We start from the raw sequence: 144,179 nt of genomic DNA, 5'->3' as shown, positions 1-144,179 counted from the left end.
TTTACTTGTTGACTTGCAAAGTATGAATTTGCGGTCTCCCTCCCTCCACATGGACTGCTTAGTACCCAATTGTTTTCTGGAAATCTCTATCTGTGATGAATTGCATGAGGAAGATGAGGTAATGTGAGGAACCAAATTCTAGCTGTCTGGAAACAAGAAAAAATCAAGGTAGAAGGACAGCTGCTCACACTTTAAGTCTCTGAGAATGAACAATGACTGAAAGGTGTATATCTTTTCCCAAAGTTTCCCAGGCATCTTATATTGCATGAAGCAAAGCTCTAGTAAGATTTTTTCAATCCAACTCTAACTGTATAGGTGTTTGTGTAGGAGGCTCAACAATGCACGCTCTGGAAATGTCATTAACTATTGTTGTTTGGTGATAATGGAATATCTGTTTCATGCAGTTTGGATTCTTCATAAGTATTTCAGTGAGAGTTTAAAAGAACCATCATTGGGGTTACTCATCACACACCATTTTAAATCAGAATTTCCTTAAGCTATTTCTTCTCAGTCTTAAAATTCAAATGTACTTTTTCTTTTCTTTTTTCTTTGTATATTTTTATTTAAATGTATTAACATTTTTATATTTATTTTTATCTTATATTTATCTCACATTTCTTAATTCTTTCAGTTTGAATCCCATATCTAGTTTTCACACTTTATTTAGACAATTTTTATTTTAATTTTATCAAACTCTCATTTTTTGGATTCTACTTCTAGCTTAGAATAATTCTTTCTCTTTTATCTACAATTAAATATCACTTTTCAAGCAAAATATTACTCTTCATTTTTGAAGGTCACTACAAGTTCTAATTTCAACTTTTTTCAATGTAAATGGAATCTGTATTTTCTTTACTCATTTTTTTCTCTTTTGTAGATGAGAGAAGCATCTGGAAACAAAACTAAAATGTGTTCAACATTATCCAAATAATTTATGTAGATAGTTCAAAGATATCTAGCTTTGTTCCCCACATCTTCTTAAGTCACTAGGGTGCATATGGTGACTTCCTTCCAAAGAGTATAGTATGAATAGGGGAAAATAATCATTTTAAAGTAAAGAAATTTGACAAAATACCTTGGCCAGGTGACCAAGGTTAATCTCAACAGTGATAACTCATGTTGCTTTGCACACTTGATATATGATGGAAATAGCACTTTACTTCTTCCTCCCAATTTTCCATACTCCCAGTCTTATCGTGGAAAAACATCAGACAAATTCCATTAGAAAGACATTCTACAAAATATGTAACCAGTACTTCTCGAAATTGTCAGTATCATCAAAGACAGAAACTGTGAAACTGTCACAGACAAGAGGAGTCTAAAGGGACATGATACTAAATGTAATGTCTCCTGGATGGGATCCTGGAACAGAAAAAGAAAATTAAGTGAAACTAGGGAAATCTGAATTTTAGTTAATAATAACATGTTGATTTTGGTTCATCAATTACAACAAATGAACTACACTAATATTAATAATAGAAGAAACTGGATGTGGAGTATATGAGAACTCATGTTTGCAACTTTTCTGTAAATCTAAAACAGTGCAAAGTAAAAAACATTTAAATAAAAGCGTATAATATCTATTAAGTGAATAGGTAGGAGTCTCATGATATCAAAAATATATCTGTACACAAAGTAGTCTCCAAAAAAGTAACTGTCAGTTGTTTCAATTCAATGAAACAAATATTTAGACTGTGAAATGAAAATATCTCCTGCCATAAAATATCTCCTGCCATAAACAAGAAATCACAGCCATCAGCGATTTCTGGCCTCCAAATGTAAATGAGGGCTCCCAAAACTGTGATCCAACAGATGCTGCCCATTCCCCCAAGGTGATTGCTGAGGAGTTGGGGGAAATTAAGAAGCAGACATCTGCCACTCCTTATGGTGAACTAAGAGACAAGATTTGACCCCAGAGATGCATATGAAAGGAATGAATTCAGTGAACCCAGAGGCTTGCATCTTTCCCTACATAGAATGCTAAATTCCTTAAATTGATACTTGATCTTTCTTAGAACTAACTGAGGTGTTGTCTCCTGAGGTGTTGTCCTCATTTTGCCCCCAATAAAACTTAACTCCCAACCCTCAAATTGTGCATATGTTTTAGTTGACAACCGGCGCATCAAAGAACCTGTCTGAGAGTACATGACACATACAGAACTCTGCTGTCTATGGGGGTGACATAACTAATGATAAACTGTAGGCTAGTTCTCTAGGCATTCTAAAGTCCACCAGACAATCTGATTATATTTACACTTGTTACAGGCACATTACTAAACCTTTCTTGGTCACAGACGTTTCCAGAAACAAACAGAAAACTAAACAAAAAATTGTAAAATATTTATCATATATCAAGCAGGTGATAGAGCTAATGCTATCTACCCAGTCCCAGTTAGCACCCTCATTAAAACTGTGAAGTCTGATTCCTAGTCAGGGTTACTTTTTCCTGACCTATTCAAGTGTTAGTCACCCAGTTATGTCTGATTCTTTGCGACACCATGGACTCTAGCCTGCCAAACTCCTCTATCTATAGATTTCTTTAGGCAAGAAAACTGAAGTAGGTAGCCATTCCCTTCTCCAGCGGATCTTCCCAATCCAGGGATTGAACCTGGGTCTCCTGCATTGCAGGCAGATTCTTTACCATCTGAGCCACCAGGAAAGATATGACTAATGACAATTATTCTATAAGGTTGCATACAGCATTATTCATGATTTCTGTAATCTACTTCTCTCATCCCTTTGCTTATATTAACCTCTCTCTATGTTTATATGTTTGCTTATATTTAACTTTATAATAAATGCTAGACATTATTTTTTAAGACATTTAAAAAGTTGCAAAAGTTTTATGAATATTGTCCTTTCTTTTCTGCCTGAATGTTTACGACAATTACATTTTATAATTTTCAGTTTGACCATTTTCCCTAAGCATTTACTGATGGTGGTTAATGGTTGCCCAAGTTAGAGGCAAAAAGTTTAATCTGCTCTCTGTAGATAAAAAATTAAATAAAATTGAAATACATATAATATCATATATGGAGTGAGTCGCCAGTCCAGGTTTGATGCACGATACTGGATGCTTGGGGCTGGTGCACTGGGATGACCCAGAGGGATGGTATGGGGAGGGAGGAGGAAGGAGGGTTCAGGATGGGGAACACATGTATACCTGTGGAGGATTCATTTCGATATTTGGCAAAACCAATACAATATTGTAAAGTTTAAAAATAAAATAAAAAAAAAGAAATTGATTTTGTGACAATTTTTTAAGGTAGCATTTAATATTTGACTAATATTTAATATATTGATATTAAATTAATCCATTCAATAATTTGATATTAAATTAACACATAAAACTGGGAACCATTCTCTTAATAAATAGCTTTTTTTCTATTGTTTTTATAACCCTACATTTATTGCCAAAATTAATTTAGTTTATTGGACTTTAACTTAGAATGAAACATAATGCATGTTTAACACTTTTGCATAGTCTATATAACTTATGATCCTTTCAGTTCAGTTCAGTTCAGTTCAGTCACTCAGTCGTGTCCGACTCTTTGCAGTCCCATGAATTGCAGCACACCAAGCCTCCCTGTCCATCACCAACTTCTGGAGTTCACTGAGACTCACGTCCATCAAGTCAGTGATGCCATCCAGATCTCATCCTCTGTCGTCCCCTTCTCCTCCTGCCCCCAATCCCTCCCAGCATCAGAGTCTTTTCCAATGAGTCAACTCTTTGCATGAGGTGGCCAAAGTACTGGAGCTTCAGCTTTAGCATCATTCCCTCCAAAGAAATCCCAGGGCTGATCTCCTTCAGAATGGACTGGTTGGATCTCCTTGCAGTCCAAGGAGCTTTGGAACACCTTAAAAATAGTAGGTGCAGAAACTCAGCCTGGAGGAGAAATACTAATTAGCAAAGAGCTGTAGAAAAGTTCATGATATATCAATAAAATATTTTGAATTCCAATGCAGATGGTTACACTTACATAAAAAATATTTTTTCTAGCAAAGGACTGGTTTTGTATATGCCCAATTTTATTAATATGTGCTTATGTTAATTCTTATATGTAAAACCAGTCCATTGCTAGAAAAAATATTTTTTATTTAAGTGTAACCATAAAAATTGGAAATTGGGATTTCCAAAGAGTGGAAATCAAAGTATTTTCTTGATTTATCATAAACTTTTCTCACAGTTGTTTGCAAACTAGTTTTTCTCCTCCAGGATGACACGAAAAGTACACTTTCTGGCAATGGACTGGTTTTGCATATAAGAATTAACATAAGCACGTGAAAGTGTTAGTCACTCAGTCGTGTCCAACTCTTAGCGACACCATGGACTGCAGCCTACTTGGCCCCTCTGTTCATGGAATTCTTCAGGCAAGAATACTGGAGTGAGTAGCCATTCCCTTCTCCGGGGAGTCTTCCTGACCCAGGAATCGAACCAAGGTCTCCTCCATTGAAGACAGATTTTTCACTATTGTAGCCACACATTCCGGGAAAGAAACTCACTCAGAAGGACAATACAGATAGTGGAGTGCAGTTTATAACATCGACAGGGCCCAAGGCAGAGTTTCCTTTTAGCCAAGGACCCCAACCAGTTTTTGTGAAAACCGTATATACCCTAAGTGTACATGTCCAAACCCACTTCCCCAAATTCCCTGAAATTAGTGTGAACAAAGGAAAAGAAAGATACAGTGACAGTTAACCTGTGATTCATATCCCTTAAGCCTAGGTAGTTAACAGTGGACAATTATGAATAGGCCTGTGGTCATACCACAATGAACATAATAGAATTTATGATTCTATTCGATTACACAAATAATTAGGGTGTTCTTTTAGGTGATGGAGAGTCTAGGTGTGAGCCCTGGGGCTCTTCCATCCGGGGGTTCTGGTTTTCCCATTGGTATGTCGTTTCCATAGATATTGGGTATATAGCTCAAAGTCCACAGTCCAGCCCAAGATGGAGTCCTGCTTTCAAGATGGAGCCTGTTCTGTCTGTTTCCTCCTTCACTATCTGAGCCACCAGGGAAGCATATATTAATAAAAATGGGCACCGCATATGATACTGAGTAAGTCTAAATTATCTATGAGACCAGTTTAACAGAAACAGGAGTTGTCATTCCTTGTTTTCCTAGTGGGAGTTGGACCTCACGACTATCAGCAGGGTACAATTAACATCAGGATTCTAGCTACTTGGGAACATAAGAAACACTTAAATCTGAAACATTTTCTGGTGCTGAGTTCCTTCAGTTGTAAACTTCATAGGTAGCTGACTCTATAGGATGAACTGAGATGCCTTAATGATGACCATCCAAGGTCACTGAAGAAGCTTAAGTTAAGACTGACATCAAGAAACAAAGGGAGAAAAATCAAATCAACAAAATTAGAAACAAAAATGGAGAGATCACAACAGACAACACAGAAATACAAAGGATCATAAGAGACTACTATCAACAATTATATGCCAATAAAATGGACAACGTGGAAGAAATGGACAAATTCTTAGAAAAGTACAACTTTCCAAAACTGGACCAGGAGAAATAGAAAATCTTAACAGACCCATCACAAGCATGGAAATTGAAACTGTAATAAAAAATCTTCCAGCAAACAAAAGCCCCGGTCCAGACGGCTTCACAGCTGAATTCTACCAAAAATTTAGAGAAGAGCTAACACCTATCCTGCTCAAACTCTTCCAGAAAATTGCAGAGGAAGGTCAACTTCCAAACTCATTCTATGAGGCCACCATCACCCTAATACCAAAACCTGACAAAGATCCCACAAAAAAAGAAAACTACAGGCCAATATCACTGATGAACATAGATGCAAAAATCCTTAACAAAATTCTAGCAATCAGAATCCAACAACACATTAAAAAGATCATACACCATGATCAAGTGGGCTTTATCCCAGGGATGCAAGGATTCTTCAATATCTGCAAATCAATCAATGTAATACACCACATTAACAAATTAAAAAATAAAAACCATATGATTATCTCAATAGATGCAGAGAAAGCCTTTGACAAAATTCAACATCCATTTATGATAAAAACTCTCCAGAAAGCAGGAATAGAAGGACCATACCTCAACATAATAAAAGCTATATATGACAAACCCACAGCAAACATTATCCTCAATGGTGAAAAATTGAAAGCATTGCCTCTAAAGTCAGGAACAAGACAAGGGTGCCCACTTTCACCATTACTATTCAACATAGTTTTGGAAGTTTTGGCCACAGCAATCAGAGCAGAAAAAGAAATAAAAGGAATCCAAATTGGAAAAGAAGAAGTAAAACTCTCACTATTTGCAGATGACATGATCCTCTACATAGAAAACCCTAAAGAGTCCACCAGAAAATTACTAGAAATAATCAATGACTATAGTAAAGTTGCAGGATATAAAATCAACACACAGAAATCCCTTGCATTCCTATACACTAATAATGAGAAAACAGAAAGAGAAATTAAGGAAACAATTCCATTCACCATTGCAACGGGAAGAATAAAATACTTAGGAATATATCTACCTAAAGAAACTAAAGATCTATATATAGAAAACTATAAAACACTGGTGAAAGAAATCAAAGAGGACACTAATAGATGGAGAAATATACCATGTTCATGGATTGGAAGAATCAATATAGTGAAAATGAGTATACTACCCAAAGCAATTTATAGATTCAACGCAATCCCTATCAAGCTACCAACAGTATTCTTCACAGAGCTAGAACAAATAATTTCACAATTTGTATGGAAATACAAAAAACCTCGAATAGCCAAAGCGATCTTGAGAAAGAAGAATGGAACTGGAGGAATCAACCTACCTGACTTCAGGCTCTACTACAAAGCCACAGTTATCAAGACAGTATGGTACTGGCACAAAGACAGAAATATTGATCAATGGAATAAAATAGAAAGCCCAGAGATAAATCCACGCACATATGGACACCTTATCTTTGACAAAGGAGGCAAGAATATACCATGGATTAAAGACAATCTCTTTAACAAGTGGTGCTGGGAAATCTGGTCAACCACTTGTAAAAGAATGAAACTGGACCACTTTCTAACAACATACACAAAAATAAACTCAAAATGGATTAAAGATCTAAACGTAAGACCAGAAACTATAAAACTCCTAGAGGAGAACATAGGCAAAACACTCTCCGACATACATCACAGCAGGATCCTCTATGACCCACCTCCCAGAATATTGGAAATAAAAGCAAAAATAAACAAATGGGACCTAATTAACCTTAAAAGCTTCTGCACATCAAAGGAAACTATTAGCAAGGTGAAAAGACAGCCTTCAGAATGGGAGAAAATAATAGCAAATGAAGCAACCAACAAACAACTAATCTCAAAAATATACAAGCAACTCCTACAGCTCAACTCCAGAAAAATAAACAACCCAATCAAAAAATGGGCCAAAGAACTAAATAGACATTTCTCCAAAGAAGACATACAGATGGCTAACAAACACATGAAAAGATGCTCAACATCACTCATTATCAGAGAAATGCAAATCAAAACCACTATGAGGTACCATTTCACACCAGTCAGAATGGCTGTGATACAAAAGTCTACAAATAATAAATGCTGGAGAGGGTGTGGAGAAAAGGGAACCCTCTTACACTGTTGGTGGGAATGCAAACTAGTACAGCCACTATGGAGAACAGTGTGATTCCTTAAAAAACTGGAAATAGAACTGCCTTATGATCCAGCAACCCCACTGCTGGGCATACACACTGAGGAAACCAGAAGGGAAAGAGACACGTGTACCCCAATGTTCATTGCAGCACTGTTTATAATAGCCAAGACATGGAAGCAACCTAGATGTCCATCAGCAGATGAATGGATAAGAAAGCAGTGGTACATATACACAATGGAGTATTACTCAGCCATTAAAAAGAATACATTTGAATCAGTTCTAATGAGGTGGATGAAACTGGAGCCTATTATACAGAGTGAAGTAAGCCAGAAGGAAAAACATAAATACAGTATACTAACGCATATATATGGAATTTAGAAAGATGGTAACAATAACCCGGTGTACGAGACAGCAAAAGAGACACTGATGTATAGAACAGTCTTATGGACTCTGTGGGAGAGGGAGAGGGTGGGAAGATTTGGGAGAATGGCAATGAAACATGTAAAATATCGTGTGGGAAACAAGTTGCCAGTCCAGGTTCGATGCACGATGCTGGATGCTTGGGGCTGGTGCACTGGGATGGCCCAGGGGGATGGTATGGGGAGGGAGGAGGGAGGAGGGTTCGGGATGGGGAACACATGTATACCTGTGGCGGATTCATTTTGATATTTGGCAAAACTAATACAATTATGTAAAGTTTAAAAATAAAATAAAATTAGGAAAAAAAAAAAGACTGACAAAGTGACTACAGGTAAAACTGGAACTCAGCTTCTTTAGAAGTTCACAAACCTACATGTGTATTGAGATTTATGCAACATCTTTCAAATATTTAATTAAGTAAAGAAATATTACATTAAAACTGGGAAAACAGGCCAATAGGCCCATTTTTTTCCCACCCTAATCAGGTGCAGATGTTGATACTGTTATGGATACAAGTTCCTCTTGGAGATAACAGGAAGAAGTACAGTTGTCCCATGATATCCACAAGCATTGGTTTTAGGACACGTGCTGATGCCAAAATCCTTGGATGCACAAGTCCCTTATTTAAAAAGGTGTAGGATAGTGACCCTCCATAGTGGAAGGTTCTGCATCCCTGGACTGGTTGAATTCGCCAGCCCCTGGAGGCTAACCATCTTTATGCTTCTAAGCCACATTCTTTTTACTTATTTGCATTGATTTTTGTTTTCTTCTTTTGGAAAGACACTGTACAAAAGCTGGACTTTCTTGTATCTCAGATGGTAAAGAATCTGCCTGCAATGTGGGAGACCCAGTTTAAATCCCTGGGTCAGGAAGATCTCCTCAAGAAGGGATGGCTACCCTCTCCAGTATTCTTGCCTGGAGAATTCCATGGACAGAGGAGCCTGGTGGGCTACAGTTCACTGGGTCATGAAGAGTCAGACAGGACTGAAGAACTAACACTTTCACTTTCACACAAAAGCAGGTCTTCCCAGGTGGCACTAGTGGTAAATAACCCACCTGCCAATGCAGGGGACATAAGAGACACAGGTTGGATCCCTGGGCCAAGAGGATCCCCTGGAGGGCATGGCAACCTACTCCAGTATTCTTGCCTAGAGAATCCCATGGACAGAGAAGCCTGTCAGGCTACAGTCAATAGGCTCACAAACAGTCAGACAGGACTGAAGTGACTTAGCACACACACACACAGAAGCATTTTCCAAGAGGTCTTTAACCCTTTATATGATTCCAGAATGCTCTTGTCATACACTTGTATTTAAATGTTACAGTTTTCTATTTTACTAGCAAGAAAGCTGATATATATTCAATTCTTGTTCTTCTGCAAGTCATCTGCTCTTTCCCTCAAGAAGCTTTTAGGCATTTTTTTTTCTTTGTCTTCATTGTGCTTGAATCTCAAGATGTGTTTGTTTCTCTTACCTAACTTAATTGGTGTGAAATATTTTCAGTAAACATAACCTCAATAAGTTATCCCTCCAGGTTTGCTACTTTGCAGTGTGATTTTAATGCTCCTCCTTTCCAGAGGAAGAGCTTATTTTTCCATCCTTAAATCTAGGCTTGACCTTATGATTTATTTCATTAATATAATATTAGCAGACTTGACTCAAGCTAAGCCTAGAGCAGCACATGAGCATTTGGTCTTGCCCTGTTCAGGCTGCTTTGGGAATCCAGAGACTGGAGTTCAGGATGTGAAGGAAGCTGAGATAGCCCACTGGGAAGACCATGTGAAAGGCAACCCAGGGGTCTTGGTTTACTGCCTGACATCTGCCAAAAATGTCAGTGAGGGCTTCCTGGGCTGAGTCTCAGCCAATCTGATGGCCAAGTGTAGGTCCACCAGGGAGCCCAGGAGAGTTCTGCAGTAAATGTTTTGAGGGTCTTGACTATTTCTTGCAACCATCATTCAAGTCCTACAGGAAATGACACATTTTTTACTTTTCCAGAAATTCCCATTAGACTCGTATATGCATATCTCTATGTGAACTAGTTCTTTGTAACATTTATCACCATCTATATCTTTAAAATATTTTCCTTTATTTTACTGTTAGATGCTCCTGTAGAATATAAAGTCCATTTTTCTTGCTAATGGCTACCTACATCCTCTGAGCCAAAACAAGTCTCTGATAGAATAGATTCTCAACAACTGTGTTGAATTAATATTAAATTTCAATAAATATAATAAGTAAATGAGATACATCTGCATCTGGACTCTTTATTATTACTTTGAGTTGATTTTTTTATGTCTTTTTTTAAAAACAAGTTCCAGGTCAGCACTGAGTATACATTGGCATTTACAATTGTTCAGTTGTTGTTTTTTTAATTTCTATTGCCATTATGTGAGATAAATATTATTTTCTCCTTTTGTAGATGAGGAAAATGCAGCTCATAGTTTTAGGCATGCCCTAATGTCGCACAATTAAAAATTCATGCACTATTTTGATAGGAGATCTGTCTGACTCCAGAGCTTTCTCTTAACAGATCATTTTACTTTTATGAAAGCTTGAATTTAGTGTATGACTAAAAACCACTGTTTTATATCTCAATTTCCCTCTATTTCCTGGCATAGGAAAAATCAGGAAAAAGTTTTAGGACAGTACCAATTGTAAAAATAGTGAAATAAGTCAGATGGAGAAAGAACAAATACTGTATGATATCACTTATATGTGGAATCTAAAAACTGGTAAACTGCTTAATATGACAAAAAGGGAGCAGAATCACAAGCATAGAGAAGAAAATATTGGTTACCAATGGGGAGAGGGGAGGAGAAGGGGCAATATAGGAGTGAGGGAGCAAGAGTACGAACAACTACATGTAAGACAGGCTATAAGGATATATTGTGCAGTATGGGGAATATAGTTTTTGGTAATAACTGTAAATGGAAAGTAACTTTTAAAATTGCATACATTTTTAAATGGCATTGTGAGACAAAGAAAAATTACAGAAATATTTGCTGTCATAAGATTCAAGAAATCAAGATAACATTTATTCAATGTACTTAATTATTTGCTGCTTGTTTATGTAAAATATCTATGTTTTTTATAAATGTGCATAGAATAAAACAGTGCTTTCACCACGGAATAAAATAGACTGTGGTGTCTTTGGCAGTTAATAAGGGTAGCACAATATTGAGAATTGTATTCTGTTACTGTGTTCAATATTCACACATACACAAAAAAGCTAAAAATAAAATAGCATTTAACTAAACTTATACTAATTCTTGATGCTTTTTAGCACATAAGATTCTGACATCTTATCTTTTACTTTTTCTCTTTGAAGCCCAGATAGTCATTTACTCTCCTCACCCAGTCAACCCCATTTAATGAAAGTTATAAACACTGAAACCATGACAAAAAAGTGTCCCTCATTTTATTAGTGTACTGTGATGTGGATTTCTGCTTTATAAATTTTCCCCCAACTTTTTTCCTTCATGATGAAATAATATTGTAATTCCAATAAAAATATATGTGTCATTATTATCACAACTCTTAGGGCTTTGCCAATGTAGAGGTAAACAGGTTTCTCCTGAACATTTTCTAAATGTGTCCAGCTGTGTTTCTCAGAATAAGACCAGACAATGGCTAGACAGATGGACACATCAAAGTAGCGTCTTATACACAAAGAAGACTCCCTCCCTCAGCAGCCCCTAACAGAGAGCCTGTGAGAATGAGATCATACAGGCAAATTCTGTTTGTCTTGCTTTTTTCTTTGTTTTCTTAACCGGGAAAGTGTTTGTCCATGAAATGGTTTGGCAAGGTCTACTATTCCAGACGCTTTCTTAAACTAATAGTCCCAGTTTCAAGCCTCAGAAGAAAAGCAATTTTATTTGAATGTACAGTATTCTCTATTGTGAATGATCAAATTACTTTTTTCAAGATTTCTAATGTTTTCTTTTAATCCATATTGCTGTTAAGGCCCAAGTATGATACTCTCGGGCTTCTCTGGTAGCTCAAAGGGTGAAGAATCTGTCTGTAATGCGGGAGACCCCAATTTGATTCCTGGGTTGGGAAGATCCCCTGGAAAAGGGATAGGCTACCCACTCCAGTGTTCTTGGGCTTCCCTGGTGGCTCAGATGGTAAAAAATTCACCTGCAATGCAGGAAACCTGGGTTTGATCCCTGGGATGGGAAGATTCCCTGGAGGAGGGCATGGCAACCCACTCCAGTATTCTTGCCTGGAGAATCCCATGGACAGAAGAGTCTGGCAGGCTACAACCCATGGCTTTGCAAAGAGTTGGACATGACTGAGCAAATAAGCACAGCACAGCACATGATACTATCAAGGAAAAGGGAATGGCAATCCACTCCAGTATTCTTGCCTGGAGAATTCCATGACCTGAGGAGGATCACAAAGAGTCGGACACAACTGAGAGACTAACACAGCACACATACACACACACACGATACTATCAGTGAAGAACCTATGGAGTTGGTTATTTATGGTCAAAAATAAATGATTATTTGGGATATAATGGATCCCTCAGTTCTCTGAAAGGCTCTTACACAGCCTGATTTCATTAGGGAACACCCTGGAAAGGAGACTCAAGAGTGGATTTGTTTTCCTAAGCACATTACCTGTTAGGATCTGTCAAACATGCTTGTTCTCCATACAAGCCCATTTGGAATGTTCACTTCCAAAATAACTAGACTGAAATTAGGAAAAAATGTTCCCATCCCATTTCATCCTTTTTTCCTGATCCGACTCTCCCCGCAAAGTGACTAGGCGCTATGCCTAAGAAAATAGTTACACACTCACAAGCTGTGAAGGGTAAAGAAAATTACCACTCAAAATGTAACTCACTTGCCAACCACAATTCACTACTTGAACAACCAGCTACTGATTCATCTAATTTTATTCTCACATTCAGGAGAACATTTTTCAAAAGTCTGAAGTTTCTTGAGCAGATCCTTCTTAAACTTGTACTTGCCATTGGCAGATGAACCACAGCTGTTAGCCTACAGGGCTTTGTACATACTGGTCTTTTTTTCTGAAATATTCCCTTTAATTCACATGGCTGATTTCTATTGGGCCTTAAACTTTCATCTTAGGTGCCTCTTCCTCAGACAACTTTCTCACTAACTCTTGACTCTAGTCATTCCTGGCAGATGCCACCTAGTTGTTCTCAGGTGGTTGTTACACTAATATTTAATGCTATACTTGCATTTTAGTCGTTAATTCATCAGTCTCCCATTGTGAGCTCCTTGAGGATAAATGCTAGGTTTTGCCCATGAGATCAACCCTTAATACAGTGTTAACCCTTAGCACATTTTAAGGTCAATACATTTTTGCTGCATGAGTAACTTAACACAAGAATTATTAACACACTAGTCAATTAAGGCAGAAATTATTTATTCCAGATGACATATTCATTTTTGGCAGACTTTCCAATGTTCATTCTCTACCATCTACCTGCCAGCAATTTTCCATGTGGTAACAGAGAATTAAACTTGCCTACATTTTCAGTCATCATAACCTCTTCAAGGAAAGGCTTAAAACAATGTGGGGTCTACCCAGAGCCAAAGAAATTGCTTCAGGGAAGAGCATGTGACCTAATCCGATCTACAGAGAGTTTGCAGCATTTTAAGAGAAGGGAAGATCCCCCCCTTTTTTTAAACAGAACTTATTGAAAGAGATCATTATTGTTCTGATGCATATGATCAAAGAAAGTAAATGCAATCTCAGGAGTTACTGATGACCATTGTGTGATAAAAACAGGGTAACATACCCAAATGGAATGCAAAAGGAGGAAGCAGTCAGAGAATGGCAAGATAAACAAGGTCCTGCTCACCTTAATTGAGCCTTGGAGAAAGATGTCCCTTGTTAGATTCCCCTGGGTGATTCCTTCAGGAAAGTTGAAACTACTTTTTAATTGTTTGAATCATTTTCTGTTCTTGCAACTTAAATAGCTCTTTTTACTTAAGTAGCTTGATTTTTTTCCATCCAAGTCTTACTTTAACTCAATCTCTCATTTGAAAAAACATCTCATCACCTGTTACGGTTCTCCCATAATAGTTTAATAGTAGCAGAGTAGAACCAATATGGGTTTTTAATTCAGATAAACAGACATTTTGTTTAAGCTTCACCTTTTATTATCTGTGGACACTGGACAAGTCATTTTACCATTCTGGGACCCCTTTTCCTCAACTGTACCTATCTTAGAATTTGATGGAGAATTTAATCAGATAAACATTTAGCATTTCTAACTTCATGACTGATTTTAAAGGTCATAAAATAATCTAAATCTTTTGTTTTTTTCCCTTGTTAGTCATCCTCCCTAACTTGAATGGCTTCATGTGAATTCTGACATCTTGTTCTGCCATCTCAAACTTATCAAGCATCAGCACCTTCCTCATTCTACATCTACTGGTTACCATATTGGAAAACCCTGAACTCATCACTCTTCAGAACAGCCCATCCTTTTCTGTCTTCCTTGCTCTTATGCCAGCATCTTTGCCTCTCCTGCCACTCATGTCTTCATGCCACAATTTTGCCTTCTTTATAAATGCCAATTCATCAACTTTCCCGAGTCTGCATCCACATTTATTGTTCTTGATCACATGTCTTTGTTTAGTTCCACTTACACTTTTTGAATACCTACTATATGCCAACTTTAGAGAGACATATAGCTGAGTAAGACTTGAGTTCCTGCTCTCAGGATCCTTACCATTTAGAAATACAGATAGGTTCTAAATTAGTTACATTTAATGGACAGTCAAAAATGGAAGAGAGAGATGGGAGGATATAGGTGCACCCTGAAAAAGAAAGTAGTATGGAAGCAGACAATCAAAATAGGAGGTGATTGTAATGAAGGCTTCCCAGGTGGCACAGAGGTAAAGAAGCCACCTGTCAATGCAGGAGACTTGGAGACTCAAGTTTGATCCCTGGGTAGGGAAGATCCTCTGGAGAAGGAAACGGACAGAGGATTGGAAATGGACAGACAAAACTCCAGTATTCTTGCTTGGAGAATTCCATGGACAGAGGATCCTGGTGGGCTACAATCCATGGAGTGATAAACAGTCATACACGACTGAGTGACTAAACACACACACACACACACACACACACACACAGGTGAGAGGTGACAGTGTTTGATTCCAGGTGTTGCCAGTGGAGGAAGTGAGAAACTGACAGAATTAATAATCTACTTCGCATGCCCTATTGGAAATTCTGCCTCATTTTGTTTCTTATAGCTCTGCTGCCCCTCATGACCAGGTAGTAGGATGTACCACCAGGTGCTTTATTCCCAAAATAAAACAAGTAGTCAGACTATGTTATCATTTTCTTTATTCCAACAGACTATTCGCCTGAAATACCTCTCTATTTTGACCAAATAATGTTTGTGCAATTTTCCTTAAATTGCAAGGCTGATTTATAAGGATAAAGATCAGAAAGCTCAAAGTCATAGGTATATGTGCACAGGTAGTGTTTGAATTGTCCGTTTATTTGTAATAACTGCTAAAGGTTGGTACAACAGTTCTTTCAAACTGCTTTTATCAAACATTATTACTCACAGTAAAAATGCTTTATGAACAGATTTAGCTTAAAAGCATGAAAAATATGCTTTTATATAAAACCAAAATTTGATTGCTATCATATTTAAAAAACATCCTGGAAGTTATTTAGTTTTCCAAGTGGCAGAGCTATGTTTTATCCTATACACAATGAAACAACATATAGAGATCACTTATATTAAATTTAAACAGCATGTATTTTACCAATTACATTTTGAAATACATGTTCTCCTAAAACATAGACAAATATTATTAGGTGATGGCCTTCTTAATTAGATACTGTGCTTTACCAAATTATTAACTTTACTCAGATCCCACTATGTATCAGGCAAGGCAGGTAGAGTTAAAATAATAGGGCCCTTCTTGAGTAATGCTTACAGATTAAAACATAAAATATATTCTGAATTCAATTAATTACATAGAATCCAATGTTTTATAGAGCTGATAAATGGGAAACAATTTGCTTGGTTTTTATGACTTCCTAACTCACACACTGAGTTAAAAATTGAGCAACTTATCTTTCCATTTGAATTTCTTAAGTCGTGATATTTCTGATAGGAACAAAAAAGTACTGGGTGGTGAATGAGGGCAGAACAATAGATTAGCTCTATTATGCCCTTCCACTTCTGCAAGGTTTTACGTGCTTAATGAATCATAAATTATCTGAGAAAGATGGACTTTGCAAACTCTGTCTCTTAAAATGTAACTTATAAAATTTAAGATGTAACTTAGCAAAGTCAATATCATTCATTCATTCATTCATTCATTAAAAAGAATTGAACTGAAAAAGGAATTCTTAAAGGAAGTGAGAGTGTAAGCCTCCTTGAAGGAGATGGTTCCAAGCAGACAAAATAACTAAAGCAAAGCAGTGGGGCTGAAGTTTGCCTGGAGTGTTTGGAGAGTCTAAGGAGAGTAGTATGGCTTACAGAAGAGTCAACAATGGAGGACTAGAAAATGGTAGAGCAGAGATGTACCTGGAGAGAGGCTTTTTTTTTGGCCATGGGGAAATACTAGGTTTATTTTGGGTAAATTAGAGAAACACAAAAGAGTTTTGAGCAGAATTACATGATTTGACCCATGTTTTAAATGTTTAAAGGATCTCTCTAATTGTTGTGTTGAGACGTGACTGAGGGAAAACGATACTGAAATCCAGTGAAAACATCACTGCCATTATCCACAGGGAAATGATGGCAGCCATGGATGGTGTGAGAGCAGTCATTTTCTCAATACATTTGGAATATATTTGAAGCGCATTTGCTGATACATGGATGTAGGGACTAAAAATAAACTGAAAGAAAGAAATCGTTTCTGTTATTTTTACACCAGCATCTCCCCAGTTCTCAAGCTTTCAGCCATGGACTAGGAGTTACACCATCAGCTCCTCTGGTTCTCCAGGTCTTTGGACTTAAATTGAATTATACTACAGGCTTTTCTGGCTTTCCAGATTACAGACAGCAGGTTATCGAACTGCTTGGCCTCTGTAATTGGATGAGCCAGTTCCTTTAACCATGAAAGAGAGAGACAGCTAGAGATACAGAGATAGAAAGAGAGACAGAGAGAGATTCTGTTTCTCTAGAGGACATTGGCAAATATAGTACCGAAAACCATGAGTTCATCCTGACTTCATGAGAGAAGAGAGTGCAGGTGAAGAAGGTGATCTCTCAAGAGCAATAATGTCAAGAGGTCAGTCTGATTAGGTATCATCCAAAGGAACTGCAAAACGATCAGGGAAATGGGTGGGAAACCAGGAGAGTATGATGTCATCATCATTACCATCTCTTTCAACATCATTGTCATCATATTCAATATTAATTGTGTGTCTTGGTTATTTATGAATTAAATCAACTAAATATATTATAAGGGAGGTATTATTGTAGTCTATCTAGCTGTTAAATGACTTCTCCAAGGTCAACACAGAAAAAGACTAGAAATGTCAAAATCTGAACACAGATCATTTGACTCTGGAGTGCTTCACTGCTATAAGTGGCAATCAAACCAAGAGAAAAAGTTTACAGGACAATGAGAGCAATAGCAGAAGCATGTCTATCAATACAGTTTCACTAATATTTATAATATTACATACTTAATCAATCACTAAAAGAACTTACAAGTCATGTTAATCAATGGATGCTCTTTTCCAGTGGTATTTCATGTTCATGCACACACTCTGAGCTGAGAAGAGAAAATGCTCATGTTCTTATTCCAACAAGTCTGAGTGCCGTAAAGAGGTGATGTATGTGGCCTTGTTCAAAACATGCTGAGGTTTGAATACAGAAACCCAGATCAGACTATTGCCCCAACTCCAAGACAATCACCAATGAGAGCTTTAGCAAGTCACCTGATCTCTTGGAATCTACCTTGCTGAATCTGTAGAAGTTTTATACCAGAAGTTTAGTTCTAAAATTCTGTCTATAATTTTTATCTTCTCTTAAAAAATGACTATGCATTTTAAGCACTGAAAACTTTTATGCTATGGATTAAAATATTTTTGTTGGGTCCCATAATGAAACATTTACTATATTATAGTTTCTTCATGGTTCCATATAAGATCAGATTGCATATAAGAAAACCCATATACAAAATGATATATAATTTTTAAACAAACATAGAAAGGGTATAATAGGTGTTTGCACTGTTCTGCGTGCTTAGTCTCTTAGTCATGTCCGACCCTCATGGACTATAGCCCACCACACTTCTCTGTCCGTGGGGATTCTCTAGGCAGGAATACTAGAGCGGGCTGCCATGCCCTTCTCCAGGGGATCTTCCCAACCAAGGGATCAAACCCTTGGGAAGCCACAAGGGAAGCCCAATAGGCGTTTGCAATACTTTATCAAAAAATACATTTTTTTCTAAAATAGGGAAAACATCAGTGAAGTTTTTTAGACTTCACAATCTCCTCAAAGCATCAAATATTTTAATATTATGATAGCAATAAATGAACGTTACCATCTCCCTATCATTAATACTTCTGGAACAGAATAAGAAACTCATATTTGGGGTTAAAAAACTAATAGGCTATGGTCCCACTTTTTAATAATATCTAATTAGATTGCTTTTGTATCTAATTATGTTTGTGAAAACTTACCAAATACAATTTAAAGAATGTCAGCTCTGTGCAAAACATCCTGGACTTATCCACTTATTCATTTCATTATTATCAAGCCACATGTTTAAGTGCAGTTTATTAAAAACAGATCTTCACTTGCCATGGATAATATGAACCTTTGAAATTTAACCCAGAAATAAAATTATAGAGGCAAACTTCCCAGTTTCTGTAATTGTTCTGGGGGTCTCTAAGGATTTATTCAGTAGCTGCAAGTCAGACATTTTTTATTAACTTCATACTGTTAAAAGAATTATTTAATTTATCTAAAACTAACAATCATTCACAAAAGAATTTAAAAATTCATACAGTAGGCAAATCCCTTCTCTCAAATAATAAGCAATATTCAAGGCTATAAGCTAGAATGATCCCAGACCTTCTGGGTTATCCCAGGGCCAGTTCATAAAAGTTCATTCTCAGTGAACTTTTTCTTTCATGGGGTCACCCAGTCCAGTTTTGAATAGCTAGCATTCTATTCTGCTCACAATTCCCTTTCCCTGAAAAATGTGAAAAAAGTTTTCTGAAGTTTAATCCATTTGCTTGCCAATCCATTGTTCTATCTTAAAAGTCTCTAAGATTTATAGCACTGTCTCATAATAGCATCTTATTTGAGTAAATGATTCATGTGCTCCACAGAAATCTTGTGGCAGGCTTGAACTGAGATGGAACACAAGGAGGCGGGTGTAGGCAAGCGGCATTAAGATTGGCAAACCCAACCAGGAGCTTTGTCAGGGTGTTTGCTCGAACATGGGTCCCCAGCTTCCAGGCCACAGACCCCTCCTGTTCTGTGGCCTGTTAGAAATCAGGCCACACAGCAGAAGGGGAGTGGCAGGCTAGTGATCGAATTTGTATTTGTATTTGAATTAATTTGTATATACCACAGTTCCCCATCGCTCACATTACTGCCTGAGCTCAGGAAAATAAACTCAGGGCTCCCCCTGATTCTGTATTATGGTGAAGCTGTATAATTATTTCATTATATATGACAACATAATAATAATAGAAATAAAGTGCACTGTGAATGTAATATATTTTAATCATCCAAAAACCATCCCCAACCCCGATTCATGGAAAAAATTGTCTTCCATGAAACTGGTCCCTGATGCCAAAACGGTTCAGGGCTGAAGTGCTAGAATTAATACACTAGTACACTTCATGTGTATATATAGGAATTGACTAGAATTCAAGGACACACATTAAGAAATGGTAGCCTAGAGGGGATAGGGAAAATGCCTGGAATCAAGAATCAGATTTATATCACCTAGGAATAGAAAGGGCTTCCCTGGTGGCTCAGACGGTAAAGCATCTGCCTGCAGTGCGGGAGACCCGGGTTTGATTCCTGGGTTGGGAAGATCCCTGGAGAAGGAAATGGCAATCCACTTCAGTATTCTTGCCTGGAAAATCCCATGGATTGAGTTATACAATGAACTGATTATTATCTATTTTATTGAAAGGTGAGTGCTAAGACTAAGATGATGCTCCAGAATCTCATAAAAACTCTTTCCAGCTTCAACTTTCTTCATTTTTATTAATTTAGCGTACAGGTTACAAAACGGAAAATTTTTCTGCTGTCCTTCCACCCAAGAGAAATATTGAGAAATAGTGAAATTTCAGAAGAATATAACATACGAGGAAAGGAAGAAATAGTAGTACCACCTGAAATACTTAATAAATGTTTGAAATAAGTCATCAAAGATAGTGAACATTCAAAAAGAGAAATGCCAAAAGCATGATCTACAAAAGAGAAAAATAAGTTGAACTTCATTAAGTTTAAACCCTTCTGCTCTGCAAAAAACTGTTAAAAGAATGAAAAGTTCAGCCACAAACAGGGAGAAAATCTTTCCAAAAGATATCTAATAATAAAAAAAAACCTTAGATGCAAAATAAACAAAGAACTCTTAAAACTCAACAATAAAAAACAATCAATTAAACATGGATTTTTTTTAAAAAAGTTGAACCAGCAGCTCAACAAAGAAAGTATACAGAAAGCAAACTAGCATGTGAAAAGACATTCATCATCATATGTCGTTGGGGAATGCAAATTAAAACAATGTGATAACACTTGTTAGAATGCCTAAAATTCAAACAGTGACAGCACTAAATACTGATGAGAATGTGGAGGGATAAGAATTCTTGCCATTGGCTTGTGGGAATACAAATGGCACAGCCATCTTTGAAGCCACTTTGGCAGTTTTATGATCTATCCTTTGTGCTCCCTGGTATTCATCTGAAGGCGTTGAAAACTCCTGCACAAAAGTCTGTATATAAATTTTTACAACAGCTTTATTCATTGTCATTGTTTAGTTGCTAAGTGGTGTCTGACTCTTTTGCCTCCCCATGGACTGGAGCCCACCTGACTCTGTTCATGGGATTTTTGAGGCAAAAATACTGGAATGGGTTGCCATTTTCTTCTCCAGAGTATCTTCCCAACCTAGGAATTGTCAGGTGAGTTCTGAGCCACCAGGGAATCCCAGCTTTATTCATAGTTTCCACAATTTGGAAGGAACCAACAAGCCCTTGAATAGGTGAATGAATAAACAAACTGCTGTATTCCCAAATAATTGAATATTATTCAGTATTAAAAAATGAGCTATCAAGCCATGAAAAGATATGGGCAAAACTTAACTGTATATTGCTAAGTGAAAAAAAAGCAATCTGGAGTCTTTTGCCTTCAGTCTTTCCCAGCATCTGGGTCTTTTCCAATGAGTCAGCTCTTCGCATCAGGTGGCCAAAGTATTGGAGCTTCAGCATCAGTCCTTCCAACGAATATTCAGGATTGATTTCCTTTAGGATTGACTGGTTTTAACTGCTTTCTGTCCATGGACTCTCAAGAGTCTTCTCCAGCACCATAGTTAGAAAACATTCGTTATTGGCACTCAGCCTTCTTTATGGACCAATTTACACATCCATACATGACTAATGGAAAAACTGTAGCCTTAATTATACAGACTTTTGTTTTTAAAGTGAAGAAATGACTCAGTGCTGTTATAAGTATTCATGAGGACAAATGAACCCAGACTAATAGCATTTGTATTGTTGTTTGGCTTTGTTTTAGTGCTTGCTTAGAATACGTGTGCTAGTAAGGGACAGATTTTAAAAAAGAAAAATAAACAAAAGTGATAAATAATGAGTTTAATCTGTAATTCATAAAGATACAAAGATGAAAGTATTTTACTCATATTTAGCCATGTGCTTTCTGTGGCTAAATATATTTTTGCCAATAAATGCACATTGCATTAATTGTCCAAGAATTCTTAAAAAAAAGGGAATAAATTAACAGAAGTGAATAATATTGCTTATAAATAAAGATGCTAGAAATAGCATGTATTTGTTGATCTAAAACCAGTTTAGATAGTTATAATCTTCATTCACAATATGAAAATTGTGTTTCTGAAGTTTACCCACATAGAAAAAATTAAAAAATCTACAAACTCATTCATAGTGTATTATTGATCTCATTCCAGATTTAACACTTAAGTTTAGGCCAAACGTAATTTTAATGATGAAGACAGTTCATTGGTTAATGATTAAACAACACCTTGAACATCTTTTCATCATCATTGGGATTCAGCAAAGTAAATAAATATAATATAGTCTTGATAATTATACCCAGGATTTGATGGAATTGAGGAAGCAGATCATAAAAAAGAAATCCACGAAGAAGAGAAAGAAGACAGAAAGAAAACAAGGTTAAAAGAGAAGGAAGGAAGGAAAGAAGGAAAGAAAAGAAAACTCTGAGACCTCTGGGGAAGTTTGTCAAGATAGAGAACCCCTGAAATTTTACATTGTAATGAACAAAAGTTTCTAAGTATAATATATGTTTGCCAGTACTTAAAACAGCTATAAATCAATGATAGTCAGAATTTAACCTAAAATTATGGAGAATATATTCTATTGGTAGAATTTTCTTATTAATTTGCATAATTAATAGACTACAAACCAGTTTCCATTATAGAGTTCAAGTTTTCTTTATATCATGTTATCACTAAAGTGTTAATAGAAGAAAAAAGGAGGAGAAAGAGGCAATAAGGACTAGAGAGAAATACACTTGACAAATTACATTGTACTATATTTTTACATTCACTAGGCAGAAACTCAGCAGATCTTGTTTAAATGGTTTTAGTAACTGTTGGTGCAACTAGTCTTGCAATATTGTCTTCCTGAAACAAATTTTTCCCTGGTGGTAAAGAATTCGCCTGCAATGCCGAAGACCCAGTTTCAATATCTGGGTTAAGAAGATCCCCAGCAGAAAGAAATAGCTACCTACTCCAGTATTCTTGCCTGAAGAATCCCATAGTCAAAGGAGCCTGGTGGGCTATAGTCCATGAGGTCACAAAGAGTTGGACATGACTGAGTGGCAAACACACATACACACATACACAAAACAAGTTGTGTGTGTGTGTGTGTGTGTGTGTGTGTGTTCTTAGTCACTCAGTCATGTCCGACTCTGCAAACCCATGGACTGTAGCCCGTCAGGCTCCTCTGTCCAAGGGACTTTCCAGGCAATAATACTGGAGTGGGTTGCCATTTCCTCCTCCAGATCTTTCCACCCAGGAATCAAACCTGAGGCTCCTGCATTGCAAGTGGATTCCTTACCACTGAGCCACTGGGGGGGCCCCAAAACAAGCCCTAGATTCAATTTATTCACTCTAATCTACCTACTGAAGGCTTCCCTGGTGACTCAACTGGTAAAGAATCTGCCTGCAATGCACGAGACCTGGGTTAAATCCCTGAGTTGGGAAGACCCCCTGGAGAATGGAATAGCTACTCACTGAAGTATTCTGGCCTGGAGAATTCCATGGACAGTATAGTTGCAGAGTCGGACACAGCTGAGTGACTTTCACTTTCAATCTACCTACTGAAAATATTTGGAAAAACTAAATTAAAAACTAAATCTTACATCGTCCCATCTCATGGCTTAACACATGCACACACATTCAGATTTTTATAAAGGAAGGAGAATAGCCAATTGTTTCATATTTAAAGGAAGAAATCTTAAAATCCTAGGCCTCAAGGTCAAGGCAGGTGAAATCAAAATATGAAATTACAAATGTAGGAGCAGATATATACTTGGTATGAACACTGGGGACTCTAGCAGCTGGAGTACCCATACGTACTGAAACAGTGCAATCACTGCTCATTTCAGCCCACTCAGAATGTGGGGCCAGTGCTGCCAGCCACTTATTGTTTAGGTTTGTTTTACTTTACTTTTCCTTAAGAAGCAAGACATTTGACTTTCTAAGGGAAGTGTCTCATTTTTGAATATTGGAGCAATTTTATTAAAAATACTATAAGAGCCAAACAAAATACTCTATAGGCCAAGTTCAACCCAAATGCTGATAATGTGTGACTTCTACTCTAAATAATAGAATCGAGGTATTTTATGTTTGTGTGTAGATATAAATAGTTGAAATCATGAAAAAGTGATTTTTGGTATAAAATCTGGAGAAAAATGTCAAAATTAGATCCATATTACCAGCCTAATGTTTCTACTACAAAGCAGTAGAAATGATGGTTAGAATTTTAAAAATGCTTTCCTTCACTGTATACATCTTAGCCAAGTTTTTAATTCTTTATCTAAAGGACCCTGTTTAATCCATTACATTTTTAAAGTATTTTTATTTAGCATAATCTGTCTTTTAAGACACTAGTCTGTGTGTACCCACCACCTAGATTCATAGAACCGTAGCCTTTGCCACATTCTCCTCACTTTTTTAAAGGAAACAAAACATTATAGATACAATATGTATCCTTTGAATAATCCCCCAACAACTATTCTTCTTTACTTCCCAGAACTACAAGTATTCTGAAGTTGGTATTTGTCAGTTTCTTTTTATTGCATAGGTCTAAGCAGAGTACATCATGAGAAACGCTGGACTGGAAGAAACACAAGCTGAAATCAAGATTGCCGGGAGAAATATCAGTAACCTCAGATATGCAGATGACACCACCCTTATGGCAGAAAGTGAAGAGGAACTCAAAAGCCTCTTGATGAAAGTGAAAGTGAAGAGTGAAAAAGTTGGCTTATAGCTCAACATTCAGAAAATGAAGATCATGGCATCCGGTCCCATCACTTCATGGGAAATAGATGGGGAAACAGTGGAAACAGTGTCAGACTTTATTTTTCTGGGCTCCAAAATCACTGCATGGTGACTGCAGCCATGAAATTAAAAGACGCTTACTCCTTGGAAGAAAAATTATGACCAACCTAGATAACATATTCAAAAGCAGAGACATTACTTTGCCAACAAAGGTTCGTCTAGTCAAGGCTACGGTTTTTCCTGTGGTCATGCATAGATGTGAGAGTTGGACTGTGCAGAAGGCTGAGCGCCGAAGAATTGATGCTTTTGAACTGTGGTGTTGGAGAAGACTCTTGAGAGTCCCTTGGACTGCAAGGAGATCCAACCAGTCCATTCTGAAGGAGATCAGCCCTGGGATTTCTTTGGAAGGAATGATGAAGGTGAAACTCCAGTACTTTGGCCACCTCATGTGAAGAGTTGACTCATTGGAAAAGACTGATGCTGGGAGGGATTGGGGGCAGGAGGAGAAGGGGACGACAGAGGCTGAGATGGCTGGATGGCATCACTGACTCGATGGAGGTGAGTCTGAGTGAACTCTGGGAGTTGGTGATGGACAGGGAGGCCTGGCGTGCTGCGATTCATGGGGTCGTGAAGAGTCGCACACGACTGAGCGACTGAACTGAACTGACATCCATAGACAATACATAGTACTGTCTGTATTGATTTAAACTTTACTATATTCATCTTGAGAACTTCTGTGTTCAGTCAATAGTTTATTTTGAGTTATGCCTATATTATACATGTAATTTTAATTTTTTCTAGTTCTAGCCTTTATAACTGATACTTTAACCATTTATTTTTGAGATAATTTGGACCTACAGAAGAGTGAAAAATAGTAGAGAAATTTCATATACACATTTTTTAGTTTTTTTTCTAATGTTACCATACCACAATTACCAAATCAAGATGTCAAATGTTGGTAAAATATTATTGACTATAGACTTTATTTGAATTTCATCTATTTTTCCCTTAATGTCATTTTCTGTTTCTGGATTCAATCCAGGATCTCATAATGCATTTAATTACTTTGTCTCCTAGTCTCCTCCAATCTGTGACAATTTCTCATTTGTTCTTTTTTTTTTATTTCATGACCTTCACAATTGTAACTTCTGATCAATTATTTTGGAGAATGGGTTCCCCTTTGGGTTCATCCAATGTTTTCTGAGATTGAGATTCTGTGTTTTCAGTGAGAAAGTTGCAGAAACATTGTTCTTTTCAGTGTAATATACTTATTACTGAAGAGGCTGACCTTGGTCACTTGATTAAGGGAGTACTTCTCTGTAAAGTTAACTTTGTAAATGATACATACCTGGGAGGAGATAATTTGAGATAATATTATTATTCTGTTTTTTTTCAAAATTTTGTCCACTGATTTCTAAGCCCAATCAGATCATGCCTATAACATTATTGTAGTGTTTGCCAATGGTAATTTCATATATCTCTCATTACTTCTATATTCATTAATTTAGATTCTTGCATGAGGAATAATCTCTTTAGTCCAATTTATCTTCTTATTCACCTATTTATTCACATCAATATAAATTCATGGATATTTATTTTATTCCATGGATTATGAGTTATAACACAACACTCTTACTTTTCATCTTCTTGCTCAAATTTCCATCTGTGGCAATTTGGAGCCCTTTTCCAGTTGGTTTCTATATCCTTTTAACATCCTCCTATCCTTTTACAAGGATTACTTGTCATCAGAATTATTTCAGACCCATCTTATATTTTCCTTGGAATCGACCACTTCTCCACGGAACCCTTGAAGCTTGTGTTTCTTTAATCAGTACGTATATATGTATTAAATGTGGTCCAGATTTCTCATGGTCAGATAAAGCAATTTCAACAAAGATGGAAGACTAGGATAAAACTTGTGTTCAACTGGAATCAGAATTAGTATGATGTATTCATATACGTATGGGCTTCCCCTCTGGTTCAGTGGTAAAGAATCCATTTGCAATGCGGAAGACACAGGAGATGTGGGTTCAATCCCTGGGTCAGGAAGATCCTCTGGAGAAGGAAATGGCAACCTGCTCCAGCATTCTTGCCTAGGAAATCCAATGGACAGTACAGCCTGGTGGGTTACAGTCCACTGGGTCTCAAAGAGTCAGACACGACTGAGTGACTAAGCACATGCATTAAATATGTATGTATTTATTTCTATTTATCATTATTATTCATTTTAGTAGGTAATCTCTTTTCATAATCCAATTTTATTAATTAAGAAAACAAGGCTTAGAGAAAAAGATTAGGTTCCCAAACACACAGAAATAAGTAAAGAACTATAATTGAAATCCAAGTCTGCATAATCCAAATCTGGAATGTTCTGCTCCAAGGCTCATACAGGAGACAAAACAACAAAATATATATCTATATTGATTCATGAAAATACACACCTATCATTATTTCTATGTGTATGTATATTTACATATATATACATACATGTATATACATATATATATACAATAATGCTTGCGTGTGTGCACAGTTGCTTCAGTCATGTCTGATTCTTTGTGACCCTATGAGCTGTAGTGCACCAGGATCCTCTGTCCATGGGATTCTGTAGGCAAGAATAGTGGGGTGGGTGATCACGCCCTCCTCCAGGAAAACTTCCTGACCCAGGGATTGGACCTGTTTCTCCTGTGTCTTCCGCATTGCAAGTGCATTCTTTACCACAGAGCCACAGGGAAAGTTTATTATAAACAAGTTTTATCCTAGTCTTACATCTTTACTGAAGTTGCTTTACCTGACCATGAGAAATCTGGATCACCTCATGTAAAATATATTATTTGTGCAAACCTGCCAAACATGTGAATTCATTTCAATATTGTTAACCTATAACCATGTGAGACATAAAGATGATAACTATAGTGTAGTATAGTTTAACTATAGTATAGTATTTGTTTAAGCTTTTTTTTTGCCTTTGTCTAAAAATATACATTACTTTGCCAACAAAGGTCCATCTAGTCAAGGCTACGGTTTTTCCTGTGGTTACGTATGGATGTGAGAGTTGGACTGTGAAGAAGGCTGAGTGCCGAAGAATTGATACTTTTGAACTGTGGTGTTGGAGAGGACTCTCGAGAGTCCCTTGGACTGCAAGGAGATTCAACCAGTCCATTCTGAAGGAGATCAGCCCTGGGATTTCTTTGGAAGGAATGATGCTAAAGCTGAAACTCCAGTACTTTGGGCAACTCATGCGAAGAGTTGACTCATTGGATAAGACTCTGATGCTGGGAGGGATTGGGGGCAGGAGGAGAAGGGGACGACAGAGGATGAGATGGCTGGATGGTGTCACTGACTCGATGGACGTGAGTCTGAGTGAACTCCGGGAGTTGGTGATGGACAGGGAGGCCTGGCGTGCTGCGATTCATGGGGTCGCAAAGAGTCGGACACGACTGAGCGACTGAACTGAACTGAAAAATATACAGACAAATTTTTATTTTACAAAACTACTACTAATTTCTCTCTTTCCCATTCCCTTCAGTGTGTTTATACTATTCATTTCAGACACAGTTGTTTGTATTCAGTATGAAGCTCCATCTGTATACAGGTTGATTCTTTAAAATTTAATTTATTTTTTAATTGAAGGATAATTGCTTTACAGAATTCTTTTGTTTTCTGTTAAACCTCAACATGAATCAGTTCAGTTCAGTCACTCATTCATGTCAGACTCTTTGCGACCCCATGAATCACAGCATTCCCATATCTTTCAAAATTTTCCACAGTTTGTTGTGATCCACATATCCAAAGGCTTTGGCAGAGTCAATAAAGCAGAAGTAGATGTTTTTCTGGAACTCTCTTGTTTTTTGGATCATCCAACAGATATTGGCAATTTGATCTCTGATTCCTCTGCCTTTTCTAAATCCAGCTTGAACATCTGGAAGTTCACCTTCACATACTGTTGAAGCCTGGCTTGGAGAATTTGTTTCTCCATTGCTACCCTGCAAATAAATTCTTCAGTAACATTTTTCTAGATTCTGCATATATGTGTTAGAATACAATATTTATCTTTCTCTTTCTGACTCACCTCACTTTGCATAATAAGCTCTAGGTTTATCCACCTTATTAGAACTGAGTAAAATGCTTTCATTTTAATAGTTGAGTAATATTCCACTCTGTATATGTACCACCACTTCTTTATCCATTCATCTGTCAATGGACATCTAGGTTGCTTCCATGTTCTAGTTATTGTAAACAGTGCTGCAATGAACAATGTGATACATGTGTCTTTTTAAATTTTGGTTTCCTCAAGGTATATGCCTAGGAGTGGGATTTCTGAGTCATATGGTGGTTTTATTCCTAGTTTTTTAAGGAATCTCCATACCATCTTCCACAGTGGCTGTATCAATTTACATTCCCACCAACAGTGCAAGAGTGTTTCCTTTTGTCCACACTCTCTGCAGCATTTATTGTTTGTAGATGTTTTCATGATGGCCATTCTGACCGGTGTTAGGTGATATCTCATTGTAGCTTTGATTTGCATTTCTCTAATAATGAGCAATGTTGAGCATCTTTTCATGTGTTTATTAGCCATCTGTATGTCTTCTTTGGAGAAACGTCTATTTAGGTCTTTTTCCCACTTTTTGATTGGGTTGTTTGTTTTTCTGGTTTTGAGTTGTATGAGTTGCCTGTATATTTTGGAATTAATCCTTTGTCAGTTGTTTCATTTGCTGTTATTTCATCCCATTCTGAGGGTTGTCTTTGCTGCTGCTAAGTCGCTTCAGTCGTGTCTGACTCTGTGCGACCCCATAGACGGCAGCCCACCAGGCTTCCCGTCCCTGGGATTCTCCAGGCAAGAACACTGGAGTGGGTTGCCATTTCCTTCTCCAATGCATGAAAGTGAAAAGGGAAAGTGAAGTCGCTCAGTCATGTCTGACTCTAGCGACCCCATGGACTGCAGCCTATCAGGCTCCTCCATCCATGGGATTTTCCAGGCAAAAGTACTGGAGTGGGGTGCCATTGCCTTCTCCGGAGGGTTGTCTTTACATCTTGCTTATCGTTTCCTTTGCTGTGCAAAAGCTTTTAAGTTTAATCAGGTCCCACTTGTTTTTATTTCCATTACTCTAGGAGGTGGGTGATAGAGGATCTTGCTTTGATTTATGTCATCAACTATTCTGCCTATGTTTTCCTCTAAGAGTTTTATATTTTCTGGTCTTAAATTTAGATCTTTAATCCATTTTGAATTTATCTTTGTGTGTGGTGTTAAGAAGTGTTCTAATTTCATTCTTTTGCATGTAGCTGTCCAATTTTATCAGCATCATTTATTGAAGAGGCTGTCTTTGCCTCATTGTATATTCTTGCCTCCTTTGCCAAAAATAAGGTACACATAGGTGTAAGGGTTTATCTCTGGGCTTTGTATCTTCTTTTACTGGTCTACATTTCTGCTTTTGTGCCAGTATTGTACTGTCTTGATTACTGTAGCTTTGTAGTATAACCTGAAGTCAAGAAGGTTGATTCCTCCAGCTCCATTCTTCTTGCTTAAGACTGCTTTGGCTATTTGGAATCTTTTGTGTTTTCATATGAATTAAGAAATTTTTTGTTTTAGTTCTGTGAAAAATGGCATTGGTAATTTGATAGGAATTACATTGAATCTGTAGATTGTGTTTTGGAGTATAGTCTTTTTCACAATATTGATTCTTCCTACCAGGAACATGGAATACCTCTCCATCTGTTTATGTCATCTTTGATTTCTTTCATCAGTGTCTTATAATTTTCTGTGTACAGTTTCTTTTATCTCTTTAGGTAAGTTTATTCCTAGGTATTTAATTCTTTGTGCTGCAATGGTGAATGGGATTGATTCCTTAATTTCTCTTTCTGATTTTTCACTGTTAATATATAGAAATGCAAGTGATTTCTGTGTATTGATTTTGTATCCTGCAACTTTGCTAAATTCACTGATTAGCTCTAGTAATTTGCTGATAGTATCTTTAGGGTTTTCTATGTACTGTATCATGTCATCTGCAAACAGTGACAGCTTTACTTCTTTTCCAATCTGGATTCCCTTTATTTTATTTTTTTTTTTTTTCTTCTCTGATTGTGGTAGCTAGGACTTCCAAAACTATGTTGAACAATAGTGGTTAAAGTGGACACCCTTGTCTTGTTCCTGATCTTAGGGAGAATGCTTTCAGCTTTTCATCATTGAGAATAACATTCGCTATATCATATATGGTCTTTACTATGTTGAGGTAGGTTTCTTCTATGCACATTTTTTGATGAGTTTTAATCATAAATGGGTGCTGAATTTTGTCAAAGGCTTTTTATGCATCTATTGAGATTATCATATGGTTTTTATCTTTCAATTTGTTAATATGGTGTATCACATTGATTGATTTGTGTATATTGAAGAATCCTTGCATCCCTGGAATAAACCCAACTTGATCATGGTTATGAGCTTCTTAACGTGTCATTGAATTCTGTTTGCTAAAATTTTGTTGAGAATTTTTGCATCTATATTTGTCCATGATACTGGCCTGCTATTTTATTTTTTGTGTGTTGTCTTTGTCTGGTCTTGGTATCAGGTTGATGGTGGCCTTGTAGAATGAGTTTGGAAGTGTTTCTTCCTCTGCAATTTTTTGAAAGTTTTAGAAGCATAGGCATTAGCTCTTCTCTAAATGTTTGATATAATTCTGTAAGGCTGTCTGGTCCTGGGCTTTTGTTTTTTGGGAGATTTTTGATCACAACTTCAATTTCAGTGCTTGTAATTGAAAAGTGAAAGGTAGTCATTCAGTTGTGTCTGACTCTTTGTGACCCCATGGACTGTGGCCCACCAGGCTCCTCTGTCCATGGAATTCTCCAGGCAAGAATTCTGGAGTGGGTTTCCAGTTTCTTCAGCCTGTAATTGCGTTGTTCATAATTTCTATTTCTTCCTGGATCAGTCTTGGAAGGTAGAACTTTGCTAAGAATCTGTCCATTTCTTCTAGGTTATCCATTGTGTTACCATATAGTTGTTCATAATAGTCTCTTATAAACTTTGTATTTCTGCATTCTGTTGTAACCTCTCCTTTTTTGATTATAATTTTGTTGATTTGATTTTTCCCTCTTTTTTTCCTGATGAGTCTGGCTAAATGTTTGTCAATTTTGTTTATCTTCTCAAAAAAACTGCTTTTCATTTTATTAATCTTTACTATTGTTACTTTCATTTCTTTTTCAGTTATTTCCACTCTGATCTTCTGATTTCTTTCCTTCTGCTAATTTTGGGGGGGGGGGGGATTTGTTCTTTTTCCAGTTGTTTTAGGTGTAAAGTTAGGTTGTCTATTCAATGTTTTTCTTGTTTCTTGAGGTAGGGTTGTATTGCTATAAACTTCCGTCTTAGAACTACTTTTGCTGCATCCCATAGGTTTTGAGTTGTCGTGTTTTCATTGTCATTTGTTTATAGAAGTTGTTTGATTTCCCTTTTGATTTATTCAGTAACCTGTTGGTTATTTAGAAACTTATTGTTTAATCTCCATGTGTTTGTGTTTTTTTGCAGTTTTTATCTTGTAATTGATATCTAGTCACATAGTGTTGTGATCTGAAAAGATGCTTGAAACAATTTCAATTTTCTTAAATTTACTGAGGTTTGATTTGTGACCCAAGATGTTGTCTATCCTGGAGAATGTTCCATGTGCTCTTGAGAAGGTATATTCTTCTGCATTTAGATGGAATGTCCTGAAGATATCAGTGAGATTCATCTCATCAAGGTATCATTTAAGACATGTGTTTCCTTATTAGTTTTCTGTCTTGATGATCTGTCCATTGGTGTGAAAGGGGTGTTAATGTCTCCTCCTATTATTGTGCTACTGTCCGTTTCTCCTGCAATGTCTCCTTTTACATCTGTTACGTCTCCTTTTTGTCTTATGTATTGAGATGCTCCTATGTTGGGTGCATAGATATTTACAATTTTTGTGTCTTCCTCTTGGTTTGATCCCTTGATCGTTATGTAACATCCTTCCTTATCTCTTGTAATATTCTTTATTTTAAAGTCTAATTTGTCTGATATGAGGATTGCTACTCCACCTTTCTTTTGCTTTCCATTTGCATGGAATATATTTTTCCATCCTCTAATTTTCAGTTTATATGTGTCTTTAGGTCTGAAGGGTATTTCTTGTAGACAGCATATATATGGGTCTGGCTTTTGTATCCATTCAGCTGATCTGTGTCTTTTCGTTGAGGCATTTAATCAGTTCATATTTAAAGTAATTACTGATATATATGATTCTATTGCCATTTTCTTAATTGCTTGGGGATTGATTTTGTAGATCTTTTTCTTCTCTTGTATTTTTTGACTATATAAGTCCCTTTAACATTTGTCACTGGTTTGGTGGTTCTGAATTCTCTTAATTTTGCTTGTCTGAAAAGCTTTTTATTTCTCCATCAATTTTGAATGCAATCCTTGCCAGGTACAGTAATCTTGGTTGTAGATTTTCCCCTTTTGGTACTTCAAATACACCCTGCCATTCCCTTCTGGCTGGCAGAATTTCTGCTGAAAGATCAGCTGTTAAACCTATGGTGTTTCCCTTGTACGATATTTGTTGCCTTCCCCTTTCTGCTTTTAATATTCTTCCTTTGTGTTTCATCTTTGTTAGTTTGATTAGTATGTGTCTTGGTGTGTTTCTCCTTGGATTTGTCTTGTCAGGGACTCTTTGCACCTCTTGGAATTGATTGACTATTTCCTTTTCCATGTTGGGGAAATTTTCAACTATAATCTCTTCAAACATTTTCTCATACCCTTTCTTTTTCTGTTCTTCTTCTGGGACCCTATAATTTGAAAATTCGAATGTTGGTGCGTTTGATATTGTCCCAGAGTTTCTAAGACTATCCTCAGTTCTTTTCATTCTTTTTTCTTTATTCTGCTCTTCAGAAGTTATTTCTACCCTTTTATCTTCCAGTTTCTGATTCGTCTGCTTCAGATATTCTGCTATTGATTCCTTCTAGATTATTTTTAATTTCAATAGTTGTGTTGTTTTCTCTGTATGTTTATTCTTTAATTCTTCTAGGTCTTTGCTAATTGATTCTTGCATTTTCTCCATTTTGTTTTCAAGGTTTTTGATCATCTTTACTATCATTATTTTGAATTCTTGTTTAGGTAGTTTGCCTATTTCCTCTTCATTTATTTGGACTTCTGTGTTTCTAGTTTGTCCCTTCATTTGTGGAGTATTTCTCTGCCTTTTCATTACTTTTTTTTTTTTTAATTTACGGTGTTTGATGCTTCCTTTTCCCAGGCTGAATTCTTTCTTCCTTTTGGTTTTTTCCCGTCTAAGTTTGGTCCAGTGGTTTGTGTAAGCTTCATGTAGAGTGAGATTTATGCTGAGGTTTTTGTGTGTTTTTTTGTTTGTTTTCTTCTGATGGCCAAGGCTGAGTGAAGTGGTAATCCTGTCCGTTGATGACTGGTTTTGTGTTTTTGTTTTGTTTGTTGTTTGGATGAGGCATCCTGTACAAGGTGCTACTGGTGGTTGGGTGATTCCAGGTCTTGTATTCAAGTGGTTTCCTTTGTGGAAGTTCGCACTATTTGCTACTCTCTAGGGTTAGTTCTCTGGTAGTCTATGGTCTTGGAGTCAGTGCTCCCACTCCAATGGCTCAGGGCTTGATCTCTGGTCAGGAACAAAGATTCCACAAGTCGTTTGTTATGGCATTAAATGATAGGTTGATTTTTTAATTATTTATTTGGGGAGTGAGGACAAATAAACATTACTTCCATTTTAAGAGTCAGTATAAAATGATATACTCTGAGTAGCATTACTCCATTCTCATCCCTACTCACCTGGTTGCATTTTCTGCTGTTTCTATTTCTTTTCCACCAGTATCTGCAACTACTTCTTTTGCAAAAATGAACTAATTCATGTGTATTTCTTTAAACTCACTTCTTTATTACATACATACAGTATAGCTATTGTGGGGCTTCCATGGTGGCTCAAACTGTAACGAATCTGCCTGCAATACAGGAGACCAATGTTTGGTTCCTGGGTCAGGAAGATCCCCTGGAAAAGGGAATGACAACCCACTCCAGTATTCATGCCTGAAGAATTGCATGGACAGAGGAGCCTGGCAGGCTACAGTTTATGGGGTTACAAAGAGTCAGACACAACTGAGAGACCAACACTAAAGTATATTGTAGGTAACATTTCTACTTTAATAGTTCGCTTAATCAGGGTATTTTGAGAAGTAAATGAATCTAAACTGGTTCATAAGACATAAACCATTCTTTTTACAGAGCATAGTATTTCATTCCATAGATACAGCACAACTTATTGAAATATTCTGGCAAATATAAACAATGCTGTAATCAATAGTGAATCTTTCTGGTGATTTTTTTAATTTGTGTTTTGTTGATTTTTTTTCTATAGTAGAATACTTTGTTGTGATTTGTTAATTTTTTTTTCTATAATAGCACTCCCTTTTCTCTGTTACTAGCTTTCCCAGGTACCCAAAGGATGCTGTTTCCTTCAGCTCTCCATATGAGATAGAAAGACACTGACTCCCCAGGACAGCACTGAAAGGCTCAGGAGGTTGGAGCCATGGTCTTCTCCTCACTTCCTCCTGGGGGAGAAACTTCAGTTCTATGCTTTTTTCCAATCTTACACAGTCATGCCAGCCAAACTGTCCAACCTCTTCCTTTGTTCCTAGTTTCCCCAGGCTTCCAGCCTATGGATGTTTCCTTAGCACTCTGTATGGCAAGATAGAAACTAATACCTCAGGCAATAACACTAAGAGACTGGAGGTGTACATTCACTCAACTCTTGGTTCTCTCCCACCGAGAAGTTTCAGGCAAAGGTGATTGCTCTATTCATTGAGCTCTTCTGACTTCAGGGAAGTGGTCGTACTGTGAAAAAAGTGAAATTCCTCCTTTCCCATTTCAATGCAACCATTTCCAGTTTTGTGCTTATCTGGGGTATTACAACTTCTTAACTGGAATATGGACCTCTCAAAGAGAAGCCATGCTCTTTATATCATTATTGAACTAGTGTTGCTATGGGGTAATTAGGGCTGAGACTTCCTATTCTGTCATCTTTTTAACATGACTCCTTATATAAACAGCATAATCACCTCACTGATTTTGGACTGAGTATAGTTGTTAAACAATACAGAGCCTGTACAGATTAATATGACATTGTCACTATCTTTCATAGATCTAGCAATAGAGACAAATAAAGTCATAGGTAATTAAAATTTTAGATTATAGGATTATTTGTGTGATGAAAGAGATATAAAAATGGGGATGTGGCACCCTGATGAGGATAAAGGTTAATTAGGCTTTGCTCTGATGAATACAAGATGGTGTTATCGAGGGGAGAGCATGCATTGAAATTAACTTGGAAACCAAAATAACAAAAAAGTCAAAGCCTTGTGGTACTCAAAATTCCTTACCCACCTCTTCAAACCTTAAGAAATTCCACTCTGGGTTATAGAATGGCCCTTTCATTTCTGCTAGTGAAATCAGAAGGTTACTTTATATTTTATAACAGGTCATGATAGCATTTCCCTCAATACTTATATCGTACATTGAAAAGTCTTACCTCTCCTTTAATGCCTCTCATTATAAGTTTCACAGATGGATCTTAAACATATCAATACAGTATTCACTACAAATTATATTATCAATTATATGCTGCCTATAAAACAAGATTTTTTAAATTGTCTTTTTTAAGCTTCAAGGTGTCCAGGATTATGCAATTTCCTCAGTTCTGTCTCACCACAGCAAAGATTTAAAATGGCAGACCACTGTTACAGCTTGATTACAGCTCAGAGATTTATTTGGCAAGCAAAGGAAAGTACCCCTTTGAGGCATGAGGGCAGGCTGAGCCCAAAGGAGAGGACTCAATCCATCTTGGCTTCCTCCTTTTATACATTTGTCTCCCCTTCTTGAGCCTGCCCTATGCAAATTGAGCTAGCCAGGAGGGCTGTTTGTTTCACCTGAGGTTTTCACTTCGGTCCTCAGATTTTCTTTTGTTCCTCTGGCTTTTAGCCACCACCATTTTGGACCCCTTTTACCTTTTCTAACTACCTAACATCATCTCCCCCTACCCCCTCTAGAGATAAGAGGCCCAATTCTTTGGGAACAGGGGCATTGAGGTCTCTCTGGCTACTTCCTGCTGAGCTGGGATGACAAGGGGCATTGGGCCTCCCCTCTTGCTAGTCTCAAGCCTCAGAGTCCTTATAGCAGTGACTGTCTAAGGGTGAGTGATATATTCTGTGGTCAGGTGTAGTTATATATCCTTGTTGAACTAGCACTGCATTTTGTAGCTTGTTGACCTGGGCAGAGAAAAAAATGGGTTAAACAATTGATAATACATGGAGCAATCATAAGCAATATCAATATGGTGATAACAGGGGTTAGTAGGGGCATTAGCCAACTCCAAATCCCCTTTCACCTGGAGAAGGATCCCCCAAAGAGAGATTGTAGCCACCCTGAGAACTCTCCAGCTTATTCTTAAAGATCCTGTAGGATCTGAATGTTTTTCTTGAGGATTGCGAGGCTTTCTTCAACTTAGTTGGAGGTATTTACCCAGAAGTAACATGCCTCGTTCGAGATGGCTAAAGTCCCTCCTTGTTCAGGGATCAGGAGATTTATCTCCTGTCTATTTTGGAGTACAACCTCTACCAAGATGTGTTGGCTCTTTATATCTATCCTGAGAAATCTTATCCCCAGAAATTTAATTTTGGGGGTGTTCATTAGAACAGCACTCATTTGTAGTCCTGAATATGTATATGAGATCTCCCAGAGGCTCACAGGTGTGTTGAGTGTCCTCTTCTCTTTTCTGCCATGGCTTGACTCGTGAGTAGTGAATCCAGGAGTCATGCCCTGGTTCCTTGACTGCTGTGGTGGTAAAAAGTATTACAGGGTAGGAGCCCTTCCATGTGGGCTGGAGTTGAGCCTTTGGGAACCCATTTTTCCAGACTTTAACTAGGACTTGAATCCCTGGAGCATATAATAATGACACTTTAGAATCTTTTGGGTCCTGGTTGATACCCCACAAGTGTATTTCTTGTTGCAATTGCCCAATGGCCATGGTATAAGACTGGAGGGTCTGAGCCTCTGGATCCAGGAAGAGGTCAATGACAAACAAAAGTTCTCCTGTACAGAATCTCATAAGGACTAAAACCAATCTATTCCTTAGGGGCAATACAGGTGCAGAGGAGAGCTATTGGTAAAGCCTCCTTCCATCCAAGGGAGGTCTCCTGAATTATCTTTTTATTGCTGATTTTAAGAATTGGGCTTCCCTCATAGCTCAGTTGGTAAAGAATCCACCTTCAATGCAGGAGACCCTGGTTCGATTCCTGGGTTGGGAAGATTCCCTGGAGAAGAGATAGGCTACCCACTCTAGTATTCTTGGGCTTCCCTTGTGGCTCAGCTGGTAAAGAATCCCCCTGCAATGAGGGAGACCTGGGTTTGATCCCTGGGTTGGGAAGACTCCCTGGAGAAGGGAAAGGCTATCCACTCCAGTATTCTGGCCTGGAGAATTCCATGGACTGTATGGTCCATAGGTTTGCAAAGAGTCAGACACAATTGAGCAACTTTCACTTTCACTTTTCTACTTTTCCTGAAGAATGAGGCCTCCAGGCACAACGGAGGTAATAAGTAAAGGCCAATGCTTTAGAGACGCCTTGGGTGACCTTAGAAGTAAATGATGTACCATTGTCACTTTGTAATGACCTGAGTAGGCCAAATCTTGGAATGATTTCTTGGAGTAGTTTTCTTTTTTTCTTTTCTTTTCTTTTCTTTTTTTTTTTTTATTACTGCCTTTATCCTCTGCCTTCTCAGTCCAGGTGGGAAAACCTTCAGTCGATCCGGTAAATGTATCTGTCATGACAAGTAGGTATTTATGAGAAACTGGCATCTGGGTGAAGTCCATCTGCCAATCTCTCCTGGGTAGGTCCAGCACATTGGATAGGCTGGGACAGCTGGGGTCTTTGAGCACCTTTCAGTTCAGTTCAGTCACTCAGTCGTGTTCGACTCTTCACGACCCCATGAATCGCAGCACGCCAGGCCTCCCTGTCCATCACCAACTCCCAGAGTTCATCCAGACTCACATCCATCGAGTCAGTGATGCCATCGAGTCAGTGATGCCATCCAGCCAGCTCATCCTTTGTCGTCCCCTTCTCCTCCTGCCCCCAATTTCTCCCAGCATCAGAGTCTTTTCCAATGAGTCAATTCTTTGCATGAGGTGGCCAAAGTACTGGAGTTTCAGCTTCAGCATCATTCCCTCCAAAGAAATCCTAGGGCTGATCTCCTTCAGAATGGACTGGTTGGATCTCCTTGCAGTCCAAGGGACTCTTAAGAGTCTTCTCCAACACCACAGTTCAAAAGCATCAATTCTTCAGCACTCATTGTGAAGCCTTCTTCACAGTCCAACTCTCACATCCATACATGACCACTGGAAAAACCATAGCCTTGACTAGACGGACCTTTGTTGGCAAAGTAATGTCTCTGCTTTTGAATATGCTATCTAGGTTGGTCATAACTTTCCTTCCAAGGAGTAAGCGTCTTTTAATTTCATGGCTGCAGTCACCGTCTGCAGTGATTTTGGAGCCCCCAAAAATAAAGTCTGACACTGTTTCCACTGTTTCCCCATCTATTTCACATGAAGTGATGGGACTGGATGCCATGATCTTCGTTTTCTGAATGTTGAGCTTTAAGCCAACTTTTTCACTCCACTTTCACTTTCATCAAGAGGCTTTTTAGCTCCTCTTCACTTTCTGCCATAAGGGTGGTGTCATCTGCATATCTGAGGTTATTGATATTTCTCCCGGCAATCTTGATTCCAGCTTGTGTTTCTTCTAGTCCAGCATTCCTCATGATGTACTCTGCATAGAAGTTAAATAAGCAGGGTGACCACATACAGCCTTGATGTACTCCTTTTCCCATTTGGAACCAGTCTGTCGTTCCATGTCCAGTTCTAACTGTTGCTTCCTGACCTGCGTACAGATTTCTCAAGAGGCAGGTCAGGTGGTCTGGTATTCCCATCTCTTTCAGAATTTTCCACCTTGGGGGTTGTTTAATTGGCAAGTGGGACAAGAGGAGACCACTTGCCTTACAGTCTTTTGGAAGCCTGTTCCTGTGAAGGACCTTTCCAGTAATCTTTGGAGGGCCCTCTCCCCTAAATGAGTGGTGCATGTAAAGTAAAGTGAAAGTGAAGTCATTCTGTCTTTTTGCAACCCCATGGACTGTAGCCTACCAGGCTCCTCCATCCATGGGACTTTCCAGGCAAGAATACTGGAGTGGGTTGCCATTTCCTTCTCCAGGAGATCTTCCCGAACCAGTGATTAAATCCGGGTCTCCCACCTTGTAGACAGATTTTTTTTACCATCTGAGCCACCAGGAAAGTGGTGCACGTAAGGAGTTAACCTTACCATTAGAGGTTCCCAGGCAGATAAAAGGAGTCCCTCCTTTTGGAATCACCCCATATGATCTTGAAAGCTCTCACTCTTAGCTTTAAGAGTCTCATCTTCAGTATATGAAGGAGTTTCTGGCAAATTAGTCTGTGGAGCTAAGGTGACAGCCACTATTAGTTCATTGTTCTGTAATGCTGCTCTCTTAGCTGCCTGATCGGCTGCTTTGTTCCCTCATGCCACCTCTGTGCTGCCTTTTTAGTGTCCTTTACAATGGGATATTGAAACCTCAGGGGGAAGATGACTGCCTCCAAGAGCCTAAGGATTTGATCACCATACTTGATTTAGGACCCTCGGGTGGTCAAGTGGCCTCTTTCTTTCCAAATAGCAGCACATGCATGTAGCATCAAAAGACATACTTGGAGTCAGTGTAAATGCCTACTCTTTTTCCTTTTCCCAGCTCTAAAGGTGGAGTCAGGGCTAAGAACTCGGCCAACTGAGCTGAAGAACATGGTGACAAACGTTTAGCCTCTATGGTCTCAAAACTGGAGACTACTGCATATCCGGCTCTTCTTTTTCCATCCAAGACAAAGCTGATTCCATCAATGTACAAGATTTCCTCAGGATTGGTCAGAGGATCTTCTGACAATCCCTCTCAGGGTTTTCTCCGGTGGTGCAAAGTTTCTAGGCAAGAGTGAAAGGGGAGAGAGCTCTCGGGGGTAGTCAGGATGGTAGTTGGCTTAAGAACCTCACAAGGGGATATAGTCAGGCCTGGATTTTCCATCAGCATGACTTGATGTCTGAAGATCCTTTGATCAGACATCCATAAATGGTCTTTCCCATTCAGGAGTTGTTTCACTTGGTGGCTGGTAAAAATAGTCAGTTTTCCCCCTAAAGAGGGTTTTAAAACATCTATTAGGACTGCAGTAGCTGCAAGATTTCAGAGGCAGGGAAAGATCTCTTCCTAATAAGGGAGTACGATGCTCAGGACCACCAGAACCTGATGGGAAAGTATTTGTCCATCCCAGCAACAAAGAAGTGCTCAGGTGAATCTTTTTGTAATTACTTTCCTTTAGCACCCAAAATGGTACAGGTTTGGAAGGAGAAGGTTCCGGCATAGGAGATTGGGACAGAGTAGGTAGCCCCTATGTCAACCAAGAAATTCTCGGACCTAACTGCCACATCCAGTTGCACCCTTGGCTCCAGCCCTGTGATGGTTATCTTTGACAGGCAGGCTGGCCAGAACAGGCCACTTCAGTCCTGTTGAACCATCACGAGGGAAGTCTTAGCACTTGACCTTGAATCTCTTGAGTCCGTAGGGCAGAGTGTCACCCAGTGTGCCAACTGATGGCACTTGCAGCAAGCCATTTTAGGAGATGTGCCATGGTTTGGACACTCTTTGGCCCATTGTCCTGCCTATCTACAGACTAGGCATTTGCATGGTGCCTTGTCCTTCAAGGACTTGGGATTTGCTATAGGGCTGCCCTGGAGGGTGGCCAGCATCTGGGCATGGCTTGTCTCTTTCCTTCTCTCCCTTTCCTGGGCGTTGGCCTCCCTCTCCTGTTCTCTGTTATGAAAGGTATTGGGGGCTGTCTGGAGCATCTCATCTAAAAAGGAGCAGGGTCCTGCTGCTGTAGCTCTTGTAACTTTATCTTGTTCTTTGATACACACTGGGACAGCAATTTGACCTTTAAGATCACCTAGCTCTCGTAAGAGTCTCAGTCCAGATTGGTAAACATTTGGAGGGCCTCTTTTAGACTTTCCAGAAAGGCAATGGGGTTCTTGTTGGACTCCTGAGTTATTGCTGAAACCAGGCATAGTCCAACAACTAATAGGCTTCCTTTTATTTCCATGGACATACTTCCTTAAAGGTGGGCCTTTCTGAAGCTTATCCTACCCAGTACTGTTGTAACCTGAGAGCCTGGCATCCCCAGGTCAGGGTGCAGATCCCCAGACATGTTGAGGCATGCAAACATCCTGGAGATTGAATCCCTAGGCAGGTTGAGGCAGGTTGGCCTCCTGAGAATTGGGTCCCTGGGCAGGTTGAGGCATGTCAATCTCCTGGGACCCCTGAACTGGTGTATCCCCAAGCAAGTTGAGCCATGACAAACTTCTGAGGACCAAATCTCAAGGCAGGTCGAGGCAGGTCAACCTCCTGGGATCCCCAGGCTGGAGCTGGGTGTCTCCAAGGTTTCCAGGGTGATTAATGCTGGGTAGGATTAAGGGGTTGTAATCTTAACTCTTTGCTGATGGGAATAGATACCATGATGTAAAGTAATTCAAGCCTGTGTCCTGAGACTGGGAACCTAGGGAAATAGCCATAAGCCTTATCCTTTTATTGCTCTGAGGGTATTCGAGTTACTGATTTCCTCCCCTAGTCCTCCATAAGAGCAGCTTAAGGTGTCTCTAGTGGTAAACTTTTCATTGCCATAGACCCACTCTAAGTAATAACAGAAGTGATAACAAAGGAGTGGGTTATCTGGTTCTGTTAAAGGCATTAAGAGTATTTTAATAATAAGCTGGGTGGAGTGATATTGCCTACACTGTAGGAGTTAGTAAGTGGCTTAAGGACAAAATGATAAGATGCAACAGACCAGATGTTCAATAAAAGTGGAGTGGAGATTTGATCCAGGGGTATGTTTGTAGCTTTAGGAGAAGGGTGGTTAGGGTTTGGGCCCAAACAGCCTGCAGGCCTAACTCCCAAAGTGGCAAACATTGTCCCTGGAAGCCCAATTGCCCTTGAAGGGATGCCACCAACAGATGGACTTCTAGCAGGCATTGTGGGCCTGTCACCCACCCTAGCAGGTTCAATGAGAGGTGCTGTTGTCACACATGTTGTGGGAAACATGGAAGGTGAAGCCCTGAATCTCTAGAGGGGTTGGATATTATACAGTATTTCCCTCCCAAGGCCAGCTAATTTCTGGTTGTCCTGAAAAAAGAATGTAGAGACAACACTGTGGGACCAGACAGGGCTCACAAAAAGAGCATGAAACAGGTTGGAAGGGGGCAGGACACAACTTTTGAAAGAATGACATAGCTCAAGGGCATTATATAAACCAAAAATCAAATGGGTCCAAGATGATAGACAAGTCAAATTCAACTAAACTTTGATCCTCAACCTGAAAGCAAAATGATACACCCAGAGGCACCATGACAGTTCCAAGGCACTATCAAAAGACCAAGGAGAGGGTGGTTCCCCAATTGTTGGAATAATCTTCACACTCATTAGCATATGAAATCACCCAGCCCATAAGAACTAACCACACCACATTCCATGGTTGCTGTGGTTCACTGGCCCTCTGTGATGGCCCATACTCTGTGGAGTGTGCTTCTCTCTGAATCCAAATAAAGCTACCTCCTACTCATTGCTGTGTCTCTCAGTGAATTATTTCTTCAATGAAACACCAAGAACCTGAGCTTCATTAGGTCCTGAAATCAGGCACCATGGGTTTTGGCCAGGCTCAAGTCCCCAGGACATGACTGAATGACTAAGCATAGCAGAGTCCCTGCTATGTAGATTTGAATCTCAATCTTAGGTAAACAGTTTCAAACACAACTTTCAGAAATGAAAATACGATGACCTGCCCAATACTTTGTAAACAGCAGCATAAATGGAGAGAGGAGCTGAAGGACAGGAGGAAAAAGCAGTGGGAAAAATGTGTCAAGAAACCCCTTTCATAACTTTCTGAAAGATTGCTAAATGCCTGACTTGTGCCCACAATTTTCATTGGCCTGACCCTTGGCACAAAGGAAGTTAAGGACCAAAGAACTCTCACCTGCTTGGGCAACAGCGAATAGGCACAGAGGATATTGGAGCCTTTGGGACACACTGGAGAGTGGCCCCTGTCAGAGTCCCTCAGTTGCACCCACTAACTGCTGCTTGCCTGTTAACAGGGGGTTCAAGGAAACAAGAAATGAGAGATTGTAAAGGAATTAAGATTTTGTTAGCCATATGTCTTTCCAGTGATAAAGGTGAGGACCTCTTACCTTAACCAGAGGTCTTCTAGAATCTGAGACTGAGCCGCATGAGCTTTCTGCCAAGTTTTTGTTGCTGTCCCAGTTTCCAGCATGCTGGGCTTCCCGTCGCTTCCACTGTGCTGGGTTTCCTTCACGTTTAGCTTCCACATTGTGCACTTTCACCGACTTGAGCTTCTGTTGTGCTTGGCCTCTGCCTTGTGGGGGCTGAGCCGAGGTTGCTTCAGCCAGTTACATCCAAGTCATGGCACCAGATATGTCAGCGGAGTGTGTCATTTCCTCGGTTCTGTCTTGCCGCAGCAAAGATTTGAAACCGTGGACCAGTGTTACAGTTCAGTTACAGCTCAGAGTTTTATTCGGCAAGCAAAAGGAAAGCACACCTTTGAGGCGTGAGGGTGGACCGATCCCAAAGGAGAGGCCTCAATCTGTCTTGGCTTCCTCTTTTTATTCACTTGTCTCCTCCCCTTCTTGAGCCTGCACTATGCAAATTGGTCTAGCCAGGAGGGCTGTTTGTTTCATCTGAGTGTCTCACTCCGGTCCTCAGATTTTTTTTTTTTTAATTTTATTTTTAAACTTTACAAAATTGTATTCATTTTGCCAAATATGGAAATGAATCGGCCACAGGTATACATGTGTTCCCCATCCTGAACCCTCTCAGATTTTCTTTTGTTTCATTTTTGCAGGCTTTTTCCTTTGTCTTTTAGCCACCGCCATTTTGGATTCCTTTTTCCTAGTCTAAATACCTAATAAAGAGAACACTGATAGTAGAAAAGTTTGTTTTAAAATGTTCTTTTTTGGCCAAGAAGTACCAGAGAAGGGATGAAGTACACATTGTGTAAGTTATTGACTAACAATGATACAGCTTTACTGTAAATCTTACTTTCTCTATATACATCTGTTCATCCACGAAGTCATCTTTCTTTGTAATTCTAATGCAAACTCAGTGAAACATTTCATAGCATCTGCTAAATATATTTCAACTGATACGCTTCTAAACTCCTGGTTTGGGGATTTCCTTCCTTTTTAGAAAGATTCTTCCCTTGGATTTGCCACTGTCCAGAAATCTTGCAATGTATATAAGCCATGGGGACAAGAAGTTCAAAGAAACAGTTTCTTGATCATATTTAAAAGAAAACTCTCATGTCATATGTTTAAATGTTTTGTGATCTAAAAATAGCATTATTGTCACTATATGTATTAATCTATATATATGTATATATATTAATTACACGGGGTACTATAAAAATTATTAAAAGCAACATATTGTATTTTGAGAGTTTAAAATTAAATAAGGCATCTTTGTCTAAAAGTAGCTTGATATATACATTATTTTCAAGTAAAATCCATAAAAGTATACTTTCTATTTTCAGTGTTATAATCATTAACATTTACATCATTAACATTTGATGTGACCATTAAATCATTAACATTTATATTAAAATGTTATAAACATTTTAATCATATTACATTACATAGCTAGAAGTTACTTATATAGAGAAGAAAAAATATATTAATATATCAGAGGCATATAACTAAAATGCTATTGTCCTTATGGTTTTTCTTTTAAATCTTCCTAATTATGTTTCAAATATAAGGCAAATAGCTCAGTATTTAAAAAACAGATTTTAATAATAAATAAATTTTATCTTTAAACATACTGCTCCTAAGTTACAGTAGAACCAACCTTAAGATAGCTTTATCTTCCAATTTCTCTTAATTAAATAGTGATAGGTTAAAAATGACATTTAGCAGTCAATTTGAAGCAATTTTTCCTAATTCCACACTTTTCAGATAAATTTTTCATAAAGTTCCATTTCATTTGCATTGACATTATCAATCAAAATTTTCTCATCTATGTTTGAATTTTCCCAGTGTTATTATCATTAGTGCTATTCCCTCAGTATACAACTGTAAGCTGAAATGATATAATTTGGGATGCATTCCAGAGAATTAACACTGTTGTTTGCCATTGACAGGTCTCTGGGAGTCTCAGCAAACAGCATTTCTGTCTCCACTTGTCTTCACTCAAGTTCTAAACCAACTGGGAAATAAAATCAAGTAAACCACCTAGGGGCAAAAACTTCACCAATCATTAAAATCATATTGGAGAATGAGACTTATTTCCAAGGACAAATGGGTTTCCTAATCTGGAGCACCAGAATTAAATGAATTTACTTTCTTAATTATAGCAGCACTGGCAGAATTGTAGTAATAATGGTACAGAGAGGGTTGCCCTTGGGGGGACAATGTCTGGGTTCCAGAATAAAAGGGGAAAAGAATGGGCTGAATTACACATACCCAGTTAATACTCCCAAACTCACCAATCAGCTAGTCCTTCCACCCCATCTCTTTGTCCTTCAACTCCCCTGTCCTAGAGAAAGGGAGTCTGAAGATGGAAGACAGAATTGTTTTACTAATAGCTCTCCATCCAGTGAGAGGAAGCATAGGAAGAAAAGAAATCACTGCTTGGAGAAACAGACATAGAGAATAGACTTGTGGACATGGGGGGAGGGGAGGAGAGGGTGCGATGTACAGAAAGAGTAATGTGGGAACTTACATTACCATATGCAAACTAAATAGCCAATGGAATTTGCTGTGTGGCTCAGGAAACTCAAACAGGGGCTCTGTATCAACTAGAGGGGTGGGATGGGGAGGGAGATGGGAGGGAAGCTCAAAAGGGAGAGGATATATGTATATCTATGGCTGATTCAGCCATGAAATTAAAAGACGCTTACTCCTTGGAAGAAAAGTTATGACCAACCTAGATAGCATATTGAAAAGCAGAGACATTACTTTGCCAACAAAGGTCCGTCTGGTCAAGGCTATGGTTTTTCCAATGGTCATGTGTCGATGTGAGAGTTGGACTGTGAAGAAAGCTGAGCACTGAAGAACTGATGCTTTTGAACTGTGGTGTTGGAGAAGACTCTTAAGAGTTCCTTGGACTGCAAGGAGATCCAACCAGTCCATTCTGAAGGAGATCAGCCCTGGGATTTCTTTAAAAGGAATGATGCTAAAGCTGAAACTCCAGTACTTTGGCCACCTCATGCGAAGAGTTGACTCATTGGAAAAGACTCAGATACTGGGAGGGATTGGGGGCAGGAGGAGAAGGGGACGACAGAGGATGAGCTGGCTGGATGGCATCACTGACTCGATGGACGTGAGTCTGAGTGAACTCCGGGAGTTGGTGATGGACAGGGAGACCTGACGTGCTGTGATTCATGGGGTCGCAAAGAGTCGGACATGACTGAGCGACTGAACTGAACTGAACTGATGGCTGATTCATGCTGAGGTTTGACAGAAAACAACAAAATTCTGTAAAGCAATTATCCTTCAATAAAATATATATATATATATATATATATATATATATTTTTTTTTTTTTAAGAACAACAACAAAAACTTTTAGGGGAAAACATGGACAATAAAAAAAAAAAAGAACTCACTGTTTCAGCTTTCTTTGTGCAATGTATTTTTAAATATGAAAATCAAAATTATGAGCAGTCAAAGAAGTAAACAAACCACTAACCTACATCTGGTAGGCCACAAAAAAACATGAGGAAATATTTGGAAAAGTTCAAGATGATAAGGCTGTTCAAAGTGCTACTAATTGTGTTGGAAGAGTAAATAGAAGTATAAGCTAAGAAAAGTTGACTTTTTATAGTCTCTAAACATAGAAAGACAGGGGCAAGGCTGGCATATTTGATAAATAAAACATCTCATTTTTAAAGAGCTCCCTCTTCTATACAACAAAATTATTTTCAGTAAAAAATAAATGATAATATGAAGTAAATAATATCAATTGGAAGAAAATAAATGCAGACTTCAAAACTTTATTTTTATTTAACTTTGTATATCTATATTTATCTATATCACATATATGTATACATCTTTTATATATACATAAAACCATTACAGTAATAAAAGCAAAATTAAAAATTATAATAGAAAGGGATTTTTTTAATAAAATTTTTAAAAATTTAAATTAAAGTAAAAATTAAAGTAGCAAAGGACTTTTTAATTCATGTATTTTTGACAGAGTAGGAAAAAATTTATACCTACATATTGAGCTGTCATAGTAATAAATAGTAACAGTATTGTGATTATCAGTGATGTCATGAATATGGATTGTCTTTACACGTTCAATAGGCAATATATAAGCAGCTTTTTGTCCATCTATATTCATTCACAGATGATGGAAAACAAACTTTTTTATTAATGTTTATTTAATTAACTGATGAATCACCAGACACATAAATAGGTTAGAAAAGTGTTAAAAACAAGCTGGGTAGAAATTACTGAAAACCCCATTTTACACTGAATTTCAGAATCTGCAATATTATTGAAGGCCTGATTTCATCAGGATTGGTTCTAGAAGCTTTCCAATGCCTTTGTACTTGAACAAGTTTCACTAAAATGTCTTCACCAGAAAAACTCATCATAAATCTTGATTACATCCTGTAAAAACTTCCAAGTTTTCTTCTCCTCCTGTAAAAATCAGAGGAAAAGATTCAACGATGACAAACACTGACATTATTTGGTCCACTTTTTTAGGAAAAAACATTCAACTTTTGGTAAAAACAATGATTACGTTCAACTTAGATGTCTTTATTTCTTCTGGCAGTGTAAGATCATCTTTTGTCATTTATAAGAGTTTTCTTTAATATTTGTGTCCTTTTTCTCTGTAAATACCAATTTCCTTACATTTTATTGTTGTATGGCTAATATTCTTCATAGATGTTGCCCATCACCAATCAGTGGGGAATAATCTTAGATTTTTGTATTTCACTCTTGGAAGTTAATTGTTGCTTGCAAATATTTTTGTGGTTACCGAGAATGACACAATTGAAATAACTGTAGTTCTGTTTGTATTTACAATCAGTGTGCTATCATTGTTTACTTAAAAGGCTTAAATATAAGAACATGTAGTACCACAGGATTAGAGGTACTGACAGGACCCAAAGGTAGTTCTGCTAAGTTGCTTCAGTCATGTCCGACTCTGTGCGACCCCAGAGATGGCAGCCCACCAGGCTCCCCCATCCCTGGGATTCTCCAGGCAAGAACACTGGAGTGGGTTGCCATTTCCTTCTCCAAAAGGTAGTTCAGATGGTTCCAAATCATTATGAACTTACTCAAAACTACTGTAAGCTTGAGTGTTGGGAGCTTTCTTTACAATTTCTTCCCAAAGTAGCAATGCTGTTAAAAGATAAATAATCAAAATGTGCTCATTTCAACCTTCTAAATCTGAAGTTTATTATATATTACATACATAGAAATGAGACATTAAGTACAACAATTGTTTAAGGGTTAACAAACTGTTTCTTTTAAGAGCCAGATAGTAAAACTTTTAGGCTTTTTTGCAGGCCAAAAGCAAAACTGAGAATAGTTTGTAGGTAATTTGCAGGGTTGGTCTTTGTAAACCCATGCACTGTAGCCCACCAGGCTCCTCTGTCCATGGAATTTTCCAGGCAAGAATGCTGGAATGGGTTGTCATTTCCTTCTTCAGGGGATCTTCTCAACCCAGGGATCGAACCCAGGTCTTCAGCATCTCCTGCACTGCCTGGCCAATTCTTTACCACTGAGCCACCTGGAAAGCCTGCATAGTTATATAAAAAGAGAAAAAAAAATTCACAATTTTTGGTCAACGAACATAGCACAATATCATTTTATATATAAAATGATATTATGTTATATTCTGGATATGGCCCATAGGGCATAGTTTGGCAATCCCTCCCTACTTAGAGCTTAGGCAAACAAAAAATTGGGAGTAATGAATACTTTAATCATTGACATTATTTAGAATGGCAGGACAACGTAGTGTTTAAAAATAAAGAGTCAGTTTCATCATTTTTTTTTAATTTATCCAGAAAATGCTTCCCAGGTGGTACTAGTGGTAAAGAACTTACTTGCCAATGCAGGAGATAAAAGAGATGCAAGTTCAATCCCTGGGTCGGGAAGATTCCATGGAGAAGTCCGTGGCAAGCACTCCAGTATTCTTGCCTGGAGAGTCCCACAGACAGAGGAGACTGGTGGGTTACAGTTCACAGTTTTGCAAAAAGCTGGACATGACTGAAGCTACTTAGCACACAGAAAATGCAGTCCCTGTGTTGTGTGCAGTTAAATCACTCCTATTGGGCTACCACTGGATATCAGTAAAAGGACAATGAAAATTGACTCTTTTTAAAGCATTTAAGCCATAGAGTATGATTTCTTTTCTCTCTTTCTTTTTGTCCCTTGGTAGGTCCTTGTTTTGTTTTAATTAACAGAGTATACAGTAAACTACTAACAAAAGATGCAAAGCACACTGAAAAAGTCAGAAAAACCACAGCTTAACAAATGATGAGTTTCATGGACTTTTCTGCCTCTTATTAATATTCACTGAGGAAAAATCCTTATGCTGTGCTTAAATTCAATAAACTCAGAATGTGGGTGCATGTCACTCTGAATATTCCATATCACTATACAAAAAGTATGGAAGTAGAATATTCAGTAGTTATAGAGAGCCTACTTTTAGAAGTAATCTCTTTAAATTGCTTTAATATAGGACTTATTATGTGCTAAATTTGTTAGGCAAGTAACAGTTCTCTGCCGATTATTTGCTGGCAATAATATGAGTGTAAAATGCCCATGAGTCTCCAATAGAAAAAAAAAAAATGTTTAAAACTATGTATAGGGGACTACCCTAGCAGTTCAGGGGCCAAGACTCTGCCTTCCAATGCAGGGGGTGCAGGTTTCGTCCCTGGTCAGAGAGCTAAGATCCCATTGGCCAGAAAAAAAAAAGAAGCAATATTGTAATTGATTCAATAAAAGACTTTAAAAAAAGATCCACATCAAAAAACCTTTTTAAAAAATTTATGGATGATATTTACAACCTGTAGTGAATGATGAGAGAAAACACATGTCATTTTTTTAAATTTTATTTTTAAACTTTACAAAATTGTATTAGTTTTGCCAAATATCAAAATGAATCTGCCACAGGTATACATGTGTTCCCCATCCTGAACCCTCCACCCTCCTCCCTCCCCATATCATCCCTCTGGGTCGTCCCAGTGCACTAGCCCCAAGCATCCAGTATCATGCATCGAACCTGGACTGGCAACTCGTTTCATACATGATATTATACATGTTTAAATGCCATTCTCCCAAATCTTCCCACCCTCTCTCTCTCCCACAGAGTCCATAAGACTGTTCTATACATCAGTGTCTCTTTTGTTGTCTCGTACACAGGGTTATTGTTACCATCTTTCTAAATTCCATATATATGCGTTAGTATACTGTATTGGTGTTTTTCTTTCTGGCTTACTTCACTCTGTATAATAGGCTCCAGTTTCATCCACCTCATTAGAACTGATTCAAATGTATTCTTTTTAATGGCTGAGTAATACTCCATTGTGTATATGTACCACTGCTTTCTTTATCCATTCATCTGCTGATGGGCATCTAGGTTGCTTCCATGTCTTGGCTATTATAAACAGTGCTGCGATGAACATTGGGGTACACGTGTCTCTTTCCCTTCTGGTTTCCTCAGTGTGTATGCCCAGCAGTGGGATTGCTGGATCATAAGGCAGTTCTATTTCCAGTTTTTTAAGGAATCTCCACACTGTTCTCCATAGTGGCTGTACTAGTTTGCATTCCCACCAACAGTATAAGAGGGTTCCCTTTTCTCCACACCCTCTCCAGCATTTATTACTTGTAGACTTTTGGATCTCAGCCATTCTGACTGGTGTGAAATGGTACCTCATAGTGGTTTTGATTTGCATTTCTCTGATAATGAGTGATGTTGAGCATCTTTTCATGAGAAAACAAATGTCTTTTAAGTCTTTTTTCCTCTGACACTCTAGGATATTGTCAAATAATGTCAATTAGCAAATTTTAAAAAAGTATTTGATTATGAGCCATTTATATTGTAACAAAGAGACAATGAGAGGAAATTAAAAGTAAAGTAAATAACAGAAGTCTGACAGATGAAACCAAGGAAACTTATTGGTCTACTTGCCTTTTTGAATATATAAAAAAGCAAAGATGGCAAATATGCACTTTAGAGCAAAGTACATGAATTGGTTTATTTTGTATAATAACATCTAATACTGAAAGGTCTATGAATGGCCCAGGCAACCACCTTTGCCAAGTTTCTCCTTCAAGTTAGCCTATGAAAATTCCTAATTATCTATTGTTAAGGAAGTTTCCTCACTGTGATTCAGGAATAATTCAGACATTGTATGAATATGTTCAGCAGAGACCTTAACGAACAACTTCCTATATGAAGCTCAGGTTTGATGTAGTAACAGAGAAAATGTGACGGTGTTTAGATACCTCACAGGAGAGTATTTGCAGGATATAGAATATATTAAAATTATATAAAATTGTAAAAATAATATTACAAAAATTTATATTAATAAATGAACTGTCAAATTAGTTATATGTTAACGAAAACAAGAGTTGAGTCTTAAGACACCTCAAAATGTTTCACATTAGACAATCTTTATTTTAATCTGCTGCAAGTTTTACACAGGTGAGTCAAGTCATACAAAAATATAATTCTATATGATTCTAAGGCTCTAGTATATTTTTAAAAATATAACGAAGATTAAGAACCTTAGAGAGTTCATCTCTGGCCTTTTGTCAAAATTGGGAATAACCTTAAACCAGGGGTGTAAAGCAGGCCACCTTCATTCACTTCCTTGTCTGGGACACAAAAAATAGGGAAACACAGCACACACATCCATACACACAATGTCTCTGGCTGCTTTTAAGCTACCACAGCAAATTCTGAGTTTTTGTAACAGAGATTGTACAGCCAAAAAATCTAAAAGATTTACTTACCTGGCACTCTATGGGAAAAGTTTGTTAACCTCTGACCTATACTAATAAATTCAACTTTTGAAAAAAGGAATAAATACTACAAGGACATAAAAAATGAAGTGGAATATGTTACTTTACAATTAGTCATCATTGTACTATAAGTATAAGACATTCGTGACACACGTGTTAACTACCAACATGATATTTGCATCCCAATGGGAAAAGGAAACTGGAGTCTGAATCCATGTGCAGGTTGGGTTCCCCCTTTTTATATTCTTGGATTCAGACTATTCTGTTCTATTCTAAGAATCAACTTTCCCGATCAAAAAAAAAAATAATTAGTATCTCAAATCCAAGTCTCCATTCAATATAGTCCCTTTCTGGTAAAAGCAGAGATGGTTACACCACTGTTTTATGGTTTTCCATTTTGTAAGATGTTGGAAATTTCTTAAATCTGAAGTTCCCTCTGTGTGGTGAATCATAATAATAATATGCTCTGAATAATCTGTTTGCTGCAATATAGCAGTGTGGTAGCCAGGGTCTAAACTGTTCCAAAGAGTTGAGAAAATATAACTCAAGTCTCAGAGTACCCAGAGGGACAGACATGTTAGCTGCAGCTGTCTTCAAAACAATTGAGAGATAATAATTTTGGTTTTATAAGGTAAGTAAATATGACTAATAAACTTTAGTCTCTTGCAAAAGATCCTACTTTACACTCACAAGCCCCCTCATGGGGTACTAAGAAGTGACACCCTGCCAAACTCATTGGATATTAACAAACCTTACTCATAACACAATTTTGCTATTCAGAACTCTTCTGGATCACACCAGAAAGACATTTCCCTTGGTTGAGAATTCAAATGTGATTTGTTTTCATCCATGTGTGGGACTGGATTCAGCCCAGGAACTAAAGTGACTGGGTTAAGAGGCAGATTATTTGGCTAGCTTTACATTTCATAGCTAGAAAATGATAGCAAATAACTGGAAAGCAAGGAGCGACTAAAGTAATGCCAGATCGATCAATTCTTTAGTTGGTGCCAAAGTTCATTGGGTCTAATAAATCAAAAACAACAACAAGTAGACCCCAAGGGAGAATATGACCTACTTTATTGGGTGGGGGTGGAAGTCATATTAATTTTTACCTGGCACCGGAAAATAACATAAACTAATATTATCTTTAAAGAAGAACTGCTGCTGCTAAGTCACTTCAGTCGTGTCCGACTCTGTGCTACCCCATAGACGGCAGCCCACCAGGCTCCCCCATCCCTGGGATTCTCCAGGCAAGAACACTGGAGTGGGTTGCCATTTCCTTCTCCAACGCATGAAAGTGAAAAGTCAAAGTGAAGTCGCTCAGTCGTGTCTGACTCTTAGCGACCCCATGGACTGCAGCCTACCAGGCTCCTCCATCCATGGGATTTTCCAGGCAAGAGTAGTGGAGTGGGGTGCCATAACTGAATTTTCTTTATTTACCTGTGTTTACCCATTGCCCATCAATTTAAAGCAGTGAAGGTACTGGGCTTCAGTAACTATATGCTCCTCTAAGCTTAAATTTAGACTATGTTATCTTTTACTTCAACTTCTTTTTCCTTCTTGTTATTTAGTTTCAAGAGAAGCTTCATGAAAGACAAGCTGTGAAGGTTGACAGAGCTATTATAATATAATGTATTATAATATATATATAATGTAATATAATATATAATATAATGTCCAACTCTTTGTGACCCGGTGGACTGTAGCCTGTCAGGCTCCCCAGTTCATGGGATTCTCCAAGCAAGAATATTGGAGTGGGTTGCTATTTCCTTCCCCAGGAGGTCTTCCCAACCCAAAGATCAAACCTAGGTCTCCCGCATTGCAGGCAGACTCTTTACTGAGCCATCTGTGTGAGCCATCAGGGAAGCCCAATATAATGTATACTTATATTAAAATTATCAATGACATAAATTTTTATATAAATTTAACATAAATTTTATATGTATATTGTATCTCATGAATTTACACTAACTTATTGTAGTGTAGTCATCCTTCAGTGGGAGCTGTGTTTCAGAAACCAAAATCCATGTATGCTCAAGTCCCATAATCTGAATCTGCAAATTCTGCATCCACAGATTCAACCAAGCATAATAGTATATGATCTGAGGTTTGTTGAATCTGTAGTTGCAGAATTGCATATATGAGATAGATCTGGAAGATGAATAGGGTTTTGTATGTGAAGACACCCCATTATTATAATCAGATTGTATTAAAAGAGCAAAAATAAGCCACTATTTTTTTCTTTTTTAATTGAAGAATAGTTGGTTTACCATGTTGTGTTCATTTTAGGTGTATAACTCAGTGATTTGGTTATACATGCATGCTCAGTTGCTCAGTCACTCAGTCATGTCTGACTCTTTGCAACTCCATGGACTATAGCCCACTAGGCTCCTCTGTCTATGGGATTTTTCCAGGCAAGAATACTGGGGTGGGTTGTTATTTTCTACTCCAGGGGATATTCCTGACCCAGGGATCAAATCCAAGTCTCTTGATTCTCCTACATTATGGATTCTTTACCACTGTGCCTCTTATAGGTTATTAAAAGTATTGAGTAGAGTTCTCTCAATTAAGGATTAAGTCCTTCTTGTCACTAATGTGTCTTCTGGGCTAAAGTAGTGAGGTAGACATTCATCCACAACAGCAGAAAAGATGGACAAAAGTTAAGGTAGCTACCATCTATCTGATGGAAGTGAAAGGGCAGAGTGACAGAGAATAAGCCAGCACAGTCTTTTACTTCCTTGCACTTGTATCTCTCTTTCATCTCATTTTCTGATTAACTTTTCTTGCAGGAATATAGGCTGCTCAGCCTTTCAGTTGAGAAGATCATGGTATCTGGTCCCATCACTTCATGACAAATAGATGGGGAATAGATGGGGAAACAATGGAAACAGTGACAGACTTTATTTTCTTGGCCTCTAAAAACTGAGGATGGTAACTACAGCCATGAAATTAAAAGATGCTTGCTCCTTAGAAGAAAAGCTATAACAAACTTAGAGTATTAAAAAGCAGAGACATTATTTGCTAACAAATGTCTATATAGTCAAAGTGATGATTTTTCCAGTAGTCATGTCTGGATGTGAGAGTTGGACCATGAAGAAGGCTGAGTGCCAAAGAATTGGTGCTTTTGAATTGTGGTATTGAGAAGACTCTTGAGACTCCCTTGGACTGCAAGAAGATCAAAATCCCAGTCAATCCTAAAGGAAATCAACCCTGAATATTCACTGCAAGGACTGATGCTGAAGCTGAAGCTCCAATACTTTGGCCACCTGATGCAGAGAGCTGACTCTTTGGAAAAAACCCTAATGCTGGGAAAGAGAAGGCAGGAGACGGGGATGACAGAGGATAAAATGGTTGGATGGCATCACTGACTCGGTGGACATGAGTTTGAGCCAGCTCCAGGAGATGGTGAAGGACCAGGAAGCCTGGCGTGCTGCAGTCCATGGAGTTGCAAACAGTCAGACATGACCGAGAGGCTGAACAACAACAACCTCCCAGGACTTCTAGATGTTGACTGTGGCCTGAACCAGCAGTAGTAATTGATCTTTCTTCAACCAGCTTATGGTGTTTCAGTCTTAACTGGCATTTGAATAGAACTGAAGAAACCTAACTCATTTTCTTAGCTCCACTAAGCAATTAATCTTTGTTTCTTTTTAGATAAAGGATGGGAGGAGGGGGTTATAACTGCCCTCTCAGTTTCCTTTCAGTTCTAACTTTCTGTGACTGTCTGTTTCGGAAAAGGGATGGGAAAAAAACACATAACACTGTTATCATTCTGCAGATTAGCTGAATTTTCTCTCACCCTATTTTAGTTTCTAATAAAAATGGAAATTATTGACTCTACCATGCCATTTAGGAAAAGTTACATAAAGTTGAAGCTCAGATTTCCACCAATGCACAGGAAAATAAAGGAACTGAATTAAAATTATCCAGCCTCTATTTTTAAATATAATGTTCTTTATTTTCTTAATCCCTGCATATTATTTTTTCCAACTTCAAAAAAAGAATAGGCAACATGTTAATTCTGCAAAATATACCCTCTGAATCAGATGTGAATTCCCAGAATAAAGTCTCGTAATAACTGAAAACTTAATGAACTCTCCATAAGGCATATATATATTGATATATTGATATGATATATCAATGATATATATGATATATTGATAAAAAGAATAATCATTAAAAATTATGAAACTATCTGAACCGTTGCTGTTATAACATATATTTTACCTGGCCATCATACAGTCTACAGATGTTTCTTGATTTATTTCCTTCCATTAAAATATATGGCACTAGTGGTAAGCAACCCATCTGTCAATGCAGGTTAGATGTAAGAAACGTGGGTTCGATCTCTGGGTTGGGAAGATCCCCTGGAGGAGAGCATGGCAATTATTCTTGCCTGGAGAATCTCATGGACAGAGGAGCTGGGCAGGCTATACAGTACATAGAATCACCCAGAGTCAGATATGACTGAAGCAACTTAGCACTCGCATTAAAATATAAAAGTTACTAACTCAGTATTTTATTTTTATATACAAATATAAGAAAAGTTTTTCTAGAAATATATTTAAATTATTTTTATTGATTTACAAACTGTTATCCACCATGCAGTTTAACACCGTGCATTTTAACCCAAGGACAGATTTTCCTTATTTCTCACCAAGTACAGCTGCTTCTTTCTTTAAAATAGTCAACATAGGAGTGATGTCATTTTCAATGTTAGTCCTTTCTAGTCAAAGATGAAGTAGCAACTATCCATAGATAAGACGCCAGAGTGAAAATCCCAGAACTTGAAGGTAATGCTAAAGCACATTTCTGGATATCAGGGACCAAGAAGGACCCCATGGGAAGAGTAACAGAAGTGGCTACACTTTGATGGTGTCACCCCTTCTTCAAAATGGCACAGCTGCTGCACCAAGAGGGCTTCCCCAGGCCTAGAGTTTCTCCAGTATATATATGGAAAAACAAAACAAAAAAACCACACACACACACACAAGGTGGACATCTAGCTTCCTCAGCATAGTGAGAGGTTTTGTGGCAGTCCTACTCTGGATCTCATCACTGGGAGAATCTTCAGAACTCAGCTTATGGGAATCAGATACAGAGAAGGGAGTTGGGGTACAGATGGAGGCACTTTTTGATTAGAAAAAGAACAAAAGAGGTGAGGTTAGCTGAAGGAACTAAACATGAACAGCTATAAACAGAGATTAGAAAAATAATGGAACATTAATAAAGCCAAGAGTTGGTTCTTTGAAAAGATAAAAAAAAAAAGATGAAACTTTACCTAGAAGAATCAAGAAAAAAAGTGAAAAGACTCAATAATATTACAAATTGAAAAAGTAGAAATTAAAAATAATATCACACAATACAAAGAATCATGTGAATACTATGAACATTTATACACCAGCAAATTGGGCATCTAGAAGAAATAAATATATTCCTAGAAATATACATCCTACCAGACTAAATCATGAAAGGTAGAAGAGATGTCAACCAGAAACAGTCTTTTCATAATCATGAGACAAAGCTGTATAATAGAAAGAGCACTGAATCTGGAGTTAGTTTTATTGGGGGGGGAGGGGTAATTTTAGTTTAAAATTACCTCCAAGAATTAGAAAAGTCAATTATATTGTTTGAATTTTAGTCTTTTAAAAGACAGAGATAATATTTCTTTTACGGGCTTGCTGTGAGCATTAAATGAAATTAAACCAGTTTGAGAACAAACACCATAAAACAACATAATTTGAGTCTTATATTCCATTAATTCCTTAAAAGTAGTTACCTATTTCCAAGAATATAAGCAAAAGGGCAATTCATCTAAACAAAGAAAATAATAATAATCAGGCTAACCCAGATTTCTTCATAGCAACATGCAATGCCCAAAGACAAGTAGGAATTTTTATGCTATGAGTGAAAATATTACACGTAGCCACTCTGGCTGTTAGTCATAAAAGCAATGAATAGATATAGGCATACATACCTTGAAGATATTGTGCATTTGGTCCCAGACCACCAAAAATGATGAATACTTCAGTAAAATGAGTCAGGCGAAAAATCTGGTTCCCTAAGGCATATAAAAGTTATGTGTACACTGTACTGAAGTCCATCATGTGTGCAATAGAATTATGTCTAAAGAAATATAAGGTGTTCTAGTGTGTTAGTTGTGTCTGACTGTATGCGACCCCATGGACGGTAGCCCACCAGGCTCCTCTGTCCATGTGATTTCCCAGGCAAGAATACTGGAGTGGGTTGCCATGCCCTTCTCCAGGGGATCTTCCTGACCCAAGTATCAATCCCAGGTCTCCTACATTGCAAGTGGATTCTTTACCATCTAATTTATTGATGTAAAATGCTAACTATCCTCTGAGCCTTTAGGAAGTCATAATGTTTTTGCCGGTGGAGGGTCTTGCCTCAGTTTTGATGGCTGCTGACTGATCAGGGTGACTGCAGCAATTTCTTAAAATATCAAAGGCTAAGTAATGGAGAATTCAACACCTAAGAATGTGTAAAAAAATTTTTTTAAAGTTCCATCAAGTAATCAAGGTAATTAAGAGTCAAAGGTAAATAAATGTGAGGGAAAAGTCATCATACAATGTCTGGATAAACCATTGATCAATTTGAACATGTAACTGTGGGAGTTATAATTATAAAAAGAATGTAAATTTTTAATATCTTAACAATGTAAAGCTGCCAATTAATATAAATTTACAAATCAAGCTATGAGTGACATAAACATGATAATTTATTTTATATCATAAGTTAATCAATTCAGTAAAAAACTAAATATGGTGTTTAAAAAACATAATGATATAAACCTGTTAATAGCTTTCATTGACTTTTTCTAACCCTACAAGTACATTTTAAAAAATAATAAGAATTTTAGTGAAAATATATTTATGAAAAAGTTCAATATTTCCTTGACTTCTACTCTCTGGGTTTTTCCTTCTGTAAAACCAAATTTAAAATATTTTACTTTAAAATAGCAAGATTAAATATGATTTCATTTTTATGGATTTTTTATTAAAAATATTTCTACCTTAAAATCTTTTCTTATATAGGCTACAAGCTAATTCCTCACTTTTTCAGCTTCATTTCCATTTATAAATGGAATTGTTGCATAGTTCTGGTTCATGGGTCACAAATAGAAATCTGCTGGAGATGAGATTTGCCTGGAAAAGTGTTTGCTTCTTTGATACTAAAGGAAATGCACATCTCTGGCCAGCATTCCCTTTTGTTCATGCCTTGAATAGATGCCAGGATGTAAAGTAGCCATTTTACCACCACAAGGCAAAAAAGGACATACTAATAATAACACAGCAAAAAGATACAGTTTTTATTTCATCACTGAAGCACTGTACCATCTCTAAGTTGTTATGTGGGGTGTATTTACTTAAACCACTATTGATTTAGCTTTCAGTAACTTGCAGTTGAAAACAATCTTAATCAAAACCCTATCCATCCATACAAAAAATACACATGCACACATAGGGCAAAATGTAGTATGATGCACTATTAATTATATATTGTATCTGGGTAATGAAATTCTGAATGTATTATTCTTTTGTACTTTGATGAATTGCTTGGCTTTTTTTCAAAATGAGACTATATCAATTTTTTTTCTTTTTTTTTAATTTTATTTTATTTTTAAACTTTACAAAATTGTATTAGTTTTGCCAAATATCAAAATTGACTATATCAATTTTTAAAAATAATTATTCTTCTAGTGTTTGAATGCTTTTGAGATTTGACAAGGTTATTAATGCAGAACATATACAATATTGTATATATTTCTTAATATTTTATGAAAAATGATTTAGGATACAATATTTTAAAACAGCTATTTTATAGTGGAGAAAACCATTGGATAAGTTCAGATTGACAAAAAAAAAATTCCTCATGATTAATTTAATTAAGTGAGCAAAACCAAGATGGCGTTAGTTTTAAATTTGACATGCACAATGCTAACTTTCTTTTATATAATCACTGTTGCTCAGTAGCAATGATCATTTTAAGCAATAACCTTAAACTGGCAACACAGAAATGTGTTTCATTGACTTTATAACTTTTAAAATTAAAATTATTATCGTTGCACTGAAATATTGTTAGCTTCAGGTGTAAAATATACTGACTCAAATGTTTATAGATTATACTCCATTTATTATAAAATATTAGCAATACTCCTTATACTGTACAATATATCTTTGTATTATGTATTTATACATAACAGTTTGTACTCCTGTATTCCCTACCCTTTTCTTGCCCCTCCCCTATACCCTCTCCTCACTGGTAACCACTAATTTGTTCTCTGTATCTGTGAATCTATTACATTTTTGTGATATTCACTAATTTGATTTTTTAGATCCTGCATATAAGTGACAACATACAGCATTCGGCTTTCTCTGACTTTAAACATATATATATATACATAATATAACATGCAAGTATATATAAACTTTCTATGATATAAACATAATATCTTCCAGGTCCATCCATGTTGTCGCAAATGGCAAAATGTCATTCTTTCTTAAGGCTGAATAGTATTTCATTGTGTGTGTATTTATTACATCTTATGTGTCCATTTATCTATTGATGGACACTTAGATTGCTTCCATGCTGCTGCTACTGCTAAGTCACTTCAGTCGTGTCCGACTCTGTGTGACCCCATAGACCGCAGCCCACCAGGCTCCCCCGCGCCTGGGATTCTCCAGGCCAGAACACTGGCGTGGGTTGCCATTTCCTTCTCCAATGCATGAAAGTGAAAAGTGAAAGGGAAGTCGCTCAGTCATGTCCGACTCTTCGCGACCCCATGGACTGCAGCCCACCAGGCTCCTCCATCCGTGGGATTTTCCAGGTAAGAGTACTGGAGTGGGGTGCCATAGCCTTCTCCATTCATCTATTGATAGATTGCTTCCATGCACTGGCTATTGTAAATAATGCTGCTATGACATTGGTGTGCATGTATTTTTTCATCACTGTTTTCTTCCCATATATGCCCAGCCATGGAATTGCTGGTTCATATGATTGTGCTATTTTTAGTTTTTTGAGAAATCTCTATACGGTTTTCCACAGAGGCTGCACCAATTTACATTCTCACCACCGGTGTACAAAGTTCTCTTTTCTCCACATTATCACCAACATTTATTATTGTGGTCATTTTGGTGATAGCCATTCTGACAGGTGTTAGGTGATATTTTATTGTTCTTTTGATTTGCATTTCTCTAATAATTAGTGATATTGAGCATCTTTTCAGGTTTGTGTTTGCTATCTGCAAAACTGTCTACTCAGGTCTTCTGTGCATTTGTCCATTTTTAATTGGACTTTTTACATTGAGTTATATGAGTTTTTCATATATTTTGAAAATCCCTTACACATCATGAAATTTACAAGTATTTTTTCCCCATTCATTAAACATTCTTTTCATTTTGTCGATCGTTTCCTTGGCTATGCAAAACCTTTTAAATTTAATCAAGTCATATAAATATATGATTATTATTATTTTAAGTTGCTGATGTTTTTCCTTTCTTTTTCTCTGTGCATGTATCACACAGCATGCAAGATCTTAGCTCCAACAAAGGATCAAACCTATGTTTCCTGAGGTGGAAGCACAGTGTCCTAACCACGGACTGCCAAGGAAGTCCCAGTTGCTGAGCTGTCAATTTCAAACAATTTAACCACTCCGCATTTTTAATTTCCTCCCCTCACGATGGGGCTTCCCTGGTAGCTCAGCTGGTAATGAATCTACCTGCAACATAGAAGACTTCAGTTCGATTCCTGTATCAGGAAGATCCCCTGGAGAAGGGATAGGCTACCCACTCCAGTATTCTTGGGCTTCCCTTGTGGCTCAGCTGGTAAAGAATCCACCTGCAATGAGGAAGATCTGGGTTTGATTCCTGGGTTGGGAAGATCCCCTGGAGAAGGGAAAGTCTACCCACTCCAGTATTCTGGCCTGGAGAATTCCATGGACTGTAGTCCATGGAGTCACAAACAGACAAGACTGAATGACTTTCACTTTCATTTTCCTCACAGTTACTATATTTGACATCATGATTTATTAATATCTATTTTTTGTGTGTATCCCTCAACTGCTTAACAGATGATTTCTCTACTTTTGTCTTTTAGCCTTTCTACTAGCTTTTTATGTGATTAATTTCTTACCTTTACTATATGTTTGCCTTTACCAATGAGCTTTTTTCTTTCATAATTTACATCTTTCTAACTGTGGCCTTTTCTTTTTCTCTTAAAGTCCCTTTAACATTTCTTATAAAGCTGTTTTGGTGGTACTTACCTCTTTTAGCTTTTTGCTCATCTGAAAAATGTTTGGTCTCCCCATCACAGTTGAATGAGAACCTTGCCAAATATTTTTGGTTTCAGGTTTTTCCTTTTCATCAGTCTGAATATATCATGCCTTTTTGGCCAGCAGAGTTTCTGCTGAAAAGTCAGCTGATAGGCTTTGGGGAGTTCCCTTATATGTAACTTGTTGCTGTTTTTAATATTCTCTTTAATACTTGGCATTTTAACTACAATTTGTCTTGGTGTGGTCCTCCATGGGTTGACCTTGTTTGAGACCCTGTGCTTCCTACGCTTGGATGTGTGTTTCCTTTCCCAGCTTAGGAAAGTTTTCAGCTATGAGTCTTCAAATATGTTCTCTGTCTCTTTTGCTCTTTCATCTCCATTTGGTATCCCTGTAACAAAAATGTTAGTTTGCTCGATGTCGTCTCAGAGGTCTGTCAAACTGCCCTTTCTTTTTATTCTTTTTTTCTGCTCAGTTCTCATGATTTTCATTACTCTGTCTTTCAGCTCAGTGATCCATTTGTGTCAATGAATCTACTCTTAATTCAATCTAGTATATTTCATTTCAGTTGCTGCTTTCTTTATCTCTATTTGGTTAATGTTTTCTTTTTGTTAAAAACTTTTAACTTCTGGGGTAGGCTGGAGACACCAGTACCAGATACAAAGAAAGGAGCTGTGACCAGCCTTTGAGAAGTTGCAGAGCCAGCAACTCTGGCTGGTGACCATGACCAATCCAGCCAAGCTGCCAGGGTGGAGTGGGAAGGATAATCTTGACTTCTCATTCTGTTTATCCATCCTTTCTCTGAGTCTAATGATCATTTTTATCATGATTGCCTTGAACTCCTTCTCAGGTAGATTGCATATTTCCACTTCACTAATTTTTCTGGGGTTTTATCTTGTCCCTTCATTATGAACATGTTCCTCTGTCCCTTCATTTTTTCTATTAAGCTGTTTTTATTTCTATGTATCTAGCAAGTTGCTTTTGTTTCCTGACCTTGGAGAAATGGCTTTTTTTGTAGGATTCCTCTTATGCATCACAGTGGCACAATCCTCTCTGGTCACCAGAGCTATATGCTCTAGGGGTGCCTCCTTTTTGGACTGAATGGATTTTTCTACTGTGGCAGGTTGACTATTGCGGGCAGTGTGGTAGGTATGGCTGGCTCTTGCTCTGTTTGGTTGCCAGGCCCTGCCTTGTACAGAAGCTGCCCATCACTGATTGGTGGGGTGGCTAATTTCAGGTCTTTGGGGAGCCCCAGGGCTTGCTGTCTAACTGATAAGTGGAATCGGAGCCCAGGAGATCTCAGGGCTAGTGTCTGCCCAGGAGTGGGTGAAGACAGGTCCTAGGGTTAATGGCTGGCCCACTGGTGGGCAGAGCTGTGTGCTGGGCTTCAAGTGTCCAAAGGTTGTGTTGGCCAACTGATGGGTTGGGGCCCTTCCAGTCCCAGAGCTGGTTCTGGCCTTCTGGTCAGTGGGCTGGATCCTGCCATAACAGGTTGTGGGTCTGTAGTTGTCCTGGGGCTGGTACCTGCCCACTGGTGGGTAGACCCAGGTCCCTGAGTCTCTGGCTACAGGCCTCTGGGCTTCCCAGGTCTAGTCCCCACATAATGGCATGTGGTGTCAGTTCCTGAGCCCTCTGGTTGGTAAGGCCATGTCCAGGGCCAACTGTGGGCTCAGTGGTTTTAATGCAGCCTGTCTGCTGGTGGGGAAAACTGTGTCCATGCAATTATTTCCTTGGCCTGAGGAAGTGGTGTCTAACAGCTGGTGGCTGGGGGCAGGGCTGGGTCCCAAGGTTAATAAGCTAGAGGTAGGTCTCCAAAGAAGCTCTTGCTAGTACCAGTGTCCTCATGGTAGATCAAGCCCCCCGAAGTAGCTTCCGCCAGTGCCTATGTCCCTAGCATGAGCTCCAGTTGCCTTTTGCAACTTGGGTCTCTAGGAGACCCTCCAAGATCAGGAAGTATGGCTGACCCCAGATTCCTTCAAATTATGGCTTTTGCCCTAGGTCTGGAATCTTGTAGGATTTTATGTGAGCTCTTCAAGAGGAGTCTCTGCTAGACACAGGCCTCTGGCTCCCCTAAAAGTAAACTGTACTGGCTTTCAAACTATAAACACTTGAGTATTTAATCCTGATTTGGGGTTTGACTATTGCTTTTGCCTCATAATTTAATTTATGATATTCTATTTCATGTTTAAAAAAATAATGTAGTTTTATTATAGATGAAACATATTAGTGAAGTAGAAATAGCTCAGAAAGGAAGTCAGAATACTTAACTTCACCTGCTTTGGGTGAATTTATATTCTATAAGCATCAGTTATATCTATAAATTAGACCAAAAACTTCTTCTCTCTTGCAAGGATTAAATGAATTAAAGCAGATTGGTTTTATTAGTATGATTGCCCAATTGTAGTAAAGGTTCCAAACTAAAATCAAGATATTTTAGACTACTCAAAATATGTGGGATTTTAATTTTTCCTTAAAATGCCATTTCATGAGACTCTTGATCTGGTTTTGTTATTTTTTCCCACTGTTTCAAAGTTGCTTCACTGGATTCTTTCCTGAATGTGATAAGGAACAGATACAAGAGTTTGTCAATAGGATTATAGAACAGAATAAAAGATGGATAGCACACATCTGGTTTAGCAGTGACCTCAAAGAAGAGAGAGTTTGAAGTCCACACATTATTCTTAATTTGCTTTATTCTTTGGTAATCCTTTCTTGTTTGGGGGTTTGGAAAAAACACACATACAGAAACTTAATCAATTAAGGGGAAATTTTTGAGGCAAAACAGCTACTCTGTGCATATGAAAAGAAAAAGTGGCAGCATTTTTTCCCCAGAAAAATAGAAAAGATGAATCAGGCATTTTTCTTTCATTATTCCTACTCTCAGATGAAGCAACAAAATGACCTTTTTTTCTACAAAAGTAATCAGAAGGTCAGAATCAGCATTTATAAACAAATTATATATATATATATATATATATATATATATATATATATATATATATACGGCTAGATTGCTCATTGTAGTTCTGTGAAGAAAAGCAACCTGTATTTTAGAGCAAATGTATGACTGCATCATATCTTTGGCTGAACTAAGCAAAGCACAAAAGAAACCAATTATACCCCATGTTGTTAAATTACTTTAAATTTCTAGTTTAATCCTTGTTGGTTAGACTCCCAATTAACTGTCCAAATTGTGTTACTATAACTCTGTCAGAGCTCCTGGGGTCATTAGATCTCTGTATAATACCTTACTAGCTAAAGACCTCTGTCTTTCTCTTCAAATGGATGATATGTATGTTGGGTCACAGAGGGGTACTGGAGAAAACTGAGGAGAAAGTATCCTCATCACAGGCATTATACTGGCATATTTGTCTCCATATATACCCCTTCTGCCCTTTCATTGTAGCATTTTCTGAAATAAATGTTGATGAGTGAATTACTAAGTGAAGTTGACTGAGTCTCTTTAATATCCAGAGATATTTAATATGGAAGGGTAAAGGTAGAAGGCAAACTCGAGCAGGTAGTTGGAAAACTCTGAGAACAAAAGACCTAAGGAGGCCTTGAACTTCATCTGGGAACTGTACCCTGGGAGCTATCCAAGGTACTAACCAGCTATAGCTTAAGCGTTGTTCCAATTCTGATAGCTTTGTCCTTGGAAAGCAAGGTCGGGGAAAGGGAGGAGAGAGAAGGGAGTTCTTATCCTTACTATAAACTTAAAGCCTGCTATTGTTCCAAGTCATGTGCACCTGGGAAAATTATTTAACTTCTTTTAAGTCTGAATTTCTGCACCTGGAAATGAGTATGATAACCACCTATCTCATAATACCATAAAATACTGTAAGGATTAAATTGTATAACAAATGTAAAGTATTGAACACAATATCTAGCACAGAATAGGCACTTTATAAATGCTATTATTCATCCAAAATGTAACAAGTGTTACGTTGAACCAACTCCTAGAAATACCAAATATTGCGTTTTTTACATGATCCCCAGATTTAATGTCTATCTCTCTTACTAGAATTTTATACTCCATAGAGACAGAAAGCATGATTGTTTTTATCCATTTCTTGCCCAGTACTTGTCCAAAATAGGCTCTCAGTACATATGTGCTGAAAATTAATAAATGAAGTGAGAAAATAATGCAGTAGCCATGAAGGAAAGAGAGCAGGCTGCATCACTAAAGCCATTTGAAAAAGGAGGATATGTATACCTGTGGCAGATTCATTTCGATGTTTGGCAAAACTAATACAATGTTGTAAAGTTTAAAAATAAAATAAAATTAAACTAAAAAAAATTTTTTTAATTAAAAAAAAAAGGAGGATATGAACACAGTAGGCCAGCTTAGGGAAAAAAATTGAGCTTAGGACTTTACCCCCAAAATGGCCCTGCATTGGTTTCTACCTATTAGAAGCCCTTATTAGGCATCCTTGAAGTTTAAAGAAATATTATAAATAACTGAGCCAATTTTCACAGTAAAATGTTTTGGGAACTAAGGTATTTTTCGGCTTTGTCTTACAGCAATCTGACCCTACAATTTTCTCTGAGTTTATGGACGCATCCCAGCACCACAAAGGCAGCACAGTATAAAAACAAGCCACTTACACCCTCCTGATGTTTATAGTTTTCATCCTAACCTTCAACTGTAACCTATTTTAAATTTGGAATCCAAATCTCTTTCTGGATTTTCTTGTATTCAGACTGCAAAATCCATCTCCCAATAGATTGTGCTTCCTCATACTCATGACACATCCATAATGCTTCTCCAGCTCTAATATCTATTTTCCCTTTTTGAAATAATTTTGTTTATTTATTTTTGGCTGTGCTGGATTTTCATTGCTCCATGGGCTTTTCCGTAGTTGTGGCGAGCAGGGGCTACTCTCTAGATGTGGTGTGCGGGCTTCTCACTGTGGTGGCTTCTCTTGTTGCAGAGCACGGGCTCTAGGGCGTGGGTTTCAGTCCCTCAGTAGTTGCAGCACAGGGGCTCAGTTGCTGCAGTTCTCCGGCTCTAGAACACAGGCTCAGCAGTTGTGGTGCACAGGGCTTTGCTGCTCTGCGGCACATGGGATCCTCCTGGATCAGGGATGGAACTCACATCTCCTGCATTGGCAGGCGGACTCTGTCACTGAGCCGGGGAAACTATCATTACCAGGGAAACCTCGCTATTTTCTTTTTAAGACTACAATTTTTATTTTTTGTCTCCTGGTATTCCCTGGAGATCCAATCTGGATAAACATAACAAATAGCCAGTCCTCCCTGGAAAAGACCTCAACTCTGGAGCCAAAAACAAGTTAACTCTCCAACTCTCATTCAAAATGAAATCAATAGAACTTTGAAAAATGAGTGCCTGAAAGAAGTTCAGTGTATAGATAATTTGACTTATGATCATTCCATCCTCATCAAACACCAAAACAACAAAGAAAGTTTGATGTGAACGGGATTCTTAAAACCTATTTTTCTGTATTTCCTAAAAGCTACTTGGATTTTGTATAATTATATCAACCTCACTGTATTCAAAATACCATACTTTAAGAACAATAAAATTCATATTGAAAATCTAGGTCTACTTTTTTCCTAATTAAAAAGATTCTTATTCTGTAGAATTAACCCCTAAGTGAATCAACAAAAGGATAATTACTGAACAATTAAACACATTGAATAAAGAATAATCCAATATATCTGAAATGATGGACAGGATGATCTGCTGGATTTGACTCTTTACAGGTTTTTTTATGATTATGAGAGATGTACAGGCTGCATAAATGTCTATTTTTTTCTCCTTAATTTTTATTTGTTCTTCTTTTAGGATGTCAGCCAAAAGAGGCAATAGTTCATTTATGATAATCAAAGGTGAAGGTTCTGCTTGAAAATAAATATATACACAGTCATAATTGGAGGCTGTTGACTCTGAAGTCCTTCAGAGACCATATGCTTCCTTAATAATGACTATAAAATCTACACAAGAGACTACAGAATTCTCTTCATACATGAAAGTATTGCATAAATATATTGATTTTCATTTTAGTAGCAGGGAAATTTCCACTGCTAGAGAAAGAATTTAAGTTTTTAACTTAAGCTTTTGAAAATTTATTGGATTGGTTGTAGGGGGTCAGTAAGAAGGGAAGTGTGGGTGCTGTAAAGTGCCATTGAAGCCATTAAGAATAATTTCCAAAGTCTTCATTCAAACTAGAATGAGTCATATTATAAAGATCACCATTATAAAAAATCATATTCATGTTCTGTAAGTTGCCTCTGCTTTTTAATGTCCTTTTAAAGAGAAATATAAATTAATGCTTTTTATTTGGAAAACTCTGTCCTGCTTATTGTCTTCATTGGACTTTTAGTAAAAGTACCTTCATGAGACTCCATGTAATTACAAATATACCACCCTTCTCAACAAAGATTTAATTGGCTTCCAGAGTATTGTGAATTTGAATATTGAATCAATGGTATGAACTAGGAGATAAGATATATCCAAAATCATCTTAAAGAGATAAAAGGGTTTTCAGGTATAAAGAAAGATCTTAAGATAATAGAACTAATGTGAGTAGGATATTTTTAAGAATGTATGCATCTCTCAAAATTTAAGGATCAGCATAGAACAGGAAAAAAAAATCTACAGTGAAACAAAATTTTTAGTGAGTCCTCATGCTATGTAGAGAAGTAGCAGCCAGTTAATTAAATTCAATATTTTGTACTGTAAGATGTCCATGCCTCTTATGGGAATGGATACTTTATCACAGTTTAATTTCATTAGCTATTTAAATCAGATGACTATCATTCCAATTTCATGGTGTCTGAAAAATACAACTTCCTGAATAGAGATTTCTGAACAGAGATGATAGGCAGAACCCTATGTGAGTATCTAAGTTCATACAGTGTTTTAAATCACTGTGAGTTAAAAAGTAGGCAACCTAAGATTGGTGCAAAAGTAATTGCAGCTTTGGACTGTGAATTTTAAATCATTATAAACTAGACTCAAGTACAGCTTTGTTAATCAAAATAGAAACCATTACAATCAACATATTTTTGCCAACAAGAAACGTTTGTTTATTCCTGTAGCTTAAAAATCCATGCTTCAGCATCCAACAAGCTCTTGGAAAGCATTTTCTGCCTCCTGCTGACTGTGGAAGCATTTTCCCTGCAAAAAGTTGTTGAGATGCTTGAAGAAGTGGTAGCCAGTTGATGTGAGGTCAGGTGAATATGGTGGATGAAGCAAAACTTCATAGCCCAATTTGTTCAACCTTTGAAGCATTGGTTGTGTGATATGAGGTCAACACTCTCCTGGAGATTGGACTGTTTCTGCTAACCAATGCTAGCTGTAAGCATTGTAGTTTGTGGTGCATCTCATTGATTTGCTGTGCATAATTCTCAAATGTAATGGTTTTGTCAGGATTCAGAAAGCTGTAGTGGATCAGACCACCACCACCAAACAGTGACCATAACCTTTTTTTAGTACAAGTTTGGCTTTGGGAAGTGCCTTGGAGCTTCTTCTTGGTCCAACCACCAAACTGGTCATCACCAGTTGCATAAAATCCACTTTTTGTCAAAGTCACAATCCAACTGAGAAATTGTTCATTGTTGTTGCATCGAGTAAGAGAAGACGACACTACAAAATGACAAAAATTTGGATTTTTGGTCAGCTCCATGAAGCACCCACTTATCAAGTTTTTTCACCTTTCCGATGTGCTTCAAATGCCTAATGACTATAGAACAGTTAGAGTTGAGTTCTTTGGCAACTTCCCATGGAGTTATAAGAGGATCAGATTTGATGATCCTCTCAATTGGTCACTGTCAACTTCCAATGGCTGCCCACTACACTTTTCATCTTCAAGGCTCTCATCTCCTTTACAAAACTTCTTGAACCACCACCACACTGTACATTCATTAGCAGTTCCTGGGCCCAGTGTGCTGTTGCTGAGTTGTCTCCATTGCTTTATGACCCATTTTGAACTCAAATAAGAAAATCACTTGAATTTGCCTTTTGTTTGACATCATTTCCCTAGCCTAAAATAAATAGCAAGTAATAAGGTCATTAGCAAAAAACATGAATGTACATTAAAATTATGTATAACATAACCCCATTTATTTAAGAATGTATTCCAGTATCAAATGGCAAAGTTCAACAATGCAAAACCACAGTTACCTTTGCACCAACCTATATCAGTGTCTCTTGGTGCTTGTTGTTAAGAAGCCCTTAAAGGTAGATTTACTTTTAAGTTTTGGGTCCCCAAGTCATTGATAGTTGACACAAAAGCAAGGCATAACTTTTCAGTTACCCTCACCATGGCATAAAACAACTGAGCTTTACTTAGATGACATCTAACCTCATAATTGCCACCTAAACTGGGCAACAAGTGACACAGAAGTGCCTTTTGAAGCAAATCATGGCCATTTTCCCAGATGTGACCTTAGGGAATAGAGATATGACCCTTGTTACAAATTTTACTGCTCTTAAATAAACCACTCTTCATGGCATAGAAACAATGGAAACAGTCAGGGACTTTATTTTCTTAGGCTCCAAAATCACTGCAGATGCTGACTGCAGACATGAAATTAAGAGATGCTCGCTCACTGGAAGAAAAGCTATGACAAACCTAGACAGCATATTAAAAAGCAGAGACATTACTTTCCCCACAAAGGTCCATCTAGTCAAAGATATGGTTTTCCCAGTAGTCATGTATGGATGTGAGAGTTGGACCATGAAGAAGACTGAGCACCAAAGGAATTGTGCTTTTGAACTGTGGTGTTGGAGAAGACTCTTGAGAGTCCCTTGGGCTGCAAGGAGATCAAACCAGTCAATCCTAAAGGAAATAAATCCTGAATATCTGTTGGAAGGACTGATGCAGAAGCTGAAGCTCCAATACTTTGGACACCTGATGCGAAGAAGTGACTCATTAGAAAAGATCCTGATGCTGGGAAAGACTGAAGTCAGGAGAAAAGGGGACAACAGAGGACGAGATGTTTGGATGGCATCACTCCATGGACATGAGTCTGAGCAAGCTCCAGGAGATGGTGAAGGACAGGGAGGCCTGGTGTGCTGCAGTCCATGGGGTCACAAAGAGTCGGACACGACTGAGCGACCGAACAACAACAACATGGCAGAACAAAAATCATGTCATGCTCAAGGATTCTGTAAGTCAGGAACCGGCAGAGCACAGTAGGAATGGCTCATTTACTTTTTCTGGGGCATCCATTAGGAAGTTCCAAATGGCAGGGAGTACCTTGCATACCTGAGCCCTGAAGTTATATGGGGGCATTTTCACTGACATGTTGGATACTTGGGCTGAAATGATTCAAAGACTGAGAGAACTGTACCTGTTAATCAGAGCACCTACATGTGACCTCTTCTTGTGACTTGGAATATCCAGAGTTGGGGTTCCCAGAGGAAACATCCTATGAGAAAGCAACCAGAGAGTGACTGTTCCAAAAGAATCAAATAAAGCAGTGTGGTCTTTTATTATCTAGCTTCAGAAATCACAGTTTCACGGCCACTAAATTCTAATATTAGAAACTTATTTATAACAAACCTCTAAATTTAATCCAGAATTCTATCTTTACTTTTCTCCATAGCACATATTTATATGTTATTATTTGTTTATTGTCTATCCCTGGCAATAATATATAAAGCTTCATGAGGGAGCAGATTTTTTTATTGTTAATATATTTATTCATTGACATATTCACAACACTTAGCACCATCCTAGCACATAAAAAGTGCTATGATCCCCATTGAATGAATTAATGAGCAAATAAATGTTCATACTTCCCTAGATAGATTAAAATAAGCAGCATCATTTATAAAGCACAGATACAGTGAATTTTCAAAGTTGGATGCTATACTACTGTGCTTGCAATCTGTGATTATCATAAAATCTTTCATGATACACTATGATATATTGAATAAGTGGATTGCATGGTCAAGTATGCTTGGGAAACATTTAACGCTAGCTAACTCCTGAGAAATCACTCTGCTCTTTAGCACATTAAAGTCTCAGAAATCCCAGCATTAAAAAAAAGCTTAATTAAAAAAATTTTTTTTAAGTGTATTGTTAATTGGAGGGTAATTACTTTACAATATTGTATTGGTTTTTGCCATATATCGACATGAGTCAGTCATAGGTAAATGTATGCCCCCTTCTTCTTGGACCTGCTTTTCACCTCCCAGCCCAACCCACCCCTCTAGGTTGTCACAGAGCACCATATTTGAACTCCCTGCATCATACAGCAAATCCCCACTGGCTGTCTAATTTTACATATGGTAATATATATGTTTCAATGCTACTCTCTCAGTTTGTCCCACCTTGTCCTTCCCCTCCATCCCTGGGGTCACAAGATGGTACTGATGACCCTGTCCTCAGGGCAGCAATGGAGATGTAGACATAGAGAACAGATTTGTGGATACGGGCAGAAAAAGCTTAATTTTTTTCTACTTACTCACTCAACTTATTACATAACACCGTCAAATAGGTAGTTGACTCCCATGGCTCTAGCTTTCCACTGAACACATTTTACTCCAACCTCATCGGTAAAGAATCTGCCTGTAATGCAGGAGACCCTGGTTCAATTTCTGGGTCAGGAAGACCCACTGGAGAAGGGATAGGCTACCCACACCAGTATTCTTGGGGTTCCCTTGTGGCTCAGCTGGTAAAGAGTCCAACTGCAATGCGGGAGACCTGAGTTCGATCCCTGGGTTGGGAAGATCCCCTGGAGAAGGGAATGGCTACCCACTCCAGTATTCTGGCCTGGAGAATTCCATGGACTGAATAGTCCTTGGGGTCACAAAAAGTCAGACATGACTGAGCGACTTTCACAGCACTGTTAAAAAAAAAACATCGTAATTTAGTTAGAGTGGATTTTTGGATACCCAGGATGGTATACCTTGGTGCCAGAAGATCTAAAGGTGAGGACCCACTCTCTGGAGATTTTGTGACATGGTGACAGAATTCAAGCTAGTTGCCTAAGGTCACAAGGAGGGTTACTGGAAATCTGAGAACCAAAGCCTAGGTCTCCTTCCTATTAGTGAAATCTTTCTCTTACAGCACAGTGGCCTTTGCAGATTCATAGACACAACTCTACCTTGTGTTTATCATGGACAGATGGTTATTCTCTTTTGAAAACCCTTTGAGAGATAGCATTTGTAATCTCCCTCAGTAGCCTGTCCCTTTATTTATCAAGTTAGACACAGATTGCAATAGGGTGGGATTCCATCCCAGAGGGAAAGCATTTTCTTTGTCTGATTTAAAATGTTCCATTAAAAATAATTTATAATAAATTCACAAGCACAGTTTGCACTTGTGCCTTGGCCAATAGGGTGGTGGAGCTTGGAGTTGTGTCTCCAGCATGCACTCAGTCCTTGGCACCAGGCCCCAGTTTAATGACAGTCTGAGTCTTCACACTCACAGGCCCCGCCCAGCAAGGCTGCCAAGCATTTGTCATAGTCATGCACATCAGTCAGTCACAGGAACGGAATGTGAAATGGTCCAGAGTGCGGCAGACCCCTAGGCAGAGGGTTTTCCAGCTCCAAAATACTGAACACTTAAAATACAACCTCTCTAGTGTTTACCAAATTAGTAAAATATGTATTTAAATATGCAGTTCCTCTCTTCAATTCCTAAAAGATTTTAATCCTTCCATTCATTTAGAGATATAACTTCATTTATATGTGTGTGTATGTATATATATAAAACTTTCCTCTAAGGAAATATTTACCCATTTGTCATGTTATGATAATAAGCAGAATCTTAGGAGGCTGCAGGTAAAATATTAGGCAAGAAAGAGCATAGACTTTGCATTCCCACAAGTGTAGTTTAGTATCAATATTGGCTTCATCAGTTGCTATGGAAAACCTTTAACAGTTTACTCAACAAAGCCAAGTTTCCCAAATTTGAAAAACAGGGACAGTAAGTACAGCTCCACTCTACTTTTATAAGAACTAAAGAAGAAAACACATCTGAAAATAGCTAAGAAAATGCCTGGCACATTGTTGGCTTTCAATATATATTATTTGCTGTCTCATATTATATTAGAATTGTATTTTAAGTCTACTGGGGTACTTAATAGTTAAAGGAATCTCAGGATGATGGAAATGGGAAGTTTTTCTTCAATAGTTATGCTATTTCAGTTTTGCAAAAAGTTCCAATCATCTGTTACACAATAATGTGAATATAGCTAATTAGTGAACTATATACTCAAATACAGTTTAAATGGGAGAGGACACCAGCAAGATGGGGAAATATGAGGTCCCCTGCTCATACATCCCCTCAGAAACAATAGTTTGACAACCATCCATGGACAAAAGTGCCTTTGGGGGAGTTCTGGAATTCAGGTAGGAGAGTCTGAAGCACTGATGGAACCCAAGACAAAGAAGGGCTGTTTCAAAAAGTAGGCCTATGCCCAGGTAGCAAGTTTGACGACACTGATCTCAGATACAGTCCCAGAATCAATCCTGTCCCCATATGGATTGACTACAGCCTCTTTTGGCCACCAAACTGCCACCAGCACCATCTGCCAAGAAACTTAGAAGTCATGCCTGCTTTGGGCAACAGGTCCATTGGTCTTGGTTCTGGCTGTGGACCGTAAGGGTCCTGTAAACCTGCTCCAAGTCCTCTTAGCCACCAGTCTTTCCCATCCGTGTCCCAAGGTAAGCATTTCAACTTCAGTTCTGTAGATTCTGAAATGTCCATCTAACGCAGTTCCAGCCTCTCTCAGACATGCAGCAGAAACACTCATTCCCTTCCAGGACTCACCAAGCCCACAGACCATGGTCCAACTGTGGATCTTCAAGTGGTCCTGTAAACAAACTCCAACCCCTCACAGCTAAATTTAGGACCAGTCTTAACCACACAGGGACCTGCTGGGAGTCATGCCTGACTATGTCTATGGAGGTAGAGCTGCCAACATCACGCCAACTGTAGATCCTGAAGCAGCCCTGTGACCCAGTCCCAGTATCACTTGGCCATATTCCTGGGCAAGTCATGCCCAACCAAAAACCTAGTAGAAGGCACACCTCTCTACACCCCTAGAGACAGGCTGCAAACCTTTACCCAAGTCATAGACCATGAAGCAACCCTGTGACTTGGTTCTCACCCCTCTCAACTATAGTCAAAGGTCAATCCTGCCTACTCTGAGACCTGCCAGTGATCTATCAAGAGCCATCCCAGGGACCCCAAAAGAGCCATCCTAATTTGCACCCTGGTAGCAGACTCATCCACTGACTTCACTTTGGGCCCAGTAGTAGCCATGTGACCCAGCTCCAACTGTGATCCTGAAGAAAATATCATAATCCCAGATATCCAATAGAAGATACGTACATGCTGAAATCAATCCGTAAAAACTGGAATAGGTGTTTACTTCTTTAAGCCCAGACATCAGTACAAAGCTACATGGAACACAAAGAATCAGGTAAACATGGCACCAACAAAAGAAACTGATAAAGCTCCAGTAACCAACCCCAAAGAAATGGAGACTGATGTATTACCTAAAAAAGAATCTAAAACGATAAGCTTATAGAATCTCAACAAGATGAAAGAGAACACAGATAGACAGCTAAATGACACCAGGAAAACTGCAAGGGCAAAAGAAGAAGTTTAATAAAAAAATAAAAATAAAAAACGTAGCAAAGAACCGAGCATGAATCCTGGAAGTGAAGAATGTAATACAAGACTGAAAAATTCATATAGAGAGTTCAATAGAAGCCTCAATCAAGTAGAAGAAATGATCAGCTGATTCAAAGACAATTCAGTTCAGTATCCGACTTTTTGTGACCCCATGGACTGCAGCACGCCAGGCTTCCCTGTCCATCACCAACTCCCAGAGCTTACTCCAACTCATGTCCATTAAGTCGGTATAAATCCAACCATCTTACATTCTCTGTCATCCCCTTCTCATCCCACCTTCAACTTCAGATCAATTTCTTTTCCAATGATCAGTTTTCCGCATCAATGCAAAGTCCATAATAGTTTCAGCTTCAATATCATGTCCTTCCAATGAATATTCAGGACTGATTTATTTTTTGCTGGATTTTCATTGCTCCATGGGCTTTTCCGTAGTTGTGGCGAGCAGGGGCTACTCTCTAGATGTGGTGTCGGGCTTCTCACTGTGGTGGCTTCTCTTGTTGCAGAGCACGGGCTCTAGGGCGTGGGTTTCAGTCCTGTAGTTGCAGCACAGGGCTCAGTTGCTGCAGTTCTCCGGCTCTAGAACACAGGCTCAGCAGTTGTGGTGCACAGGGCTTTGCTGCCTGCGCACATGGGATCCTCCTGGATCAGGGATGGAACTCACATCTCCTGCATTGGCAGGCGGACTCTGTCACTGAGCCGGGAAACTATCATTACCAGGGAAACCTCGCTATTTTCTTTTAAGACTACAATTTTTATTTTTGTCTCCTGTATTCCCTGAGATCCAATCTGGATAAACATAACAAATAGCCAGTCCTCCCTGAAAAGACCTCAACTCTGAGCCAAAAACAAGTTAACTCTCCAACTCTCATTCAAAATGAAATCAATAGAACTTTGAAAAATGAGTGCCTGAAGAAGTTCAGTGTATAGATAATTTGACTTATGATCATTCCATCCTCATCAAACACCAAAACAACAAAGAAAGTTTGATGAACGGGATTCTTAAAACCTATTTTTCTGTATTTCCTAAAGCTACTTGGATTTTGTATAATTATATCAACCTCACTGTATTCAAAATACCATACTTTAAGAACAATAAAATTCATATTGAAAATCTAGGTCTACTTTTTCCTAATTAAAAGATTCTTATTCTGTAGAATTAACCCCTATGAATCAACAAAGGATAATTACTGAACAATTAAACACATTGAATAAAGAATAATCCAATATATCTGAAATGATGGACAGGATGATCTGCTGGATTTGACTCTTTACAGGTTTTTTTATGATTATGAGAGATGTACAGGCTGCATAAATGTCTATTTTTTTCTCCTTATTTTATTTGTTCTTCTTTTAGGATGTCAGCCAAAAGAGGCAATAGTTCATTTATGATAATCAAAGGTGAAGGTTCTGCTTGAAAATAAATATATACACAGTCATAATTGGAGGCTGTTGACTCTGAAGTCCTTCAGAGACCATATGCTCCTTAATAATGACTATAAAATCTACACAGAGACTACAGAATTTCTTCATACATGAAAGTATTGCATAAATATATTGATTTTCATTTAGTAGCAGGGAAATTTCCACTGCTAGAGAAAGAATTTAAGTTTTTAACTTAAGCTTTTGAAAATTTATTGGATTGGTTGTAGGGGGTCAGTAAGAAGGAAGTGTGGGTGCTGTAAAGTGCCATTGAAGCCATTAAGAATAATTTCCAAAGTCTTCATTCAAACTAGAATGAGTCATATTATAAAGATCACCATTATAAAAATCATATTCATGTTCTGTAAGTTGCCTCTGCTTTTAATGTCCTTTTAAAGAGAAATATAAATTAATGCTTTTTATTTGGAAAACTCTGTCCTGCTTATTGTCTTCATTGAACTTTAGTAAAAGTACCTTCATGAGACTCCATGTAATTACAAATATACCACCCTTCTCAACAAAGATTTAATTGGCTCCAGAGTATTGTGAATTTGAATATTGAATCAATGGTATGAACTAGGAGATAAGATATATCCAAAATCATCTTAAAGAGATAAAAGGGTTTTCAGGTATAAAGAAAGATCTTAAGATAATAACTACTAGTAGGATATTTTTAAGAATGTATGCATCTCTCAAAATTTAAGGATCAGCATAGCATACAGAAAAAAAAAACTACAAAACAAAATTTTTAGTGAGTCCTCATGCTAGTGAAGTAGCAGCCAGTTAATTAAATTAATATTTTGTACTGTAAGATGTCCATGCCTCTTATGGAATGGATCTTTATCACAGTTTAATTTCATTAGCTATTTAAATCAGATGACTATCATTCCAATTTCATTCTGAAAATACAACTTCCTGAATAGAGATTTCTGAACAGAGATGATAGGCAGAACCCTATGTGAGTATCTAAGTTCATGCGAGTTAAAAAGTAGGACCTAAATTAGTAAAGTAGCAGCTTTGGACTGTGAATTTTAAATCATTGAAACTAGGTACAGCTTTGTAATTCAAAATAGAAACCATTACAATCAACATATTTTTGCAAGAAACTTGTTTATTCCTGTAGCTTAAAAATCCATGCTTCAGCATCCAACAAGCTCTTGAGCATTTTCTGCCTCCTGCTGACTGTGGAAGCATTTTCCTGCAAAAGTTGTTGAGATGCTTGAAGAAGTGGTAGCCAGTTGATGTGAGGTCAGGTGAATATGGTGGATAAGCAAAACTTCATAGCCCAATTTGTTCAACCTTGAAGCATTGGTTGTGTGATATGAGGTCAACACTCTCCTGGAGATTGGACTGTTTCTGCTAACCAATGCTAGCTGTAAGCATTGTAGTTTGTGGTGCATCTCATTGATTTGCTGTGCATAATTCTAAATGTAATGGTTTTGTCAGGATTCAGAAAGCTGTAGTGGATCAGACCACCACCACCAAACAGTGACCATAACCTTTTTTAGTACAAGTTTGGCTTTGGGAAGTGCCTTGGAGCTTCTTCTTGGTCCAACCACCAAACTGGTCATCACCAGTTGCATAAAATCCACTTTTTGTCAAAGTCACAATCCAACTGAGAAATTGTTCATTGTTGTTGCATCGAGTAAGAGAAGACGACACTACAAAATGACAAAAATTTGGATTTTTGGTCAGCTCCATGAAGCACCCACTTATCAAGTTTTTTCACCTTTCCGATGTGCTTCAAATGCCTAATGACTATAGAACAGTTAGAGTTGAGTTCTTTGGCAACTTCCCATGGAGTTATAAGAGGATCAGATTTGGATGATCCTCTCAATTGGTCACTGTCAACTTCCAATGGCTGCCCACTACACTTTTCATCTTCAAGGCTCTCATCTCCTTTACAAAACTTCTTGAACCACCACCACACTGTACATTCATTAGCAGTTCCTGGGCCCAGTGTGCTGTTGCTGAGTTGTCTCCATTGCTTTATGACCCATTTTGAACTCAAATAAGAAAATCACTTGAATTTGCCTTTTGTTTGACATCATTTCCCTAGCCTAAAATAAATAGCAAGTAAAGGTCGGTCATTAACAGCAAAAAACATGAATGTACATTAAAAACATAACCCCATTAATTTAAGAATGTATTCCAGTATCAAATGGCAACAGTGCAACAATGCACAACCACCTTTCCACCCACATATCAGTGTCTCTTGGTGCTTGTTGTTAAGAAGCCCTTAAAGGTAGATTTACTTTTAAGTTTTGGGTCCCCAAGTCATTGATAGTTGACACAAAAGCAAGGCATAACTTTTCAGTTACCCTCACCATGGCATAAAACAACTGAGCTTTTCTTAGATGACATCTAACCTCATAATTGCCACCTAAACTGGGCAACAAGTGACACAGAAGTGCCTTTTGAAGCAAATCATGGCCATTTCCCCAGATGTGACCTTAGGGAATAGAGATATGACCCTTGTTACAAATTTTACTGCTCTTAAATAAACCACTCTTCATGGCATAGAAACAATGGAAACAGTCAGGGACTTTATTTTCTTAGGCTCCAAAATCACTGCAGATGCTGACTGCAGACATGAAATTAAGAGATGCTCGCTCACTGGAAGAAAAGCTATGACAAACCTAGACAGCATATTAAAAAGCAGAGACATTACTTTCCCCACAAAGGTCCATCTAGTCAAAGATATGGTTTTCCCAGTAGTCATGTATGGATGTGAGAGTTGGACCATGAAGAAGACTGAGCACCAAAGGAATTGTGCTTTTGAACTGTGGTGTTGGAGAAGACTCTTGAGAGTCCCTTGGGCTGCAAGGAGATCAAACCAGTCAATCCTAAAGGAAATAAATCCTGAATATCTGTTGGAAGGACTGATGCAGAAGCTGAAGCTCAATACTTTGGACACCTGATGCGAAGAAGTGACTCATTAGAAAAGATCCTGATGCTGGGAAAGACTGAAGTCAGGAGAAAAGGGGACAACAGAGGACATGTTTGGATGGCATCACTCCATGGACATGAGTCGCTGAAAGCTCCAGGAGATGGTGAAGGACAGGGAGGCCTGGTGTGCTGCAGTCCATGGGGTCACAAAGGAGCCGGACACCTGAGCGACCGAACAACAACAACATGGCAGAACAAAAATCAAAGGATTCTGTAAGTCAGGAACCGGCAGAGCACAGTAGGAATGGCTCATTTACTTTTTCTGGGGCATCCATTAGGAAGTTCCAAATGGCAGGAGTACCTTGCATACCTGAGCGCCCTGAAGTTATATGGGGGCATTTTCACTGACATGTTGGATACTTGGGCTGAAATGATTCAAAGACTGAGAGAACTGTACCTGTTAATCAGAGCACCTACATGTGACCTCTTCTTGTGCACTTGGAATATCCAGAGTTGGGGTTCCCAGAGGAGGCACATCCTATGAGAAAGCAACCAGAGAGTGACTGTTCCAAAAGAATCAAATAAAGCAGTGTGGTCTTTTATTATCTAGCTTCAGAAATCACAGTTTCACGGCCACTAAATTCTAATATTAGAAACTTATTTATAACAAACCTCTAAATTTAATCCAGAATTCTATCTTTACTTTTCTCCATAGCACATATTTATATGTTATTATTTGTTTATTGTCTATCCCTGGCAATAATATATAAAGCTTCATGAGGGAGCAGATTTTTTTATTGTTAATATATTTATTCATTGACATATTCACAACACTTAGCACCATCCTAGCACATAAAAAGTGCTATGATCCCCATTGAATGAATTAATGAGCAAATAAATGTTCATACTTCCCTAGATAGATTAAAATAAGCAGCATCATTTATAAAGCACAGATACAGTGAATTTTCAAAGTTGGATGCTATACTACTGTGCTTGCAATCTGTGATTATCATAAAATCTTTCATGATACACTATGATATATTGAATAAGTGGATTGCATGGTCAAGTATGCTTGGGAAACATTTAACGCTAGCTAACTCCTGAGAAATCACTCTGCTCTTTAGCACATTAAAGTCTCAGAAATCCCAGCATTAAAAAAAGCTTAATTAAAAAAAATTTTTTAAGTGTATTGTTAATTGGAGGGTAATTACTTTACAATATTGTATTGGTTTTTGCCATATATCGACATGAGTCAGTCATAGGTAAATGTATGCCCCCTTCTTCTTGGACCTGCTTTTCACCTCCCAGCCCAACCCACCCCTCTAGGTTGTCACAGAGCACCATATTTGAACTCCCTGCATCATACAGCAAATCCCCACTGGCTGTCTAATTTTACATATGGTAATATATATGTTTCAATGCTACTCTCTCAGTTTGTCCCACCTTGTCCTTCCCCTCCATCCCTGGGGTCACAAGATGGTACTGATGACCCTGTCCTCAGGGCAGCAATGGAGATGTAGACATAGAGAACAGATTTGTGGATACGGGCAGAAAAAGCTTAATTTTTTTCTACTTACTCACTCAACTTATTACATAACACCGTCAAATAGGTAGTTGACTCCCATGGCTCTAGCTTTCCACTGAACACATTTTACTCCAACCTCATCGGTAAAGAATCTGCCTGTAATGCAGGAGACCCTGGTTCAATTTCTGGGTCAGGAAGACCCACTGGAGAAGGGATAGGCTACCCACACCAGTATTCTTGGGGTTCCCTTGTGGCTCAGCTGGTAAAGAGTCCAACTGCAATGCGGGAGACCTGAGTTCGATCCCTGGGTTGGAGAAGATCCCCAGAGGGGAAGCCCACTCACGCAGTATTCTGGCCTGGAGAATTCCATGGACTGAATAGTCCTTGGGGTCACAAAAAGTCAGACATGACTGAGCGACTTTCACAGCACTGTTAAAAAAAAAAACATCGTAATTTAGTTAGAGTGGATTTTTGGATACCCAGGATGGTATACCTTGGTGCCAGAAGATCTAAAGGTGAGGACCCACTCTCTGGAGATTTTGTGACATGGTGACAGAATTCAAGCTAGTTGCCTAAGGTCACAAGGAGGGTTACTGGAAATCTGAGAACCAAAGCCTAGGTCTCCTTCCTATTAGTGAAATCTTCTCTTACAGCACAGTGGCCTTTGCAGATTCATAGACACAACTCTACCTTGTGTTTATCATGGACAGATGGTTATTCTCTTTTGAAAACCCTTTGAGAGATAGCATTTGTAATCTCCCTCAGTAGCCTGTCCCTTTATTTATCAAGTTAGACACAGATTGCAATAGGTGGGATTCCATCCCAGAGGGAAAGCATTTTCTTTGTCTGATTTAAAATGTTCCATTAAAAATAATTTATAATAAATTCACAAGCACAGTTTGCACTTGTGCCTTGGCCAATAGGGTGGTGGAGCTTGGAGTTGTGTCTCCAGCATGCACTCAGTCCTTGGCACCAGGCCCCAGTTTAATGACAGTCTGAGTCTTCACACTCACAGGCCCCGCCCAGCAAGGCTGCCAAGCATTTGTCATAGTCATGCACATCAGTCAGTCACAGGAACGGAATGTGAAATGGTCCAGAGTGCGGCAGACCCCTAGGCAGAGGGTTTTCCAGCTCCAAAATACTGAACACTTAAAATACAACCTCTCTAGTGTTTACCAAATTAGTAAAATATGTATTTAAATATGCAGTTCCTCTCTTCAATTCCTAAAAGATTTTAATCCTTCCATTCATTTAGAGATATAACTTCATTTATATGTGTGTGTATGTATATATATAAAACTTTCCTCTAAGGAAATTACCCATTTACCCATTTGTCATGTTATGATAATAAGCAGAATCTTAGGAGGCTGCAGGTAAAATATTAGGCAAGAAAGAGCATAGACTTTGCATTCCCACAAGTGTAGTTTAGTATCAATATTGGCTTCATCAGTTGCTATGGAAAACCTTTAACAGTTTACTCAACAAAGCCAAGTTTCCCAAATTTGAAAAACAGGGACAGTAAGTACAGCTCCACTACTTTTATAAGAACTAAAGAAGAAAACACATAGAAAATGCCTGGCACATTGTTGGCTTTCAATATATATTTTTTGCTGTCTCATATTATATTAGAATTGTATTTTAAGTCTACTGGGGTACTTAATAGTTAAAGGAATCTCAGGATGATGGAAATGGGAAGTTTTTCTTCAATAGTTATGCTATTTCAGTTTTGCAAAAAGTTCCAATCATCTGTTACACAATAATGTGAATATAGCTAATTAGTGAACTATATACTCAAATACAGTTTAAATGGGAGAGGACACCAGCAAGATGGGGAAATATGAGGTCCCCTGCTCATACATCCCCTCAGAAACAATAGTTTGACAACCATCCATGGACAAAAGTGCCTTTGGGGGAGTTCTGGAATTCAGGTAGGAGAGTCTGAAGCACTGATGGAACCCAAGACAAAGAAGGGCTGTTTCAAAAAGTAGGCCTATGCCCAGGTAGCAAGTTTGACGACACTGATCTCAGATACAGTCCCAGAATCAATCCTGTCCCCATATGGATTGACTACAGCCTCTTTTGGCCACCAAACTGCCACCAGCACCATCTGCCAAGAAACTTAGAAGTCATGCCTGCTTTGGGCAACAGGTCCATTGGTCTTGGTTCTGGCTGTGGACCGTAAGGGTCCTGTAAACCTGCTCCAAGTCCTCTTAGCCACCAGTCTTTCCCATCCGTGTCCCAAGGTAAGCATTTCAACTTCAGTTCTGTAGATTCTGAAATGTCCATCTAACGCAGTTCCAGCCTCTCTCAGACATGCAGCAGAAACACTCATTCCCTTCCAGGACTCACCAAGCCCACAGACCATGGTCCAACTGTGGATCTTCAAGTGGTCCTGTAAACAAACTCCAACCCCTCACAGCTAAATTTAGGACCAGTCTTAACCACACAGGGACCTGCTGGGAGTCATGCCTGACTATGTCTATGGAGGTAGAGCTGCCAACATCACGCCAACTGTAGATCCTGAAGCAGCCCTGTGACCCAGTCCCAGTATCACTTGGCCATATTCCTGGGCAAGTCATGCACGATGCACGATACTGAATGCTTGGGGCTAGTGCACTGGGACGACCCAGAGGGATGGTACGGGGAGGGAGGAGGGAGGAGGGTTCAGGATGGGGAACACATGTATATCTGTGGTGGATTCATTTTGATATTTGGCAAAACTAATTTAATTTGTAAAGTTTAAAAATAAAATAAAATTAAATAAATAAATAGAGTTGATACATTGATGACAAAAAAAAAAAAAGAAAAGAAGAAAATATTAGAAAAATCCCAGTTGAGGTACATTCTACATAATACCTGACCATTACTCCTCAAAACTCTTAAGGTCATGAAAATCTTAGAAACTATAACATCTAAGAGGAGCCTAAGAAGACATGATGACTAAATGGAACATATCAGTAGTACCCCGGATAGATGGGGGTGGGGGGGAGGTTACATAAAACCTATGAGAATCTAAATAGATTCTCATTTGAATCAGTTCTAATGAGGTGGATGAAACTGGAGCCTATTATACAGAGTGAAGTAAGCCAGAAAGAAAAACACCAATACAGTATACTAACATATATATATAGAATTTAGAAAGATGGTAACGATAACCCTGTATACGAGACAGCAAAAGAGACACAGATGTATAGAACAGTCTTTTGGACTCTGTGGGAGAGGGAGAGGGTGGGATGATTTGGGAGAATAGCATTGAAACATGTATAATATCATATATGAAACGAGTCGCCAGTCCAGGTTCGATGCACGATACTGGATGGTTGGGGCTGGTGCACTGGGACGACCCAGAGGGATGGTATGGGGAGAGAAGTGGGAGGAGGGTTCAGGATGGGGAACACATGTATATTTGTGGCGGATTCATTTTGATATATGGCAAAACCAATACAATATTGTAAAGTTAAAAAATAAAATTTAAAAAAAAAAGGAAAGAGAAAAAAAATCTATGAGAATCTAAATAAACCATCAGTTCAGTTCAGTTGCTCAGTCATATCCGACTCTTTGCGACCCCATGGACTGCAGCATGCCAGGCTTCCCTGTCCATCACCAACTCCCAGAGCTTACCCAAACTCATGTGCATTGAGTGGGTAATGCCATCCAACCATCTCATCCTCTGTCATCCCCTTCTCCTCTGCCTTCAATCTTTCCCAGCATCAGGGTCTTTTCCAAGGAGTCAGTTCTTCACATCAGGTGGCCAAAGAATGTACTATAGACATTAATTAATAATGAAGTGTCAATATCAGCTCATTAATTACGATAAGAGTACAGTACTCGTAAACATTAATAAGAGAAGGAGTATGGAGGATATATGGGAACTCTCTGTGCTATCCTCGCAATTCTTCTATAAATCTAAAACTGTCCTAAAGTCATGTATGAAACGAGATGCCAGTCCAGGTTCAGTGCACGATGCTGGATGCTTGGGGCTGGTGCGCTGGGACGGCCCAGGGTCAGGATGGGGAGCACGTGTATACCTAAATAAAATAAAATAAAAAACTGAAAAAAAAAAAAAAAAACGTTTTAAAAGATTGGTGTTGATCCTTTTGTAAAGCAAGTGAAAGTGAAGTAAAGTCGCTCAGCCATATCAGACTCTTTGCAACCCCATGGACTGTAGCCTGCCAGGCTCCTCAGTCCATGGAATTTTCCAGGCAAGAATACTAGAGTGGGTTGCCATTTCCTTCTTCGGGGATCTGCCCAATCGAACCCGAGTCTCCCACATTGCAGGCAGACGCTTTACCATCTGAGCCACCTTTGTAAAGCAAGACAGCGTTTTAATATGGATAAATACCTATGCATTTACTTGTTCTGAAATGTCAGATTTTAGCATGGTCATCTTTTAAAAAGGAGAACACCTTATATTATGTCAATATTTCTTCTCTATCATTGGAACAGAAAATCTAAAAACTAAATAGACTGATTTATGAACTTTTAAACTACAAAAAGGCTGCTGTATTCTTTATCTCTTCATAAAATTATAGTACTTATACTTCAGAGTTAGTATTTGGGAAATCATAAGTGTATAACAGAGGAAAGAAGCACATAATTAAGTGTCTATGTATTAAAACTTTGGTCAAAAGTAGGCCAATAGAATAGTAGATCAGGAACAGCTAGGAAGGGATACATGTGTGATACATACTTATGACAGAAAATCTTTAGGATTGACTAATTGATAAAATTACAAACTTATAAAACATTAAAATGTTTTACTGATACATGACCTGCCAATTCCACTCTATAGTATCCACGGAAATGTGTACATATGTTAACCAAAAGTCATTACTAGAATATTCATAGCAACATTCTACATAACAGCACCAACAGAATACACTACCCAAGTGTTCACCAACTGAAGTGTTAAAAGGAATTGTGATATGCTTACACAATGGAATATGGTATAGCCATGATAATGTTAATAAATGATCCATGACTAAGAGCAATATTGAGGAATCTCACAAGCATAACACTGAGCCAAACAAACCAGACATGAAAAAATATATATTATGTGATTCCTTTCACATAAAGTAGAGAAATACAGACACCTTATTTATTATCTAGAGAGAAGGGGGAACTAAAGAGACTTCTGGGTGCTTGTAAGAGTCTCTTCCTTGATCTAGGCATGTTTGGTTTGTCAACACTGATGAGTTGTACACTGATAATGTGTAGTTTCCTGGTGGTACTTTATATTCTAATTAAAAATTCCAAGGACTTCTCTGGTGGTCCAGTGGTTAAGACTTTGCCTTCCAATCCAGGGGGTGCTGGTTTGATCTCTGGTTGGGGAGCTAAGATCACACATACGTTGTGGCCAAAAAAACAAAAATATAAAACAGAAGCAATATTGTAACAAATTCAATAAAAACTTTAAAAATGGTTCACATCAATAAAAAAATTTAATTTCAAAAATTTTACTTGAAATTACTTCGGCCTTGAACCCCATCTTTAAAAATTTTCATAATATCAAGCAAACTCTACTGCATACATCTCAGTACATCAGATGACAAAAGTTTCAGAATTTAGCTTGTAAAGGTTCAAGATCCTGTAGAAGAAGAAGATACCATGTACTTTAGATTATTTCCATAATCCTAAATCAAAAGATTCATTCTTTTAGAAGAAGAAGATACCATGTACTTTAGATTATTTCCATAAACTCCTAAAAGATTAATTCTTTTAGATCAATGAATGAGAAAGAAAACTGTGAAACCAGTCTGTTGACTGAGCTGAAAATATTTGTTCTAGATTCTTCATACCCTGAACACTCTTTGGAAGGACTGAAAATGAAGCTGAAGCTCCAATACTTGGCCACCTGATGAGAAAAGCTCGCTCATTGGAAAAGACTCTGATGCTGGAAAACATTAAAAGCAGAAGGAGAAAAGGGCAACAGAGGATGAGATGGGTGGATGGAATCACTGATTCAATGGACATGAACTTGGGTAAACTCCTGGAGATGGTGAGAAACAGGGAAGTCTAGAGTGCTGCAGCCCATGGGGTCACTAAGAGTTAGATATGACTTGGCAACTGAAAGACAGCAACATACTCCTCATGTGATTCCATTTCTGCTTATTCATCACTAATAACTAAGGATCCTCAAGACAGACTCCAGACTCCTTAGTCATCAAGCCAATGAGAATCACATTGAGAGACCATCTCCCAGGTAATCAGCAGGGTCTAGAGTCTAGCTGAAATCCCCATAACTGAATCCCTAAAACCCAACATTTGTTTGTGTTTCATCCATCTGTACAAATTCTTTATATTTGGGTTTTGCCACTCTTCCTAGTTTGTGTTCCAAATACCTCTGGTTACCAGCGTACTGAACCCTAGCCAGTTTGGCCAGAATCCTAAAAGCCTAGCCCGCTCTCTCTGCTTTGGGAGTTAGGTCCTGTCCTAGTCCTATTGGATATTGGCTGAGGTGTATTTAAAACTGTTTGAGTCCCCTTTGGACCCAAGAGAGTACCACCAGCCTAATTATAAGGGTATCGTTTGCTGCTAGGTACTCACTCACCGGGCAATGTCTTTTATGCTGTAACTTTGCTTGCTGACCTCCCTTTTTGAACATCAGCCCTAAGCCAGGCCATTTTTCAGAATGGTTTATTCCCCTTTTCCTGATATGCCATCATTGTGTTCCAGGAGCCATAGGCAAAGCTCCTGCAAAATATGGTATCGTGAATAAAGCTCCTAGTCACTGCCTTCTTGGCTACAGAGTCAACCAAATAAAAATGTACCAGTTTACACTATTTTGATTCTTAGTAACCTAAAGGCATGGAAAATTCTCTAAATAAAAAGGCATTTAGGCCTGGCAAAGCCTGGAAAAGGCAGACAATGATTGCAGTTCTACATTTCAACTCATTTTCCATAAACATGTATAATCATTACAAGGTTAAAATTGAAGTTCACTTGTGCTTCAAACTATAGAAATCACTTTATATCAAATGTCAACCAAATCTGCAAGCTATTTTCATGTAAGAAAGAAAAACATACTTTGACATTTCACACCAAAAATATGCTTTCTGGGCACGTTTGAATCAAAATAAAATTATCCACCTTAACAATTCAATCTAAAAGTAAATTAGGATAGTTACATAACCTAATTTGAAAAGACTATAAAATTTTAAAGCAAAATTTTAAACGGCAGAATTCCTAAAAGATATATCAATGTGAGCACCTGGAATCACAATTACCTTTCAAATGACTTTATTACAATAAAGTCAAGCTTAACAATTCGACTAGACTATTTCCCTGGAATAATCATTTTTCACTGTTTTGTGGCTGCCCAATTATTCAAATCTCCTTATAGTGTGTGTTCACTGGCTCCTGTTGATCTGAAGTCTCTACTGCATCATGGTCTACATGGCCTGACAATCTGAAAGATGAGCAAATCCACTTATCGTGAGACGATAAAAGGCACTCTTCACAGGTTAGGCAAGATAATAGTCCATAAAGAGGTTGATGCAGGAACAGATAAAGATTTACAAGTTGGGAAAAACTCCAGATAATTTCAAAATGAATACATGACCAATGATTAAGAGAACCAAGCTACTTCAAGGCTACTTCTGGGTATAAGTCGCTGTAGGATTGAATAAATAGTTGCATTTCTAAAACTTGGTACCTGAACATAGACAATAGATTCTGGCACAATGAGATGCTATCAGCAAGTTCTATAATTATAGGATAACTTTGCCAAGTTATTGTCCTAGTCAGGCTGCTATAAAGTGAGAAGTAAAGTAGTGTTAGTCACTCAGTTGTGTTTGACTCTGCAACTCCATGAATTGTAGCCCACCAGGCTTATCTGTCCATGGGATTCTCCAGGCAAGAACACTGGAGTGAATAGCCATTCCCTTCTCCAGGGAATCTTCCTGACCCACAGATCAAACCCGGGTCTCCTGCATTACAGGCAGATTCTTTACTGTCTGAGCCATCTGGGAAGCCCAGGGTACCAAAGATGGCTTTAACAACAACTTTAAGTTTTCTTTTATTGAAGTATAGTTGATTTACAATGCTGTATTAGCTTTGGATACAGAGAAAAGTGATCCAGTGATTTATATATCACTGAATATATATATAATATCTTATATTTTGTTATAAATTATATGGGGAAAAAATCTACATATAAATAATGCATATATATATATTCTATTTTTCAGATTCTTTTGTAATATAGGTTATTACAAAATATTGAGTGTAGTTCCCTGGACTATACAGCAGGTCCCTGTTGTTTATCTGTTTTATAGATGTGCTGTGCTGTGCTCAGTTGCTTCAGTTCTCGCCAGGTTCCTCTATCCATGGGATTGTCCTAGCAAGAATGCTGGAGTGAGCTGGCGTGCCCTCCTCCAGGCGGTCTTCCTGACTCAGAGATCAAACCTGTGTGTGCTGCACTGCAGGTGGATTCTTCACCACTGAGCCACCAGGGAAGCCCATATTTATATAGAGCAGTGTGTATATAGGAGAAGGCAATGGCACCCCACTCTAGTACTCTTGACTGGCAAATCCCATGGACGGAGGATCCTGGTAGGCTGCAGTCCATGAGATCGTACAGAGTTGGACACGACTGAAGCGACTTAGCAGCAGCAGCAGTGTGTATATATGTTCCTCCCAAATTCTAATTTATTCCTCCCCACCCTCATCTTTCCCCTTTGGTAACCATAAGTTTGTTTTCTATGCCTGTAGGTCTTAAACAGCAATATTTATTTCTCACAGCTCTGGAGAATGGGAAATTCAAGATCAAGGCACTGGTCTAGGGTCTGGTTGAGAGTACTCTTCCTGGTTTGCAAACGACTGGCTTCTCATTGTATCCTCACATGGCAGAGAGAGACAGAGAGACAAACGAAGCAAGTTCTCTCCTGTCCCTTTTCATGAGAGCACTAATTCCCTTCGTGAGGGCTCCACTCTCAGGACCTAATTACCTACCAAAGGCCCCAGCTCCTGTCATCCCTTTGGGAATTAAATTTTTCAAAATATAAATTTTGAAGAGACACAAACACTCCATCCATAACAGATCTCTTTCCCAGAGCATAAAATTGGAAAAAAGAAAATTTCCCAGTGCAGCGAACATGATCTCTCTTGACAAAAATTTAGAGAAAACTGCATGACTCTGTCAAAATTGCAAATATTTACTGTGAGCACACTGGACAATATATATCTGGACCATTCTGTTTAACAGAAAAACTTAACAATAACAGGTATCTGCTCTAAACTCTCTTTTTCAAAATTTGCTACTAACCAATGTCTACTCAAGGCTATGGTTTTTTCCTTTGGTCATGTATGGATGTGAGAGTTGGACTGTGAAGAAGGCTGAGCACTGAAGAATTGATGCTTTTGAACTGTGGTGTTGGAGAAGACTCTTGCGAGTCCCTTGGACTGCAAGGAGATCCAACCAGTGCATTCTGAAGGAGATCAGCCCTGGGATTTCTTTGGGAGGAATGATGCTAAAACTGAAACTCCAATACTTTGGCCACCTCATGCGAAGAGTTGACTCATTGGAAAAGACTCTGATGCTGGGAGGGATTGGGGGCAGGAGGAGAAGGGGGTGACAGAGGATGAGCTGGCTGGATGGCATCACTGACTCGATGGACGTGAGTCTGAGTGAACTCCAGGAGTTGGTGATAGACAGGGAGGCCTGGCGTGCTGCAATTCATGGGGTCGCAAAGAGTCAGACACGACTGAGCGACTGAACTGAACTGAATCTTAATGATGGTTTGGCTTAATTTTAAAACATAAGATGTAAATTTTCTAAATTTTCATCTTACAAATGGGCCCTAAACTGAGTTTATCAGGAGAAAGAGGAGAGGGTAAAAATTATTTCCCACCACCAGAAAAAAATTTATTTTCAGGTCCGTGGACAAGTATTGTTTCCCTTGCTTTCAGTTATCTCTAATTACCAGTTGTAAAATAGATCAAAGACAGGTCTCCATACAATCAGACGATCCCATGAGTTAGTTTCCAGCATGGCATTAAAAAGATATCTGGTGCTCTCTTTTGTTATTCCAAAGTTAAATTATCCCTTACACGGATAACCAAGAGAATATGGCGTTCTGGAATTCAAGAAAAAAAAAATATTCCAATGCAAAGTGAATACAGGGAAATAAGGACATAGATGTATCTTTTGATTTGGTAACATGGAAGTCATGAAACAACAGTTTCAGAGGGGAATGGAGATGGAAACCAGACCACTGGAAAGTGAATGAGAAGTTGAGAAGTTGAGACTGGAAGTGTAAACAAAGTCTTGGAAGGTTGTGTTTTTTGTTATTGTTGTTTGCTTGTTGATCCTCCTAAAGTAAACCCTGAAATGTGGTGGAATCTGGAAGCACACTTGCGATGAAATTAATTTTTTGCTTTTTTGATCATACAGAAAGATTATGTTTGTATTTCTGAATGCTTTAAGAATATCCAAAATGAGGGAACAACTGCTAAAGTAGGAGAGGAAAATAAATATAAATTAAAACTGCCTTTGAAAGCAAAATTTGTAAGAATCGGTGTAGAAGGGTATATACAACAGGAATCTAGTCAAGTATAGTACAAAATGGATAGTGTGTGGAATCTACTGCCCCCAACGCACAGACTGGTAAAAGAATCCCCCTGCTATGTAATTTGAATTCTAAGATTCTTTTCCAATATTTGATCCAATTACCAAGTATCCTAAGAGCCAGTTCTTCCATTAGCCAGTTCTTCCATTAGCAGGACATTCCATTCCTACACCACCCTCCCTCCATGTCTTAAGCCCTGCATTTTATCTTCCTTTCCATTTCTAGCATCAAGATTGCAATCAAATTCTTGTTCTAGAGCCATCTACCAATTGCCAGCCCTATGTCTGCTTAAATAAATGTTAAATCTCTTTGATTCACTTAAAACTTCTGACTCATGGTGATCATTTCCTGTTTGTCCTTTACCTCTCGAAAGATATCCCACATTCAAATTTTTCTCGGCCCCAAAGTCTTCATGACTCCCTGCACAGAATCACTGGCCTCTGATGCTGCTCCTGTGTTGCTGTCTATGTTGGGTATGTAATCTTCCTAAGGGTCACAATTGATTCTGTCCTGAGATTTCTTTACCAGATGATTGTGGCAAGCAGCTTAAATGAGGTCTTATATTCTAACTAAATTATAGAGGCTCAGGAACAGTAGTGGGCTTCCCAAGTCACTAAGTGGGTAAAGAATCCACCTTGCAATGCAGGAGATGCAGGTCTGATCTCTGGTCAGCAAGATCCCCTGGAGGAGGGCATGGTAACCCACTCCAGTATTCTTGTCTGGAGAATTCCATTAACAGAGGAGCCTGGTGGGCTACAGTCCATAGGGTCGCAAAGAATCAGATACAACTGAAGCAACTGAGCACACACTCAGGCACAGTATAGTCAAATTACAGAATACAGTCAAAGTGTGTCTTTCTTATTTAGAAAATTTACACAGGAAAAAGAAAAGGCCTTATGTTGTATTAAATCTTACAAACATGGTTTTAGAGACATCATGTTTATCAGATGTTAGACTGGGTATATGAGAGAGAACCTTACTAGGCATTTCTAGATATTATTAAGTTTTGAAACAATTGGTAGTAAATTTTTTCCTCCTGTCTCTGAAGACAGCGGTCCTAACAATTTTTAGAAGCAATTAATATAAATGATGTAGTACAGCATCTTGCCAAATCATCAAAAATAGCCAATTTTTATATAAACTGTCTTTTCTCATTAGAAAAGAAATTTATATATATGAGAAGGAAATGGCAACCCACTCCAGGATTCTTGCCTGGAGAATCCCATGGACAGAGGAGCCTGGCAGGCTACAGTTCATGGGGTCACAAGAGTTGGACATGACTTAGTGACTAAATCACCATGTATATATATATATATATATATATATATCTCCTATGATTACCATGAACTTAGTATTCAGCTTCTTAAAATCTATATAAAATGTTGAATGTCTATGCATAATTTTAAAAATCATAATTCTAGTTGATGAGTTTGAACCAGATAATATAAACAACTGGGGTATATCATATATATTCTAAATCCTTACTTACATAAGTCAGTATACTTTATACAGAAGAAAAAAGATCATTGGTTAATTTTGTGATTTGGCTCACTGAAACTCTTTAAAAGAGCTTGTGATGCACTTTATCTTTCCAAAAGTTATTTACCTTTCCCCATGGCAACAATAAGCCAGTGTTATAAAGTCTGTATTAAAATATTATTATTTCTAGGATAGGTTAGATGAACAAATAAAGAGGATGTGGTACATATAGACAACGGAATACTGCTGCTGCTGCTGCTAAGTCGCTTCAGTCGTGTCTGACTCTGTGCGACCCCATAGACGGCAGCCCACCAGGCTCCTCGTCGCTGGGATTCTCCAGGCAAGAACACTGGAGTGGGTTGCCATTTCCTTCTCCAATGCATGAAAGTGAAAAGGGAAAGTGAAGTTGCTCAGTCATGTCTGACTCAACGATCCCATGAACTGCAGCCTACCAGGCTCCTCCGTCCATGGGATTTTCCAGGCAAGAGTACTGGAGTGGGTTGCCATTGCCTTCTCCGCAACAGAATACTACTCAGGCATAAAAAGGAATGAAATTGAGTCATTTGTAGAGATGTAGATGGACCTATAGTCTGTCACACAGAATGAAGTAAGTAAGCAAAACAAATATTGTATATTAAGGTATACACATGGAATCTTAAAAAATGGCACAGATGAACTTATTTGCAGGGTGGAAACAGAGATGAAGATGTAGACAGCAGTCACGCGGACATGGGGTGAGAGCAGGGAGTGGGATGAATTGGGAAATCGAGGTTGACATACATGTACTGCCATGAGTGAAATAGATAGCTATATAGTATAGCTATATATAGCTATATATATATAATATAGAGAGAGAGTATATATAATAGCTATATATATAGCTATTATATAGAGTATATATTGTATATAGAGTATATATAATAGTATATATATATATATATATATAGAGAGAGAGAGAGAGAGAGAGAGACAGAGCTATACTATGTATATAGTATAGCTATATATATAGATATATATATATCTCCCTGTGCTGTATAGTACAGGGAGCTCAGCTCAGTGCTCTGTAGGGACCGAGGTAGATGGGAGGGTAGGCACAGACTGGTAGGGGTGGGAGAATGGTCCAAGAGGGAGATGATACATGCATATTTTAGCTGACTCACTTCGTTGTATAGCAGAAACTAACAAAACATTGCAAAGCAATTATATTCCAATTATTTTTTTTAAGAATATTTAAAACTAGTCTTGAACACCACCACCATTGTGGAGATCTCAGGCCATAAAGTATCTCTGACCTTCATCTTTATGTTTGAAATAAAGATAAGAAGTCATTACCCATAAGATGAAGGGATTAAATATTTATAAATAGTCCATTGACTGGCATACACTAGATGGTGGACAAATGTTGGTTCCTTCTCTTATTCAAATTGAGAAAACGGATGCAAAGAAGATGCAATAAAGTACTCAGCATCTAGAAAACAATTAACTAAAGAAAAAGTATCCAAATCAAGCTCCTTTGTTTTCACTTAAAATGTCAACAGATTAATCACTGGAACATGAGAAGTCTAGTCAAGCAGCGAGTTATGGTTTCTAAATATTAGCACAGTTAGTTACACACAATAATAACAGCTCCTTGTTAAGAACCTCAGCCCACCCTTAACCCCAGTTAGCCCTCCAGAAATAGAAACTATCTGGGGACCAGACATAGACAGATTGATGTTTGTCCACAGCCAGTGATGGAGAACTCTGTGATGGTAGGTCAGTAGCGCCATCTACGTGTGAGAAGGATAACATATGCTTCCTGGTGATCTTTTTCAATGTAATGACTGGGTGTTTGGTAATAGAGAAAGGAAACAGAGCTCAGGTTCTGAGCCATCCAGCTTTTGCGAAGGCCCTGATGGGACTTTTTAACGTCAATTTTCTAAGCCAGTTGTTTATGTTAGAGATAAGAATCGTTAGATTAAGCAGGCAGATCAAGTTGTTGAAAAGACCTGCAGCATGCTGAATTAACATTTTAATGAATTAAAGAGCAAAAATCTTTGGACATTGGTTGGTATCTACAGATATTCATGCTTTACCTAAACATATTAGTAAACATTCTTACATAAATACTTAGTATTTCTAAATATTTTCAACTTATAGAAAAAAGCTTTAATATCCATTACCTTTTGAGCCTGACCAAAGCAAGGAATCATGAAAAAAGACTAATCCATATACTTCCTGCTGCTGCTAAGTCGCTTCAGTCGTGTCGGACTCTGTGCGACCCCTTAGACAGAAGCCCACCAGGCTCCCCGTCCCTGGGATTCTCTAGGCAAGAACACTGGAGTGGGTTGCCATTTCCTTCTCCAATGCATGAAAGTGAAAAGTGAAAGGGAAGTCGCTCAGTCGTGCCCGACTCTTTGCGACCCCATGGACTGCAGCCCACCAGGCTCCTCCGTCCATGGGATTTTCCAGGCAAGAGTACTGGAGTGGGGTGCCATTGCCTTCTCCGATATACTTTCTACTTTGTGTGAAAACAAAACTTCTAATTATACTTATTTTAAATTAAAATAGATCAAAAATACTAAGATGCTTTTCCATTTACAGAATTTAATAATTCATATTGTTCAAAATTAAATTATGTTTAACATTTTCTGCTAGGAAAATAAGTAAATTTTAGGATTTTCTGACAATTATCTATGTTAATTTGATCTTGATAATTAAATATTTTTTCAGAAAGAAGTATATTTCAGGAAATAAATGTATTGAAAATTTGTGTTAAATTTATCTCATTTGATCATTTTCAAGCATTAATTTTTAGTATAAACACAATAAAAAAGTGTTCACCTTAAATATCCTAGTTTGTAATACACTGATGTCTCAGAGAGAAACACTTACTCCACTAAATTTAAGACTGAAATAGTTTGAGAATCCACCATTAGCCAATTGGGAAGGAGAGAGGAAAGAAATCACCTCCAGGAGGTGGGATTTTACATTCAATCTCCCTGCTTTATAACTTCCTTCAATTAGCACACATCTTAAGTCATTTGACATTTCCTTGAACATCTGGTAAAACCTGAGATCTTCCCAATGTCATATCGGTAGAACTGATGCAATATATTTAATTGAGCAATATATATTGAACAATATATTTAAATTGCCAGAATTTAAAGGAAAGAAAAAAAATGATCATTTAAATAATTTGAGCAAAGATTTTTGTGTTCCTTTAAACAACATGCGGGTCTCCCATGACAAAACCTTTCTTAGCTTGCAAGTGGAATGATAATTTTGTTTTCTTTTTTTTCACCAGTGCATTTAAATAGAAAAGATGGGAGGGTGAAAAATGGTAGAGTGAAGAAACTAGCTATTATTTAGTTTCTACTCTTTTTCAGGCACTTTATACATAGTATCTCATTTAATCCTCCCAGCAGTCTTTTAAGAAAGTATTAACATTTCCATTTTACATGTGAAGAAACTGGTTCAAGAGGCATTCAGTGGCTTACAGTTAGTAAATTGCAGTCTCAAGATGTGCCTTCCAGTTTCCCTAACTCAAATATGTATGTTCAGGGAATTCCCTGGTGGTCCAGTGGTTAAGACTCTGTACATCCCCTGCAGGGGACACAGGTTCAATCCCTAGTCTGGGAGCTAAAGATCCCGAATGCCATGTGATGTGGCCAAAAAAAATAAAAATAAAAAATATGTATGCTCACTCCATTACCCTACACAGCATACCTATAAGAGCAAAAATTAATATTAAAACACCCACACTAATTTTAAAAGCCAGCACAAGAGTGTAAATTATGTATCATTCTTTTTTAAAAAGGAGGTTCAAATAACAGTAAGAATTAACCTGTTATGTTAAAACAGTAGTTTTCCTTGGGAAGTAGAAACAAGAAGGGGGTACAATGAGATCTTCTGAGGTATGGATAATATATTGGTTTTATTCTGTGTTTTAATTATACATAAGTGTTTATGATATTTCACCAAGTTGTACACTTGTGGTTTACGTACTTTCTCTTTGAAAAAAATTTAAATACTCATTTTTCAGTTGGATGAGATATCTATTTCATGACATTTAGGCTTGAATTGATTCCAACCAAATGCTTCTCTTTAGCTTATATGAAGTCCAAACGTCTTGGATTTGAAGAGCTAGGCAGAATATCTTTCCAAAATGATTTTCATCTTAAGCATCTATATTTCTTTTTCTGATCTTATTGAATCCACAGGGGTCAGAGGTAAAGGCTTAAAAATAAAAATGTGAACAATTTATATACCGCCAGTCACTTCAAAGGTGACTCAGATCAAGAACTGGCTCCTGTCTTGAAGATGATTTTTTTTTTTTTTCCTCCTGCTGTATCAGGCTGCTTGGCCTAAGCATACCTAGAATATACACCATAATACTGACTTTTATTTTTATATTTAATACAAATGCTGTAACAAGAGGAAAGCATTTGCAATAAATTTAACTCTAGAAATGTCCCTGTTCATTACTTACTTCTGGACTAGATTGGTCCTATAACCTAAAGTCTTTGCATGAGTAGCAGTTTTTAAAAGAGACTATTTATAACCTTGATATTGAAAGGAAATAAGGAAGAAAGGAGGGAAGGAAGGAAACAAGAAAAGAAGTTTAAAGTGATTTCTAATTTTAGAGATGAATTCTGAAGTTTCTTGATATGTTATGGAAATTTTTTCTTCTGTTCATATTTTAGAGATAACCCTTATAAAATTACAAATTTACAAGTCAGAAAATACTATGAAGTGTTTTACAAATATTTCAATAAGACAACTTGAGAACGATTTTACTCTTGGCCAAAAGGTCAAGAAGAGATGAGAATGATTTTTAAAAGTAGGTGGCATTACCAGATCTTACCAGAAATATTTCATTTGAATCCTAACCAAGCTTTTACACCTTATTTCTGGGCTACATGAAAGAGAGCACAGAGATGAACAAAGTAAATGACACTCCTTTCACTGAACAATCAGAGCAAATATAAAAGGTAGGATATTTCACAGGACAACTGATTCACTCCACGCAACAAATTCAGGATCATAAGTAAAGATATCACTGGAGAGTCCAAGAGATTTAGGGGATACTATCGATGTGTTGTATGGCACTGGGTAGTATCCTGATTTGCAAAGAACTTTCCTGGTGGCTAAGAGGGTAAAGAATCTGCCTGCAATGTGGGAGACCTGGGTTCAATCCCTGGGTTGGGAAGATACCCTGAAGAAGGGAATGGCTGCCCACTCCAGTCTTCTGGCCTGGAGAATTCCATGGACAGAGGAGCCTGGCAGGCTGCAGTCCTTAAGGTCACAAAGAGTTGGACATGACTGAGCGACCTTCACTTCACTTCTGTTAAGAACATTTAAGAGGCCAATCAGGGAATAGTACGATGCCTGCCAATAACTAGCCAGTGATACAAAAGGCAATAGAAATCATCATATTTTTATCAACTTTTGTGCATATTAGAGTTCCTTGCACTTTTTTCTTTTTTTTTTTTTTCCAGTACCAGTGCCCTGGACTCTGCCCCGGACCAACTAAGTCAGATTTGTGGAGTGGTGTGGAGAAGACTAAAGCAGTTGAAGGATTTTTAAACCACCTCTAGGTGACTCTAATATGCAGCCAAATTTGGAAACTACTAATTGGCAGAGTACTTTTCAAAGTTAGAAGAGGTTGGTAAGACTTTGGGTTGAATTTCAAGGTAAATTGTTTAACTTCCCGCAAGAGGTATTCAGTATAAGTGTAATATTTCAGTTATGATGACTGAGAATCAGTGAAACCTGTGGATGTAAAGACGGAGATTTGCTTTTTTTCATTTAAAATTTTCTGTATCTGAAATTAACTCTTAAGACTCCATTTTAGTTGGTAGCAAAAATGTTGAATAAACTAATCAATACCACCTAGAGACTTTGAGGTAAATTCAGGTCCACCCAGTGGTTTGAAAAGCCAGCTCAAAGTTCCTTTCTTGATCACCTTGCTGAGCATGTGCACTATATTAACTTTTCTCCTTCCTCTAGTCCTGCCCCTACTGGTCATTTTCACATAGAGGGAAGGGTGGGGAAGAGCCCCTTAAGAAACTGAGCATGCATTCATTGCGAGGATATCATCGCTGACTATGCTGTCCCTTCCCAAGTCTACTTCAGGTCCGACTTCTAGAACACTTATAGTCAATATTCTCAGTGGGGGTGATACTTAATGCTGGCTCTATCATGTGGCACATTGGCTTATGCATGAGTGTCCATCTAGCCTCTACACTGATTCTTAGCATGAGTAATTTCCTGAAGCCCAGCTCTGAATCAGGTAGACCCTAGCTGGGGGTGGTCCATACCTCAAATCTCTTAAAGGATCAGTCTTCCCTTACCACGTATGCCTCTCCTTCCCTGATGCCTCAGTGGTGAAGAAGCCACCTGCAATGCAGGAGACACAGATTCAATCCCTGGGTCAGCAAGATCCCCTGGAGAAGGAAATGGCAACCCACTCCAGGATTCTTGCCTGGAAAATTCCATGGACAGAGGAGCCTGGAGGGCTACAGTCCACGGGGTCACAAACAGTCAGATACGACGGAGTACATGCCACATCGACACCTGCAGGAGTGAAGCATGTTAACATTTCTGCCCTGTATGCCAGGCAAGGTGCTTGCTTGCATTCCCTTTCATTACCCTTTCATTGGGCCATTCTGTTACTTCTCTTGTTTTCTTCAAGCCTTCATAGGGTAAAAAAAACTGACAGATTTTCACATATTGGAAATCTAAGCAAAAGAAGGTATGGCACACATCTACTCTCTCAAACTCCCCCCAAAATTAACTTATGGGAAAAATGTAATTGTTTTTTTTCTGCTTCAGAATTATTTGGGTAACAGAAAAACCTCATTGTCTTCACTTCAGTTTGTTGACTCTTCCCTGACCCCTCACCTCCTCCAAAAAGCAAAAAGCAGCACTGAGACAGGTAGGGTAACCACTGCCCCAGTTTGCCCAGGACTCAGTTTTACTACCGAAATCCCAATCTTAGTCAAACTGGAATGGTTGACCACAACCCAGGGCACAGATCTGAGAGGATCAGCCAACCTATCAGATTTTCTTACTTTAATATTATTTTGAAATCTTCTCCACCCATCATACAGAGGCCTTTTCCTCTCAGAAATCAACAATATTCCAGATTTGAATTCTTGATGAATCTCCTGTCAAATGGAAACAGCATATCTCTATTTTGAACTGTGGGAGGGGTTGTTGCAGAAGAGCTTATATACTATATGACTTCTCAAAGTAGTCATCTATCACAGATCAATACTTCATATGTTATGCTAAGAATATACTTTGATGGGCTTCTCAGATGGCTTGGTGGTAAAGCATCCACCTGCCACTGCAGGAGACACAGGAGACACCGGTTTGATCCCTGTATTGGGAAGATCCCCTGGAGAAGGAAATGGTTATCCATTCCAGTATTCTTGCCTGGGAAATTCCATGGACAGAGGAGCCTGGCAGGCTTCAGTCCATGGGGTCTCAGAGAGCTGGACATGACTTAGCAACTGAGTATACTTTGATAGCCTTCCAAATAACATAATAATCCTCAGAAATAATTAATCTGGTATGGATTATGAAAGAAAACATAGGCTATGGCACTAGCAAAGTTACTTTTTGAGAATGAATAAATGTATATTAATGCAGATTTACAATAAAATTGTGCATATATGTAATATAAGGATTCTATAATGAAGGTATATCTTAAAGTCCATAATGTCTAAAAAGCTAAGAAATTCCTTATTATTGTTATTGATTTAGTAAAAGCAGTATGGAAAAGCCACCATCCATCCACAAATTTCCTCAGCCACATTCAGGACATGAACAAACAGACTAAACAAAAACAGAAGAATGAGAATCCAGATAAACATGAATGACCTTTCAGCTGTCACTGAGTACACAAGGTTACAAGCTTAGAGAAATTAACTAGAAAGGTGGACGCAGATCCTGCAGATGGAAGGCAACTCAGAGTCAGGTGGTATGAGAAGCACTGATTTCAGAAGTATCGTGTGTATTATGGAACCAGTCCTGATTCTAAAGGTAAATTCTGCCTTTAATTTATGCAGAGGCAGGAACGTCAAAACACAGGGAATAGCAGTGAAAAGGCAGGTAAGCTGACACCTTGCTAATAAACCCTTGCTCTGAATAGATTTTCAAGGTTCAGAGAAGACTGGTGCAATGGGAATGTACCACGCTGCCAATATCAGTCTGAAGATCTCCCGTTATAATTGTACTCATGCGAATGTTTATTATGCTTCAGTAAATTGAATAAACAGTATTTTGATTTACAGACCATTTATTCTCTATGCAATATCAGAATTTTTAGAAAAACAAATTCTTATCTTTTTATTGCAGTGTACTTTTCAAAAACTCCACAGCTGTTTGTGCCGCTTTAACAAAGGTTTTATTATGAAATAGATTGATCAGAGGTAAGTACTTCAGAATAAATGTCAGGATGTAATATAAGAAATGCTTTATTTGCTAATAATTAATGTTTGTCATTTTAGACAAAACAAATACCAATATATATGAGCCAAAGATATAAACAAAGTCCACAGAAGAAATTACAAGGAAATACAACGTGTACCTTGGATTCAGCACAGATGGCATTTTCATCTTACTGATTCACAAAGACTAAAGAAAATTGAACTTCCTTGTCAGTGATTTTTTTTTCTTTGTTGGGAAAACTTCTATCATAAAAAGACAGGGCTTTATTTTATTTATTCTTCTTAATAATTTTTCAAGAGTTCAATACAGATTGAAAAAAACCCATTCACCTCCGTCCACACTCGAAATCTTTATTAATAGCTTGTGAGTCAAAATGTTCTTAATGAGGGGGAAGAATCATAATTATTGAGAAAATTATTAAGACAATGATATGACTGAGTAATACTCCATTGTGTATATGTACCACAGCTTTCTTATTAAAAAGAATACATTTGAATCAGTTCTAATGAGGTGGTTGAAACTGGAGCCGATTATACAGAGTAAAGTAAGCCAGAAAGAAAAACACCAATACAGTATACTAACGCATATATATGGAATTTAGAAAGATGGTAATGATAACCCTGTATTCGAGACAGCAAAAGAGACACAGATGTATAGAACAGTCTTTTGGACTCTGTGGGAGAGGGAGGGGGCGATGATTTGGGAGAATGGCATTGAAACATGTATAATATCATATAAGAAACGAATCACCAGTCCAGGTTTGATGCAGGATACAGGATGCTTGGGGCTGGTGCACTGGGATGACCCAGAGGGATGGTATGGGGAGGGAGGGGGGAGGGGGGTTCAGGATTGGGAACACATGTACACCAGTGGAGGATTCATGTTGATGTATGGCAAAACCAATACAATATTGTAAAGTAATTAGCCTCTAATTAAAATAAATAAATTAAAAAAAAAGAAAATTATATGATTCTAGTACATTAGAAACTATGGATTCATTTTGATATTTGGCAAAACTAATACAATATTGTAAAGTTTAAAAATAAAATAAAAAAAAGAAACTATGGAGAGAGAAAATTTCATCTCAATGCTTTCTCTAGTAACAGAGTTCAGCCTAGGTGCGTGGAAGGTGTCCAATAAAATATTTGCTTGTTTAATTTGTTTATGCTATCTTGGAGAAGTGTCACACCACAATAATGCTAAACCATGCATTTCATTACACCACTGATACAGTGTGAATGCTTATGCTTCAAATTCTACTTATATCCTTTAAATTATATGGGCTCAGGAGGGACTAAAATCCTATAATTTGATCCTCATAAAGATTTATTTTTTCTTTTCCCTGTTGTCACTTAATTTAGCTCTTTAATCCAGACAAAATAAAACTTGCTGTTACATATTCTTTGTTCTATGTTAAGATTTCTCTCCTGTGTCACTTAGGCTTACAAAATTTCTCAAGTAAATTATTATGAACAATGAAAACCATGTTTTAAAATTAAAGCTTAAACTAATTTGAAAAGTCATACCAAATGTCAGCATACAAAAGGCTGGACATGTAAAGACTATGGAAGTAGGATTCTTCACAAAAAGGCAATAAAAAATCCCTAAAATGGTAGAAGAGTTTTGTACAATTAGATCTATTATCCGGAAAGAATTTTGCCCTCATCCCCATATGGTATGTGTTGAGAGACGTTTGCTTCTCTTAAAAAATAAGGATATATTTTCCCATTTTTTCTAATGAGACTGAAATTAGAAAAAAACCTAAAGTCTGTCTATATCAGTTGCTTTCTCAAAGTTATTATCAAGTCTTTATTGGGTCGAACACTAAACTTGTGACCTTAAAAGTCCTTCAACTACCTATATATCATATAGAAATAATCCCAGGTGGGATTATGGAATCAACAAGGCTGCCCTGGATATCATTTGGGGAAACAAGCCTTCACCACTTAAAACGATAGTTTTTCTTGTGCTCGTATATAACAGATCAGAATATCAGCAAGTCAAGTTGCTGACTATTTCCATTAACTTTTGTAGATACAACAGTCTCCTGAATTTTACCTTACTGCATGTAGTAAAGTCCTGAAGGAAAAAAAAAAAAAATGGATTCACATTTTCAAAATTGTTTCTCTCATTTAAACAACACCCACATGGCAGCAGCGAGTCACTAAATCTTTCACAAAATGCTACCTGATGTTCTTTAAAAAGCTAGCAGCATTGGACATTCATTTTGGTTAACCATTATAGTCATTTTTTACATTTTTGTATCCGTTTCCAAAGGGGGAGAAATGTGGCCCTTATATAGACCTAATGCCAAGAAAAATGTAAGCTAGTATTCATTAAAATACCCAGTCTTTGCCAAAGCTAAATTCTGCTCAGAATTGCAAGGGCAACGCCCGTTCACAATGCCTTTGATGCCACAGCAAATTGTTTCAACCATCTTCATGCTATTTAAAGTGTGAAGAAAATACAGACAATCTTCTGGAATGCATTCATTACCTTGAAAGTGCTTGACATGCTGGCCGTGCCCAAATGAATATGATTACAGCTTTTGTCGTACAAAACACTTTTACCTCATTACAGTCTCAAGACAATTTACGTTATAATCTCATTTTCACTTACAATTGCTCCCAAAACTCTCCATTGAGAAACTTTCATACTATAAACACAGACTTAAATTTACCTTTTACATTTTTTAAAAACGGGGAAAAAAAATCTCTCCACCCAGCCGCCAAAAGTTCTTAAGAATATCAGAGATTAGTTATAAGATTTGAAGATTCCAAACTACCATGGGCATTTCAATGATTAGAATCACACCTACAGAGCACAAGGAGGAGCAAAAACCAAAGAAATTCTGAGTTAATCTGTGTTAACATCTGAGTTGTCAGAATGAAATTTGAAATTCATTTGTGAAAGATATTTTAATTATATACAAATGATCTATGCCCTCCTTGTACCATATTACTTGGCACAAATCATGAAGATGATTTTCTTGCCAGAGTAAATCTTCATTAGTAAAGAGAGAACATTCATGATTTAGTAAACTTAAAATGTAAATATTGTAAAAATTTAGAAATATAATATTTACATTAATGGTATTCAAAACTTATTGTAGAGAACCAAGGGGAAAAGGGGGCTGGGATAATTGGGGAGATTGGGATTGACACATACACACTGTCGATACTATGTATAAAATAGGTAAAGAATCTGCCTGACAAGCAGAAGTCCCAGGTACAATCCCTGGGTCATGAAGATCCCCTGGAGAAGGAAATGGCAACCCACACCAGTATTCTTGCCTGGGAAATCCCATGGACAGAGGAGCCCGGTCCTACAGCCCATGGGGTCTCCAAGAGTCAAACGTGGCTTATCCACTCAACAACAACAACACAAAATAGGTAACTAAAAAGAACATACTGTATACCACAGGGAACTCTACTCGATGCTCTGCGGTGACTAAATGGGCAGGAAATCCAAAAAAGAGGGGATATATGTATATGTATAGCAGATTCACTTTGCTGTACAGGAGAGAATAATACAACATTGAAAGCAACTATACTTCAATAAACAGCTTCACAAAAACTGAGCCATGACTCAAAAATGAGTTCAGAAGATTTCTTATTAATAGAAAAATGTATTACCTTTCCCCATCCTACAGTGATGCTGTCTTCTTCCAGGTAATGAATCTTCTCATATCCTACCAAATAATCCAAAATTGTCATTGTGACCCTGCTCTGGCTCCTACATGCCTGCCCTTACTCAACACCCAGCTGACCTTTCAATGCCTTCACTTGTGCTGTGCATTGGCCCAAATTACCTTTCCTCTGCTCTACACATCCCCCAGCAGCCCGTGAACTTAGACTCTTCTTACAGACTTAACTAAAGCATTACTATCTTCTTTCAAGCCTTTCCACACACCCAGAGAAGGATCCACCACTTTCTCATCTGGGCCATTTAGCATTACAACTATAACATTTCACCACACGTATCAGTTTACAGATTCCATCCATCGGCAAGCCCCAGCAATTCTACTTCTTTTTTTAAATTTATTTTTAATCAGAGGATAGTGGCTTTACCGGAGAAAGCAATGGCACCCCACTCCAGTACTCTTGCCTGGTAAATCCCATGGACGGAGGAGCCTGGTGGGCTGCAGTCCATGGGGTCGTGAAGAGTCGGACACGACTGAGCAACTTCCCTTTCACTTTTCACTTTCATGCATTGGAGAAGGAAATGGCAACCCACTCCAGTGTTCTTGCCTGGAGAATCCCAGGGACGGAGGAGCCTGGTGGGCTGCCGTCTATGGGGTCACACAGGGTCGGACACAACTGAAGCGACTTAGCAGCAGCAGCAGCAGTGGCTTTACAATATTGTGTTGGCTTCTGCCATATGTCAACATGTATCAGCCATAGGCATACCTATGTCCCCTCCCTCTTGTACCTCCCTCGCACCTTCCACCCCAACTCACCCCTCCAGGTAGTCACAGAACACTGGGTTTGAGCTCCCTGAGTCATACAGCAAGTTCCCACAGGCTATCTATTCTATATATAGTAACGTATATGTTTCCGTGCTACTCTTTCTATTCGTCCCACTCTCTTCTTTAGCCTCCATGTCCACAAGTTTGTTCTCTATGTCTGTGTCTTCATTGAGCTGTGCTGTGCTTAGTCACTCAGTCACGTCTGACTCTTTGCAACCCCATGGATTGTAGCTGCCCCCTCCCAGGCTCCTCTGTCTGTGAGGATTCTCCAGGCAAGAATACTGGAGTGGGTTTCCATGCCCTCCTCTAGGGGATCTTCCCAACCCAGGGATTGAACCCAGGTCTCCCACATTAGTGGAAAATCCTTTACCATCTGAGCCACTAGATTTCATATACATGCATTAATATACAATATTTGTTTTCCTCTTTCTGACATACTCTACACCGTATAATAGGCTCTAGGTTCATCCACACCATTAGAACTGACTCAAAGGCTTTCCTTTTTATGGCTGAGTAATATTCCATTGTATATATAGTGGTTATACTTCTGACATCTATCTTAAATTACCCACTTCTCTTCATCTTCTTTACCACCACTCAACCCAAGCCATGGCATTATTTCTGGTCTTGTTGATCACAATACTCTCCTAACTTACCTCTTTCTTTTGCCCTGTACCTTCCACTCCTTTCCAACTCTATGCAGCCTCCAGAATAATTTTTTTTAATGTCATCAGATCAGCAACCTGCTTTAAGTCCTTGAATACGTTCCTACAGCTTTAAGAATCAAACCTAAATTCCTCATGGCCTGCAAAGATGTGTAAGATCTGCTCCTCCTGCCTTTCCAACCTCAGATCAGATCACTCCCAACCCCAAAGCCTCATCATTCTCCAACAACAACACTGGAACTCTGCTCTTCAAACATTCTGAACTCCCCTGTGTTCATTTCTAACTTCAAGCTCACACATGCTATTCCCACTGTCATTCGCCAGGTCTCCCTTGATATCACCCTCAGAAAAGTCCTTTATCACACTGTGTAAAGTGGTCCCTCCTTCAATTACTCATTACCCCATTTTCCCATATATACTGATTACTCTGTGTTGATTTGTTTACTTGCTCACTCTTTGCCCTCATTCCTAGAACATATGGGCTTTGTGAGGGCAAAACTTCTGCCTGATTGGATATCTTCCGTTTCAGCTCCCTGTCTAAGCCACAGCAGATGCTCATTAAGTAAGTTGTTATTGTTCAGTCACTAAGTCACATCCAACTCTTTATGCCCTCTATGGACTGCATCCTGCCAGTCTTCCCTGCCCTTCACCATGTCCCAGAGTTTGCTCAAACTCACGTCCACTGAATCAGTGATGCCATCCAACCATCTTATCCTCTGCTGCTCCCTTCTCCTCTCACCCTCAATCTTTCCTGCATTAGGCTCTTTTCCAATGACTTGGCTCTTCACATCAGGTGGCCAAAGTATTGGAGTTTCAGCTTCAGCATCAATCCTTTCAATGAATATTCAGGACTGATTTCCTCTAGGATTGATTGGCTTGATCTCCTTGCAGTCCAAGGGACTCTCAAGAGTCTTCTCCAACACCATATCTCATTAAATATTAATTTTATTAAATAATTCATGACTTAGGTTTCTCTCCCTATTACACGATAAACTTTTTGAAAGCAAGCATCATACCTTATTAGTCTTTGTCTTATTAGTCTTTCTAGGTCCAGAATCTAGAAAAGTGGTTTTGGGATAAGATAAATGGTCCACAAATGATTGTGGAATAAATACATTAAAGAATATATTTTAAAACTTGATTAGCATCTTTAGAGATACAATATGTACAAATTGAACCCTTAAACAGCATCTAGACCTTCGAAGGTATTCAATAAACGTTTGTTAAATGAAGGAATGAACCCAATACACACATAGATAACTTATCCCTCTCACTGCACTAGTACCTTAAAACACTCACAATATACCAGGACATTAAAAACTCCTTATCTAAAGATCAAGTCAGAACATGTCAGGACTTAAAGTTTTAGTTTTGTGCGGATAGTAAGAATCTCTCATTCAAAGCCAATGTCTTTCAGGTGTTCACATTTTCTCTTCTTCCCAATTAGAGCAAAATCAGAAAACATCTGGAACTTTATACAACTATGCTCTATAATTTCAGAAAATGTTAGTCAAAAAGTCTGGCCTTGAAAACATTTTTAAAATAAAACAGGCTAATTTGGTAAGCACTGTTGCTGAAGAGTGCATAGTCTTTAATCATAAAAGCTTTTAAATTGTTTCAACTGTCATTCAGAACAATGAAAAGAATCTGTTTGAATCAAGCTGTTGATAAGCTCATAGTCTGAAAGTGAAGTTTGAGGCTTGGAGGAGTGTGAAGGCAGGAAAAAATCATTTTTTATAAATAGTTTATTTTTTTAATGTAAAACATGTGTTTGGATTAAAAGCAATCATCCTTTCGTGCTTATATTTTGGCAAAGAATCTTATGTAGCAATCACAAGATTAGGACCATAAGCAATAGACTTAATAAAAGATGAGTCCATAAAAAAATTAGAAAAACAATGGCAATTAAAATTTAATATTTTCCCATTAACCTTGACCCTACCTGGAAACACACTTTTTCTGTGCTCATTTCACGGGGAAAATAGCCACTCATTTTCTTCTTTTTGATTCTGCTTTCAAATGCCTGTATACAGCTTAATTGGGGGTTAGGGGAACAAACAAATAATAGTCTACCCAAGATATATTTGAACAAAATAACTTTTAAAAAATATAAAATTTCTATGTGGTTCCTATATACAATGGAATATTGAGTGTAAAGTGAGTGAAAGTGTTAGTTGTTCAGTCGTGATACTCAGCCGAGGTAATGCCATGTGTAGCAACACAGATAGATCTAGAGATTATCATACTGATAAGTATGATAAGTCAGACAGAGAAGGCCAAATATCATATGATGCCACTTATACGTGGAACCTAACATTTTTTAAAAGTGATACCAATTAACTTATTTAGAAAACAGAAACAGGCTCACAGACTTCAGAAACAAACTTAAGGTTACCAAAGGGGAAACATGGGTGGCGGGGGGGGGGGGGGGGTATAAATTAGGACTTTGGGATCAACATATAGGCACTGCTATGCATAAAATAGATAATCAACTAGGACCTACAGTATAGCACAGGGAACTCTACTCAATATTCTGTAATAACCTATATAGGAAAAGAATCTGAAAAAAAATTCAGTTCAGTTCAAAAAATTAGATATATATAAATGTGCAACTAATTCACTTTACTGTACACTTGAAACTAACACCCCTTTATAAATAAACTATACTCCAAAATAAAATAAAAGTTAAATTAAAAATATAAATATAATCTTCTAAGAAGTCAGAGAAGACTACCAAGATGTTGTTTTATGAAACTCCAGAAGCTCCACAGGTGATTAAAATTTCAGTGTTGCATATTGAGTCCTCTAATTTGCCCCTTGCAATTGTATTGCTCTTCCCACTGGAGCCACCATATTTTGAATAATTAATATGAACCAAGCACATGACATCTGTTATCACTCCTCTTACTCCAGACATTCACGTTAGACATTATTTCCCTTTTGTCCATGAGGAAATGAGGCAATTGCCAGGCAGGATTTAGTACCGTCAGAATCTCCACAGAATTCTCCAAGCCTCCAACATGGACAGGCTCTCTCTGTTAGTGGTTCTCAGACCAAAAAGAGAATAAGACCTTGTTAGAACTGCAAATTCTTAGTCCTCCAATGGAACCTAGTGAATCAGAAATCCTTGGGTTGGAAGGTAGAAGTTGGGCATCTGTGTTTTCAGAAGCCCTTCAAATGATTTTGCTGAAGCTTGAGTTTAATGGAAACACTAGTGTTGACAATATACACTACCATGGGTAGTAATAGATAGCTAGCAGGAAGCTGCCATATAGCACAGGAAGCTCACTCAGTGCTCTCTGATGACCTAGATGGGGAGGGGGCAGGCGGGGAGGCTCAACAGGGAGGGGATATATGTGTTCTTATAGCTGATTCACAAGTTGTACAGCAGAAACTAACACAACATTGTAAAGCAACCATCAGTTCAGTTCAGTTCAGTCACTCAGTCGTGTCCGACTCTTTGTGACCCCATGAATTGCAGCACACCAGGCCTCCCTGTCCAGCACCAACTCCCGGAATCCACCCAAACTCATGTTGATTGAGTCAGTGATGCCATCCAGCCAGCTCATCCTCTGTTGTCCCCTTCTCCTCCTGACCCCAATCCCTCCCAGCATCAGGGTCTTTTCCAATAAACCAACTCTTCACATGAGGTGGCCAAAGTACTGGAGTTTCAGCTTTAGCATCATTCCTTCCAATGAACACACAGGACTGATCTCCTTTAGGATGGACTGGTTGGATCTCCTGCAGTCCAAGGGACTCTCAAGAGTCTTCTCCAACACCACAGCTCAAAAGCATTAATTCTTCGGCGCTCAGCCTTCTTCACAGTCCAACTCTCACATCCATACATGACTACTGGAAAAACCATAGCCTTGACTAGATGGACTTTTGTTGGCAAAGTAATGTCTCTGCTTTTGAAAATGCTATCTAGTTTGGTCATGACTTTCCTTCCAAGGAGTAAGCATCTTTTAATTTCATGGCTGCAGTCACCATCTGCAGTGATTTTGGAGCCCAAAAAATTAGAGTCTGACACTGTTTCCACTGTTTCCCCATCTAATTGCCATGAAGTGATGGGACAGGATGCCATAATCTTAGTTTTCTGAATGTTGAGCTTTAAGTCAACTTTTTCACTCTCCTCCTTCACTTTCATCAAGAGGCTTTTTAGTTCCTCTTCACTTTCTGCCATAAGGATGGTGGCCTCTGCATATCTCAGGTTATTGATATTTCTCCCAGCAATCTTGATTCTAGCTTGTGCTTCTTTCAGCCCAGAGTTTCTCATGATGTACTCTGCATATAAGTTAAATAAGCAGAGTGACAACATATAGCCTTGATGTACTCCCTTTCCTATTTGGAACCAGTCTGTTGTTCCATGTCCAGTTCTAACTATTGCTTCCTGACCTGCATACAGGTTTCTCAAGAGGCAGATCAGGTAGTCTGGTATTCCCATCTCTTGAAGAATTTTCCACAGTTTATTGTGATCCACCAGATGGTCAACACCGAAATCAGATTGATTATATTCTTTGTAGCCAAAGATGGAGAAGCTCTATACAGTCAGCAAAAACAAGACCAGGAGCTCACTGTGGCTCAGATCATGAACTCCTTATTGCCAAATTCAGACTTAAATTGAAGAAAGTAAGGAAAACCACTAGACCATTCAGGTATGACCTAAATCAAATCCCTTATGATTATACAGTGGAAGTGAGAAATAGATTTAAGGAACTAGGTCTGATAGAGTGTCTGATGAACTATGGATGGAAGTTCGTGACATTGTACAGGAGACAGGGATCAAGACCATCCCCATGGAAAAGAAATGCAAAAAAGCAAAATGAAGGCCTTACAAATAGCTATGAAAAGAAGAGAAGCAAAAAGCAAAGGAGAAAAGGAAAGATATAAGCATCTGAATGCAGAGTTCCAAAGAATAACAAGGAGAGATAAGAAAGCCTTCCTCAGTGATCAATGCAAAGAAATAGAGGAAAAGAACAGAATGGGAAAGACTAGAGATCTCTTCAAGAAAATTAGAGATACTAAGGGAATATTTCATGCGAAGATGGGCTCAATAAAGGACAGAAATGGTATGGACCTAACAGAAGCAGAAGATATTAAGAAAGGTGGCAAGAATACCCAGGAGAACTGTAGAAAAAACATCTTCACGACCAAGATAATCACGATGGTGTGATCACTCACCTAGAGCCAGATATCCTGGAATGTGAAGTCAAGTGGACCTTAGAAAGCATCACTATGAACAAAGCTAGTGATGGTGATGGAATTCCAGTTGAGCCATTTCAAATTTTGAAATATGATGCTGTGCAAGTGCTGCACTCAATATGCCAGCAAATTTGGAAAACTCAGCAGTGGCCACAGGACTGAAAAAGGTCAGTTTTCATTCCAATCCCAAAGAAAGGTAATGCCAAAGAATGCTCAAACTACCACACAATTGTGCTAGTAAATAATGCTTAAAATTCTTCAAGCCAGGCTTCAGCAATACATGAACCGTGAACTTCCAGATGTTCAAGCTGGTTTTAGAAAAGGCAGAGGAACCAAAGATCAAATTGCCAATATCAGCTGGATCATGGAAAAAGCAAGAGAGTTCCAGAAAAACATCTACTTCTGCTTTACTGACCATGCCAAAGCCTTTGACTGTGTGGATCACAGTAAACTGGAAAATTCTGAAAGAGATGGGAATACCAGACCACCTGATCTGCCTCTTGAGAAAGCAACTATGTTCCAATTTAGACTCTATGGGAGAGGAAGGGGGGGGGATGATTTGGGAGAATGGCATTAAAACATGTATAATATCATATAAGAAATGAATCACCAGTCCAGGTTCAATGCAGGATACAGGAAGCTTGGGGCTGGTGCACTGGAATGGCCCAGAGGGATGGTATGGGGAGGGAGGTGGGAGGGGGGTTCAGGATGGGGAACACGTGTACACCTGTGGTAGATGCATGTTGATGTATGGCAAAACCAATACAATATCGTAAAGTAAAAATAAATAAATAAACCCCCCCAAAAAATTAAATGACTGCTGTAGTTGAAATCGTGTGCTTTGAAATGTAACTTCAAGGCCAGCCTCTGACTGCTTTGCACATGAGCATCGCTTCTCCTAAGTCATGTGTGTAGAAGACCCCCAGCTCTTCCACTCTCTGGTCTGTTGACCTCGATGCTTGTCCTTTCCTACATATTCCCTGAGTCTTGATCTGTGTCACATCTCTTCCCCTCTTTCTTTCCCTGAATTTCTCTTTTCTTGCAACTTTCTCCTCTGAGATCAACCTTGCCGCTCCTGAAACTGCCTTTGCGACATCCCAGCCCTATGATCATCCAACTACTCCTCTTGGTCTTTTTCTTACAGAAGACTTCCCACTCTGAGGGTAACCATTAGAAGGCTACAGAGGGCCTACAAGTTTCATCAGAGAATGACAAAAAACAACCCTTTTCATGAGAGGTTGCTTTGCCATGCAGACCCAGTCTGGCTATATGCAGAGTGTGCTGACTTCCACTGTTATCTTCCTGGGGCCTTGAGAGCTGACTTTGGCCAGAAATGGTTAAACTCAATGCTAGGTTGGGCCCGGGTTCAAAAATAGGACACAAATATTATGGCTTACCCAGATATTTTAATTGGGAATTTATCATCTCATATAAAACTAACATCAGCTATGCAACTAGGTATACTTTTTAGACAGAAAAATGATGAATAATCATCTTTGTAACTATAAAAATAGGCCCTTTCAAGATAGATAACAATGGAGGAAAATGCAGTTTTAGATTGTTAATCCAACAGCAAAATTTCTAAAGTAGTAGAGTTATCCATCAAATCACATACTGAGGCACTTAACATTTAAAATAAATAAATAAACAAAAGGATCAATAATCAGTTGGCTATCTCTTTAATTAGGTATACTACTTTCTGGAAGCCATTATAATTATTGAAATACTATGTAAAATGGACTGATTATCAGAAAAAAATACATGTAATAGTTTCCTAATTTATCAAATACAAATTTAAAGTAAGAAAAATAACTAATCATACAAAGCTGAAGAAAGATCCATATTGATCTTCCTGGGTTCCTAGGACATGTGTGCTCAAATATTCAATGGAATGCTATGACAATGTGAGGCTATTCATGTATTCAATTGTATGATTCACGTTAAAAATACAGAATGTTATGAAACATAACAGACCTCCCATAACTGCTATGAGAAGAAAAATTATTAATGACAAAAAATCCTAAGTCAAAGAATGTTTACTGATTATATCACAATTTAGTAGGAATGAGGAAAAGCTAAATGGATGTTCTCTACTCCCTCATAACTATATTAGAAAAGAAAAGGCATAATCCACCATGTGCTGTGCTGTGTTTAGTTGCTCAGTTGTGTCTGATTCTTTGAAACCCCATGGACTGTAACCAGCCAGGCTCCTCTGTCCATGGGGATTCTCCAGGCAAGAATCCTGGAGTGGGCTGCCATGCCCTCCTCAAGGGGATCTTCCCAACCCAGGGATCAAACCCAGGTCTCCCACATTGTGGGCAGATTCTTTATCATCTGAGCCACCAGGGCAGCCCAATCCACCATGTACCTCACATTATTTTTTTCTTGTAAAAACTACCTTAAAACACTGGGACCAACCATGAACAGAGAATGGATAAAAAAGATGTGATCTATATGTATATAATGGAATACTATTCAGCCATAAAAAATAAAATTTTGCCATTTCCAACATCATAGGTGATTCTATAGGTTATTATGCTAGGTGAAATAAGCCAGACAAGGACAAATATTGTATATTATCACTTATAAGTTGAATCTAAAAAATAAAACAAACAAATGAATATAACAAAACACAAACAGACTCACAGATATAGAGAACACACTAGTGGTTACCAGAGAGGAAAGGGAAGAAGGGAAGGGCAAGATAGGGTTAAGGGGTTAAGAGGTACAAGCTACTAAGAATAAAATAAATAAATTACAAGGATATACTGGAAAGAATAGAAAATATAGCCAACATTTTAAAACAACTTTAAGGGAATATAATCTTTAAAAAATAATGAATCAGTATTGCACTGCTGCTGCTGCTGCTGCTAAGTCGTGTCAGTCATGTCCGACTCTGTGCAACCCCATAGACAGCAGCCCAACATATTTCTCTGTCCCTGGGATTCTCCAGGCAAGAACACTGGAATGGGTTGCCATTTCCTTCTCCAATGCATGAAAGTGAAAAGTGAAAGTGAAGTCTCTCAGTCGTGTCCGACTCTTAGAGACCCCATGGACTGCAGCCCACCAGGCTCCTCCATCCATGGGATTCTCCAGGCAAGAGTGCTGGAGTGGGGTGCCATTGCCTTCTCTGCTATATTGCACACTGGAAGCTAATACAATCTTGTAAATCAACTATATTTCAATTGAAACATGGGGCCAAATTTTAAGAAATACTTTTATAAATGTATTAAGTCTGATAAATCTCTAGTTCATTTCAGGGTAAGAACCACAGTATCCTGCCATGTTCTAGTTTTGCTGTACTTATTGTCAGCATATGATGAAATCTCTGAGGCAGAAAAAAGTATTCCTGGGAATTTCCAAATATTTCCACAATATTTCATGAAATACTAGATCTTGGATGTCAGGGCTAACTCTGGGTCATCAGTCTATCATCTAATTAATTTCTCAGGCAATTAGTACCAAGAATAATACTGATGCCTAGTTTTTAAATAATCCCTAGAGAACACAGGGATGGAATACAGAAAAACAGTTCACGGTTAAGTACTGACAAAGCAAAAGAGCATTTAAAAAGAAGCCATCAAGTTTTGTTTTCAGTGTGAACCACAGAGATTTCTAAAGAAATTTCAACTTCCAGAATTTTTTTGCAGGAAGTTCCTCTACTTTTTATGTCCAAATATGTACAGCTGCTTAGAATTTTAGATTAAAAAAAAAAAAACTATCCATAAATTTTAATGAAATGAATTATCAGCATTCTATCAGCTGAAAATTTCATTTTAATAAATCATTTTAAAAAGTATTGTGAAACCAAAATATACATATGCTATTGATCTTTATATGACATAATTATAATTAATCAAATAAACATAACATGAAATGTGCTAAATAGTTTGTTGCCATCCAAAGAACTGGCAAATTGAACACTGTGTTTAAATTATTTATCTAGATAAGATAGAACTATTACCAGATTAATAACTCCACAAAAAAATGTTTCTTTTTACCTATATGTTTATTTGCTTCTTTGCTTGTTGTATTGTGATATGTTGTGGTCTTATAGAAATATTTGTAGTGCTATCCTGTTATCCAAACATAATCATAATGACAATGAGACACACTAAAATTCACCCAAAAGAGAACATGACTATTATTTGCATTACTTAATGCAACCATTTACAGGCTGTATGAGAACATGTGTTACTTAACTAGTCAACAGATGTTCGGAGAAAGAGCATGTAGTATTTTTTGGAAGTAATAAAATAAAATGGAGAATAACCAAGAGTTACACTTTAGCTATCAATTTTTGCTTCTGAAAAAAAAATTATTTCAGAAAAATCTCTTAAATAACTCATGTTCCTTAGCAGCTAATAAAACAAATAATATGTAAGCTCCATCAGCACAGAAATCATTGTCTGCTTTTTCATTAATATATTCCAAACACTGATATATTCCAAACTGTTTTTTACATAATAAGTGCTCAATAAATATTTATTAAATAAGAAAATCATGACAAAATATCTAAACTTCTTTCTTTAATGAATTCTGACCCTGTTGATTCCTGAAAACAATAGCTTTGGCTTCAGGTTTTCAACAATGTGCCATCCTATTTTGTTACTTTCATAAACATAATATAGAATATAACCATGCTCATGTATATAAATTATATTTTCAAAGTACTATCATATCTCAAAACTTTCCCTTTCAATATTTACAAAGCTTTCTGAAGAAGCAAGAATTTAATTGCAAGAAAAAATCATTTTTATTCCTAGCATATATTCATCAGTGTCAAATACACTTGAACTAGGAGCCTTTTAAGCCTCAAACCCTGCAGAGAGGGGTCCTGAGTCATAAGAGGAGAAATTGCCTTAAAATAGAGCAAACATTCCAAGTCAGTCTTTTAGGTTATCAGGATTAAAAGCAGGAACCAGTAGGTGGGACAGGCCAATACTTGGAATGACACATTTCAAATTTGAGAGTAAATACAATTCTTGGAGATCATTACCCTAAGGTTTCATTATACAGATAGGAAAAATTAAAGTCCAAGAAGATAAATTAATAGCCTAACATATATCTAACAGTGAAACTAAATTTGAACTCCAGATTTGCTTCCAGTTCCATTTTTACTTCATCTGTACAAGAAACATTAGAAATGGAAAAACGTATTTTTATAATATCCATCTTGGAAAAAATTATCAAAGCCTGAGATAATCTACTGCAATAACGCCAGAGTTCGAACAGACACTGCACTCTACGAAGTGAAATGGTGAGCATTGCCCATACTTACACAATAGCTGCCCACATACCCTTGACAGTATCCACGCTGTATTATTTTCCACATCTCACCATCTATAGGTGCTGTATGTGCCCCCTCCCCGACCTCTGCCATCCCCACCTTACTTCTTTTCATCTCTTACACTATTTCACATGTTGTGAGAAGCTTATTTGTGCTGTAACAACTGAAACCCAGCTCAGCGCAAGAATGCTGCTGCTGCTGCTGCTAAGTCGCTTGAGTCGTGTCCGACTCTGTGCGACCCCATAGACGGCAGCCCACTAGGCTCCTCTATCTCTGGGAGTCTCCAGGCAAGAATACTGGAGTGGGTTGCCATTTCCTTCTCCAATGCATGAAAGTGAAAAGTGAAAGTGAAGTCGCTCAGTCGTGCCCAACTCTTCGCGACCCCATGGACTGCAGCCCACCAGGCTCCTCCGTCCATGGGATTTTCCAGGCAAGAGTACTGGAGTGGGTTGCCATTGCCTTCTCCGCAGCGCAAGAATAGCAGCCCATATTTCTGCTATGGACCTGGAATCTGCCAACTGGCTGGCTTCATAAGCTGCTGGAGAAGGGAGATTGAAGCCATGTGTCAAGTCATCTCCTCCAGAAACAGCTCAAATATAAGCCCTGTTGTTAACAGGAAGACTGGCCCAGAAACACAGAGTCAGCAGTATCACGTGCAACCATAAAACAAGGGATGGTAAGGGGTGAGTCGTGCACTGAGTAAGAGTAACCTACTTGGGCAAACAGTTGTTTTTAAAATGAGTCATCGGTCCTCCCTAACGGACTTCAAGGGGATGATATCACACCGATACCAATTAAAATGAGCAAAATATGCCCAAGTAATTCCATTTGTGTCATCCCTTGAAAATTTCATTGCCCAGAGAGAACACCGATACAAGTGAGATCTGGGTACATTCTCTGCTTGTCTTGCAGATCTTTTCTGTGATTTGTCATTACTGCGGGAACGCAGACCACACACAACGCCAGTTCTTCCAATACCACCCCAGAAATGCCCAAAGAACTTGAGTATTGTCCCTAAGAATTGGACCTAAAATACTTCACCCAAAATAGATGCCTATTCCTACTTGTAGAATGCTTTTTGGGTGGCTGGAAGGTTGTGGTTCCCCCTAACCTCAAGAAACTTTCTATTTTAGGAGTCATTATAGTTTGGTTTAAAAGCATTTTCATTTGACTTGAGACTGAAGAGATTCATGGGGAACTACTTGGTCTGTGACAATCATGTAAAAGGATTAAATTTTGCTTTCGGATACTTTGCATTGTTGCAAGTAAGAGTGACTTTCATTTTAGGTTACTTTCACTTTTTAAAGTTGTTTTATTCAAAAGGTCAAAATATAACCTAAAAGTGATTTTGCAAAGTATTTTTGTCCCTAAGTTTTAAATATACATTTCTAGTTCCTTTACACACAGGACACCAAATGTTACTTAAAGAGCAATTTTTATGCCACACAATTTTTTTTCTAGCATTATAGAGACCCTTTAAAATACAGCTTTAAAAACTGGAGGACATTTTTATTTTTTGAAACAACATTAGGTGAACAAAATTTCGATCTACCCTACAAATGCAGAAATTTTAGGTGGTCTCCCAGTTATGAAAAAATGAAGTTCTTTCCTGCTAATATGCTTTCATTTTTTTTTAAACAATAAACAAATGGTTTTAATAGGATTTCCCCTCCAACCACCAAAGTTGAAATTTAAGGGCATGCAATGCTAATCCATAATTTCATTTAAATTGTTGTTTTTTCAATAGCATAATTTTTAGTTTCTTTATTTTTTTTTAATTATGAAAGTATAGCACATTTACAGGAAATTTGGAAAATACAGAGTAAGGTTATATACAGTTCCAGCAAACAGCATGTTTTTTTAATTTCAAAGGCAATTCATGATACTGTAATCTTGCCACACAGATAATCACTCTTAACATTTTGTTTCATATTCTTCCAGCTTTTCTGTAAATATTTATGTATTTTTAACTTTTATATTTTAATAAATATTTTTCCAGATTTTAAATTCTGGATTTTCCCTATTATAAAACAACAGTATAGTAGAGAGACCTAAAGACTACTTGGTTTTTCAGTCTTACAGATACTCTATCATTTCCACTACCTTGTTTATTATTCAGTCAAGTTTATACCTCTACTACTCTACTTAAAATATCCTTTTCCTAAAAACTGTTATTTTACCTATTTCTCTTCTTGAGCGTTTTTCAAATGCTTCAAAATCCTTTACCTAGTCTTTCAGAAATTGTATAGACTGTTTGCCACCATTTCCTTCATAAAATGACTTCTTTAGTGCCTTTTGCCATTTTTCATTGACCTGTTCTGATGACATTTTCTCAATCTTTTGTGCTAATTTCTCTCCTAATGTGGCCTTTTGATCTCAGTAGTCTCAGGCAGTATCTTGACCCCTCTTTTCAATATTTTCCTTCCTTTAATGATCTTGCCAACTCTCATGCCTTGGAGGTATCATTAAAAGAAGGAAAATATGTAGGTATTATTTTTCGGAAAATTGTAAAAATTCTATGGGCTTAATATTTTATAACTTTTTAAAATTTAATATTGTGAACCATTTCCTAAGTCATTTACTATTTAATATCTTAAGTCTAGATAAAATTCTATTATATGAAAATATATCATTATTTGACTAATCTGCTGGGTTTTTTTTAATTTTAAATTTTATTTTATTTTTAAACTTTACAATATTGTATTAGTTTTGCCAAATATCGAAATGAATCCGCCACAGGTATACCCGCGTTCCCCATCCTGAACCCTCCACCCTCCTCTCTCCCCCCCCGTCCCTCTGGGTCGTCCCAGTGCACCAGCCCCAAGCATCCAGTACCGTGCATCGAACCTGGACTGGCGACTCGTTTCATACATGATATTATACATGTTTCAATGCTATTTTCCCAAATAATCTGCTGTTAATGGACATTAACGCGTTTTTAACATTTATCCTAAACCATGCTGCTATGAACATCTTTATACAAACATCTTTTTATACTTTCTGATTATGCTTTTAATTTAATTTTTAAATGGGTATTTCTAGGTCATTGGCATTTTTTAATATTCTTAATTAATTTGGCCCAAATGTCCTCCAAAAGTGAAGAAGTGACAGTAAAGTCACTCAGTAGTGTCTGACTCTTTGCGACTCTATGGACAATACAGTCCATGGAATTCTCCAGGCCAGAATACTGAAGTGGGTAGCCTTTCCCTTCTCAAGGGTATCTTCCCAACCCTGGGATCAAACCCAGATCTCCCACATGGCAGGAAGATTCTTGACATTATTTCCTTTCTCTACTCTTTAACTATATTAAACATTAATATTTTATATTACTGTGATGAGGAATAGTTATGTGGAACACTATTCTTTCCATGAGTCATGACAGTTGCCTTGCTGGTTACAAAAATCTATTGAGTGAAACCTTGATTCCAGTCACAGAGGCTAGCTGGCACCTAATCTCATGATATCTCCTTTTGTCTTAATAGTGGGTACATTCTTCATTAAGGAGAGTTTTTAATGTATTTTGGAATAAAAATCCTGTTGTCACAATTCAGATACTTTCTAGAAGGATTCTTTTTTAAAATTCCTGTTTACAAAAAAATAAACTCAAAATGGATTAAAGACTTAAGTCTAAGGCCAGAATAGGTAGCATACTCTTTGACATAAATTGCAGCAACATTCTCTCTGAACCACCTCCTAGATTAATGGAAATAAAAACAAAAATAAATAAATTGGACCTAATAAAACTTAAAAGCTTTGCACAGCAAAGGAAACTGTAAACAAGATGAGAAGATAATCTTCAGAATGGCAGAAAATAATTGCAAAGGAAGCAACTGACAAAGGATTAATCTCCAAAATATATAAGCAGCCCATACAGCTCAATATCAGAAAAATAAACAGCCCAATCAAAAAATGGGCAGAAGAGCTAAACAAACATTTCTCCAAAGAGAATGTACAGATGGCCCATAGATACGTGAAAAAAATATTTGAAATCGCTCATTATTAGAGAAATGCAAATCAAAACTACAATGAGTTATCATCTCACACCAGTCAGAATGGCTATCATAAAAAAATCTACAAACAGTAAATGTTGGAGAGGATGTGGAGAAATGGAAACCCTCCCGCACTGTTGGTGGGATTGTAAACTGATATAGCCATTGTGGAGATACTTTCGAATGGTGGTGCTGCAGAAGACTCTTAAGAGTTCCTTGGATGGCAACAAGATCAAACAAGTCATTCTTTTTATTTTTTAAATGTTCATGATTACATATTTTTAATTTTTTTAATTTATTTTAATTGGAGGCTACTTTACAATATTATAGTGGTTTTTGCCATACATTCACATGAGTTAGCCATGGGTGTACATGTGTTCCCCATCCTGATGCTCCCTCCCACCTCCCTCCACATTCCATCCTTCAGGGTCATCCCAGTGCACCAGCCCTGAGCACCCTGTCTCATGCATTGAACCTAGACTGGCAATCTATTTCACATATGGTAATATACATGCTTCAATGCTATTCTCTCAAATCGTCCCACCCTTGCCTTCTCCTACAAAGTCCAAAAATCTGTTCTTAATATCTGTGTCTCTTTTGCTGTCATGCGTATAGGGTCATCATTACTGTCTTTCTAAATTCCATGTATATGAGTTAATATACTGTATTGGTGTTTTTCTTTCTGACTTACTTCAGTCTGTATAATAGGCTCCAGTTTCATCCACTTATTAAAACTGATTCAAATGCATTCTTTTTAACAGCTGAGTAATATTCCATTGTGTATATGTACCACTGCTTTCTTATCCATCCATCTGCCGATGGACATCTAGGTTGCTTCCATGTCCTATTGTAAACAATGCTGTGATGAACATTGGGGTACACATGTCTCTTTCCACTCTGGTTTCCTCAGTGTGTATGCCCGGCAGTGGGATTGCTGGGTCGTATGGCAGTTCTATTTCCAGTTTTTTAAGGAATCTCCACACTGTTCTTCATAGTGGCTGTCCTAGTGTACATTCCCACCAACAGTGTAAGAGGGTTCCTTTTTCTCTGCACCCTCTCCAGCATTTATTGTTTGTAGACTTTTTGATAGCAGCCATTCTGACCGGCATGAAATGGTACCTCATAGTGGTTTTGATTTGCATTTCTCTGATAATGAGTGATGTTGAGCATCTTTTCATGTGTTTGTTAGCCATCTGTATGTCTTCTTTGGGGAAATGTCTGTTTAGTTCTTTGGCCCATTTTTTGATTGGGTCGCTTATTTTTCTGGAAATGAGCTGCAGGAGCTGCTTGTATATTTTTGAGATTCATTCTTTATCAGTTGCTTCATTTGCTATTATTTGCTCTCATTCTGAAGGCTGTCATTTCACATTGTTTATAGTTTCCTTCATTGTGCAAAAGCTTTTAAGTTTAATTAGGTCCAATTTGTTTATTTTTGCTTTCATTTCCAATATTCTGGGAGTTGGGTCATAGAGGATCCTGCTATGATTTATGTCAGAGAGTGTTTTGCCTTTGTTTTCCTCTAGTAGTTTTATAGTTTCTGGTCTTACATTTAGATCTTTAATCCATTTTGAGTTTATTTTTGTGTATGGTATTAGAAAGTGTTCTTTTACAAGTGGTTGACCAGTTTTCCCTGCACCACTTGTTAAAGAGGTTGCCATTTCTCCATTGTATATTCTTACCTCCTTTGTCAAAGATAAGGTGTCCATAGGTGCGTGGATTTATCTCTGGGCTTTCTATTTTGTTCCATTGATCTATGTTTCTGTCTTTGTGCCAGTACCATACTGTCTTGATGACCGTTGCTTTGTAGTATAGCCTGATGCCAGGCAGGTTGATTCCTCCAGTTCCATTCTTCTTTCTCAAGATTGCTTTGGCTATTTGAGATTTTTTGTATTTCCATACAAATTCTGATTTTATTTGTTCTAGTCTCTGAAAAATACCATTGGTAGTTTGATAGGAGTTGCATTGAATCTATAGATTGCTTTGGGTAATATACTCATTTTCACTATATTGATTCTTCAGATCCATGAACATGGCATATTTCTCCATCTCTTTGTGTCATCTTTTATTTCTTTCATCAGTGTTTTATAGATTTCTATATGTAGGTCTTTTGTTTCTTTAGGTAGATTTATTCCTAAGTATTTTATTCTTTTCATTGCAATGATGAATGGAATTGTTTCCTTAATTTCTCTTTGTTTTCTCATTGTTAGTGTATAGAAATGCAAGGGATTTCTGTGTGTTAATTTTATATCCTGAAACTTTACTATATTCATTTATTAGCTCTAGTAATTTTCTGGGGGAGTCTTTAGGGTTTTCTATGTACAGTATCATGTCATCTGCAAACAGTGAGAGTTTTACTTCTTTTTTTCTAATCTGGATTCCTTTTATTTCTTTTTCTTCTCCGATTGCTGTGGCTAAAACCTCCAAAACTATATTGAATAGTAGTGTGAGAGTGGGCATCCTTGTCTTGCTCCTTACTTTAGGGGAAATGCTTTCATTTTTCACCACTGAAGATAATATTTGCTGTGGGTTTGTCATATATAGCTTTTATTATGTTGAGGTCTGTTCCTTCTATGCCTACCTTCTGGAGGGTTTTTATCATAAATGGATGTTGAATTTTGTCAAACGTTTTCTCTGCATCTATTGAGATAATCGTATGGTTTTTATCTTTCAATTTTTTAGGTGTATCACATTGATTGATTTGTGAAAGTTGAAGAATACTTGCATCCCTGGGATAAAGCCCACTTGGTCATGATGTATGATCTTTTTAATATGCTGTTGGATTCTGTTTGCTAGAATTTCAAACAAGTCATTCTTAAAGGAAATCAACCCTGAATATTCTTTGGAAAGACTGATGCTGAACTGAAACTCCAATACTTTGGCCACCTGATGCAAAGAGCTGACTCACTGGAAAAGACCCTGGTGCTGGGAAAGATTGAGGGCAGGAGGAGAAGATGGCAACAGAGGATGAGATGGTTGGATGGCACCACTGACTCAATGGACATGAACTTGGGGAAACTCCAGGAGATGGTAAGGGACAGGGAAGCCTGGCATGCTGCAGTCCATGGGGTCACAATGAGTTGGACATGATTTGGCAATTGAACAACAACAACAAATCACTTAATAAAAAAAAAAAAACTAGGAATAAATCTACCATTTAACCAAGCAATCCCACAATACCATGCATATATCCTGAGAAAGCAACAATCCTAAAAAATACATGTACTCCAGTGTGCATTCCAGTAATATTTACAATCAGATCAAATCAGATAGGTTGCTCAGTCATGTCCGACTCTTTGTGATCCCATGAATCGCAGCACGCCAGGCCTCCCTGTCCATCACCAACTCCCGGAGTTCACTCAGACTCACGTCCATCGAGTCAGTGATGCCATCCAGCCAGCTCATCCTCTGTCGTCCCCTTCTCCTCTTGTCCCCAATCCCTCCCAGCATCAGAGTCTTTTCCAATGAGTCAACTCTTCACATGAGGTGGCCAAAGTACTGGAGTTTCAGCTTTAGCATCATTCCTTCCAAAGAAATCCCAGGGCTGATCTCCTTCAGAATGGACTGGTTGGATCTCCTTGCAGTCCAAGGGAATCTCAAGAGTCTTCTCCAACACCATAGTTCAAAAGCATCAATTCTTCAGTGCTCAGCCTTCTTCACAATCCAACTCTCACATCCATACATGACCACAGGAAAAACCATAGCCTTGACTAGATGGACCTTTGTTGACAAAGTAATGTCTCTGCTTTTGAATGTGCTATCTAGGTTGGTCATAACTTTCTTTCCAAGGAGTAAGCGTCTTTTAATTTCATGGCTGCAGTCACCATCTGCAGTGATTTTGGAGCCCAGAAAAATAAAGTCTGACACTGTTTCCACTGTTTCCCCATCTATTTCCCATGAAGTGATGGGACCAGCTGCCATGATCTTCGTTTTCTGAATATTGAGCTTTAAGCCAGTTTTTTCACTCTCCACTTTCAGTTTTATCAAGAGGCTTTTTAGTTCCTCTTCACTTTCTGCCATAAGGGTGGTGTCAACTGCATATCTGAGGTTATTGATATTTCTCCCGGTAATCTTGATTCCAGCTTGTGTTTCTTCCAGTCCAGCGTTTCTCATGATGTACTCTGCATATAAGTTAAATAAACAGGGTGACAATATACAGCCTTGACGTACTCCTTTTCCTATTTGGAACCAGTCTATTGTCCCATGTCCAGTTCTAACCGTTGCTTCCTGACTTGCATACAAATTTCTCAAGAGGCAGATCAGGTGGTCTGGTATTCCCATCTCTTTCAGAATTGTCCACAGTTTATTGTGATCTACACAGTCAAAGGCTTTGGCATAGTCAATAAAGCAGAAATAGATGCTTTTCTGGAACTCTCTTGCTTTTTCCATGATCCAGCGGATGTTGGCAATTTGATCTCTGGTTCCTCTTCCTTTTCTAAAACCAGCTTGAACATCAGGAAGTTCACAGTTCACATATTGTTGAAGCCTGGCATGGAGATTTTTGAGCATTACTTTACTAGCGTGTGAGATGAGTGCAATTGTGAGGTAGTTTGAGCATTCTTTGGCATTGCCTTTCTTTATTCAGAACATAGAAGCAACCTAGATGTCTATCAACAGATGAACAGATAAAGAAGATGTAGTACATCTATACAATGTAATATTACTCAGCCATAAAAAGGAACGAATTTGAGTCAGCAGTAGCAAGGTGGATGAACCTAGAGCCTCTTATGGAGAATAAGTCAGAAAGAGAAAACAAATATCATATATTAATGCAGAAATATGGAATCTAGAAAAATGCTAGAGATTAATCTATTTACAGGGAGGGAATGGAGACACAGATGTCAAGAACAGGTTTGTGGATACAGAGGGGAAGGTGAGGGTGGGACAAATTGAGAAAGTAGCATTGACATATATACAGTATCATGTGTAAAATAGTGGGAACTTGTGGTATAATACAAGGGCCCTAACCTAGTGCTCTGTGATGACCTAGAGAGGTGGGATGGGGTGAGGGGAGGGAGGCTCAAGAAGGACGGGATATATTTCAATCCCTGGATTGGGAAGATCCTCTGGAGAAGGGAATGGCAATCCACTCCAGTATTCTTGCCTGGAGAATTCCATGGACAGGGAAGCCTGGTGGGCTACAGTTCATGAGGTCGCAAAGAGTCAGACATGACCGAGCAACTAACACACACACATATAAATATACATATGTATATATATATATAATTATGACTGATTCATGTTGTTGTATAGCAGAAACCAACACAATATTTGTAAAGCAATTTTCCTCCAATTAAAAAAAAATTTAAGGAAATGAAAAAGAAAACCTTGTGTATTTCAGTTGATGTAGAAAAAGGATAAAGGCTGGTAAGCAGCGGGGGATGAACAGGAAGAATACATCAAACCAACTCTTGTGGACTGTGTTCCTCCAACTGTTAAGAAAGAGGGGGTGGGGTTCTTCTTTGAAGCAGTTCCAGTCAAATCCTCAAAAATGTGCTATAAGGCAAAACCTTGGGAGTGGGACCAGTGTTGAATAAGTTACCTGATAATGGTTTTAAAGTGGCCCTGCCTCCTGATTTTCCCATCACACTCAATGACATAGACATTGTCTTACATGCATAGAATGAAAATCTGGTGTCATCCTTGAATCTGTACTGTCTCAATTTCTATATACAAAATACTTCTTACCTGTTTCTTCTTTTCCATTCCTCTTATAATCATTCTACATCAGAATCTCTTTGCTTTCTCTTATTGAGGATTCTCAAGGAACAAGGGACACTTGGAATTAGACCAGAGAGGGGCACGTGAACCAGAACTCTGAGACCCAACTCTGCTTCAACCTGATGCAACTGTTAGGATTGTGGGTACGGTTGTCAGATTGAGGAAATAAAAATAAAGGATACTCAGTTATACTTAAATTTCACAACAATAATAAATAATATTTTAGTGTAAATATGCATCAACTATTGCATGGGGCATACTTCTACTAAAAACTTTTATGTTATTTATCTTAAACTTAACTTGAACTGTGTGCATGCTTAGTCACTCAGTGTTAGATTCTTTGTTACCCTTTGGACTGTAGCCTGCCAGGCTCCTCTACTCATTGTCCAGGCAAGAATACTGGAGGGGGTTTCTGTGTCCTTCTCCAGGGGATCTTCTGGACCCAGGGATTGAACCCACATCTCCTGTATCTCCTGCATTGCAGGTGGATTCTTTTACCCACTGAGCTATGAACTGAGCATCCTGTATTTTACCTGACAGCCCTAGTTACAGGTTGCCGAAAGCAGGGAAGAGGTGGTATCTGAGGAAAGGTTCAAGGTACCTCAACTGTGTCTTATCATGTCTAATAAATGACCACATGTCTTGGAACCTAAAATTCCATGGGATATAGATAAATATTTGAATGTTTGAAACCAGGCTCGAAGGTCTGTAGAGAATTCATATCACTTTATCTGCTTAATTGGGAATGGTGGGAATTAGACTTTACTTTCAAAACCAGGGTAGGCTCAAGTCAAAGATAAAAGAGTTTTAGAACATAGATTCTAAAATATTTTATAATATGAAGTTCACTGAAAGAGTAGGATATAAAACTATGTGTGTATATAAGATGTATCATATATACAAAAAGAGATAAATATATATGTTGATATATATTGTCATCATTACATACTTTATATAAGCACATGAATATACAAACATAGAAATAGTAAAAGAATAGAAAAAAAGACACTGATATATTAACTAGTCATTTCTAGTTCGCATCTTGGAATGCGAAGTCAAGTGGGGCTTAGGAAGCATCACTATGAATAAAGCTAGTGGAGGTGATGGAATTCCAGTTGACTTATTTCAAATCCTAAAAGGTGATGCTGTGAAAGTGCTGCACTCAATATGCCAGCAAATTTGGAACACTCAGCTGTGGCCACAGGACTAGAAAAGGTCAGTTTTCATCCAATCCCAAAGAAAAGCAATGCCAAAGAATGTTCAAACTACCACACAATTGCACTAATTTCACACACTAGCAAAGTAATGCTCAAAATTCTCCAAGCCAGGCTTCAACAACACATGAACCATGAACTTCCAGATGTTCAAGCTGGTTTTAAAAAATGCAGAGGGACCAGAGATCAAATTGCCAACACCAGCTGGATCATTGAAAAAGCAAGAGAGTTCCAGAAAAACATCTATTTCTGCTTTATTGACTATGCCAAAGCCTTTGACTGTGTGGATCACAACAAACTGTGGAAAATTCTTCAACAGATGGAAATACCTGACCACCTGACCAGCCTCTTGAGAAACCTATATGCAGGTCAGAAAGCAACAATTAGAACTGGACGTGGAACAACAGACTGGTTCCAAATTGGAAAAGGAGTATGTCAAGGCTGTATATTGTCACCCTGCTTATTTAACTTATATTCAGAGAACATCATGGCAAATGCAATGCTGGATGATGCACAAGCTGGAATCAAGATTGCCAGAAGAAATATCAATAAACTCAGATACGCATATGACACCACCCTTATGATAGAAAGCAAAGAACTAAAGAGCTTCTTGATGAAAGTGAAAGAGGAGAGTGAAAAAGCTGTCTTAAAACTCAACATTCAAAAAACTAAGATCATGGCATCCAGTCCCATCACTTCATGGCAAATTGATGGGGAAACAGTGGAAACAGTGAAAGACTTTACTCTAGGGGGCTTCAAAATCACTGCAGATGGTGACTTGCAGCCATGAAATTAAAAGATGCTTGCTCCTTGGAAGAAAAGTTATGACCAACCTAGACAACATATTAGAAAGCAGAGACATTACTTTGCCAACAAAGATCCATCTAGTCAAAGCTACGGTTTTTCCAGTAGAAATTTTGGATATGAGAGTTGGACTATAAAGAAAGCTGAGCACTGAAGAATTGATGGTGAATTGAACTGTGGTGTTGGAGAAGACTTGAGAGTCCCTTGGACTGCAAGGAGATCAAACAAGTCAATCCTATAGGCAATCAGTCCTGAATATTCATTGGAAGGACTGATGCTCAAGTTGAAACTCCAATACTTTTGTCACCTGACACGAAAAACCGACTCATTGGAAAATACCTGGATGTTTGGAAAGATTGAAGGCAGGAGGAAAAGGAGATGAGAGAGGATGAGATAGTTGGATGGCATCACCGACTCAATGGACATGAGTTTGAGCAAGCTCTGGGAGTTGGTGATGGACAGGGAAGCCTGGTGTGCTGCAGTCCTTGGGGTTGCAAAGAGTCAGACACGACTGAGATACTGAACTGAACTGAACTGAACTGAATTTCTGGGTGGTGGGATCATGAAAGTGTATACATGAGTGCTCAGTCGTGTCTGATACTTTTGCCACACCATGGACTATAGCCCACCATCCTCCTCTGTCCATGGGATATTCCAGGCAAGAATACTGGAGTGGGTTGCCATTTCCTTCTCCAAGGGATCTTCCTGACCCAGGAATTGAAGTCATATCTCTTGCTTCTCCTGCATTGGCAAGCAGATTCTTTACCATTGTGCTATGTGGGAAGGTGGGATCATGACTGAATAATTTAAATATGTGGCATTTTTCAAATTTCCTCTACAGTCTTCAAAGAAGAGTTTTCTAATATTGCTCAGTTTCAATGTGGAATTATTTTTCAAATATACAGCATGACTTTTTAAAAACCCCATTTCCCCAAATATTCTCAAATAACCAACATGACTCCTAAATCTTTTCCCACCCACATTTCAAAGTCTCCTCAAATCTGCTGTATTAGTCAAAACATATTCTATTCCAAGTCTTAGATAACAGAGTAACTTGTATCATAACTGAAAAGTCCAAGAATGGTTTTGACTTTAAACATAGCAGAGCAGGCAATGGCAGCCCACTCCGGTACTCTTGCCTGAAAAATCCCATGGATGGAGGAGCCTGGTAGGCTGCAGTCCATGGGGCTTCGAAGAGTCAGACACTACTGAGTGACTTCACTTTCACTTTTCACTTTCATGCATTGGAGAAGGCAATGGTGACCCACTCCAGTGTTCTTGCCTGGAGAATCCCAGGGATGCTGGAGCCTGTTGGGCTGCCATCTACAGGGTCGCACAGAGTTGGACACAACTGAAGCGACTTAGCAGCAGCAGCAGCATATTGTCAAAATGAATTTTTTGGATGCCCTAAATGTTTGACTTTTGAGCAAAAATGTTATTCATGGGGAACCATGATATATTATATTAATATTCTCTCTTTTAAACTTAATTCAAAACACTACTTCCTTAATCTTTCAGTTCAATTTATAAATGATATTATTCCATGTATCAGTTGAACCTCTTTTAATAATCATTGGCTGCAGAGATTTTACAATGTAATTACTTATATATATTCCCTTCAATATTTTAAATTTGTAGTTAAAAATGTAATATCTTTGATTTCCTTTTAAAGGATACCCAGATGATTAGAGAAGCCTTCATATGCACTTCAGTAATTATCATATATAAATATTAGCTTCAGGATTTCCTACATGGTCATATCTTATAATGTAAGACTTCAACTAATTATCAGAAATTTAAGCAAATTACTCAATCCATTACTCAGTTATGCATTTGCTGCTGTTTCAGGATAAAAATCTCCATAAGTTTTTTTTTTTTTTTTTAAGCTTAAGCTGGTAAAATCTGCACAAATTTTGGGGTGGGGGGGAATAGCTAAGATAACAAAGAATTAGCCTGCAATGCAGGAGATCCAGGTTTAATCCATGGATCAGGAAGATCCCCTGAAGGAGGAAAAGGCAACCCATTCCAGTATTCTTGCCTGGAGAATTCCATGAACAGAGGAACCAGATGGGCTATGGTCCATGGGGTCGCAAAGAGTCAGACACGACTGAGCGAGTAACATTTTTACCTTTTACTTTTCAAACTGCTGAAATCTGCACAAATTATATTTTGCCACAAAAATCTGCATTCCTATAGATTTGAGTGCTTCATCCCTCCATGATCAATTCTCAGAGCTAGAATTTCACTTCTCCTTGGAGTTAAAGACATGTATCCCCTATGAGGCAACCACCTTCTCAGCTGGTGAGGCTGAGGTGGCTTGAAGACCAGGGGGTTCCTCTGGGGTGTGAAATCTGGCATTGGAGTTATCCAAGATCATGACCCTGAAAACTAAGTTAAACTTTTTTCTGTGATTAGTGTGTCATGGTATCTGCTTAAAAGTCCCCAGAGTCCATACCTTTGGGTTAAATCTTATCATTTCTTAACTCTCCCAGCTTATCCCAGAAAATTAGTGTTTCAGATAAACTACTATTTCTCTGAGCAAACAGTGAATGTATGCGTGCTAAATCTCTTCAGTCATGTTCGACTCTGTGTGTTTGTGAACACACACACACACACTTCCTTAAATATCTGATGGTCTTGCGTTCTTCAGCCCTCTAGAAGTATCTATATGTCTCTCTCGCAATTCTAATACTGGATGCCACGTATCACAGGCGCAACTCCAGGAGGCACCAGAGACCACCATGTGAACCGGACCTTCTGAAATTGTGCACCTTTCAAAGGTATTAAAGCTTTTTCATGGAACCATGACATTCTTTTAATTGGAAGAAATCCTGTATTACTTTATATCATTCTTATCAGCTGGTTTACCACCCTTAAAAATATTAAAATCTACTGATTAAATTGTCATGTATCTTAACCTTCAGTGACAGCTTCTAAGGTCATTCTAAGGATAATCACAGAGAAAATTAAAAATCCAGGAGACATCAGTCTTCACCCACGACTTGATGCAGTACAATCAGAGCTGTCTCTTTTCATCTCTCAGTTCTCAGTTCTGGTTTTTCTCTCTTTCTCCTTTCTATATTGTTCTTTGTCCTACCAGTGTCTTTCTTCTCTTTCTCGAAGAAATTTCCAATTCTCTTTGATTTCTTTCACTTTTTAAAATTCTATTTATTACTCTAGGTTACATAACACCCCGCCTGAAGTTTCTTCGGTAACCCAGAACTTGCCAAATTTTATATTGAGAAAGTATCGATGCTATAATTTTTGAGGAACACAAATATCTTTCTTCTAAACCATCTTTAAAATTCCATCCATAAGAAGAAATCGCATCAAAAACCAACAATAGAAAGTAATAGCAGATATTTTAGTACCATTTTCTGTTTTCATTTATGTTTAGAGGGCTGTCTTTAAAACCCTGAGCTTTGTTGACTTATAGTTGGACAACTTTAGCCTTGTTTCAAATGAAATCACTATTTTCTCTGAGCTACTAAAGCATATTAATTTCTTTCCTGTAGATGATAAGAAGTCTAAGTGGCAGTCAGGTACCATGATTTTGATGCATCTTTGTATTTTCCCCAAGACCTGGCAAAGGGCCCATCATATACTGCTGCTGCTGCTGCTGCTAAGTCGCTTCAGTTGTGTCCGACTCTGTGTGACCCCATAGGCGGCAGCCCATCAGGCTCCTCTGTCCCTGGGATTCTCCAGGCAAGAACACTGGAGTAGGTTGCCATTTCCTTCTCCAATGCATGAATGCTAGCATGCATTTAATCTGTAAAAACTGTAATAAAAACAGGTACTATGCTAATCAAATTCAACAATGACCTGGAACCAAGGGAATCACGTATTTTGATTAATTGACTGAAATAAGATGCAAAGAGGATCTGGGTTACAGTAAAATGAAAGGGAAATCTAACAAAACAGTAGGTAACAGAATGAAGTGCTTTCATTTTAGGAGATACTGAGAAAGTATGGAAAGGCATGTCCGGAAATCAAAATTAGAACTAAGTCGGGAAAGAAGAAAAACTTTTACTCACTACAAGAAAGAATATCCTAGTAAATATTTAAGGATTGATCAGAACAACTTACTCTTGAATTGTTCACACTGAGAACATTCCCTCAATTTTTCCCCAGCCCTGGTTCTCACACCAGACCTTCTGAACTCAGTCTAAAGTTGAAAACGGCAGATTTTATCTGGACTCTGTATTCTAAGCAATTTTCTACCATGGATCAGCTTTTCCATTGAAAACAGAAGAAAAGAGATTACTGAAATAATAATTTGCACAGCATCTCATACATTAACACTATTTTACAAGCATTGTTTTATTTGATCTTCACAGTAACCTTTTGAAGTATTCAATGGAGACATTATTGTTCTCATTTTTAGATGAAAAGTTTGAAATCCAGAGAGAATACGATCTGCCTAAGGGCAGAGTAAGACAGAGCCAAGGTCAAAACCAAAAGCGACAATAAAGTTGGTATTAGAGTCCGAATATAGGTGTTTCCTAAAAGCAAGGGAGTAAAAATATATGCCCTCTTGTGGAAATACCGATGGAACTCATTGACAGAAACACAGAGAAAAGCTGCCCAGGAAAATATCAGTCTTGTCCTAGCTCCAAAAATGACCTTGAGTGAACTATTTATCTTTTAAATGCCACTTCTTGCTTTCTTGTCTGTCCATAAAACATAATTATTATATAACTAATAAAAACTAGTAGTTAAAAGCTAGAAATAAGTTGATAAAGGGGTTAATGAAGAAACTAAAAGCCCAAAATGTGCCTTCTTGAATATTCATGCTTTTTCTATAGAGCAGTTTTTCATGTAATATATAATAGTGTTTTATATATTATATAATAATGGTACATGTAATAGTCCTCGCAACAAATCTAGCCCTATAAATAACTCCATTAAACTAAAAGGATATTTTGCTATAGTAATAGTAATCAGTCAACATATAAACAGCTACCATTAAATGCTAGAGAATTTCAGTGTGTAATTTGAGGGCATGGTTTGGCTCGTATGGCTGGGTTGTCCTACCACAAGCGTGACCAGACCATAGGAACTGAGAAACACATTTATCAAAAGTAAAATGTTCAATGACTCCTTTTACTATGTACAAATACACTGTGTACTTATCATGCTTATGTGGTTGTAACTGAACATCGAGTCTCCTGGTTTTGACAAAAAAGTCCTCATTCATACACCAGAGGACATTTTTCAGGCGATGTGTGAGATTTCCCCAAGCTAAGTAAATGGAGACTATATAGAACCCATGGAAATAGTAGAGCATGAATGATAAAAATTTCACTATTTTTATGGAACCAGAGGGAAAGTTACAGAATTGTTATGTAGCAGACGAGAGCTATATGGCTCACAACTGAATTCATCTTCACTTTTATTTACCATCATTTGTTAGCCTATGATTCAAAATGTGAAATCCAGCCAGGGTAGGTGGGGTCGACTCATTTCTTGGCTTTAATGTTAGGTGTCAGGTGTGAAGGAATTGCTTTTCCAACGTCTACACAGATTTCATCATGGCTCACTGTACTTTTCCCTCATATCATTCAGCATGGCTTGAACTTTGTGTTTGTCTGATGATTTTGTTGAATCTTACACCTCCCATCCCCAGCCAGATCTTATGAGGCAGGGACTGTGTGTTTGATTTCTATATCATTGCATTCTAGAACCTAGCAGAGGTGGGGAATGGATGGATGACCCGAAGACAGAAGGTGTGCCTTTCTTCAGTGCACTGGATGTAATAATGGCTCATTTAGGATGGCACACTCATCACTGGAAGAAGCAATGGCCAAACCCACAGGAAAAAATGGATATATAATATATATACTATGTATATAATATTCAAGTGTGTGTGTGTGTGTGTGTGTATATATATATATATATTTGCAATGCAATGTCATGGGACTTCAGCACTCCTAGCCATAATTCTCTAACCTTCTTATTCTCTTTGCTACATTTTTGTTTTAAATATTTTACACTCACCAATAATGTCTATTCCTGAAAATCTAAATTGTCTGTGTGAAAGGTGATGTTGAGGACACTGGAAACTACAGTGATGCTCATGGAAGAGTAATTTAGGACTTCATGGGAATAAAAAAATGAATGGGTCAACAGTGCCGTGGCTAGAGGAAGACCAGGGTGGAGTTTTAGAGAAGAACTGAAGCACTGTGTAGGGAATAAAAAGAACCCCAGTATAAACCGTCCCTAAAATTGACAGATGCAGCCTCTGGTCTACACCCTCCTCTCATAAAGTACATGGAACACTGAAGGAAATCGTCTGGCTTCTGTGGATCTCAGTCCAAAAACAACTGCAAGAGGGCATGTTATATTTATAGAAAGAGACACCCTGTCACGTTAACCCGAGTTGTTTCTTTACAGTTTTGAAAACCTCTACATTATAGACAATGAGTCCTCCTTCTAGGGTGGACTTTTCTACTTGTTCTCAACACAAAAACAAGAATTTTAAAAATAACAAGTTCATACTCAAAGGTACACAAGGGTAGTCACCCGTGCTCATGTTCACAGCTTCTCCACCCTATATTTTTCTTTCCCTTTTTTGACCTTTCCCATTTAGAGGAATTCCCAACTATATCAGAATCAGAGTAGCTCAAGATCTGGACTTGCATGAGTCCATGAAGACATTCCTATCATGAAACTCACAGCCTGTTTCGTCTACTCTTATATCATTTTAAAAATTCCTCTCTATTTCCTGAATTTTGCATTTCTTCAGTAATATATGAGTTACAGTCAATGGAAAAAAAATCAAAGTAAAAATATGCTTACTCTGATTAAGAAATGGATACATAGGGAGCAAACATATGGATACCAATGTGGAAAAGGGAGACTGGGATGAACTGAGAGATTGGGATTGACGTATATACACTATTGATACTGGGTACAAAATAGATAACTAAGGATAACTTACTGTATAGTGCAGGGAACTCTACTCAATACTCTGTGATGACTTAAATGGGAAAGAAATTCAAAAAAGAGAGGATATAGGTATACATATGTGATGTTGGAGAAGACTTTTGAGAGTCCCTAGGACTGCAAGGAGATCAAACAAGTCAGTTCTAAAAGAAATCAACCCTGAATATTCATTGGAAGGACTGATACTGAAGCTAAAGCTCCCGTGCTTGAACCACCTGATGTAAAGCACCACTTCATTGGAAAAAAACTCTGATGCTAGGAAAGGTTGAAGGCAAAAGGAGAAGAAGGCGACAGAGGATAAGATGAACGTCACTGACTCAATGGACATGAATTTAAGCAAACTCTGGGAGATAGTGGAGGACAAAGGAGCCTGGTGGGCTACAGTCCATGGGGTCACAAAGAGTTGGACATGACTTAGTGACTGAATAGCAACTGAACAACAATGACAATAGCTGATTCACTTTGCTGTTCAGCAGAAGCTAATACAACATTGTAAAATAATTATACTCCAACAAAAATTAATTATATATATATATATATATATATTTACTCTGCATAATGGGAAACTGTCTTGATAGGGCTCCTAATGCAAATGCTCCTCAAACATTCTCCATCTCATATACCATACCTGACATTTCACCTTTCTCTTTGTTTTTCTGTTTATGCTGATGATGGTAAACCTCCACTATGAATCCAGTTCTTGCTCTAGGATTAATATCTTGAACAGATTTTCTAAAGCTGAACTCCCACTTCAGTCTCTCATCAGGAACTCAGATCTTGTTTTTGTTTTGTTCATGCTTGTAGCCATGAAAGTGAAAGTGAAAGTGAAGTTGCTCAGTCGAGTCCGACTCTTTGCCACCCCATGGACTATAGCCTACCAGGCTCCTCAGTCCTTGGAATTTTCCAGGCGAGAGTACTGGAGTGGGTTGCTATTTCCTTCTCCAGGGGATCTTCCCAACCCAGGGATCAAACCCAGGTCTCCTGCACTGCAGGCAGATGCTTAACTGAGCCACCAGGGAAGCCCAAATTTAATCCAAGTCCATCAAGCCCCAATTTCCAGGAATCCCTGGATACATCACAAGGCCTTTTACTTCCCCAACAGGGCCATTCATGACTGCAGGGCCTGGGAGGGGTCCTAAAATGCTAAGGGAGCCTCTAAGAGTTTAAGGTAGGAAAGTTGTAAACAACACACAAATAAAAGAAATTAAAAATCAATTTTTAAGGTTGTCACTAGGTAAACCCTAGAATTTGCTCAGAGGTGTCTTTGAAGTCACAAGGTTTTAAATTGATATTTTTAGCTGTATAGCATGGGGAACTCTACTAAATGCTCTATGGTGACCTAAATGGGAAGGATATTCAAAAAAGATGGGATATATGCAAACGTAGAGCTGATTCACTTTGCTGAACAGTAGACACTAACTCAACATTGTAATGAAAGTATTCTCCAATAAAAACTAATTTTAAAAAATCATTCAGAGACAATGTGATACTTTATATATATATAAACTTCAAATTTTGTGTGGACCAAAGAAAGCAATCTGAATTGACTTATCTCCTATTCTCATATGTGCTCTGATGACAAAGAACAGAGTTATGGCCTCATGTGCTCATAAATTCAATCAGACGTGGAGCTTAAGAATAAATTCAGGTAAATGGGAAGACCTCCTAAGACTACCTGTGTTTCTCCACCTAAACTATTTTTAGTGAATAATCCTAACACTTGCCTATCCAGAACAAATATCAGCACTTTTCTTGACATTCCCCTGAGTTGATTATTTTCTGAAACTCAAAATATAAATACATGGCCCAGAACCAGTACAGCACCAAACCACTAACCACTATTGACATATTCCCAGAAGATGCATACTGGAGAGCCCTGAAAGAGCTGAAAACAGGACAGTGTTTAGATTTTCCTAGAAGTTGGAAACTCGTGGTACATCATGACATGGGAGGTTGGGCAAAGGAAGAAGATAGGGTCTTGGGCTATAGAAATAAGGAGAGAGAGAAAGAAGAATAAGAACAAGAAAAAGAAGGAGGAGAAGGAAAAGAAGAGGGAGAGGAAGAAGGAGAAGAAGAAAGGGGAGGCAGGAAGGGAGGAGGAGAAAGAGAAAAGAACATTAGAACATTCCACCTAGCTAAGGCAGCTTCAGGAGGAAGAGTGAAGATTTGTGACCATCATGTGAGCTGTGCTTCCCTCTTCATTCGTGGGGGACGCATCAGCCATGAAAGCATCATGAGCAGCCTGAGTAGAAAGAGGTTCGAGGACTTCATTGCACAGTGAGGGAACTTGAACTCAGCCGCAAGAATCAGGGTCACAGATGTCAATGATCGGTGGAATCTGCCAGCTGATCTTTGAGAGCTGAAGTGCTTTGCTCAGTGACATGGAATGTAAATGTGACTGTTTTGAGGCTAGAAATCAGGTCTTCTGACTCCTACTTCTGAAGCTGTTAAGAAATACATCTCCATAAGCAGACACTAACTTGAGAAGCCTTGATCCTGTGACCCTCCACACTGGATACTATGAAGGTATCATCTCTCATTTCCAAAGTCAGTATCTTTCACTGTAAGTTAACAACAAAACAAAAATCAAAAAGATCCTGTGGGATTTACAGTAGGGAAGATATAGATCTAGGGTATAGAATGTAAAAACTTTAACAAGTATTTTTTAAAGGCACCATGTAACCTGATTATATTTAACCTTTTCATTATTTTACCTTGATCATCTGGAACTCCTCTGAAAAGTTTCAAAATACACCACAGTTGAGCAATTTACAATGGCATGGATTAGTCATAATCAGACTGACATAAAGAAGAAGATTAAAGGGAAGTAAAAAAGTTACTGTTTAATTGAACTGTACTTTACATATTTGGGAAATTTAAATTAAAAAGCATGAACCATAAAAAAAAAGAAGCATGAACCATGACCATACGATTCCCTTGTTTACTGTAAGATGGAATTATATCAGTGGAAAAGGAATCATGATATCAGTCATTTATTGATTTAGTTCCTCATATGTTTTATGCATTATTTGAAAAATAAAATATATTTCAATATATTATAAATATAATATATTTAATATCTAATTTTATTTACTAAAATAAAATATTTTTTAGTCTAATGTATGCATTGCTGCTGCTGCTGCTAAGTCGTTTTAGTCGTGTCCAACTCTGTGCGGCCCCATAGACGGCAGCCCACCAGGCTCCCCCGTCCCTGGGATTCTCCAGGCAAGAACACTGGAGTGGGTTGCCATTTCCTTCTCCAATGCATGAAAGTGAAAAGTGAAAGTGAAGTCACTCAGTCGTGTCTGACTCTTTGTGACCCCATGGACTGCAGCCCACCAGGCTCCCCCGTCCCTGGGATTCTCCAGGCAAGAGTACTGGAGTGGGGTGCCATTGCCTTCTCCAAATGTATGCATTAGACTACTGTTAATAATTTTAAGTAATGAATAAGTTATGAATTTAAGCTTGCTATTTATGTCTGCAAAAACATAAAAGAAAAGCATACACTTTCTAAGTAAAGTAACAGGAATAAAGACAAACTTTTGTAGAAGTTTTCATTCCCTACTTCCATTTTGATTTATATTCCAGTGGTTTATGATCAAAGTTGAAGTATAACAACAACAGGTGTTTAGTGTTAATCACCGGATGCTATCTTACCATGTTAGTTTTTTTACCCTTCAAGTGCTAAATTCTTTTTTGTGTGTGCTAAGCCTTTATTTTATTTTTTAATATAAATTTATTTATTTTAATTGGAGACTAATTACTTTACAATATTGTATTGGTTTTGCCATACATTGAAACTGTAGGTGAATCAGAAGAAGGGCAAACAGGAAAAGTCCTGGAATACAGCAAGTATAATAAGGAGAAGGACCCAAAGGGACATATCAACTCATAACAAGATATTCAACAAAGGATGCTAGATCATCACCATCACCATGACACTTCCAGACCTTGCATCACTCGTTAACAATTCAAAATGGAGATAACATTATCACAACATCACTTTATCTAAGAACCACCCCAAAATCTCTTGAGGGCTGAAACAGCAAATTTTGTCAACTTAGTCCACCTCTAACACAGAAAAAAAAAAAAAAGAATTAACAAACAGTTCAAATGGTAATGGCTATTTGAAAAAGTATGACATGAACACACTAGATGTTCATCAATGTTGACTCCTATTGTTCTATAGGCATGGAGAACAGCTAAAAAACTTCTGGGCAATCAGAGGAACAGAAAAATACTTTACACCATACCTCTCAAATGGCAAGAACTAAAATGAGGTTTAAAAAAAAATTCAATACTGTTTTCTGCAAGTTTCTTAACTAAACAGAGGCCTGCATCACACTCACAAACTACACAGCAGCACATTCTCATACCAGAGTCTCTGGAGGATGGGCCTGTCAGGAGTCACATATTGAAACAATTTGTTCATGGATGTTTAGTTATAGATTTCATATTTTTACCCAGAAAAAGCTTAACAGTATTTCCATGTTACAGAATATGTTGGGTATAATTTACAGTCTGGCATATGCTATATCCTATTCATGATGAAAGAGAATTTGTCAGATGCTTCTAAAACATGTTATTTGCCAGATTATATTCCCTTTCTTATTTTATGAAACCCAATCACCTAAGACAGAAATCTGGAAGTCATTCTATCTTCTTGCCTCTCTCCCATCATCCATTTCACATAGATCATAAAGGCCTGCCTATTTTTCCCCTAAACATCTCTAAAATCCCTCCTCTTTTCTCCATTCTCACTGCTCAGAATTACATCAGTTTCTCCTTTGGATCATTTAAGAGCCTCCTAAACCTTCATCCCTCTTTTCTTCTCCCATGCTGTCCACCCGGCACATTTCTAACCCAGTAGAATATCTCTAGAGCTTGAATATAATTCTTACTCCCTTCAAGAATAAGAGCTCTGCCTGACTCAGTTTTCATTACCGCCTTCCTACCCTGTATGCACACGTCTATTGAAATGTATGCCATCCATTGAATGTGCCCTATTCTCTCACAGTTTGCTATCATTTTTTAATGCCCTTGCCTCTTTTATTCACCTTTACCTTTCAACTCTTGCTTATCCTTCAAAATTCTCTCCTCTATAAAATCTCTCTTGTTCTCCTTTTTCCTGAATTCACTTTCTTCCTCATGTTCTCCAAACCCCTATATGTCTCTACTATAGCATTTCAATCCTTTGCCCTGGGAACTATGTGAAGGCAGGGTCCCATGATCCAACAAATGCAGCACAGAATAGACAATAAGTGGTTGCAAAATTAAGCTGAATAAACCAAGTCAAATATTTATCAAGACTGTTCCTAAGTAGCATCTACTAAATGAAACAAAGATAAACAGAAAAATAATAAAATGACTAAGACTGCAAGCAATTGAAAGTTTATCTTCACTAACACATTAAAAGTGAACTGTATTCCAATATAAAAAATTTTTAAATATAAAAAAGGAGGAAAAAGTAAAACTGAAAGTTTATCTTCAAATTATTTTAACAGCCATGAACTAAGTAATCTGAACTACACACAACACAAACTTATACAGTTTGTCTATACAATATAAATATAATAAATACGATCCCTTTAATGACAAGTTGTCTAACTTGCTGAAAGTTCTTCTGAAATACTGTTGTTCTCTAGTAACATATGACCCAAATCTTGAACTTAAATTTATATAGGGTAGTAACAGAGTTATTGAAAGCCTGAGCATTTTCTTCTCCTGTGAGAGCCTGGGGTAAAAGTAGCCAAAAAGACCTCAAATGCAAGTCCTGAAGTTTAAGCCCAGGTGCATTATTCCACAGGAAAGCTACGGTCTACTCCCTAGCTCAGGATAATCCCTTTATCCAAGGTTTCCTGAAGTCTTTAAAACTATCCATTAAATGCCTTAAGATCATTCCTTTAAAATACTGCCAAGAGGAATGCTTTCCAGACCTGATCCATGATAAATGTAAGTGGAAGAAGAGCAGATTTCTTTCTTTTTCATTAATTTTGTACTCAGGGTCTTGAATGTCTTTTTAGTACTTTTTCCTTATATACTGAATACACATAACAGACTTGGAAACATTACAAAGTTTTAAACTTTTAAATATCTTAACTATTTAGCCCCATTTCTTCTACTTCCCTTCTTCACGAAAATCCTTCGAGATTTTGGTTTCATTCTTTGTTTCAGGGGATGAAACTCATGAAAATAGCTCGCTTGTTTATATACACTATTGTACTAAAACACTCTGAAAGGTTCTTTGCAGCCTGAATAGCTCCAAAATATTCTTCAATATAATATAATTCAGTTTGTAGAATTAGTTTTTATTGAGACATAATTTATAATAAAACATAAGCTTCAGGTGAGCAACATAGTGATTCATAATTTTTAAAGACTGTACTCCATTCATAATTTTTAAAAAATTGGCTATATTCCTTATGTTGAACAATATGTCCTTGCAGTTTATTTATTTTGTACATAGTAGTTTGACTCTCTCAATCCTATACCCCTATCTTGCCCCTTCTCCTTCCCTTACCCTACTGGCAACCACTACTTGTTCTCTATATCTGAGTCTGTTTTTGTTTTGTTATATTCACTAATTTGCTTTATTTTTAGATTCTACATATAGGTGATATCACACAGTATTTGTCTTTCTTTGATTTATTTCACTAAGCACAATACCCTTCAAGTCCATCCATGTTATTGAAAATGACAAAATTTCATTCTCTTTTGTGGCTGTATGCATGTATTCCCATC

General features: G+C 37.9%; 1 long non-coding RNA gene across 1 annotated transcript; it reads right to left on the bottom strand.

Annotated features, from left to right (window-relative positions):
* Positions 1 to 48,339: 48,339 nt before the first annotated feature.
* Positions 48,340 to 109,225, bottom strand: LOC133253719 (uncharacterized). Its single transcript, XR_009738393.1, has 4 exons — positions 108,268 to 109,225; positions 106,779 to 106,834; positions 72,524 to 72,601; positions 48,340 to 48,573 (listed from the first exon to the last, which is right to left on the bottom strand). It is a non-coding gene; the product is annotated as an uncharacterized LOC133253719 (long non-coding RNA).
* Between the last annotated feature and the right edge of the window lie 34,954 nt (positions 109,226 to 144,179).

This window comes from Bos javanicus, chromosome 9 (assembly GCF_032452875.1).
Source record: "Bos javanicus breed banteng chromosome 9, ARS-OSU_banteng_1.0, whole genome shotgun sequence".
Classification (NCBI taxonomy): Eukaryota; Metazoa; Chordata; class Mammalia; order Artiodactyla; family Bovidae; genus Bos; species Bos javanicus.
The sequence above is the reverse complement of the archived record's forward strand: the minus strand, read 5'-3'. Positions and strand labels throughout refer to the sequence as shown.